Source organism: Gopherus flavomarginatus, chromosome 10, assembly GCF_025201925.1.
Source record: "Gopherus flavomarginatus isolate rGopFla2 chromosome 10, rGopFla2.mat.asm, whole genome shotgun sequence".
In the NCBI taxonomy this organism is placed as follows: domain Eukaryota; kingdom Metazoa; phylum Chordata; order Testudines; family Testudinidae; genus Gopherus; species Gopherus flavomarginatus.
In genome coordinates this window covers 51137577-51281755 of record NC_066626.1, presented here as the reverse complement: position 1 = coordinate 51281755, position 144179 = coordinate 51137577, and the positions used below count along the sequence as shown (strand labels likewise).

The 144179-nt window shown below is 42.0% G+C and overlaps 1 protein-coding gene across 4 annotated transcripts; it reads right to left on the bottom strand.

Moving 5' to 3' along the window:
- Nucleotides 1-27076: 27076 nt before the first annotated feature.
- On the bottom strand, nucleotides 27077-130210 carry ACVR1 (activin A receptor type 1). 4 transcript variants are annotated; one of them, XM_050969259.1, is made up of 11 exons: nucleotides 129992-130210; nucleotides 129283-129427; nucleotides 85410-85483; nucleotides 70884-71147; nucleotides 70152-70369; nucleotides 58567-58666; nucleotides 53948-54094; nucleotides 49844-50119; nucleotides 44503-44700; nucleotides 29441-29571; nucleotides 27077-28309 (listed from the first exon to the last, which is right to left on the bottom strand). In XM_050969259.1, the coding sequence occupies exons 3-11, from the start codon at nucleotides 85474-85476 to the stop codon at nucleotides 28175-28177; spliced, it is 1536 nt and encodes a 511-aa protein (XP_050825216.1). In that variant the 5' UTR covers nucleotides 85477-85483; nucleotides 129283-129427; nucleotides 129992-130210; the 3' UTR covers nucleotides 27077-28174. The 4 variants fall into 4 exon arrangements, with proteins under 4 accessions (XP_050825216.1, XP_050825217.1, XP_050825215.1 ...); XM_050969260.1 differs by having other exon boundaries at nucleotides 129283-129415; XM_050969258.1 differs by lacking the exons at nucleotides 129283-129427; nucleotides 129992-130210 and adding an exon at nucleotides 127747-127897.
- Nucleotides 130211-144179: the final 13969 nt, after the last annotated feature.

The window sequence follows — 144179 nt, the reverse complement described above, 5'->3', positions numbered from 1 at the left end:
AACTGTCCCCCTCAGCCCCCCTTTTTTTTTAAATGGAAGACTGTTCCAATCAGTTCTACTTTTCAGTTATTGCTCTGTTTCAGTTGCCTACTTTGTGCTATGTATCTGGGTCACTTAGGCATCCATACTTACCGATAGTCCCATTTTGGATTGAGTGAGCCCAGATGTCCCTTATCTATTCTCAAGGAGCTGGTAATGAAACAAAACAGAATGTATAACATAACAAATCACCACACTATTATTTGTGTGTCATGAATTTTGAAGAATTTTCTCTTCCCACTGATCAATTTTGATTACTTATGAATTAAAATTAAAGATGGGCCTGCAACAAAATTCTAAAGCTAAACCCCGCCCCCAGATTTAGACACATTTTGTAGGTCTGGCTCTGCTCTTACAAATATGAAGCAGAATAAAAGGTAACAAATGATGATCTGAATCAACAACGCCAACTCAACCTCCTAGGTAGCCAACAGAGAATCACAAATTATTGTAATTTGTTAATATGGGCTGGATGGGGTGGATGTGGGTAAGTAAACTTTCTCTCAACTTTTAATGTCATGAATGGAAGTTAAATATAACACACCACTTCAATGTATCTATTTTGTATCTGGTTTCAGAGTAGCAGCCGTGTTAGTCTGTATCCGCAAAAAGAACAGGAGTACTTGTTTAAGTTTATTTGAGTATAAGCGTTCGTGAGCTACAGCCCACTTCATCGGATGCATGCAGTGGAAAATACACACAGAGAACATGAAACAATGGGTGTTACCATATACACACTTAACGAGAGTGATCAGTTAAGGTGAGCTATTACCAGCAGGAGAGAAAAAAAAAACTTTTTGTAGTTGTAACCAAAATGGTCCATTTGTAGCAGTTGACAAGAAGTTGTGAGGAACAGTGGGGGTGGGGGGGCAAATAAACATGGGGAAATAGTTTTACTTTGTGTAATGACCCATCCACTCCCAGTCTTTATTTAAGCCTAATTTAATGGTGTCCATTTTGCAAATTAATTCCAATTCAGCAGTCTCTCATTGGAGTCTGTTTTTGAAGTTTTTTTGTTGTAATATTGCTACTTAGGTCTGTAATCGAGTGACCAGGGAGACTGAAGTGTTCTCCAACTGGTTTTTGAATGTTATAATTCTTGATGTCTGATTTGTGTCCATTTATTCTTTTACATAGAGACTGTCTGGTTTGGCCAATGTACATGGCAGAGGGGCATTACTGGCACATGATGGCATATATCACATTGGTAGATGTGCTGGTGATCAAGCCTCTGATAGTGTAGCTGATGTGATTAGGTCTTATGATGGTGTCCCTTGAATAGATATGTGGACAGAGTTGGCAATGGGCTTTGTTGCAAGGATAGGTTCCTGGGTTAGTGCTTTTGTTGTGTGGTCTGTGGTTGCTGGTGAGTATTTGCTTCATGTTGGGGAGCCTGTCTGTAAGCAAGGACTGGCCTGTCTCCCAAGATCTGTGAGAGTGATGGATCATCCTTCAGGATAGGTTGTAGATCCTTGATGATGCGCTGGATAAGTTTTAGTTGGAGGCTGAAGGTGATGGCTAGTGGCATTCTGTTACTTTCTTTGTTGGGTCTGTCCTGTAGTAGATGACTTCTGGGTATTCTTCTGGCCCTGTCAATCTGTTTCTTCACTTCAGCAGGTGGATACTGTAGTTGTAAGAATGCTTGATAGAGTTCTTGTAGGTGTTTGTATCTGTTTCTCTTATACATAAACAACTAATAGGAAAAGGCATATCAGTACATAATAAATGAATGATAAATATAAGTAAGCTAGGGAATTCACTGATTCAATTATGCTGATCCTCATTAAGTAATCTTGGCCAAAGTCCACCATAGGGAGAGAGTTATTGAGTATGTAGTTTAAAGTTCATACAGTACTAAGAGCCAAGGCAAACCAATGGGAGTTGAGAGTTTCTATCACCAAGCCCTTAGTACTGCATGGACTTTGAGCCATTTTGTTTTGGATTATACACAGTATCTTTATAGCAAAAGGAGTGGAGAACATGCTGCACCTTCCAGGTTAAAGCCTTAAATACACAAACTTTCATGTGTATTTTGTGGCACTCTTTTTGCTTCTTTAAATATTTTCATTAAGAGCATAGCATTTTTAGGTGGTGAAAATAATTAAATGTTGAACAGGTAACAATTCATTTAATCCTCAGAAAAAAGACATTTCAGTAGGCATGAGTAAACAAGTAAATAGAAGAATCATTCTTAGACAATTACTTTAAGGTCAGTGTGACTTGTTTGCTTAACAGTCATAGTGGTTTGAAATGATTAAAGAACGTTGGGTTAAACAGATCCTTATTAGAGGAACTTAAGTGGTGACCAGATAGTAAAATATTCCTTTGTCTCTGTGTTTCAGGCTGATATAGGATGGTGTTGTCATGAAGAAATCCATTGTCTTGAACGAAGTTATATTAATTTGAGCCATGCTGGTTTAATACTCCCATGTGATTACTTTTACACAACAAATGTTAACAGCTAGGCAAATTAGAAAGTTAGAAACTCAGTTAATACTATAGCAGAAAAAGACTAAAATATAATAAAATAACCCAAAAGGGTTAGAATTTAGCAGTTTAAGTTTAAAGATAAGATAGATGCCCCAACCACTATTGTACAGTTGAACAACATGCAAATAAAATATGCCAAGTTAGCCAGAGAGCTTCCATGTCAACCTTGCATAAATGAGAAAATTAATAAGGACTACACACTTGAAAGTATGTTCACTGTTTGATAGCAAGTTCTACATGTACACAAAATATCATGCAAGCCATCTTCTAGTATTCCTCCTTCCCCCTCCCCCAAATACACTGCATATTATACATTTGGTAAAGTAAACTGCTGCTTGGCAGATCATGGAGTGTTGAGAATGGGGGCGGGGAGAGGGGCACTAAACAGGTCAAATTTTCCCCCACTCAAGGAAATATATGTCAAAAGCTAATTAAAGCCAAATGAAAACCAATTTACAAAATCTAGACAGCAAGGCAACAAAAGCAATTAATTCTTGAGGACAAGACTGCCATGCCATTCTTAATTAATTTTGTTGTTTCCTGGAATTACTAGTCAGATGGTCCGTAATCAGGGGTTCTGAGGGCAGTGGGTCATCTTGCACACGTTACATTGGCGAAGCACCGCAGAATAAAGTTATGGTCACTATTTAGGCTTAACACACAATTGAATTTCTTTTTGTGGGGGTTAGGTTTGACCCTTAATGTTAAGTGGATTTTAAGATATTTGATGTATTTATGTTTAGAAGCTAGACAATCTCAAGGACTGCAGAATAAAACTGGCTTAGTGTTCAGCTTTCCCTCTACCCTCCTTGAATACAATGTCTCCAGCCTAAGCTACCATAGGTCCTTTAATTAATATTACAAAGGCTTAGCTGCAGGTAAACTATTGTACGGTCCAAGCCTTTCCTCTGTGGATGTGTATCTGCAATAATGCAGGCTGGATGCTAGTCAGCTAGACAACGCCACTTAGATGCTAGAGTTCTTGAAACAAAAGAAGCTCTGTAATCAGTCCCCACAAGCTGCTGTTATACAACTTTCATCCCAGGGGCACAACAAGAAAATGCTTCCCTCATTAATTTCTTCTTATTCATGGTTGCCTTCTATTCTCATCAGAGGTGTTCGTTTCATTCTAGGTCTCTGATTGTACCAACAGGGATCATGAAGCCACATGGCAGTCCTCCAGAAAGCTCTCAGCTTTGCCAAATGGTGATGAAATTGCAGACTGATGCTTTCTTCCTTGTACCGTTTTTTTCCTTGAACTATGATTGTTTGAAATTAAAAGTAATTCCCTTCAGCTGGTTCGTGCAAATGAAAAGATATTAGAATCTGTTTTCATACATGGAACAAAAGACAGTTTCTTTCTTTGTCCTTGAAGAACTAGTATGCAAGTATTTTAATATATAAAGCCGAGGGCGTCTCCAGGCACCAGCACACCAAGCGCGTGCCTGGGGCGGCAGTCAGGTTGCCTTTGGCAGGGTTTCTGCAGGAGCTCCACCGGTCCTGCGGCTTCGCTGGCAGGTACGCCAAAGGCATGGGACCAGTGGACCTCCCACAGGCATGCCGCCGAAAGCCACCTGACTGCCATGATTGGGGTGGCAAAATACATAGAACCACCACTGTATAAAGCAGGTGACTAGCCCAGACCTTTCATGCTTCAGCTGCCAAACTTGGAAGCTTAAATGAGACCTTCTTCCAGAAGTGTTTTTCCATCCATCATGATATCCATCCCTAAAATTTCCTGATTATTTTTTGGGACTGGTCATGTCAACCTGAGACTTGTGATGAAATGCACTGATACTCTTGCGTTATCACCCTATAACTAATGTTTTCAAATAAAAAAAAATTTGACATGCACACAGTAGCAAATATAGACATGATAGGCCTGTGTGTGTGTCAGGGTAGGGCTGGCCAAAACCCAAAGCTGAAATACTTTGATTCAAAATAGCATTGTGGTGTCTCATGGAAATTGTAGTTTGAGTGCCTTATGTTCCCATTCTCCTCAATGGGCTGCAGTCTCTGGCTGTACTATATCTCCCTATGATGCACCAAGGCCAGGAAGATCAATAATTCTCCCCTTTTGCGAGGGAAGAGGGTGTATGTGACGCATCATGGGAGATTCAGATCAGAGAGCAGACTATGAAGAACTACAGACAGGATAGAACCAGTTATCAGAAACAATTTATAGAAGAAGCCACTAGGATTTAACATGAGAAACCAGACAAAATATAGCAGGTGCAAAAATAAAAGTCCTCCTCTGTCCTCTCCACCAAACTGTGGATTTATTTAAAAAAAAATCCACAACACGCAATACCAGACTGTGTTAGTTCCCGCCAACTAGTCACTTGTTCTTGTTTATTCTACACTCAATCATAAAGGTTTAACATTTCAAAGTCTCTGATAACTGCATCATCCTGGTGCTATACAATGAGATGACACCCCTGTGGATTCAGGACTCAGCCTTCTTTTAGACTGTATTGGATGCTTACAAGAAAAAAATTTCTTATTTTCTTTTGAATCACAGGGTGACATAATTATAAGAAGCATGAGTTGGTCTTCCTAGTAAAGCATTATGTAAACATTTAATACATCTATGATCATTAGGAGAAATGGTCAAAAATGAAATTCCCATTCCACAGCAAATTCCAAAATTTCACATTTTATTTTTGTTCTTTGAATCAATTAAAAGCTTAAATTTCATAACTTCCCACAAAATGAATATTCTGAAAAACTGATTCAGAACCATTACATTCTTTCATTTGCATAAAGGTATAAACATTTTGTTTTGATAACATAAAATATATCATAAAATTATTATATATTTAAATATATAGAAGTCAAAACAAAAACACATTATTGAAGTGATACAATAAAGTGGAAACAATTTGGTTAGTCTTTCCCCCCCCCTGCAAAAGTATCAAAATCAGTATATTCCCATAAAACTTTTCAATTTTGACAAAAGTATATTGTTTGATGGAAAACGAGTCCATTTAAAGAAGAAAAGACCAGCTCTAATGGTTAGTTTGTTTTGGATTATCTCCTTCCCCTTTGCCTGCCTAAATCAAAGCCTGAAACAAAATAATCTGTTCAATTTTACTGGCACCCAAAAGTGTGTAAATCTGTGTTCCAATAGAGAGAAGAGACCAGTTCTCTGTCCTGAGGAGCTCCCAAACTTATTTCAGACATGGCTCAATGACAGTGGCAATAGGACAGAGGATACAGCAGGAAGAACTCTCTTGTACCTTCTCTCCTCCTCTAGCACACCCCCACAGAGGGGAGCATAATTTAGCCCTATAAATATAATTCATTGTATCATCATCATCATCTCACAGCCACTGGAAGGCCCACAGCAGTGAACTAGCTTCAGCAGGGCATAGTGCCAAATTCATCTCATTCCTCATTGATAGATAGGGTTCTCAGGATTCCAGTAGGAATCTGACTCTGAGGAGAGGGGCTGAAAGGTTTTTCTTTTATTAAAAAAATATACATATGCAAAGAGTGTCCAGATACTATGATGATGGGTGCGATTTTATTTTTGAATAGCTGAATTTTCCTTGGCTAATGTATGAAATTGCTGCTAAATGTAACTCCATAATTTAGGGAATTTTCCTAGAGCTATACATTTTATTTGTAGACTGTCAAGCCTATTCCTGTCTCAATTTTTTAAAAAGTTAAACAATGAAATTCTCAGTCAATTTTTTATACATCAGTATTCCCTGTAAGGAAGTTGCAAAGAGTCCTGTGGCACCTTATAGACTAACAGACGTATTGGAGCATGAGCTTTCGTGGGTGAATACCCACTTCGTCGGAAGCATCCGTCGGAAGCATCCGACGAAGTGGGTATTCACCCACGAAAGCTCATGCTCCAATACGTCTGTTAGTCTATAAGGTGCCACAGGATTCTTTGCTGCTTTTACAGATCCAGACTAACACGGCTACCCCTCTGATACTTGTAAGGAAGTTGTAATCCAGCTATTGACTTATTTTGCAGCAGTACTTTCTTTCAATTCTTGCTTTGGAAAAATCTTTTAATTTAATACCACTACTCTCCCTACTTCACACCCCTGTGGTCAACCTTTGCATTTCTTCTCAGAACTATATAAAAACATCTAAGCTGATTGAAATATTGAAATTCTCTCTCTCAAAGTTAGTCTTTCTTCGTAATTAGATATTGGAGTAATCTTCATCCCATCCATCTTTTTCCCCTGCAGCCTATCACTTATGAACTTTAAATGCGTTACCTCTAATTGGTAATACAGTGGAACCTCAGTTACCAACACCTCCAGAATAGAGATTGATTGTAACTCTGAACGAAACGTTGTGGTTGTTTTCAAAAGTTTACAACTGAACACTGATTTAATACAGCTTTGAAACTTTGCTATGCAGAAGAAAAATGCTGCTTTTAACTATCTTAATTTAAATGAAACAAGAACAGAAACAGTTTCCTTACCTTGTAAAATCTTTTTTTAAAAAAAAACACTTTCCCTTTTTTTAGTAGTTTAGGTTTAACACAGTACTGTACTATATTTGCCTTTTTTTTTTAAACTCTGCTGCTGCCTGATTGCATACTTCCGGTTCCAAATGAAGTCTGTAGTTGACTGGTCAGTTTGTAACTCTGGTGTTCGACACTGAGGTTCTATTGTACATAGGCACAGACTCTGTGGGTGCTCCAGGGCTGCAGAACCCACAGAGAAAAATTAGCAGGTGCTTAGCACCCACTGGCAGCCAAGCTACTCCCTCAGCATCTCTCATCTGCTGGCAGCCCCGCCAATCTACTCCTGCCTCTCTCTCCTAGCACCTGTGAACAGCTGTTTCGGAACATGTAGGAAGCTCGGGAGGGAGAAGAAGGAGGCGGGGAAGAGGTGGGATGGGGGGCAAAGAGGGGGCAGAGCTGGGGGAGTTGAGCACCCCTCGGCTAGGAGGGAAAGTCAGCACCTATGCTACTGTATCAACAATAATTAACACTTTACAGACAAGATAAGACTGCATAAAGCTACATCTGAAAAAAACAAACAGAGCACCTTTAAAAGCTCCTTATGAGATGGACAAATCCAGCCTTTTCAATTTATTTATAAATTACTCCTTTAAACTCATTTTCATGGAAACTTATGCATGTACTCAAATACTACAAAAATGATGAGCACCAAAGATATATATAGTGAGAGAGGCCCATAAACATTTTTTGATCTAATTTGGTCAGCAAATATTTCAAATTCATCTGCTTCTTCTCTGTGCGCATGTACCATTGTGGTTCAATGGATAAAGATTAGAGATTCAACTCGCTTGTTAGCTGCATGGTACTATATAGCTTTTCCTATGAATTGTTGATGGTAACCTGGTGTCCTCAAAAGTCTGTCTTTGTACACCAGTGCTAACTACAAATTGTTTTGGGTGTGCAAGGATTACAAAATTGAGCCCTAAATAATATTGGTAAGAGAATATTGCTAAATTACTGTAGAGAATAAAACTGCATCATTTTTATGACATGCCATTGCTTTCCCACCAGATCAAACAAACAGTCTCATTCTACTGTCCAGTCATAAATCTGAAAATTCACAGTCTGATATTCACTGAAAACTCTGAAAATGTAGAGGGCATAAAGTGTAGATCATCTTCACTGGCTTCCTATCCATCTGAGAAACATTCTAGGCTGAAGTTCTACTGCCAATTAGTTATTAAGAACAATACTGTTTTCCTTCTTCTAATAAGGTTTCTTTTTATGTGTTGGAGGAAAGAAAGACTTTCCATGATTTTTCACTATTGTCAGGTGACAATCTCTAAATCCAATCCAATATTATGCTGGTTTTCAACAGTCTCCCAGGTATTTGCTCTGCCATAGATCTCTGACCTACCATCCAGAAAGCTTATTCTCCTGTCATACAACAAGATAATTCCAGTCAATTTCAAAGAGGGCTTATTTATATCCTGGGGTGGGACCATATGGTGCTGCAGGTGTTTCTCATTGAATGTATTATGTGAAGTGGCTTTTTGTTTTGTTTTTATATATTTATTTATTTTTGGCTGAAGCCTTGAACCTAATGTTCCATCTGTTCTATGTGGACAATATAAATCTCATACATGCAGTCCTTTAATTCTGATATTCCTTCTTAGTTTGTTTTCTATATCATCCAATTTAAGCTGCATCTCCCTCTCTCTCTTCTCCATCAATGCTATGTGGCTCTGCGGCTCTCTCTCTCTCTGTCACTTTCTTCTCTTAGGCCAGTCTCTAGCACAGTGACTCATTCTTCCAAGTTAGTAACTTCCTTTATTGGTAGAAGCCCGGTCATCAGATCATGTCTCATGGCCTTTAATTCAGTGATCAGCACCAAAATATCTGCTTTGGTAGCTATTTGATTTTCTTCAGTCCTGACCTTTCTGCCTGATTTGACTGCCACATGTTTGCTTGGAGTCTGAGTGGTCTCTATGCTGCAAGCAGGAAACACTCTTCTTGGTATCTTTTTAAATTTCAGATTTTTAAAAGAGAATTCATCCTGTGAAACTCTCTGCTCTGATTTTGGGGGGAGGTTAGGGAAGGAGGTGGGGTCAATGGAGGCAGATTACTTTGCTATCACATCAGAGCTCAGGATTCAGACAGCCACGTTATTCTACTAGTTCCCCAACATCAGAATTAAAGGAAATGCTGAAGAAGGAAACTCAGTCTGGCATGTAAAACCCTTAATTGCGGAGTTGTTACAGCTAAACTGTATGGAAGAGGTAAAAATTGACAGAATTTTACCAAGGCCTGCCAATAGACCCGGAGACAAAATTGTGAAGTTTCATGATTATCAGCAGAAAGCTTAGTTATGAGAAAAGCCAGAGAGCATTCAGAACTCATAGTGTAAGGCCACAAGCTGCAATTTTTCCATGATCTCTCTGCCCTAATTAAAAAAAAAAAAAAAAAAAAAAAAAGGAGAGAGATGGGGGAAGTTACAGCAACACTCTGGAGGGCAGGTATCAGCTACAGATGGAGATCCCCATTCGAAGTCCCCTTCTGCTTTAAAAAACAGTATTATCCCATAAGAGACATTAAATATGGCGGGGGGGGGGGAAGGGGAGTACACTCCAGTCAATTGGGATAGAAACCCAAAACTCAGCCATACAAAAGGATGTTCCAGAGGTAGTAACTAAAGCTAAGCTACTGTACAAGTCTTGACAGACAGTGAAACCCAGGAAAAGGAGAACAGGAAAAAACTCTAGAGACCAGACTGGCAACGGCAGAAGTGAAGCTGAATAAGAGAACTCAGATACCTGAGGAGAAACCTAAAGATTAACTAGAAGGGACTTCTTGGGGATGAATAGGTGCAGACTGAATCCCTATGGATTGCAAGAGAAGATGTCCAGTGTTCACAGAAAGCGTAGAGAGGATTAGGGTTCAGTAAAGCACAGTTGTTTGGAGACTGATTTACATGCAATGTTAGGTATTTTATTTTTGGATTTAAACGAAGGAGAATGGAGAAGAGGGGAGGGAACCTGAAAGGCGGGTTGTGGGAGAAGTTTACAAACAGAAAACCATATTCACATAATTCAAAATGAGAGACATTGTCCATACAAGGGTTCATTCCATCAAACAGCTCAAGAATCACAATAATTTAAATTTTTTTCCAATAAGATAAAGTTATTTTCAATGGTTCTTCCTTCGACATTCAAAAATCTTATTTTAAAGGGGTTAAATCATGTCATTAAAAGGAAGAGAGCCCTGACAGAACTTTGCTCAGTGTATGCTCCCAATCAAAAGCAAAAAATGATTTAAATACTGCAACACTTTGACAAAGGGGAAATTGTACTTGGAGACTTCGATTGCACACCAATTCCTTACTGGGAAAGATCTGATAAAAAGACAAGGGGGATAAGGAAGCAGGTGCAGCATTAGCTTCCTCTGTGCCAACAATTCAATCTCTCAGATTGCTGGAAAGAATTACACTGAGGGAAAAGATCACACCTTTTATTCACACCTTGATCAGCTCTATACTAGAATACATTTAATATTAATTTCTTAATCATGAATTGGCACCATTACATTGGTCAGAACACACACTATTGGAAGTAATATTTGATAGCTGGGATGGGACCCAAAGACCTCTTTTGGAAAAGGCAGGCAAAACAATATTTAGGGGGCAGCTGATTAGCAGAATCTCTCAACTGAAAAACCAAAGAGCTCAAGACAAAATAGAACTAAGAGATAAAAGGGTTACAAGACATTCATAAAAACAGGTTTAAAAAAGTATAATCAATAATTAACTAACGTTAGGGGGAAATTGAATATGTTGATGACAGATGCTGCTGAAAAAACCCTTATGTATAAAAAGCAGGTGTTTTATGAAAAGACATACAAGTGTAAGGTATTGACTCAAAAGCTTAGAGAGATTCAAGAGCAATGTAATATTCCACCAATTAACAACAAGCAGCAAATGATAGTTACACACCCTAATAAAATGTGCTATGTTTGCATCTTATTTTAAAAATCTCTACAGCTCAGATACGCCAAGTTCAGAAGTTAAAATCTATCTGGAAATAGCAGGCTTGCCAAAGAAACACAGCTTATAAAGAAACTTTAGATAAAGAAATAACAGAAGAAGAAATCTTAGAGGCAATAGTAAGCATGCAAAGTAGTAAGGGGTTGAGGCACATGCCTTATGAGGAGAGGCTGAGGGAACTGGGCTTATTTCATCTGCAGAAAAGAGTGAGGGAGGATGGAGCTAGGCTGTTCTCAGTACTGGCAGATGACAGAACAAGGAGCAGTGATCTCAAGTTGCAGTGGGGGAAGTCTATGTTGGCTATTAGGAAAAACTATTTCACTAGGAGGGTGGTGTAGCATGGGAATGGTTACCAAGGGAGGTGGTGGAATCTCCATCCTTAGAGGTTTTTAAGGCCTGGCATGACAAAGTCCTGTTTCGGATGATTTAGTTGGGGTTGGTTTTGCTTTGAGCAGGGGGTTGGACTAGGACCTCCTGAGGTCTCTTACAACTCTAATTTTCTATGATTCTAAGAGTCCAGGGCATGATGGCTTTCCAGCTGAATTTTACAAGGTACTTAAGGAGGTATGAGGGGTCTCTTGAGAGCTACTTTCAATGTTTTTCTGCTGCGGAAGTTCCTCCCATAGCTATGGAAGAAGCTATTGTTGTTCTCCCTAAAGTTGGCAAAGATCTTACCTTATGCAGCTCTGATAGGTCCATATCACTGTTGAATCATGACAGAGATTTCTGCAGACATACTAGCTAGTCTATTCAAGTGCATACTCTTCTTAGCTTATATAAATGCAGATCAAGTGTCTTCACTGAGGGTAGACAAATGTCTGACAATCTTCAGAGAGTACTTGGAATCATCCATAATGCCAGATCAAAAAAGATCCATTTCTTTTGTTGTCACTTGATGGTGAGAAAGTCTGTAATAGAATAGAATGGGACCTTTTGTTTCAAGTCCTGCCCCCCAGGGACATCATCCTCCAGTTCTTTAAATGGATAACTGCTCTTTACACCACCAGCCCAAAAGCACATTAATGGGATTGAATTACTCAGAGGAGTTCGGCAGGGACATCTATTGTCTTCTTTACTTCTTGCACTGGCCATGGATCCAGTTATACATAGATTCTGTTAGTCTATAAGGTGCCACAGGATTCTTTGCTCAGGGCTGCCCAGAGGATTCCGGGGGCCTGGGGCCGTCGGCGGCAGGCGGCTCCGGTGGACCTCCCGCAGGCGTGCCTGCGGAGGGTCCGCTGGTCCCGTGGCTCTGGTGAAGCATCCGCAGGCGTGCCTGCAGGAGGTCCACTGGAGCCACGGGACCGGCAAGCGGTAGGGCGCACCCTGCGTGGTGAAATGTCTAGAGCTGGCCCTGTTTGGCAGCGGGGGGCCCCCACCGCGGGTCTTCGGGGCACTTCGGCAGTGGGTCCCGGAACGGAAGGGCCCCCTGCCGCCAAATTACCGCCGAAGACCGGGTTGCACTTCAGCGGCAGGTCCCGCTTCGGCGGTAATTCACTGGTGGGGGGTCCTTCCGCCCTGGAGCGGAAGGACCCCCCCGCAGGCAAAGACCGGGAGTGGAAGAAGCTCCAGGGCCCAGCCCCGCAAGAGTTTTCCGGGCCCCCTGGAGCGAGTGAAGGACCCCGCTCCAGGAGCTCCGAAAAACTCGTGGGGGCCCCTGCGGAGCCCGGGGCTTGGGGCAAATTGCCCCTCTTGCCCCCCCCCCCGGGCGGCCCTGTCTTTGCTGCTTTTATAGATTCATTGTTCCTAACACAGGAATAAAATTTGCAGGACCAAATCAGAAAATAGCTTTATATGCAGATGAATATTATTCTTATCTAAACCAATTATTTCCCTAAAATTAGTCTCTAAAGATATCCATGACTTTGGGAAAGTGTCCATATTTAAAGTAAGTTATGTCAAGTCTGAAATGCTAGCTATATAATAATAAAAATAAAATAAAATAATAAATAATAAATAATAATAATAATGAGATATACCTATCTCCTACAACTGGAAGGGACCTTGAAAGGTTGATTTAGATAATGATTTTGATAATGGCATAGAGAATATGCTTACAGTTTGCCAATACCACCAAGCAGGGACAGGTTGCAAGTGCTTTGGAGGACAGGATTAAAATTGAAAGTTATCAGACCATTTCTTCAGTTTGTCCAGAAGTAAAGATGATGAAATTCAATAAGGACAAATGCAAAGTACTCCACTTAGGAACAATCAGTTGTGCCCATATAAAATGGGAAATGACAGCCTAGGAAGGGAAAGGGATCTGGGAGTCATAGTGGATCACAAACCAAATATGAGTCAACAGTGTAACACTGTTGCAAGAGAAAGAAAAACAAACATCATTCTGGGATTTATTAGCAGGAATGTTATAAGGAAGACAAGTAGTAATTCTTCTGCTCTATTCCATGCTGATTAGGCCTCAGCTGGAGTATTGTGTCCAGTTCTGAGCGCCACATTTCAGGAAAGATGTGGACAAATTGGAGAAAGTCCAGAGAAGAGCAACAAAAATTATTAAAAGTCTAGAAACCATGACCTATGAGGGAAGAGTGGAAAAAATTGGGTTTGTTTAGTCTGGAGAAGAGAAGACTGAAGGGGGGGGGGCCATGATAACAGTTTTCAAGTACATGAAAGGTTGTTACGACGAGGAGGGAGAAAAATTATTCTTCTCTTAGGATAGACAAGAAGCAATTGGCTTAAATTGCAGCATGAGCAGTTTAGGTTAGGACATTAGGAAAAGCTTCCTGTCAGGGTAGAATAAATTGCCTAGGGAAGTTGTGGAATCTCTATCATTGGAGATTTTTAAGAGCAGGTGAGAAACACCCATCAGGGATCGTCTAGATAATACTTGGCCATGAATGCAGGGGACCGGACTAGATGACCTCTCTTAGGTCCCCTCCAGTTCTAAGATTCTATGAAAGTGATTTACAAGAAATGGCCAACACCTTCAAAGGTGCTTAAAAACTTTTCTATTTATCTCGAGGTGACTAAATAGCGATGGCACCCTTTTCAAGGACCTGGATTGAGACCTGGGTCTGAATGAAATCAATGACTAGCAACTTTGAAAATCCACTTTTGCAGCAAACCACAACTTTTGAAATGTTAGCCCCACTGTAGAAATGGCATTAGAGACTGGAATATGGGAGAATCTCATACATCCCCATAACACACTGCAGCCTAAACAATACTGTAGTTCAATAATCTATTTGAATCCTGTCCTGTTGATTTGGATAAAAAAAGATTTGTCAGTAAGATTTTAAAATAAATATTGATTAGTGAAATACCAACTTTGGTTTAATAACTATATTTTCAGATAAAAATCCCAGAGTATAGATGGGTGAAAAAGCACTTCCTTAGCATATGGTTTACAGAAGTACATGTTCAACTTTCTTGCAATCTCATTAAGAGCAATTAAGAATTTAAAAATCCAAACTATTATTAGTTTGCTTATAATAAGCACCGTTGTTTATTTAGATCCCAAACCTAAACTATTTTATCTAAGACCTGAAGATATGAAAGCAGCAATATAAATCAGAGTTGACACTGACCAACCCACACCTCTTGAAATATATTGATGGGTAGCATATTCAACTATCTGACAATGCTTTTCTGAATATTTGGACATGTCCTGCCTAGAGCTAGATTTTATAACAACATCTTACTGTTATGATAAATGAAAACTGACATGTCAGCAAGTTATTTGTTAATCATACCTAATAGGGAGGAGGCTCCCATACGCTTTTCACTTATCACAGCACAGGCTGCCAAGTGTTATATATTTTTTAATAAGGCTCCATTGAGTGACTGAACATTGATGCTAGCAATCACCTGTCATCAAGGTGCACCTTTCCATATTATGTTAGTCCATTTGTACTGTATTCTAATGTAGGATTTTTAGAAAATTCAGAACTGAACCTATCTGAATTAAGAAATTGTTTGGTCAGGGTCTGTTTCTCCCCCGCTGTCCACTTCAGTGGGTTTCGTATCAGTAAGGCAAACAGGATTTAGGCATTAGAGTATCCATGAGTAATAAAAAGGTGCCTGGTTTTAAGCACATTTAGGATGGTTTGAAGCTCACCAACAAGGCTCCCACAAAGTACAACTTTTGAATAAATCTCTTTTGCTTTCTCTCACTTATCCCTTCAGTTCTATTTCATTACTGGTGTCTCTCCAGTCTAACCTAAGTAACTATTTAGAATGAGATCTAGGTTTGTTAGACTGGGCAGTTGAGTCCCTTCCCAAAGTGGTTACAAGTTTCTTTACAAAGTTCATATAATGGACATTGTCCTTTCCCCCCACACCTCCAAAGAAGAGATTAGAACATCATTGCTTGCCAAATTGCATTTTAAACTCAAGCTGGTTTTGAGCTCCAACTTAAGTCGCAGCTATATAGAATTGAGAGTTTTTGATTGCACTGCTATCATTATGGGAACAGCAGGGCAGTGTCCTAAATTTTGCTTTTATTAAAGCAGAAGTATCAATTACAAATATAGACCATTCTCTTACCCCACATGCCCCAAATCCTGCATCAGGGTCCATTACCATGGACACTAGCAGCCACACAGAGTCCAACTGAAGTCAAGGGGATTCTGAATGGGAACAGAGGTTCACCTTAATAGACCTTATTGCAGGAACAGGGCCATGTGTCACACATAGCAGGGCAAGAGAAAAGGATGCAAAATTAAAACAAAACAACAAAAAACAAAAAACCCAACCGACGTCACCAGGAACTACTCCGGCACATGATCATGTGGCGTAATGAGTACCCCTCGTATGCCATTATCAGCACCTTGTAGTATTAGGTTCCTGAATGATCCTTAATCTTGCTTCTCCCATCTTCAGCAGGCCTTCAGCATACCAAGCGCCAGATTTCTTGTGTGTTTAAAATAAAATTAAAAAAAACCTGCCCCTAAACACTTGGAGGCCTGTGATAAATGAAGGGGGAAGCAGGGATAGCCCCCTTTTATGGGCACCCAGCCAGCAAACCAGCTAGCTACAAAATCTCTGTTAGTAGCTGTTCTCTACTTGCTTTACCTGTAAAGGGTTTTAAGAAGCCCTTAGGTAAAAGGAAGGGAGCACTTGACCATAAGAACCAATGGGAAGGCTAGAACTTTTTTAAATTGGGAAAAAAAAAAAAAAAACTTTCCCTTTGTCTGTCTGTTCTCCAGAGAGAGGGGACAGAGCAGAGACAGGGCTGAAGCTATGCAGTAAAAAATCTGTGGACCAGGTATGAAAATCACTAGATCATACCTAGAAACTACTCATTTGAAGCCCCCAGATAGCTAAGTAGATCAGGAAAGGTCTAGGAAGACATGATTAAACTTATTTCTTTACAGCTTATGGACTCCTCTTTGCTAACCCTCAATTGCTTTTGTTTTGCTTGTAACCATTAAGCTGGACCTCAAGAAAACCAATTCTTGATGCTTAATTATATTTGCTCTTTTTAAATCTAGCAATAGCCTAAATTCCAGATTATTTCCTTTCTTTTGGTTTTTAATAAAATTTACCTTTTTTTTAAAAGAACAGGATTGGGTTTTTGTGTCCTAAGAAATTTGTGCACATGTTGTTTAATTGGCTGGTGGTAAAAGCTGATTTCTTTTGTTGTCTTTCTCCGCTTTTCCCTGGAGGAGCGTGTGTGTGTGAAAGGGCTTGAGGGTACCACACAGGGAGGAATTCCCAAATGAGCCTTCCTGAGTTCAAAGGGGTTTTTTGCATTTGGGTGGTGGCAGCATCTACCCATCCAACGTCAGAGAGAAGCCGTAACCTTGGGAGTTTAATACAAGCCTGAAGTGGCCAGTATTAATTTTTAGAATCCTTGTGGGCCCCCCACCTTCTGCACTTGAAGTGCCAGAGTGGGGAAATCAGCCTTGACACGCCATTAAAACAAATTAGTTTCCAAGCTAAAAGTATGCATGGCATGATTCATATTAGGCTTAAAAACAGCACGTCCTAGGGATCTGAGAGACTTTGGAAACATAAGTAATGATAGGAAAGCATTTGCAAACCTTCATTTTAGGAGTTTTTAATTGAACTCCGCAAATAAACATGATTAGTGAATAAAACCAAAATAGGAAAAACTATGAAAACACACATCACATCTGTTCCTGAGCAAAGTCAAAGAAGCTAGCAAAAGGCCAACTGCAAACTCAACTGAATCAAATATTCTTATCTTGGCACAATCTGTTTCAGGCCAAGACATGGGATCGAAACAACTTCAGTTACACTGATTGATGATTTCTTTGAATGGATGGAGGACAAAAGTCTCATTCTCATTCTCCTGGAGATCTCTGCAACATTGGATCCTGTTGACCATAGGATACTGCTGTCCCACCTGAGAAAGGTAGCAGGAGTAGAGGGAAATGTGCTAAAGTGCCCTTCCTGGAAGGACTCCGCTCCTCAGGCACAATGGCACTTCCTATCACAAGGTTAAAAGCTCATTTGTGTAGGAGACAGATTTCTCGGCAACCAATCCCGAATGGTGGCATGAACTCGGATGAACTGAGCAGCATCACAAACTCACCACCTTCTGCTCCAAGTGTGAGGTACCCCTCTTTGATCTTGCCTTTTCCTACCTAAAAACATAGCAGGATGTATACATTAAAAACCCTACCAAAATGCAACGTTATACTGTACACAACACCTGCCCATGCCATGGGGACAGGGTAAGTCAAGGAATGACCCACAAGAGGTATTAGCCATGTCGCTTAATGCACTACTGAAAGGTGCTCGGAGAATGGCATGAAAATCTACACAGAACAAAAATAGGAGTAAAATGTTAAGCAGCTGTAGGAAAAAAAGACAGTCCACATGGATAAAAAGTTACTGTCTGTGGTGTCTGCTGTAAAACCATTATTCAGGGCTACTCATTTTTGTCAGAGCCATTTAGGGGCTCCCATCCAGCTTCACCTGAAAGTGCTGCTTTCAACATCTCTGTATCCTTTGCATGAATTCACTTAAAGTGTGCACTAACCTGATAGGGGAGATTTCAATTTAGACTAACTATGGGGACTATATAAAAAGATTTGAAAATCCTTATTTCAGGGTTTGTCTTCACTACTGGGGAGACTGATGATGCTGGAATCCAATGCAGCAGGTGTCGATTTAACAGGTCTAGTAAAGACCTGCTAAATTGACAGTAGAGTGCTCTCCGGTCAACTCTGGTATTCCAGCTCCCAGAGAAGAGTAAGGCAAGTCTCCCATTGATGCAGCAAACTGAAGACACCACGGTAAGTCGATCTAAGCTATGTTGACTCCAGTTACGTTATTCATGTAGCTGGAGTAGCGTAATTTAGGTCGACTTACCCCGGTAAGTTAGACAAGACCTCAGACATAGAAGATGTCATTCAAGAAGGGCAATTAATATAATCAGAAAAGGGAGAACTTCCATCTAAGGAGAAATTGTGAAGATATGGACTAAAAAAGGGGACACAGAGGTATACAAAACAATAGTTGGCATATGAGTATGCCTGCCTGAACTTCTCTAATTCAAGACAACATTCAATGAAACTGAAAAACAACAAAAATTTAAGATGTCTAGAAAATATAAACTCAAACAGGATTAGATATTTATTAGATTTTTTAAAATTGATATAAATTCTCATTTCAAATAAAAGCATTTAGTACAGTGATTGGGATTAGAAAGAAGTTTCCCCTAGGCAGTTTCCCATAATTGTCCACGGCAAGGTTTCCTGTACATTCTTTTGAACCATCTAGTACTGGCCATCATCAGATGTAGCATATTGAACTAGACAGACCACTGCTCTGACACAACATGGCAGTTCATGCATAGCATAGAGATGTCCTTGGAATGCTGTCTCCTAATCAGTCCTGTATATGCTTCTCTTTCTGTAAACGTATCACGTGATTTGCATCTCTGTTTAGTTTATGGGAATAACCTCGGATTTTGGAATATATGATAAATTAGTAGCAAAGAGTATAATGAATGTACAGACAAGAGTAATATATTGATTGCTCTTGCTATGAGACACGTTTATCAGTGTATTTATTTCGGAAAGCCCCTACTGGCTATTTTAAATTTTTGTGAGCACTCCTTTCTGGAAGAAGATAATATTTGCCAGCAACAGTAGAAACAAAACTGAAACTGAAGAGGTAACAGGTAGAAATGTGCAAAGATGCAATGGGGAGGGAGTGAAGGGGAGGGCCTGAACAACTTTGATTTTATTCCAAAAGCCTTATAAAACACAGCAGAGTAGCAGAGAAACCCTAAAGAAAAAAAAAGCACTTTCAGAGGGCCTAGTATTTAAACAGTGCTGTATAAGAAAAGGGAATTTATTCAAACTATTCAAGATAACATACCTTTGACTTGCTTTTAAAAAGTTATTGGTCTAACTTCTAATTAATTTAGATAGTAATTACTAATTTACAATTCATACAGAGTGTGAACACAAGAGACATGTAAAAGCAGCAATGAATCCTGTGGCACCTTATAGACTAACAGACGTTTTGGAGCATGAGCTTTCGTGGGTGAATACCCACTTCGTCAGATGCATCTGACGTAGTGGGTATTCACCCACGAAAGCTCATGCTCCAAAACGTCTGTTAGTCTATAAGGTGCCACAGGATTCATTGCTGCTTTTACAGATCCAGACTAACACGGCTACCCCTCTGATACTTGACAAGAGACACGATACACCAGCTTTGTCATAATTTCAGAGCCAGAAACCTTATTTGCAATAGGAACATCTGATCTTTAGCCAAAGTATTGAAGAATTACTACATTGTGGATTAGATTGTTTAAAATTTATGTACAGTGGCTACAGCAGTTGGCAAGAAGTATTTAGGATTTCGCCCCCTGCTTTCCTATTTGAATGATAAACAATCTCTAACAAGAGGACAAATATTAAACCATTTAACAATCTGTTTTGCAATATTAAAGATTGCAAGATCCATGTAGAGCAAATATTATAACAAGAAAAAATAAGCAGTCTCTCAGTCAAAAGGCAAATGTTTTTTTCCTCTCCTCATTTTGCAACTTTGAACATTGTACTCTGGCAAGCTTTTGGTTGTTAATTTCTCCATTTCAGACAGGCTGCCCATTACAGCTTTCGGTTTCTTCTTATCTGACATTTTCTAATACATGGGAAAAAAATTACCTAATTAGGCAAATGAAGCTCTTAGTGAGGAGTTTAATCAGAGAATGACTCCAGTTATCCTGTTCCTGGTTCCGTACAGCACTCTATAAATGGCGTGTCTTGTGTTATCTGAGTGATGTGTCCAACCACCAATAATGAGGTTCCATTTGACTAACAAGAGAATGCTCTTACATTAATATTCAGCCTTGCTGTTCTCCACGTGGCTTGTGGGGGCCTCTTGCATACATTTGTACGTAAGTGCTCCTGCTCACTCAGATCCAGGAAGGGAAAACAGATACATTAGATCAGTTCCCATTTGGTATCTACGAATGCGCAGGAAACATTGAGCAAACTCGGGGCAGGCCTGAGAGCTGTGTTTTCTCCCCACATTTGAGATGGGCAAGGCAGGGAATTAAGGCCTGATCATGAATACACTAAAGACCACGCAGCGCTTCCCATGAGCAGTGGATTAACGCACGGGCCGAAAAGGACCCATGCCCAGGGGCCCTGTCAATTTGGGGCCCTAGGTGTGGGTGGCCCAAATAACGTGTCCAAGGTCCCAATAAAACTTAATCTGCTTCTGATTTCCATGGAGATCAGTGGGCTTTGGAGCAGATCATTAAAGCTATGGGGATCCCGCACTTCATTCCCAACAGCTGGAGCAACCATGAAGGGGGTTGGCTAGGACACAGGGTGCTGGAGAAGATGCATCTTCAGGAAATCAGAGGAAACAGAAAGAACACGCCTTCCTTCCAAATCACAAGAGAAAGGAGAGTCCTTCCTCTCGTCTTCCCCTCCAATGCACCAGCCCACAGTAAGAACCCAAGAGCCATTTTATCACTGAATGGAGTTAGTGTTGCAATACAATTCTGTATTGGTGCATCAACACCACAACATCAGCGTTTAAACACCATTAAGGAGTTAGGATCCTACAAAAACACAAATTAATCCACTGAGGAGTCTGCAGTAAGAGGTAGCCAACCTCTCCTCTGCTCCCCTCAAAAGACTTTTAAGAAAGCTTAAATGTGCTTATTTGCAGGTCAGAAGTGCACCACTTCACAGTTTTGCAAAGTTGAGAGATTCATCAGGCTCTAGTGCCAATTGTCTGAGACCTAGAGAAATAAAATGCCATAATTACAAGAATTTGCATTTTCCAGATCTGCAAGAGGGATAAGAGTTTCTAGCCCTGCAATTTCCGGGCCCCACTTTTGGCTCAGACATATTTTTTGAATCACTCCAAGTGTTTATATCCACACTAAGCAGATTTCATCACCATGTACTGTTCTTTCTATTAAGACTACTTGGTTTTTCCTGGTATTTCTTCGGCCTGTGCACAATGTGTTTTCAGTTGAGGTTTTGAAAGGATTTTTTAGTTGTGGGTGAGACAAATGCATTATTCCAAAACAAGAGTGGATGTCATGGTATTGCACATACCCTACATTTTATACATTGTACTTACACTTTAACCTAAACCAAAATCCTAGATGTAAACTCTTCTACTGTGCATGGATGGACAGACATCTGACTAAATCTTTAAAAAAAAAGTTTAACTTAAACCTTTTAATCTCTTAGGTTTTTCCTTTCTCAATGAGGACTATGACTAGGTTAAATTTGAATTTCATGTCCTTTCCTATTTTGAGGGGAAAGGATCTGATGTTGAAGTCTTACTTCTTGTCTGAGTCTCAGGTGGCTCTCTCCATGTCCCTCAATCTTCCCAGATCAATTCAATTTTGAGCAGAGACTGAGCATAGAAAGTTTCAGCCCAGACCACAAAAAAAAAAAAGTTATGAGCAAGTTAAAAATGTGACTTTAAACAGTAATGCCTTCAGTCCTAACTAGTGTTCGCTGCCACAACTCTAAAGTGATCCTATGAACAGAGCACTAGTTGTCTTTAAACAGTCATACTAGGTATTAATCTAGTGAAATATATTATGAACTAAAAATAATCAACTATTTAGAACAGAAGAAAGCATGTTATTCTCTTCAATGCTTATCCTTTTTTAATCTTTATCCTATTAACTTAAAAGGGCAGATGGAACCAGTACAATTTGTTTCCATAGATCGCTAATTGAATATTTACAGTACTACTCATGCGTACCTGGTTGTTTTTGTTTAAACACAAATGGCATTCTCGTCTTACTGAAGTTTAGTTGCATGTCCTATCTCCATTTGAATGAAGATCTCAGACATATATCAAAGTGCAGAACACACATTTGGCAGGGACAAAAATAATGCCACTTAAGCTATGGAGCAACTAATGCTGTCTCCATAGTAATAAAAATACAATCTGTTGCAGTAAGGTCATAATATATTAATATTCCCGATCTCTTTAAAATATGAGGTATTATGGATGAAGTTGAAGAACATTGATTCAGTAAACATGCAGGGAACATGATCAGCATTTGTTACCTCCACCCACAGCATCTAGAAACTCTAGAAGTACTTTTAAAAATAATAATCAAGAAACCCCTGAAATCTTGGAAAAAGTTATGGTATTCAGTGGACTGTGTTCCATAATCATGCAAACAGGCAACTGAAAGTGTAGTTAAATAACCCAAAGACAGTCAAAATCCTGCACTGAGTAGGCAGGTGATGTAGTGACTTAATATGGTAGGTCTGTTCCTTCAAATTTCTATGAAATCTTGCCTCCAGGCCATGTTACTGAATGGTGTGGTTTCCTGGTTCAATTCTGATACTAGATCAGAAAAGTAACGATCTACTGTTAATTATTAGAGTTGGCCAAATGAATTTTCATTCCCCCAAATGACATTTGCTTGATTTGAGTTTACAACATCCACAAAATTGAAGCAGTTTTGTGAAACTTCAGAAGTGTTCAGTGAAAATCTGGACACTGTTTCACAATCAAGATGTCAACACAAAATGCCATTTTTGTTCAAACGTCCACACTGGGAATTTGGATGTGTAGAGAAGCAGATAATGGTGGGTACTTCCAAAGAGCCTCCTGGTAAAGGGATTACCACAGGCTGAGAGCCAGGATGCTCAGTGTTTTTTCCTCTCTATCAGTACCCGTAGCTGACTTTAACAGCAGCATTTACTTAGCACTTTATAAACACATTACAACTCAGTTCATTATCCCTATTTTATGGATTGGGGAAGAGTGACTCTTAATTTCCAACCTCAGCTAATTCCTGACCAGATCATAGTCATTTGGTTTTGGGCCAATGCTGTTCTTTAGCGTAAATGGCTCTTCTCAGGTGAGTCAATTAAATCTGAGGGTTACTAGTCAAAGGAGTGAGGTTACTTCCAATAGGAGTAATGGGAGCAAACAACCTAACTAGTTTTAAAATGGAGCATAAGTTTGAGTGGGATTATACGTTGTGGTTGACTGAAATAGCAAGGGGATGAGACACAATAACCCTTCCGGTCCTATGCACTTAAAGTTCCTTGGCAAGTCCATATCCAAAGCCAGATTAGAACATAAATGTCCTGGACTTCAGACCATTGCCTAGGGAAAAAAAAAAAAAAGGCTCCTTGGAAATTAGAACACAAATTCCAATCAGCCCAGTAACTTTGCACTGTGTTGAGAAATCCTATTGAGGATAACAGGAGATTCCTCATGCAACAGTTCAGTGTTTCATGATCCAAACAGCATCAGGAACTGTAGTAAAATAAAGTAAGCAGCCAATCAGAAATACCATTTTTTACATTAACATTTTCTTGAAGACTCCATGGTGCAAAGAAACAGGACTTATTTTTTGCAGTCAGCACTTCCTCAGCAGATACCAAGATGCTGAGACTCATCTTTGTCAGTAGTTCAGGGAGAGCGGAAGTCATTGCACAAACTTAGGTGCAATGTGCCAGTAACAAAGGTGCTGTTCACAAATATCAGGTATGGCAGCATGTTCTCCTGCTCAACCCAACGTCTGTATCTAAAATTGTTTAATAAAGCCACAACAAAAGAAAATTCTACTCTACATTTATAATGAGCTCTCAAGCATTCCTCTTCAACAACCGGCAGTGCCAGGTCTGGCAGACTAGAATGTTGGTAACACTACCTCAGAGACAGTTCTGTCTCCAGAGATGTCCTCACCAAGACCAAAAAATTCCATCTCTTTCTTCCTTTCATGGTCTAGAACAGCAGGGAGCTATGTAACCTATTATGTCCTTAATAGACTGGGATCTCTCTTCCTTGAGACTGCCTCACACACTGAAACCCTCCCACTGCATTCCAGTGAGGACGCAGCTGGATAGGTAGGTTTACACTACAAGGTTCTGGAGCCAGGCCTACTTGGGGTGGGGCCTTTACTATTGAACTTCTTGCCAGAAAAAGAGAGACTAAATCCAAGACTTGTCATATTCATTACCTAGTGTCAGAAAACGTTCTGATTAAGCCTTTCCCCAGGTGTGATGTAATTAGAGGTGAGTTAGCTGGGAACGAATGTGATAGCTCCCAGAAACAGTCCAATAGAAGGAGTGTGCCCAGGATTCTCCCACTGCTGGGATCATGAGGTCCAGATGCCATGGATGGTGTAGTAAGGTCACTAGGAAGCAAGTGGAATTGTTTCTATCTTCTTTTCCCTGAGCTTTCTGAGGACCATCAACAGACCAGGGAAATAGGGGAAGGAGGTGGAAGGAGGGGTGAAACCATTGCCTTCCCTCAGTACCAGAAGTGGCTGTCAATCTGGAAAGCTCTGGAGTCAATTAACTACAGGCAGTCGTTGCAAAATTTCTACGACCAGTTCAACATGATGGGAATTCTCAGCAGCAGATCTGGCTGATCCTTTTTGATACTTCATTTAACTGCTGGGAAATGGCAGTGAATCAGTCAGTGGGTTATTGTGTTATCCATTGATGGCAGGTACACTGCTCAAATGGACAACAAAAGCTAAGCTTAACGGTAGGGGACAGACAAGATGGGGGATCAGGGAGAGGGCCTGGCATGAGACAGGTGGGGTGTTGCAATCACAGTCCCACTGAGAAGAGAATGGTGCTACCACTGGAAGGGCTAGTTTGTCTGGAGCAGAGGGGAAGCCTTGAAGAAAGGAACTGACCAGCTCTTAGCTGAGTTGATACCAGGTGGCTGGATATAGGAGAGATTAGGGCAGTGCTGGGAGAGTGGCAGCAAAGCCCATTTCAAACCAAGCAGAGCCCCAAGAAAGGCTGGAGACAGACACTTCTGGGTCCCTGGCTTTGGCTGCTTAGTAGCTGAATCCTCTTGAGTTGGAAATGGAGACTACAGTGAGAGAGCACTTCTACGCCTGCTCCATGGTCAGGAGACAAAACAAAGAAAGTAGGGAGATGCTTCTACATTCACCATGTCCGACAGCTCTTGCCTTCCAGCAGGCAAAGCCAAGATGCTCCATGTACTGACAGCTTCTCTTCATAGAATGGTGGAGGAGGAGTGGGAGGGAGGATATAGTTGCTTCACAAACAGATCTATTCTGATTTTTCCTGAGATACTCCTTTTTCATGTTGACACCCCAGCTCTTATGCACATGGGATGCAACTAGACAGTGGATTTGCTTGGAAATAAAGACGTAACCATACAGGACGATTTGTTAAACAAGACCTAAAGACCAGATCAACCCAAATCATTTTCTACTGAAGGGGAAAAAAACAAACACAAAACTGAAACACTTAAAACTCACTGGTACTTAATTTACTGACATTGTGGCAGAAAGAAAAAAAAACTAGTTTCCTTTAGTTCAAACATGAAATTTATCATGTGATTACATCAGCAGGAAAGCGATGCAGGGGAAAAAGCTGAACAGAAGCAAACAGCAGGAAACCATGGCAGTGAGAGAGAAAGAGAGACAGATAGACTTCACTAAAATACAATGTACCTTTCACACTGCAGTGCAGCATCAGCACCTGAATCCCACACAGCAGCAAGAACTGTTATTAATAGTCCATATTTATATTACTTATCACTCTGATATCTCCACAAGGATCATGGATCCACAGAACTAGGTGCTGAACACAAACATGAAAATATGGTTCCTTGCCGAAGTCTTAAACTTCAGTTGCTGCTAGTATATCTGGTGCTCGCTAAAAGCGAATTAACGCTCTGCAGAGTGAGCCTCTCTGCCCACATAGCCACAGCAAAGTAGAAGAGTTAACTAATTTAAATAATACATTTGAGTTGATATTAATAGTTCTGGGATCATTATTTGTCTAATCATTGCACAAACGTGTGTTCTAAGGCTCAAGAAAGGAAGAGAAATTATCACGATATTCTGAGCCAACCATTTTCCTACTTTTGGTGTATTAAGACTTGTAAATTTGGGCCATAATGCACAATCACCCAGCTCAGAAGATGTGGAGGAACCCAGGCATAGGAGAACCACAACATCAGGCAAGTGTGGACTTTGCACAGGTTCCCAGCAGTCCTTATTGGGAATCAACAGCACCTATGCACCACCGAGTGTGGTTTCTGGGGATTCCTAGCACCGTGGTTCTTTGAGGCAGGCCTCAAGGAGCCTCTGGTCGTCTGCCATCTCCCTCCCAAAGATGTCGCTCATCAGTAAACACACAGAACTGAACTATCTCCCCAAATCATTTGGTCAATATGAAATGATTGTGCACCAGGTATCTATAACTCTTCAGTTTGAGTGATACAGAATATTCAACAGTTACCACTTATATCTCTTTATCTTGTAGTAACAATTAATAATCATGGCTTCTTTTTGTATAGCATCTTTGATCCTACAGATTGATATGCAGCTCATATACAGGGTTCCCTTCACCCGGCACTGAAATTCAGCCATCTCTTGGGGATTGGTCCTGCTTTGAGCAGGGAGCTGGACTAGATGACCTCCTGAGGTCCCTTCCAACCCTGATATTCTATGAACTTAACTGTATAGGTTCAGTACTGACTCAAAAAGGGAAGAATGCCAACATATGCCTTAGCACCTACATGTCCCATCCAAGTATTGACATGGACCTGCCCTCTTAAGCTTGCAAGATCACTGAAAGATATCAGAAACTGGAAACTAGTTACTAATAGACATTAACTAAAAACACTCGTTTGACTTGAAAACATTCTATTTAATTTATACAAATAACTACTAAATAGAAAAAGTAGATTAAAAACAAAATAGTTTTTCTGGCAGAGTTTAAATGCACATTATGTAGCGCTTAGAAGAAAAAAAATGCATTTTCCCACAGCATTCATGACTTAAAAAAAAATCTATTGAAGTCCTACATTGCTTTCATGTTCTAGATCAGTAAGACACTAGATGCGGCGTTGTGTGAGTAGTGGCTAAATATATGTTCTGCAATTGAACCGAAGTTATGTTACAGACCACACCTACAAAAAAGTGAAGCATTTAAAATGTGACTAACACGTTGTAATATGATAATACAGAAAGCAATTTCTGTTTCAGATTATGTTGTATTACAAAAACATCTGTGTAAGAAATAATGAAAGAGGCCACAAAAATAAGCTTTAACTTTATGCACTTATTCAGTTTTTTAAAACTGGCAAGTGCATTAGTAATAAATAATTTGCAAGTTTTGTATAAATGAGAAATTCCTAATGTTCAGCATTATTGTAAACATCAGTACACATGTAAAATGCAGCTAAAAATCTGACAGTTACATTTTCAATTTATCAAATCGATTTCCTATTGTTCAGACACAGATCAATGGGGTACATAGCCAATCATTTTTGGCAAGTCACATCTTTAAAATTAACAGTAACAGTGCAAGTAAGGAATGCAAAGAATTCCTAGTGCAATAAAGAGGAGAAGCACAGGCAATATTGCTGATTAAAATTTACCACTTCCATGTGTTTGTCCTGGGAGTGACTAGGAGACTCTCTATAAAAAGCTATTCAAAGCCATTGTTTAATGCCCTGATCTTGTTTTAGGATTTCTGTGTCTTCCTTCAGGCCACTATCTTTGCAACAGTACATCCACCATAAGTCTTTATAGTTTGACCTTTTGTGAAATGCCCACGACAGTCACTGAACAGGGTTCGTATGGTTCCATTGTTTCCCAGATGAATGGCTAGATAAGAAAGTCTGCCTCTAAGAAACCATTCGGGACCAGTTCTAGAACTCGTCAGGCCAGAATATTTCTGAACTGGACAAAAGCCTTCCATCTTGACGGCATCACAAGAACATCAACAGTCAGCTTTCAGTTTATCTAGGGAATTATCAATTTTGGTCAAAGTCTTTTTGATACGCAGGGCTGTTAGTCTTGCCGATGGATTGTGGTACCAGCATTCTTTCATCAGCTTAGCAAGAGAGGTTAGTGTCTGGGAAGAGAGAAGAAAAAAAAAAAATATAGACAGTTGTATATAAGCTCACAGATCACAAGCTCACTCAAGTTTCATTAGCCTTACTGCCTTGTTAATACTCAAATCTTCACAAAAATCTACAACTTGGTTTACAGCTACCAAAAAATGATTTCATCCCTTCAAATTTCTGCAGGATTTTATTTTTGGTTTGGTTTGTTGAATAAATGGAAACCGTATTTAAAAAGAATGGGGTCAAGAAGATGCCCTGACCAGTGCAATTAAAAAAACATAGGGTCAGATAAAAATTGTATTTGAATGTTTAAAAAGCAGTTTTACTAAATAGTGTAAATAGTATCAGTAAATCTGTAAATAATGCAACAAAAAATAAGTTTTCTATAAAAACATAGAAAGCACTGGAAAATACACATTTTCCACTTGTAATTTTAAAATACAAAAATATAAAATTTGTATCTGAGAAACAGAGTTGTCTAACGTGGCAGGACAGCTTATTTTATTTGTCCATGGCCAACAACGCGACTCAAATATACATAAAACACTGCAGAGATTAAACCATAATTCTATATCTTCAGAAACAGACAAACCAGTTACTCAACTGCTGACAGGATATTTGAGGGCACAATTACATTGATTTTGGTGAAGAAAAATGAAGATTTTTACTCTTACTACTTTAATCTGACCTTTTAAAAATATTTATTGATATGGGCCCTTATTATGCGCGAGAGGAGAAAAGTCAGTTTTGACATAAATCTGCATATTTATGACCCTCATGTCCTTACACAGGTTATTTCAACACCAACATGATTTTCTACTGAAGAGGAAGAATAAGATGCACCACAGTGGGTGTGGCCATTTTAAAAATCAGTCTGGATTTATATCACAGAGATTAGATTTGTTTCGATTTGCCTGGCGAGAACTTGTTTGCTCTGGTTTTTCCCTTAACATACAGTCAGGTATCAGCACACATGTGTGTCCATCTATCCTTGCAAGCAATTATCTTAGCAATAGAGACCATTTCAACTAAAAGAAGATATTAACAGCTGAAAACAGTTTACACCAAAGATTATTGCAAAAGGAGCAAAAAGGTATGAGCTGACATTTCAAGACATGACCTCCAGTTTGCATACTTACTGGATCTGAGAACCATCTGTTGGGAATGTTTGGCCTTTGCTGATCCACACAGACCACTTTTCTCATATCTTCAAAACTAGGGTCATTTGGAACGACATCATAGAATGGAGGTTTATAGTCTTCTACAATACCTAAAACAGATGAAGATTACATTATTGTGCTGCGGGCTTTTAGTGACTTCATCAGCAAGACATTTTTGCACTGAGGCCGAGGTTATATGATTTAACAATCTGCAACATTCATACTATTACTAATTCTTATCACACACACGTTTACATCTTCAATATGTTAATCCGTATGTATGACACTTATGAGGTAGGCAAGCATCAGACCCATTTTGCAAGTGGAGAAACTGGGCACAGAGAAATTCCTCAAAACCACACAGTGAATCAGTGACAGAACTAGGATTAGAACTCAAAGTTCCTTGCAAAAAAAAGGGAACACGTTTGGCGGCCAAACCATGCTGCTTCCCAAATTAATAAAGGTACAGAGAATCTATGAGATTCACAAATTTATGGCAGGTAGCTGGCTGGTGAAAGACATTAGCTAGCCACCAGAAAGCCTTGCATCTCACATTTTAAAGGCTATGTCATTTATTCCAGACAAAAATAAATAAAATAAGTAAATTCAATGCTAAACTATATTCCTAACAAAGGGTGCTAGTTTTGCCTATGCATTTCCTCCCTTGCAACTGTTAAAGTATAAATTGTCAAAAAGGCTTTTAAAACTCCTCTTTTTCCCTTGGGAATTCATTGACTCCTTGACACAAGCTAACTGACTCTGAAGAGAAATGGAATTTTTGTTAACAAAATGCTAACAGAAAACTTCAAGATTGGTATGCTGACTTCGGTTGGTTGACCATAAACAGAACTGTTTTTCACGACTCATGGAGGAAGATAAGAAGCACTTAAGTCTCTATATACTCTCACACTGACACCTCAAAATGAAGATTGTTCTCTTTCTTAAAGACATATTGTAAAGCAGGTGTCATATGATACCATAAGGCTAAATGAATGGGGAGCGCCAAAAACGTAGATTCAATTTCAAAATTTTAGAAGCCCCGAGATTTTCTTGACAATGGTTAAATAAATCTCTGAACTCAGGCACATGGTGCACATGCATACCCGCACATGTGGACTACGCACAGGTGTCAAAGAAGAATCAGAACTGCCAAAAACCATGAAAGAGAAGGTAGGTGAGGTAACATTTTTGATTGGACCACTTTCTGTTAGTTACAAAGGGTATGGCTACAGAGCAACTAGACACTTGCAATTAGCCCCTGCCAGCCAACTTGTGTTCGCAGAGCCCGAGTCAGCTGGCACAGGCCAGCTGCAGGTTTTTCATTGCAGTGTAGATATACCCATAGACAAGATACAGAGCTGTTCTTCAGGTCTGGAAAAGATAATCAGAGTGTCACAGCTAGATACAAGGTGAAACAGATTGTTAAGCATAAGGATTTAATGCATGTTGCAAGAAACTATGCAAAAATGAAGTGGACAAGCTCTGAAAAGATAAAGCAGCTCACTATCTGATATAGAGGGCTTTAAAACAAATACAGAGAGTGCTCTGACACAACAACATAAGGAGAATGACCGAGACAGATATAAGGGTTTCAGCTGATGTAGACTGAAGAAGAGTAATAGAAAACTAGCCTTAAAAAAGAAAAAAAAAAAAAGGACTAAAACAGCTTGGCATAGACTGGAATAGCTGGAGAACCAAAGCAGGAAGCACAGAATACCATTGTGACAAGGTATGGAAGACAAGGAAAAGTTCAAAGGGCTTTGATACAGAAAATCCTGAAGCCACTTTATATTGAAGCAACTGCAACTTTCAACTCTCCCACTTAGTCACTGCAATCATCTTATTTTTGGATTAGGGATGTAAAACATTAACTGTTAAAAATTTTAATAGTTTAAATGGTGAACTTATAAAATGGTATTTGCATCCCTATTTTGGATGTGCTAATAAAATATCAGGATTCCCACCCTACCCCCCTTCCCATGATAAAAAATGACACACAGTTCATTGTGCCTCAACCTCTCTCAGCTTTTTTCAGATCTCCACCTTCAAGCCCCTCTCCCATGGAGCTGGGATCTAGATATGAGCAATGTCATGGCTAACAATATGGATGAGACAGAGTGATTGCAAGTCCAAACTCCCATTGTGTTATAACCACCTGACTGAGAACCCCTGCTCTGGGAGACTAAGGCTTTTCTATAATAAAAAGTCGTATTTCCTTTAACTATACCAGTACTGTTAACGAGGCAGTGTCCTGTCCAGTATGGACACAGTAATACCTGTATAGAAGGTGTTTTTACCCGTATAGCTTAGGCCTGGTCTACACTAGGAATTTAAAAGTTGGTATAGCCACATGTCTCAGGGGTGTGAAAAATCCACCTCCCTGAGAGCTAGGTAAATGGAAGAATTTTTCCATCAGCCTAGTACTATCTATACTGGGCCTTAGCTTGGTATAGGTATCGCCTCTCAGTGAGGTGGATTACATACACTGACGGGAGAATGCCTCCTGTTGGCATAGTTAGGCCTCTACACTGATGCTACAGTGGCTGCTGTCACATTTTAAGTTTAGACAAGCCCTTACTCTCAATTCAGGAAGGGCTTTTACCAGAATAGCTATTTTAGTTACCCAAAAAAAATGACTTCATCTCTATCTGAAAGCTATACCAGAAATCTTAAGTGTCAATCAGGCCTAAAAAAGACATACAAGCAAGAAGAGTATTCATTTGGCATGGTAAAATTACTCAAATATACCAGGATGTAATGAAGGATACAGCCACAAGAATAAAGCAGCATTTAAAGTTAAGACTGATTTACATAGGGAAAAATCTGATACAGTGGTATCATTCAACCAGGCATGTTAAATTGTCACCATTAGAAGATATAGAAATTTGGGGATCTCGTAGGAGTAAAACACATTCCAGTAGAGTGTTCAAATGTATTTCCTATTTGGGAGAGACGTCTCAACATTTAGTTTTCTGTTTGATTTACTTAATAAGCCACACTGATAGATTCATTCAATCTTACATGAATAATATCTTCTCTATCCCTCTTTAAGAAAGCTACTTTACAACATGATTAATGTAACTGTATTTACTCAACTATAGATAAATGTGTAAGATACAACAGATGGCAGAGATGGAAAAGGAAGAAAAAGCCTATTTTAACTAAACTTAATTGCAAAATTAGCTTTGATATGCATATAGAAGTGCAGATTCCATTATATGCAATGTAAAGTAATATTAACCTACATTTTCAAAAGTTATTAATGATTTGGGGCACTTCATATAGTCACCCTGAAAAGGATCTGATTTTCAGAAGTGCTGAGCAACATCTTATTGTAGTTTTTTGGGGGTTTTTTTGCACAATGTTTATATTCTCCCCCATTCCACACATCCTCTAGTCTGTTGCTCCAGAACAAGGTTTAGTCTAGAGTAGTCAGTGGAGACATCCCTATGTTTCTTCTCAAGAGTCTCTCTTTCTATACTTTAAATGTTGACAGGTGTGAAGTGTAAAACTAGCATTTCATTAAAGTTAAAATGTAAAACTTCTCTTTTGTTCAACATCTGAATGCAGAAATACCAATCTAAGGCACACATTAGGACCTACCTTTGGGAAAAAAGGAAGGGGATTTGAATCTATATTTGAAGTTAATCTAAATTTCAGCTTCATTTCCAAACCTCATTAGGATGTTAGTAGAAACTTTCTTCTATCACCACAAACACAGCATGGATTTACTTTAAGTTACTCTTTTCATTTGGTCTGGTATATATTGTTGAGTATAATAAAGCCTAATTACTTTTAACCATCATAGTTGACTATATTAAATCTAGAAGGAACTAGATCTGGCCTTTATTCTAACAGTTAAGTCAGAAATATTTTAAACAACCATGCCAAACTTCATGGATCCTATGGGATCACTGTTGGCTCCACAACAACTGAGGGACTATGTCAGCAAGCCACCATAACCTCTAGTCTGCATTGTCGTAACAGAGCTGTCCCTGTGAACTATGGTATCCCTTCTCTTCCTCACTTGCAAGAGAAGAAAACAGAACAACCCTAAATCCATGTCAGTTATCAAACAGTTTAAGGATACCTTTCATAACTTAGAAAATACTTCAACGCTCCCATAAAGAAGCCAGCTTTTCCACAATTGAATTAATGATAAGCTTGCATCCAAGATGGTTTTTTCACCTGATAACTCATTTCTTCAATGTCAGCTTGTCATATATGTATGTATATAATGACTGTATGAAATACGATGCAATTAACTAGTTAACAGGCAGATCTTTGTATAAAAATATGAGGCAAAGTTGCCTGGATTGTGAAAATGGGTATGTAGTCTAAATTCTCTTTCAGTTACAGTACATCATGATTAGCATGGATGGTCAACAAGATGATAGTATTAGAAATCAGTGAGACTGAGAAGTAATAGCAATAAGAGGTGGAGTCTCAAACACACACCTGTCAGGAATGTTCTAGATCAGGGTTCGGCAACCTTTGGCATGTGGCCCACCAGGGTAAGCCCCCATTGGCCTGGAGAGGCGAACTGCGGCCAGTGGGAGCTGCAATCGGCTGAACCTGTGGACACAGCAGGTAAACAAACTGGCCCAGCCCACCAGGGGGCTTACCCTGGTGGGCTGCGGGCCAAAGGTTGCAGACCCCTGGTCTAGATAATACTTAGTGCTGCCATGAGTGCAGGGGTCTGGACCAGAAGACCTCTCAAAGTCCCTTCCAGTTGTATGATGCTATGAAATACAAGAAAGATTGCTGGCATACTGTAAACTAACTAGGGAATCTATTCAAAAGCAAGAGAATGATTCTGCAGTGAGCTAGTTAGACTATTAGGCATAGAGTACAGTACTGGTCACCAGGCTTAAAAAAAGAAATAATTAGTTATTAGATGATATCTTGCAGTGTACACATGCCTCAAGGCCATACCCACACTCTAAGTTGAGTGAAAAAAATGTTAATGTTGTGTCCTTCCTTAAACTAATCAACAACTGAAAGGGGGAATGTTAGAAGATACTGTGTCACCAGAACAGTCATTAGCAGATAGAATAACCTACTCAGTATTACAGGAGCTGATAGTCTTTATGAATTAAAAGACTAGACTAGATCAACAATTACAGAATAGGATACAAAATTTGCCATACTGATCAGAACATTAAGCCCAGCATCCTGCCAATACAAGTTCATAGCATACACAACTGAAAATTGCTTCCTGCCATTTATGACATCCTGACACAATAGCAGATTAGCGCTACCTTAACACTTGGCATTACACATGCTATCAGTCATTAAACTAGGAGCATGTCTATGCGCTAAGTAGGAGATGGGATTTCTAGCTCTAAGAGAGACTCAAAAACGTAGCCATGGCAGTGTGAACTGCAGGATGGAGCAGCCACCATGTATGTGCCCATCTGAGACCCTAGCCACATACTCAAGATGGCTCGCTCATCTTGAGGTTCGCACCTCCAGTGTTGTACTATATTTCAATGAGAGCTAGTGCAAGTATGTCTCCTTGAACCAGGAATCATACTCCAAGCCTGAAGTGTAGATATAGCCTATGTAAGCTGTTTTACAGATCCAGCTACACCATTTGACTGATCACCTGACAGCGATTTCCACAGTTACTATGAAATATGAATAAAAATTCTCCCCTTGATGTTTAACATTTCAAACATAGAAATGAGAGGAATTACTTATGGTCCTGGAAATAGGAGCTACTGTAATATAGACAACATTCTACTCAGATGGGATGTAATATTGTACACTCAATAGAAAGTAGTAATTTTTCAAAATTTAAACATTTAAAATATTTAATACAACACTAAGGTCTATCAACCTGCAAACTACCAACGTGGCCAATTAAGCCAAGTTAGAATTAAGATGGCAAAGAGGAGTTCAGACAAACTTCTAAGTGGAGGTTGCTTACTAGAACTGGAGGTTCTTTGAGATGTGTGGGCCCTATATGTATTCCATACATGAGTACGCATGTGCCCCACGCATCTGAGTCCAGCAATTTGACAGCAGTGTCCATTGGCCCACACATATGCAGAAGATCTCCTCATGCTCCCAAGCAAGGGTATAAGCAGTGCAGGTCAATACCCTCTCAGTTCCTCTTACCACAAATCCAATCACATCTACAGCTCTCGGGGGGGATGGAGGGTGGGTAGTGGAATACAGATAGGGACCACACATTTTGAAGGAGCTCCATTTACAGTAAGTAACCTCCACTTCAAGTGCTGGTTCCCGTGTGAATTCCACACACAGGAGATTGATAAGCAAGATCAGATTGGATGTAGGTGTGAGGAAGCCACCAACAAAGATTCATGCAGCATCACAGATCCCACTGCTACACCTGCAGCAGAGGCTTGGACAGGCACATAGTGTCTAAGCAAACATATATGGCATTCCAGGGGACCTCCTTATATGGCTCTGCACAAGGACCTCCTTCAGGGATGCCACCTGGTGGCAGCCTGCACTCTGGGAGAGTGGGTCGTTATACCACCAGGAGGCAGGATGCAAGCTAGTCTGTAGTATTCTATAATGCAGCCAGAAACCCACATAGAAATCTTCTGAGAGAATACAGCCTGACCATGGGATCTCGCTACTATTGTGTCAACAAGTCTTGGAGACTCTATGATGGTCTTAGTTCTTTGCAAGCAAAAGGCCAGTGCACACCTGACATTCAGGGAGTGAAAGTCTCTTCTCTTCAGAAGCATGGGGGTTTCGGAAAAAGGACAGGTAAGTGAATACATTGGCCAAGGTAGAATTCTGCAACAACTCTAGGTAGAAATGTGGGTGAAGGTGAAAGGATACACAAGGACAAAGTAAAAGAGGGGGAAGAAATCTGCCATGAGTGCTCCAAGTTTGTTGATCCTCCTGGCCGAAGTGATGGCCACTAGAAATGCCACCTTCAAGGAAAAGCGAGACATGGAACATGCTGCTAAGGCTTCAAATGGAGGTCTACTAAGCTACAACAGCAAAAGGTTCAGATCATATAATGGTGTGGGTTTAGTGACTGCTGGAAAAGGCCTTGATGAGGCCCTTCAGGAACAGTGTCCTAGTTGGGTGAGTAAAACAGAGCACTCATTATTTATATATTTATTGGGGGTAGGGGCAGGAGGCACTAACAGCTGCTGGGTGGACTTTTAAGACTGACTGTGCTGTATCCAGGTGGAGACATTTCCATTTAGCCAGATACCCAAAGTAGGAAAGAATTGACCAAAACCTGTTATGTACAGCCTGGATCAGGAATGAACAAGAACAATCTACCTCAGATGCTCATCCAAACACCAGACCATAGGGTGGAGAAAGCCAAGGTAGGAGTGTTTGACCTGCCCCTGTCCTGTATCAGGAGTTCTGGGAAGGTTTGCATCTTGAAGGGAAGGTCAACTAACATGGACGGAGGCTCTGGGAACCAAAGCTGCCTTGGCCAGTAGCATGCTAGGAGAATGAAGACATTGGCACCGTCATGATGCATCCTTCTCAGCACCTGTAGAAGCAGGGAAATGGAAGGAAAGGCATATCTGAAACTGCTCATCCACAACAGTAGAAGAGCATCGCCTTGGGAATCACGACCTGTGGCTTCCCTGGAACAATACATGGTGAATTTCTTGTTTGTTTGTGATGCAAAGAGGTCCCTCAGAGGTGTGACCCAGCATGTGAAGATGTCTGTCAGAATGGAGTTGTGCATTTCCTGACTCATGGTCCGCCAGGAAATGCCTGCTGAGGTTGTCTGCTAAGGAGTTGTGGATATCCAGGAGGTAGGTCGCCTAAATGGTGACGATGTGACTGATGCACCAGTTCCAAATCCTGCCTCCCTCCAGACAAAGCAGCAGAGATCTCATTCCTCCCTGTTTATGTAGACAACAGTGGTGATATTATCTGACATTACGTGGATGTGGAGGGTGCGAGTGACAGGAAGGCAGGCCTTTGCATGCAAAAGTCAACTACCCATAGCTCCAGGATGTTGATATATAGTCTGGTGGTTCATGAGCTCTGTACAATGTGACTGTTCAGTTAGGCACCCACCTCAGAAGGGATGCATCAGTTACAATAGTGATGCTGGAAGTGGTGAAGCGAACCTTGTCTGTTTGACCACTCAGTGAAGGAGCTGATGAGTTAGGAGTTAATGTGGTCTTTATTAGGTGAGTAAACCAAAGTGAGCCAGGCAGGCAATGCAGATAAAGCCCGGCAAAAGGGGGTCAGACAAGTACACGCAGCCATATGACTTAACAGCGACAGGCACATCCACATTGTAGTCCTTGGTCTGTGAGAAATCAAAGAAACTAGGTTGTACATCGTCTGAAACCTTTCTGCACGGAGGAAGGCTCTTGCAGAAAAATAGTCCAACGTTGCCTCAATAAAGTTTGTTGTCCTTGTGGGGGACAAAATGGTCTTCTGTTCATGCAGACCCCCAGGGCTTTGAATGAGGTATGGACTAGCTGACCTGACCTCCTGGCAAAAGCGAACTACCAGGAGCTAGTCAGTCACTGAGATACAGTAAGACTGTATGACCCTGACTTCTCATCTGGTCTGCCACCCCAGAGAAAACTTTTGCAAACATTCTGGCTGCTGTCACTAGTCCAAAGAGGGGACCCAGAATTGTAAGTGCTCCTGGCCCACAATAAGCCATAGAAACCTCCCATAGGAGAGGTGGACACCTATGTCAAGAGCTGTGAGCGATGAACCACCTCCCTTCTTGGAGAGAGGAGATTACTGATACCAATATGACCATCCTGAATTCCGACTTCCAAACGAAGATGTTGAGTTGCCAAATATCCAGAATGGGTGTCCTTTTTGGGGACTATGACATACAGACGATAGAACCCTCTTCCTTGAGGTGGGCACCGCGGTGTAATGAGGACTGTTTCCTGTTGAAGAACTGCCTTGAGAGTGTCCTGAAGGGTAACCACAAAGGTTGTTTGCAGGAAGGGAAGGAAATATACTCTATGGAGTATCCCTGATGGACGGTTAGGTCTTGGAAATTATCCATCCTGATTAGCTCCCAGTTGTGGGCAAAACACTGAGACGGCCTCCAAAAAGGTGACAGAAGGGGCAGGTAGCACGAGAGATGTTTTAGTTGAGACTCGCTCACCATCAAAAGTGGCTCCTAGCCGCAGGCTGGGAACAGGTTGCAGTAGTAGAGGGGGATGAAAAGCAGGGCCGCTGAGTCTGTCTATTGCAGGAAGGCCCCACAGGATGCTGATAGCAGAATGCACAAGTAGGAAGTGGTGGTGATCTTGATTTAAAGGTCTTCCTTCTTGTTGTCTGTCCTGAAGATCCATGTGCAGATCCCCAGGGAGCAGAGGGAAGACCTTGAGTTGAGCCCTTTAACAAGAAGGCTGAGACTTTCCATTTGTTAAAGAGGCTGGACTCAAAAGGGAAAATCTTGGATAGTATTCTCCACCTCCCTGGGGAGAGCTGAGAATTGCAGCCATGAATCTATCCTCATCACAATACCAGTGGCCAAGCTTCTGGATGCTGCAGATGCAGCATCAACTGCAGTCTAAAGAAATGTTTTTACCACCAACTTGCCCTCCTCTAGAAGGGAGAAAAACTTGGCTCTGTCCTCACAGGAAAGTTTGTCCTAAAAGGCCACCAGCCTAGAGTAGTTAAAGTCATTCTTGGCTAGCAAGGCCTGGTAATTGGTGATGCAGGATCACAAGCCTACAGGGATGCTCTTTCTCCCCAGGTGGGCCAGTCTCTTGGAGCCCATGTCAGATGGGGTGGTCCTTAGGTATTGAGACTTATATGTTCCATAGTAGCCCGTACCACCAGGGAGTTGGGAGCAGAGTGGGAGAACAGGAATTCAGCTCCCTTTGCCAAAACGAAATAGCACTTTTCAGCCCTTTTAGGTATGTGGGGGTGAGGTGGGGAAAAGAGCGCACAGGATGCTGGGGGATGTGCCAGACCAATCTCACTGGTTTCAAGATGGCCCTGTTAACTGGGAGAGCCACCTTATTTGGGCGTGAAGCTGCAGAATGTCCAACAGGTGATGGTGAATCTTGGGCTTCCTCCAGAGATATTTGGAGACCACTAGCTACTCTTTGTGGTAAGTCCTGTTATTGCTTATGGTTGTCGGGGGGAGCGGGTAAAATGGGGAAGAGACTGCCTTATCTGGGGAAGAGGAGGATATTCCTATTGGAAACATCAGTATCTGTAGTTCTGGTTCAGCATCTTCCTTCTCCTCCTCCTCCTCCTCACACACACTGATGGAATTGGTTGATGGTTCAATGAGGAAGAATGGAAAGACTCCTAGGTGGGTGCTGGACATCTGGTATAGGGTTCCCAACAGGGCCAGAAAGAGGGGCCAACTGTTTGAAGGGAACACCATGACATGGGGAACCACTGGTCCCAAGGGAGGCAGTGCTCATAAGGGTAGCAACAATAAGTCCTCGATCGCCTGTCCAGGCTTAGGTCTCTGTGACGAACGAGGGACCAGCTCATCAGATCTGTCCAAATCCAAAAACTGAGCCTTCTGTAATGTCAGAGCCATCAGCACCATGGTAATCTTGCCTGACGGTTGTCAGAAAGACAGCTCCTGGGACAACAAAGCAATATAGTCTTCTGGTATAGTAATGTCCCTCAGGAGGGCCGGGCCAGAGAAGTGGATAAACCGCAGGTGGGGGAGGAAGATATCCTCTGGTGCCATATAGTTCTCTGTGAACCCCATGTACAGGATGTTCTGATGGTTGGCACCAATGGAACAAGTGCACCCCCAGTCGTGGGGTGTTCAGGCAGCTCTGTCACTATCCTAGAGTCCAAAGCCACACTTGTGGGAGGGACTGGAGGACAACGGTCCTTGTGCTTCAGAACTGGAATCACCAACGGAACAGGAAGATTCTTCTCCCTATGCACCTTACCCTCCACCCTGATTTTTTTTGGCAGAATCAGTCCTTAGGGTCTGTGTGCAACGGCTTGCCCAACCTCAGTGGGCTCACGGTAGTGTGTCTCTTACAGACAGTCCTCTGTCCTTGTGCCCATGAGAGTGTCCCTTACTCTTATGAGAAGACCCGGAGTGTGTGTCTTGGAGCTTAGATACTGAGTGCTCCACTCCTAAGCACGAGCAGTGCCCCTCTGTGCACGTTTGACGAGGCCATTGTACAAGGGGGTCTATCCTGGGAAGGATCAGAAAGGGGCTTCATAGCCTTCTCCATCTCCTCTAAAGTGAAACTCACAAGCTTTGTGAGTTCTTGGTGGAAACGAGTGACATGCTGCATGTCGCTAAAATGTGTATCTCATCTAAATAGTAGGGACAGAGCTGGTATTAATTCCTTCTCTGTCAATGACTAAGGAGGAAATACAGTTTTGAAAATGGGGAGTCTGGGCACAGTCCCCGACTGTGAGGAAGGAGTCCCCAGCCTGGGGAAAACAAACTACACTAACCTAATGAACAACAACTATTTACAATCTTATTTACAAGTTTTCTGAAAGGATGACACTGGATTCCAACTCAGACCATGCAGATGTAATAAATAACTGGGAGAGTGTTGATCCACACTGCTTCTTATATCCTCAACTCAGGAGCACAAGAAGATCTAATGTGCATGTGCAGGGGACAAAGGACATTGCTTGTTAAAATCTCCAGAGTCAGGAGTATGGTGTGCATGCATACCCCACACGTGTAATGCATAGAGGGACAAAAAATTGAAGAATTTCTCACAGCTAGCTAAAAAAAAGTTCCATATCTAGTTGAAACTATAAATGTCTTAACTGAAAACTGGTATGAAAAGTTTCATTGTGCATACGGCTTCATTGAGAAAAAATATTGTGCAGTGTGAAGATATACAGGCACCCCATTAACTATCACCAATCCTGTTAACCATAGCTATGAATGGCATCAGTCAGTTATATTGAAACACATATTTTGTTCTCATCTCAGTTTCCCTTGTGGTCTTGGGTTGAGTTACCTATTACACAGTTGGTTAAACCACCACGCATCCAAAAGAACTCTCACTAGGACAATCGGTAATTAGGTTTCCATTCCACAGTGCTCAATGTTTAGAAAGAAAAATATGCAATTTCAGATAAAGTTCAGAATCTAAATCTCAACATAAGCTCATTGTTACAGATCAAATCTCAAGACACTCAAGTGACAAATTGCAATCCCGAGGTTTCCAAGTATTGAGAAATATACTCTCAATCTTTTTGACTCCCTTTTTTAAAAGTTCACCAGTAAAATATTAACAAAAACACTGTGTGGCTATAAAATTAGCATCAAAGTTTGTGCACAACAATAATTTCTTTAGTGACATTTTTTCCACTTCTCTATTTAACCATCCCTTGTAGCTACCTCAACTCATCTTACCAGCGAGGAGACACACCTTACTTCTAAGGCAGTGGTTCTCAACCTATTTACCACTGTGGGCTGCATATGCAGCTCTGTTATGTGGGCCACACCCACACAGTAGATATACTACCTGTATCGCCCTGAGGATGTCACGTGGGCAGTAACTGTGTGCTGACTAGGCTACAAGCAGCCCATGGGGAGCGAGCTGAGAACCACTGCTCTAAGGCCACAACCACATCACTTCATGGTTCAAAAGCCATCTGTTGACATACCAAAGCGATCCTTGCTCTATACAGTAGAACATCAGAGTTACAAACACCTCGGGAATGGAGGTTGTTCGTACTCTGAACAAAACTTTAGAGTTCTTTCAAAAGTTTACAACTATTGCCTAATAAAGCTTTGAAACTTTATGATGAAGAAAAATGCTGCTTTCCCTTTATTTTAGTAGTTACATTTAACACAGTACTGTACTGGTTTTTTAGTTTTTTTTTTTTAGTCTTTGCTGCTGCCTGATTGTGTTTTTCTGGTTCCAAATGGGGTGTGTAGTTGACTGGTCAGTTCGTAACTCTGGTGTTTGTAACTGAGGTTCTACTGTACAGCACCTCTCCTAGTGTCTCAAGAAGATGGTCCACATTCAGAGAGCAGTGATAGTGTTGCTCCCACTAGAGTGAATCACAAGATTCCAGAGGACTTCCACAGAAGAAGGATCTGTTTGTATTTGGCTCCTAAATGTTATGGGGAATTGTTTGCCACAGAGCCATCCAACTAGCTCATCTTGTTTTCTAAAAACTCAAAAAAAAACCATTTTAGAATTCTCTTTTAAAGAAATTACTCCAGTTCCAGAATGCAGATTTTATAGAAGTAACTGCCTACCTGGAGACTGTGTTGAGCATCGTCTTGGATGGGGGAGCAATGCTTTCGAGGGAAAATCATTGTCAACTTTATAGTTAGGATGGCCACTGCTATTCAGGAGTTGCTGTGAAACGCAGCCTAATTATTATAATACACGACCAGCTTTTCTGCTTTAAATACTACTTCACCTGCTGACCTCCTCCCCAAGGCCCAAGTCTACTCCCTCTGGGCAAGTCTTCACTAGGTCAAAAAGTGGGCTCTTATTTTGAATACATATGGTAAAATCCAAGTAGAGGCAAGGTAATTTGTAGTTTTCGTACCTGTCTCAAGCTGCTCACAGATTATGGGGAAGTTTAGTGTTTACCTTGACCTGTCAACAGGTATGAAAACTACCTGCTGCCTTGTCTTCACTGGGATTTTATCTCATCTTACCATACATTAGTCACACATGGTAACACCACAACTTTTTTTCTAGTTAAGGTAAGGCCTCAGATCAAGAGAGACTTTCCTAGGAAAATGATCAGGTCCAAAGCAAATCAATACATACTTATTTCAGTAAACGATTGGAGACTTTTATCAAAGTTAAACATATTATAGCTAAGAACCTTAATACATAATATACCCGCTATTTTCCCTATGTGGATTTTGAATGCTTTCTTAAAATTCAAAGCTTTTCTCAATCTATACAGAAGTTTCTTCCACAAGGCACTTGTGCTAATTCGACAGGATACTTAGGGTATGTGTACCCTACTCACTGGATCGGCGGGCAGCGATCGATTATCGGGGATCGATTTATCACATGTAGCGTAGACACAATGGGAGAGCGATCGGGGATCGATTTATCGACTGCTGAACTCCAACAGTGCAAGAGGCAGAAGCAAAGTTGACGGGGGAGCCGCAGCCGTCGATCCAGCGCCATGACGATGCGAAGTAAGCAATCTGAATTCGATCTAAGATACATCAGCTTCAGCTGTGCTATTCTCGTAGGTAAAGTTGTGTATCTTAGATCGATTCCCCCCTCCCAGTGTAGACCAGGCCTGAGGCACATGCAAAGTTTAAGCGTATGAGTAGTCCTAATCACTTATCTGGCTTGAGGGTTACTTCCAAACAAACTTCTACCACCACCTCATACAGTGCTCCAGAGGGCTCCCAGTCCCTTCTGACCAGAGGAACAAGACCAGATTCGGTATTTGTACTTCAGACTCCTGCAGTATATCCATCCCTTTTGGTCACTCAGAAACTAGGTGTATGGTGTTTTCCCACTAAGGAATCCTCAAGACAGCTATCTAGGATAGGATTCTCCCTACCAATGCATTATTGCTCACTGCTGAAGAGAAGAATATCAGAAAATTCCTCATGAAAAAGAAATACCTGTTCAAAATACAAATTTAAGAGTGCAATGTGTTTAGCTTGATATACAGTAAGCACACCCTGGAACACACCTCACTTCCCTTCTCTATATTGTCCTTTGGGTTCTCTAGAAGCTCTCACTTAAATACCTCAAGGAATTAAACATGTTTGAATGGGCTCAAGCAGGAGGAGCAGAGTAGAGTTATCCTCTCAGGACATCAGAGCCCCTCTCAGCATTACCATTTCAGTATAATAATAAAAATCATCTTCAATTTGGAATTCAACAATGGTTGCTTTTCATCATATCCCATCCAAAGTTGGCAAAAGCACTTTGCACATCAGATATGAGACAACACAAGTCCTTCAGAGTAAGTGAGAGTTCAGCCTCTGGAATACAAACACTTTAGAGATACAGTATTTTCACATTGCCCACTTAGTACAACAGCAAAGTGTGCAGCAGAATGGCAGATGCTTTCACTGTTTCCTTATCTTTCTTGAAAAAGCAGAAGTCTTGAGTCCTAAAAGGAAATCCTCAAATACTCACCATTGCTAACCATGCGTCTAGCTACTTCCCAGAGGACTAGTCCAAAAGCCCAGATGTCAACCCTTTTATAAGAGTCAAAGCAGTCCACTTGAATGGTTTCATCTAAGACTTCAGGCGCCATGTAGCGCTTGGTACCCACACGGGGATTGTTCCCCACATCCAACTGATTAGTGCTTTGGGAATGCATAACTGCAAGACCTGAAACAAAAAGCAGAGTTGCTGTTAAATCATTTTAAAAACTCTAATAGCACATGCAGTTAGAGACTTGAACTGCATATAAAAGTTGGTACACACTCCAAGGACACAGAGGTTGCTTGAAAAACAAGCAATAGACAGGGTTCAAGTGTCCAAAGAGCAGCTGTGTCAGCTCCACACTAGCTACCAAATATCAAAAACAGCCAGTTTGGCCACAGACTTAGACCAACTATCTCTTACAAGATTACTATTAAACATGTGTATTGCACTGTTATAAAATTTTATCATTCCAGGGATTAAGTGTTTGGCAGCCACTGGATGTCACCATTACTTTCTACATGTATAACCAGAAGGCCAGGAATCTTATTTAAAAAGAAAACAATCCTACTCTGAGTCCAAATGTATTTATGGAACTTCTGGGTAGGTGGACATGTACAAACTGTGGGGGAAAGAACTTTCTTTGCAGAGAGAAGAAACAATACTGCATGACCAATATGTAGACTGAAGTAAAAAATAAAGCTGAAAAACAGCAACACAGATGTAGGTCAGAAAGTAAACATCCTCAAAGGGGCCTGAGATGAGTCAAACAAAACCACTCACCTTCGTTTATGCTGATCTCCAAACATTTAAGTAAAGAACATTATGTGAAAGACTAAATTATAGTACATTTGGAAACACACAAAGAACCTATTTTACCATGGTAAACAGGCAGTCACTCCCAAAGTAAACAGCGACAGGTGCACGACAGTACTAAGCAACAAAACAGAAGACAGACTCTTCCTGATTCCCTTACCAAATTCTGCAAGAGCAACATCTACAACTTAAATTTAACACAGGCTTATTTAAGACAACCTGATAACACTAACTGCAGACCCATGGAAGACGAAGACACCGGATTACTATATTCCCAAATATTACTTCAAAACACAAATCTCTTTTCCACAGTAACAAGGATTTGAAAACACATTTTTCTGTTGTTTAAGTGCACTTTAAATCAGTTTGGAGTTGCTACAAGAACTAGCACAGAACTAGAAATCTGCGAACCCCTTCATTGCTAAGGAAGATAATATACTAAGTCTGCTCAGCAGCTAAAGGCATCTCCAGCCCATAATAAGTATACGTTCCCTCTTTCAGATAGGGAAAGTAAATTTTATAGTGCAATTTTCCTGGCAAACTTTGAACACATCAGTACTTTTGGGGGAATTTGCTGATATGATCAGAACACTATTCAAATTGGATGAAAGATTCAGCAGAATGACAGGTCAAGGGCTTCATGAGACTCAAGTTAGTGTTTTTCTACACTACAAAATGAGAAAGTGTTGCAACCAGATCCTCAATATGATGGTCTCTGTACTGTAGATGGTATTTAGAGACCAGATGTTTCACTGTTTTCAGCATACTTACCTTCCATTTCAAGAAACCTGGGTGAAAATTTGAGTTCGGGAACCCAAGCACTACGCAGGGTATCAACTACTGCAGACTATTGATTTTGACAGGAAACATTTAAGGGAGAGAGAGGAAGAGTTGGAACTGATGCAGCTTCTTGGTTTTGGACAAGAGAAGAAAAAAAAAAGTCTTATTTTACATCACTATTGGATCATTAATGGCTTCCATACAGATATTCCATTCTAAACATTGAGGAGGTTATAATATTACCACTCAAGCAATTTTCTTAGAATTTTTACATCTTCTCTAGGAAGGTAAGTACTTGTTTCAGAACAGTGACATTTACTGCACTATTTTGAGTCCTGTGCTACATGTAAGTCTCTGCTCTCTTCTACAAAGCTACGCAATGAATCATTGCGTATGTGGATTGCTTTTATAGTTCCCCCAAACAACAATTTTCCTAAATCCAATAACTCGAATACAGACAGCCATTCATTAAACTGAAGCCACCACATATACTTGGGTTTCTTTATTAAAAAGGTATATCTATACAAAAAGCGTCAGGCTTTTTGTCACAATTGTAAAAAACACACACACAAAAAAAAACCACTCTGCAAGCTAGGTATTTCACTGAATGTTTTGGAACTAGGTAAAGTTTTTATTTCAATGGACTTTCCTCCCTAAACTTCTAGTTCATGTCCAGCCTAGATTAGTAGCAACTGAAACTTGTTACCATCGAATTGCCATTTGGCAATAAATTTATTAGTTCTCCATCCAGATCTTAGAGGACAGGTGTAACCAGCACACTTGAAGATGCTTTCATCAGAGAAGAAAAGGGCTGAACAACAATGAAGAAATGATCACGCCAGTGACACCAATGTAGGGAAGACTGCACAGATATTGTCTGTGCTACAACTGTTCTATAAACAGAGCTGCTCAGCTTTGAGAGAGTTTTCCATTCACACTGAAAAATGAGAGAGAATGTATATACACACAATTTTTACTCTTGGAGAAAATCTGCAACTGCGGCATGCAGAAAAATGTCCACCCCACTCTATCCCCCCAAATCCCTTTGCTTCCTTGCAGAAAATGGTTTCTGTGGGGGAGCAAAGAGAAACTGCACCAATACTCACTTACCCCTCCCCAGCAGCTCACACTGTTCAGGCAGCAGAGGGGAGAGGGAGGAGGAGGAGGAGGAGGAGAGGACAATGGAGACAGAATTCCCCCTCCCCTTCCCCCACACAGAGCAGCTGGGGCTGGGCCAAATCAAGCCCCAGAAAACCTTCCCTGGCTGAAGGAAGCACTGCACCATGGGGAGGGGGGGTCAGGGGGAGGAGAGAAAGGTGTTTTGGATGTATGGGGATTGGATGGACAGGGGGAGCAGCTCCCTGTACAGTGACACCCCCCCCAGCCCCTCTGTATCAGGAGCCCCCTGAACTCAGAACCCCCCCCACTGAGCCCCCAAACCACCACCTTGCTGAGCTTTACCCCTGCATCAGAAGCCCCCCATACCCAGACCACCAAATGAGCCCCAACCAGCTGCACCTTGACGCCCCACCCCACCAAGCCCCACTCCCCCTCAATGAGCCCTAACCACCTTCACCATGCCTCTCCTTCTAGGGTCCCATTCCCCTCTGCACCCAGAACCCCGCACCAATCCCCTGTGCACCCAGAACCCCCCACCAAGCTGCCCACACCCAGATTTCACCACGCAGAACCCTGGTACTCGAGAGAATTCTGTGCGCACACACACACACACACACTCCGCAAAATTGTATTTTAATTGTCAAAACAATATAATCACACCAATTATTTCGGTAATCAGCAAATAACTGAAAATGGTGTGATTATATTGTGTTTTGACAATTAAAATATTAGGAGCAGAATATTTAATTTTTGGGTGCAGAATTCCCTCAGGAGCAATTTTTTCTTTTAAGTTTAAGTTTATACAATTAAGGAATTTCTTAGCTGGATGCTCTGGCAGATCCAGAGCAGTGACTTGGATGGGAATACAATGCATAACTACCTGGTTCTTAACTGCACCTCTCTTGTCATCATAAGCTACACTTCACTACAGGGAGGGTGAAGAGATAGCTCAGTGGTTTGAGCATTGGCCTGCTAAACCCAGGGTTGAGTGTTCAATCCTTGAAGGGGGCATTTAGGGACCTGGGGCAAAACTCTGTCGGGGGATTGGTCCTGCTTTGAACAAGGGGGTGGACTAGATGACCTCCTGAGGTGCCTTCCGACCCTGGTATTCTATGATTCTATAAAAAAGAAAAAAACAGACCAGAAGAGAATGAAGACAGGCCAACCATGCACAGAGGGACTCAATACATCCTGAAGAGGAACAACAGTTTTGGTTAATCCTCATTAGAGATAATGAAGTAAGAAGAGTGCTCCATAAATAGGTGGCCAAGATTTTCATATACAGAAAGGCCATTTATTTTCCCCACTGTCAAAAGTCAGAACAGCAGCAAATACTTCTGCTCCTATCTGTTTAAATACATCCTTCCACTATACTAATGCGGTCTCTAAATACCATTGCAAAGAAGGTTTCATTTCACTTCTGTGGTGCTGACTCAATAGTAAAATAAATGCTGCCCCCTTCTGGTGATGATTAAGTATTATCTTAAAAATGAACTCTACAAAACAGAATTTAAAGATGTGTATTACTTATTTCACTAAATAAAATATCCTTTTCCTGTTTCATATTCCCTCTGTGGGTTCCAAGGAGCTGTCCCCTCAGCACAGAAACAGCCAGGTTGTTACTTATTATGGGAGCACTTGCATTTATGCTGAACGCTATTTGTGTGTGATAAAGTCAAATCTCAATGTGTGTCAGTCAGAAGACGCAACGAAGTTAAATAGGAATTACGCACAAAGAAAATCTCAGAATCAAGTCACACAATGTTTTTAAATCCAGCCAATTATTCCCTTACATTCAACATGCCTTAAGACGACTAGTCTGTCCCTTTTTTCTTCCCTTTGCACAGATAACAGACGCATCGTGCCATAATGCCTTGTACATTAACCAGTCGTGTTGCTTTAATCATCCCTCTGCATCCCCCTGGCCTAGAAATTGCTATTTAATTAAAAAAAAAAAACACACATACACACACACACACAAAGTAACTCAATAAAAGCTTGGTTCTATGCTCACTATCAGTGGCAAAAGTCCCACTGACTTCAGGAATGCTGGATCAGGCCTATAGGTGTCAGGGAGTTTAAATGTTGTATTTTGTACAATAAGTTTTACAGGCAAAAAGTTTAGTAGGATTTTAAGATTTAAGTAAAAGCATTTGGAACAATAAGTACATCATCATTTTTAGTAAGAGCCCAGGTCAACCCAACTCCCATTGACTCCAAATCAGAGTCAGATCAAGCCCTAAATTGCCCACCTTCCCTTTTGAAATGGAAGAATGGGAAAAAAAATAAAATTTAGAGGGGAAAAAATGTTAATTGGATCCTAAATACTATCCATAAAGCCTCTGAAATGCTATACACTAGACATTATTAATGAAACTGAAGTGTTATTTATTGATGAAGTCCAGTCTGAGACTGATACAAAATGTAACAACTGTTTCTGAAATCAGAAGTGGTACTAAGTTTATTCAGCTGGATAGTACTTTATAAGTGTCCCCTAGTGGCTGCCCTAACTTCCAGAAAGTTAAAAATAACTCAAAGCACCTTAAAAATGTATCTACTATATTTGGTTAGTTATGGAACATGCAGTTTGTGTTGATTGTAAACTGAAACTCACCTAAATCTGCTATACAGCACTGCCCATTTTTTTTAACAAGGATATTTTTGCTCTTCAAGTCCCGATGGGAAATGGCAGGCTTCCCCTGGGTCCCAAATATCTCTATGTGCAAGTGTGCAAGGCCACTGGCTATGGACAAGACTATTCGTAGGCAGCTGACAGTGTCTAGCGTAGTGAGTTGTAGATAGTCATACAGAGATCCCATTTCATGATAGTGCGTAATTAACCACAACTGGGTGCTGGAGTTTCTAGAAGTCATATCAGATGCAATAAAACCTGAGATGAGAAAAGCAAAAAGACAACAAAATTAGATTACATAGATTTCAAGTTTACATCAAGAGGTAAAATGTCACCAACAACATATAATTTAAAACTGAACTGAAATGTAGTCATTACTTGTGAAAGGCCACTGTGGAGATGATAAATACTAAGGTGAGAAGGCAATCTTAAAAAGATATTCATAAAATGCAACTCAAATTTATTCACAAAAATGCATGAGACCTTCATGTGAATGACTACAACAAGATAAAATTGCAAGTTATAAGTCAAAATCAAAACAAGCTTTTTAACAACTAATATCCACAGGTCAAATTTCATTTTAAAAACAAATTTCCTTTATTTGGATGTTGGCTAATTAAGCAAATCAGTTTTAAATAGGAATTATTAAACTAAGTGTTTTCAGTTTTTATTCCCAATAATTAAAATAAAGTAACTCAATATTTGCCTTCAACTGCAATCAAAGCCAAGTCATTATACAGTATTTAGATTGCCAAAACTAATTAAGTGAATACCCATAGCTCTAGTCACCTTGAACTCAATTAAAATATAAATATACAATACATATTCACCCCCACCAATCAGCCTGACCAGAAATGCAGTCATAAATCGAACAAACCAACTGATACCACATTTCACTTCAAAGCCCCATCATTCACTCTAGACCCTAAACTCTCCCCAAATGCCTGCGAGAACAGGCAACCCTGCAAAGTGCATTTGAGGTCAAATGATTTGAGCTATTTTGGGTCACAGAGTGAGAAATGAAACCAAAATTGAGTGGCCTGCCAGCAACTTCCCCCACTTAAAGGGAGCTCCAGTTTGAGCATGACTGCAACTCTAACAGCGTGGCACTGGGAGAGAAGCAATCCCTCAAATAGGCAGGTCTGAGGCCATCTAAATCTTTATTGGTCAAAAACACCACATTTTACTTGAGGCCAACAAGCAGCCAGAGCAGATCACAGAAAATGGGTGTTCCAGTGAGCTACTGTGCTCAGTAAGCAAGCAGCCTTATTCCGACCAGTGTAACTGTCAGATTTAAGACGAAGCCCCACGTAGAGTGCTGCAATAGCCTAATTGGAATGGCAAAGGCATTGACAGGAGTGAAGTTCATATCCAAAAAGAAGAGACCACACCTTTCTGGCCAAGAGTATATGAAAAAAAGGGGGCGAGGGGGAGGCAGAGAGTAACAATAGCTACTTGATAATCTGTGCGCAACTGTTGGTCTAACCAGATCTCCAGATTATGAGCACATAGTAGTCAGGGAGTACACCCTCAAAATCAAGATATTTCCTTCAAGCTACCATCACCATCTTGGCTTCGGTCTCTTCTGGGCTAAGCAACAAACAGCTTGCTCTACAGTTGCTGGAAATGCCACTTGGGAATTGCTGAAGCAAAACAAATTAGAAGATGATGCACCCTGAGGCTGCATCAAACTGCTCTAGGCACCAAACCCAAGATGCTCCATCCACAAGATTAGTGGACAAAAGTTGGCCAATTGCCTAGAGGAATTTAGCAAGACCTAGTTAAGCATCTTTAGTCAGATGATAACTTCCCCCCACCACCACCAAATGCTGGACAACTCAGTTATTATGCAAGGTACCTCAGAGGTAGAGCAAGATGGAAAGACAGCTATTAATTATGGCTGGATTTCTTGATCCTTTTTCTAGAAAGTCAATTGAAAACAATTTTTTTTGTAAACAGAGAACCAAGACATCCCCCCCCCCCCCCGAGGTGTCCTAGATCAAAATCAAATCCAAGATCCAGAGGTGAAAGAGTGGCAGCTGCTCTTGTATTTACAATAGAAGTTTATTCCCAAGTAAATAGAAAGCCCACAGGGATAAACCACAGGGCACACCCAAACACAAATGCACTTTCAGCCCCTCCCCCACACATTTTCCTTTAAAATTCCAATTTCTTGTAAACATGACATTTGACATTGTGCCTAAAAAAAAATCCAAGGAATAACCAGCAAAATTTCACAATAATCTAGAAAGACTGACATGATTTTACTGAGTCAAACAGCAGAACAATGGGAAAGGGTAATATTTCAGCCAACTCAGTATACTCTCAGGAAGAGAAGTTGAAGAATTCACATTTCTGGAGGCAACAATATTATTTTTGTAACAGCAGAGGAAACTGATTCAGGAAACATTTGACAAACATCTTGGAGGCTGATCCATGGAGCCAGGAGGGCATTCTCTAACAGGAAAGAAACAAGAAAGAGCCTTCATAAAATAATTTAAAAGTGAGACAGGTTATGGGTAAGGTAAAGTCATTAAGCAGTAAAAAGACTGCTGCTTTTCATTTTTCAGAATGATACACCAGTGAAAAGGCAGAGACTGGGAAAGAAAAAGTACTACCTAAACTTACAAACTGCAACTGTGATTCAATAGATGCAAGTGTGACAAAATTAGAGAAGAAAAAACATTTTCTTAGGCTTTTGGCTCTAAACAGAGAGTGTTGCAACAGGTACAGTTGACAGAGAGAAAGTGATACAGGGTCTCAATATTCAATATGTTTATATGCAGGGAAAATGGGCTCTTTCATAAAGGACAACTCTAATTAAAGTCTGACTTTAAAGAAGATTTATTAAGTTGATACAACACAAGATCTCTACAAAAAAAGTTAAAAGCATGAAAGGAAAATTAACAACCCAGAGGTCAGAAGCTGTTTCACAGCAATGAACATGGAATATGGAACACCTGATTGTGTGCCAGAACTTCAACCAAAAAGACAAGAGTTTCTCAAATACACATGAAGAGAGAAGATAGTAGCAACAGCAGGAAAATCAGCAAGGAAATGGAAGTGAAGCTGATTGTCAGGCCATGGTAAGTAGCCCGTTTGCATCCATAATCCTAAAACCAGTGAAATTTTAGCATGTTTTAAGGTGCAAATGTAGGAACATTTTATTTAAGTGAGCAAGGAGAGGTAGAACCAACCTGTCCACAATCATCTTCATTAAATGTCTGGTACATTAATCTCACAGTACCAGGATATAACCAGACCAGCTTATGATCTCCTCCTCCCTGCATTAGTGCAAACTCTTGAAACATCTTGTGTTGCTGACACCAGAGTTTGTAGGCTTAGTAAATGTTAATTTCAAATTCCATTTACACCAAGTTATTTAAGAACTGGTAAATCCTGATTACCTCACCCCTACACAAATATACTTTACCCAGACACCACGAAAATATTTCCTAATGTTTGGTTGTACATCTTCATAATAATATCCTTTTTGCCTTATACAGGCAACTCATTTCGGAGTCCTCCATGAAGTCTAAAGGAATACTTAGACTCAAATCTAACAAGCACATGTAAGTATGCAACAGTAAGAACAAACTTTGAGAGTTTCTCCCCCTCTTTCTTCCTGTCCCATTACACCTATGTAGATTAAAACGACATTGGGCCTGGATCCAATGCAAGTGACTTGGACAACTGTCACACAACTCTCAAAATTGTCTGGTTCTCCCCTGCAGTGTGACCTGACAGGCTACTATAGACTCAGGCTGCACACCTCCTTTTTTTCCTGCTAGCAATCAGCTGATAGCCACATTGCCTGCTTCTCACTAGCTTGTTTTTTCATTAAGGCAATGACACTTGCTTTGAGGACCTCTCTGATCAGTGGCCTTTGATTCCAAGGATTGGCCTCTAAATCCCTCCCTTATTACTATAATTGTCTCCCCCTTCCCTTTTCCCAAAAACATGTACCAAAGCCTGGATACTGAGGGGCACTTAGCAAACTGAAGAGCATGCAACATTACAGTTCAAAGTTAACTCAGTTTCCTGGTGTCTCTGCTTCAGTATAATGGGTGCAATTGTTCTACTTACCTAAAATATTTTCATGCCGCAGTAACACAGTGTTGTACAATTCAGTTTCCCTGAACCAGGATTTTTCATCTCGTGAAGAAAAGATCTTCACTGCAACATTTTCTCCTTGCCACTGACCCCTCCAGACCTCTCCATATCGGCCTTTTCCTGACAAAAAGCAAACGGGGAATTTTGACCAACATTCTTCATTAGTGTCAATGAATTATAAGTTAGCATAAATAGATCAAGACAATCCAGTCTAAATAAAAACAATTTTGAAAGGTGACAAGCTGCACTGCCTGCAGCTCCTTGCCCTCTCTGAAATGCTAAAGATAAACACACACACCCAATCTACGACTAGGACGCCTAGGCTCTTCAGCAATACAAATAAATAAAATAAATAAAATGCTGCTGAGGGCTGGGCCCACTTCTACCATGTGCAGTAACTGGAACAAGCATATATCTATTGCGATGCACAAAACAAAAAGCCAATTGAGAGTCACACATTGTACTGGCTACATCATGGCAATACCACGTTGACCACTTTACTTGTACGCCCTTCCCCATATCCTTCATCAATCAGTCTGGTCTTTAGATTGTGACCTCTTGGGGGTGAGGACCATGTCTTCTTTCGTGTTTGTACAGTATCTAGATTATTGTGGATGCTACCAGGAACAATTGTGATCACCACCACCAGTAATGAAAGTGTCATTACAGCTTAAGCTAGAACATTGGCTACAGTTCAGCAAAATTATGGCTAGCTCTAGGTCTTGTGGTCAGCAGGGTACACAATCCAGACAATCTGCAAACTCTGAAAATAGAGCATACAGTGCACGCATGCTGGGGAGACTGGGTTCTTCAGACTTTACTTTGCTTACAGTATTAGCCCTGCAAAAAAACAAATGATATGCCATGGACATAAATATAAATCTTCAATAGGTCAGTTAAATGAACAAAACAGAACTTTAAAAACAAAAAAAAACACAAACTATTCAAAGATATGATAAACTATCCTATTTTAGGATTTGAGTGTGCTGTAAACACTAGGTGGTTGCACACTTTTTTCCTTTTGGATACCAAGTGCATGCACATATCAGGAGCTCCTACCATTTCTCTATTCCGCCACATGCTCCCTGTGTGCCACCCTCCCTTCCCCTCTATTTCAGGGACTCCCAGCAACTCCCACCCATTTGCTCATGCCTTGGTCTCTGTGTCCCCCACCTATTGTTCCCATTCTCCGCCCTCCAACAGGACATGGGATGTGCCCCCCATATTCCTCTCCCAATCCCTTCCCTGGGCCCCCACTTTGCCCTCCCATCTCCATTAGTTCTACCTCTGTGTCCCAGCCTCCACCAAATCTCCATTCCCTCAACTCCAGGTCCCTGTTTCCATGTCCACTCACTCAGCTCCTGACTCCTCTGGGTCCCTGCTTTCCCAGCCACCACCACACTCTGGTGTTGAGTGTAGAGATTTGCTCACGTTGTCTGCCCATGACAGTGCATTAGCAACAGAGTGCCATACAGCAGAGCCCAAGTGGTAAAGAGTTCTGATCATTACAGTTTTCACTATTGTATAGTGAATCATCTGATCTAAACAAGTTGCCTCAATTTCAGTGCAGTACAAGTTGTTTTGTCTCTAATATGTATAGCTGCCAACGTTCAAGGGTGGGGGGGATGGGATTTAGCACATCAATTCAACAACAGGTGTAATCAAGTGTAAAAAGAGATATGAGACACTGATGTGGTAGCGCTTGTCACACAGCTGCCCAAGAGCTTTCACTAGCAGTGCTATGTAGCCTTCCCATTTAAAACACTGCCAACTTGAGCTAACTTAAGAGCAGGCTCAGTGCCAAACACACACACACACACACACACACACACACACACACACACACACACACGAGACGTGACCATCTGCAGACCATGTAAGATCATCATGTGTAGCCTAACACTCCTGGTTAATACAAACTGAAGAAAAACTCACATGTGGTTTTGACACAAGTGTGAATGCTTGTCACTATTTAATACATTCCATAACAAGAACAAAAACAGACAGCAGCACTAATACCATTAAGGCTAGTCAACCCCTACATACTAATTTAAGTGTTTTGGCTAGGGTATGATTTTTCCTTTATTTTTCTTGAAAGAAAAGGAAAAAAAAAAAAAACTACCAGTGTGGATGGTGTTCTAAGGGAATATGCTATACTGACATAAGCGCATTTTATATTGGTGCACCTGCATTCACACTAGGGGATTTGTATCTGGTTTCAAGCAAACAGATAAAGAGCTGTACAAAATCCTGTTTTTAGACCAGCAGACCTATGGTAGCAGAAGAAGAGATAATGAATTGATGCTGGAGGCCTGTAGCTTGCCTATCTTGAATTCCATGAGTAACACACCTAGGCCATCATCGATGGATCGCCACTGGACAGTTATAGAACATGAAGGTCCAATGTGGCTGTAGTTAACTGAATTTACTCCCCCTAGCCTGAGCCAAATGAGCACAGAAATAGAAGAAAGGACCCAGCAACTATTATCAGCATAGGGAAATGATTGTATATTCTTGCTCCAGTGACGTAAAAATCTAAAAACAAAAAAGGTGGAGGAAACATTCAGAGATTCATAGAATTTAAGGTCAAAAGGGGACATCATGAACATCTCATCTGACCTACTGCATAGACAGGCCAATGAATTTCCTGTTTTCTTTCTTAACAACAAAGAAAAGAGGTACATGGATTTATTTCCTTTACCTAGTGTTTAAAAATAAAAACAAAAAACATTAAGTCACTTTCTAGAAGGAGACAATTTTTTCCTTCTCCAACTTGTTATTTAAAAAGGATATAGTGCTTATGTCTTGAGTTAAAATGCAAAAACATTGTAGAGGTAAAGTTTTCCAACAATGAATAAAAAAAACAAAAAACAAAACAAAAAAACCTTGTTACCTTCCTTCAAAAAGAAGAGTGCTGGATGGCAAGAAGGAGGTCTCTGAGTTTCTACAGAGAATTCTTTCCCAGGTGTCTGGCTGTTGCCAAAATGCTCCAGGTCCAACTGACTGCCATACTTGGGGCTGGGAAGGAATTTTCCACAGAGAGTCAGATTGGCAGGGGGAGAGTTTTCCTCTGCAGCATGGGTCATTTGCAGGTTTAAGCTAGTGTAAATGGTGGATTCTCTGTAACTTTAAGTCTTTAAATCATGATTTGAGGACTTCAGTAACTTCAGTTACTCAGTCAGAGGTAACTAACTGTTACCCAAGTAGGTGGGTGAAGTTCTGTGGCCTGCAATATGCAGGAGATCAGACTAGATCAGGAGTAGGCAAACTTTTTGGCCCGAGGGCCACACATCAGGATTCCGAAACTGTATGGAGGGCGGGTGTAGTGTATTAAATTGCTCCCTGTAGGAAAGTGTTACTTATGGTGTACTACTTATGGCTGCCAGTCCTGGTGCTCTGAGGAGCATGGTAAGGGGGCAGGGAGTCTGGATAAGGGGCTGGGGGGGGTAGTCAGGGAACAGAGGTGGTTGGATAGGCCCCCTGAGACTCCCATGCCTATCAAGGGTGGGGCAGTAGGGAACAGGGAGGGTTTATGGGCCAGGAGTTATGAGGGGGGCAGTCAGGGGGCGGGACATGGGAGGGAGCAGGAGCCAGGCTGTTGGGGAGGCACAAACCTTCCCTATCTTGGTGTAATGTATTAAATTGCTCCCCCTAGAAATGTGCTACTTAGGACATACTACTTATGGCTGCCAGTCCTGGTGCTCCATAAGTAGCACATTCCTACGAGGGGCAATTTAATACACTATATCCGGCAGCTCTCGCAGCCCAGAGTGCTGGCAGTACAGCAAGCTGAGGCTGCAGGGAAGGGGCCTGGGGCTAGCGTCCCTGGCAGGGAGCTCAACGGCTGGGCAGAATGGTCCCACAGGCTGTAGTTCGCCCACCTCTGGACTAGATAGACTCTATGGCGAGAAGGGACTATGAGTCTAAAGAAAATCTACATAATTCCTGTAATAGTGCACCTGGGTACACTATAATTAGCTACATTCTCATGCAATGTATTTTTACCCCTTAACTATAATTCAGATAACTGTAAAAAAGTTTAAAACTAAACACCCCCAGAGTTAGCAGTATTCTGCTTCACATGTAGACACTTTCAAACCCCATATATTCATATTTTTAAAATGGATTGAAACATCTTCAATTCTAGCTTATTTGGCTTGTTTTGCTGATCACTTTGAAAGCTATTTTTGACTTTCTCCTTCCTAGCTTTAGCTGACAGAGCTATGCAGATGTTGGAGCACAGAGGACACACACTATGCAAAAGGTGAACGCATTTTTCAGCAAACTTTCCCCAAAAAATTCCATTCACAGGCAAAAGCATGGAGAACTCCACTTAATAGAAGTTATCTGAAAACATGTTGAGTACTGAGAAGAGAAAGACTGTTCAAATGGAAGTCAGAGCTCAACCTCAAGTAGGGTGACCAGATGTCCCGATTTTATAGAGACAGTCCCAATATTAGGTGCCTATTGTAAGAAAAAGCTCCAATTACCCCCCACTCCCATCCCAATTTTTCACACTTGCTATCTGGTCTCCCTAACCTCAACTGATACCAGGACTTGATATTAGATATACAAACAAGAGTTTTACTAACCTACACACTCTAAGAGTGTAATCTGACGAGCCACTGTTCTTTGTACCAAGAAAGGAAGACCAGAGCCACTTCCAGATGTACAGGAATGGTCCAATAAGTCCTATTGAAAAGGGGGAGAAAGGGAGAGGAAACATTTGAGAAACAGAGTATGTGGACTTTTTATCCAAATACATAAAATGTACATGTTCCCACTTGTTCACACAATGTTCATCTTAAGGATTATTAAGGTAGCTCCCCAAAACCTGATTGGCATCAGGACCACATTGTGCTAGACATGGTGCAGACAGGCAGAGCCCTGCCCTGAGGAGTTTACAGTCTTAGACCACAAGCCATAAATAGAGGGTGGGGAAAAGGGAGATACAAGTTTTATATACAGAGTCATTTTCTATTGCAACCCACTGTCAGAAGTTTTCTTCAGACAATGCAAGAGAAAAAAAGAGGCCTCAAATCTGTTCCAACTTTTTAATTAGCAATTGTACCTGCCACAACACCATTTTCCTCCAAACATGTTTTGCAATGAAAAAGTGATTGACATTTACTGCTCCTAGTACTGCCCTTGGGAGTTTGTTTGCTGAATGCTGGCTACTCTGTAATCAAATTCTACCTAAATTATTTTAACACTCTGCCCTTCCTTTGCTCAGCTTGTGCCCCCTCACCATCTCAAATGACCTTATCTCTGCGTTACTCCCTTTGTTAAAACTTTCTATGCCTCACAGGAGGATATCCTTCCAAAGCACAGAGGCTTCATTTCTTTGAGCTTTCCAAATTTAAGACCCTTCAACTCCCTACATGATTATGAGAAAGTAAAAATGTAGTGTTTACCTTTTAAAATCTACATAATCTTTTGTTTTACCTTTTCAAATTGCAGTACAAGCATATTCTTTTCATAAAAGGTTACCAGAATTGCACATTGCTGTAAATGTGGCCTTGCTAATCACAGACACAAGAGTTTACCCATAACTAATAGTTGATACATCACCATATAAAAGAAATATTTATTGGTTTAAGAATCTGTAAAGGGAATCTTACATTTTAAAAAGCGATCTTAATAACTTAAATGTTTTACATTTACCAGTCAAAACTAAAGAGAGATTAAATGTCAATAAAAAATTAAAAACCTGAAAGAGGAAAATATGCGCCTGCTGTAGAAGTTACTTTTCTTCCACTTGTTCAAGATGTGGTCCACATTCAGAGTTTGTACTCGTTTAAAATTTTTTTGTTGAAATAGTTACACACCAGTAAAACCCCTCTTAGTGTAGATGCAATTATACCAGTATGGGAATAAGCTATTCCAGGATAAGTACCTTTCTTCTAGTATAAATGAGTTCACGCTAGGTGGGCTGCACCACTTGAACTATGGGGTATAGTTAGAAATGTACAACTTGTGAGAGTAGGTAAGTCAAACTCAAGCACAAAGGTGCCAGTTCAACAAAACCATTCCTATTCAACAGAGCACTTACACATGTTGAAGGCCTAATAATTTTAAATTGAATTTAAGCATGTGCTTAACTACCTTGCTCCACAGGGGTCAAAGAAAGCACCAGAGCTGTTCTTGCATATTAAAACCCAAGATCTGTTATTGAAAACCTGTGAGTATTCCACAGGGTGGCAGCACTTGACCATTCCAAAATGAGACTCTGAATGTCAGCTTTAAAAAGAAAAAAGAAAAAAAAGGCACCAGGGATAGGATTCAGGGGAGTGGCTGCACTTTTTGTTGTCAACATAAGCTCACATGCTCAAAACCTATTACTAGCCCATCTGCCACACCACTATTTATGTATGTAAAACATACACAATGGACAGAATAAGTCTAGAAAACAGCATGTGATCCACAGGTGCTGACTTTCCAAAGTGCTGGGGGTGTAGGCTCTGCCCCCTCTATCCCCTCCCCCACAGGCCCCATCCCATCTCTTCCTACCCAGTTCTGCTCCCTCCCCCGAGCACTCCACATCATCGCTCCTCCTCTCTTCTCCCCAGATCCTCCTGAATGCCGTGAAACAGCTGATCATAGCAAGTGGGAGACACAGGGAGGGAGAGAGAAGATGCTGATCTGCGGGGCCCCTGGAGGAAGCTGATGGGAGGGCTGTTAGTGGATGCTCAGCACTTAAGTTCCCTCTAAGCTGCGTGGCCATGGAGCTGCCTATAAGTCCCATGCAGCTGCCTATAAGTCCCATGCAGGGGCTCAAGGCTGCGGTGGAGAGAGATGCCTCTCCTCAAGCACCAACCTGCCCCGGCTGGGGGAGAGGCTCCCTGCCGGCCCCAGCACAGACCCACCTCCAACCTGCTGTGGCCGGGGGAGAGGAGCCCCTGCTGCGGCCCAGCTGCACCAGAGCTGCTGCAGCTGGAGAGAGGTGACTCTCCCACAGCCCTAAGCTGGTAGGGAGAGAGAGGGCTAGGAGCGCGGGGGGTTCCTCTCCCCACCACAGCCCAGGGGCAGCCTGCACCCCAAACCTTTCATCCCCAGCCCCACCCCAGAGCCCACACCCCAACCCTGAATTCCTCATCCCCAGCCCCACCTGAGCCCAGCACCCCGACCCTCTGCCACAGCCCTGAGCCACTTCCCACACCCTGAACCCCTCATCCTCAACCCCACCCGAGCCCGCACCACCACCACCACCCCGCAGCCCAACCCTCTGCCCTAGCCCAAGCCCCCTTCCACAGTCCGAACCTCTTGGCCCCACCCCCACACAGCACCTTCATATTGGTGCACTTAACAAAATTCATTCCACACTGGATGTAAAAATGTAGAGGGAACCCTGATCAGCACCCACCATTTTTCCTGATCAGCACCCACCATTTTTTCCACGTGGGTGCTCCAGCCCCAGAGCACCCATGGAGTCTGTGCCTATGATGTGATCAGGTTATTAAAAGACAATAATAATTAGGGTTAGAAGGATTAGATGAGCAGTTCTCAAAACTGCCCCCAAAGTGGGTCGCAAACTCATTTTAATGGGGTGGCCAGGGCTGGTGTTATACTTGCTGGGGCCTGGGGCCTGGGGGCACTTGGGCTTTGGCTTTTCCCCCTGTCCTACACCCCCTGCCTGGGGCAGTGGGGCTCGGGCAGACTCAATCTTCGGTCCCCCCGCCTGGGACTGGGTAATTTGTTGTCAGGAGGGGATCATGGTGCAATGACGTTTGAGAACCGCTAGATTAGATTAATCAGTGTCAGTACATGTTTACTTTAAAACGCACATTAAAAAAAAAAAAAACCAATAGGAGCAGAAATTTACAAATAGGCAAAGAAAGAAAAATGCATTGGAGTCAAAATCCAGAAATTTAGACTTTTGATTTAGGCTCTGTAAATGGACTAGCAAGTGAATAGTAAAGATAGGTATGATTTTTGATCCAAGGATTATTTACTTGTCAATATCACATGTCAAAAATTATATGATCTGTGCTTCAGCATTTTATAAAGCTTTAACTTTTTGAATCTCAACACCTATCAAATAATTGTCTGATACCCCCCCCCATAACTGCCTACAACGACGACAATGTTAATGCTTTAAAATGAACACCAATATTATCAGTTTAAATTATTAAAAACTGAATTCTGCCAAACCTAATACACACAAGGAGGCTGAATAAAAGCTACACAGGGCAACCTTCAGTCTAGCATTTCCTAACTTTTGAAGTGCTTGACTTCTCAACCTTAACATTCTTTTAATGTAGGAAATTACATCCATAAAAAAAATCTAAATGTAACAAAATTAATTTGATCATGTGGAGCCAGACTCCCATATGGGACAAGTACAAAGTTGGGCTCGGCTGATCCACAGTTCTACCACATGAGCTAACTGATAATTGGTAGCAATAGGAGATTACTACCTTCTGTGTGGACCTGCCATTAGAGGGGGATGGAAATACTCAGCCAATGGATTTCACACCTATTTGTGGAACAAACAAACAAATACGGAGACTCGGGAACAACAGATTTCACTCTAGGTTCTGTTGGGGAAAGTTCTCTAGTTTAGAGAGCTTTCTGGCCCTTATTCCCTCCCCCTCCACAAGTCCTATCCTTTTCCCCACCCGGTTCCTATCTCCCACCTCACTGCCCTCTACCTCCATTTGCTCCTATCTGTCTCCCATACCAGCTTCTGACCCTGTCTCTACATCTCGCATCTCTTTCCCCTCTCTGCTTCCTTCTCCATGCTGCCTGTGCAGTGAGGGGTGTGTGCTGCGGGCTGCTGAGAGCATGGGAGAGTGTCTCTGCTCTCAGTTCCTGATTACAGCAGCACATCAGTCCCCTAAAGCCAGGTGAAATAATTGCAGGAAGAGTCCTGGCTCAGGGTATGGCTACACTTACATTTGTGCAGCGCTGGGAGTTACAGCTGTGTTCGTAGAGCTGTGTAGGGCCAGCGCTGCAGTGTGGCCACATTTGCAGCTACCAGCGCTGCAGTGTGGCCACATTTGCAGCGCTGTTGGGAGTGGTGCACTGTGGGCAGCTATCCCACAGAGCACCTCGTCCCATTTTGGCGCTGTGGCTTGTGGGAAGCGGACGGAAGGGTGCGGGTCTTTCCGCTTCCTGTTCCAACGCCCCGTGGTGCTTTGCTACACATTCCAAGCAGTTTGGCGCCATTGTGAGTCTGCAGCGCGATTTCTGTTACAAATGGAGCCCGAGCTGCTGAGGACCTTGCTGATGAATGTTGCCAGCACATCACGTTTGGTGGTGGAGCTATTCCTTCAGCTCCAAAGTGACAGTGAGGAGTCAGACAATGATATTGATTCGCCTGACGCACAAGACACTAAATTGCTTGTGGCAGTAATGGACGTGCTCAGCACCGTGGAACGCCGCCTTTGGGCTCGGGAAACCAGCACTGAGTGGTGGGATCACATCGTCCTGCCAGCCTGGGATGACGAGCAGTGGTTGCAGAACTTTCGGATGAGAAAAGCCACTTTCATGGGACTGTGTGCTGAGTTCGCCCCTACCCTGCGGAGCAGGGACACGAGATTGAGAGCTGCCCTGACACGAGATTGAGAGCTGCCCTGCCAGTGGAGAAGCAGGTGGCTATTGCAATCTGGAAGCTGGCAACTCTAGACAGCTACCGATCGGTGGCGAACCAGTTTGGAGTGGGAAAGTCGACCGTTGGAATAGTGTTGATGCAAGTTTGCATGGCCATTAATCGCACCCTGCTAAGAAGAACCGTGACTCTGGGGAACATGCAGGACATTCTGGATGGCTTTGCACAAATGGGTTTCCCTAACTGTGGAGGGGCAATAGATAGGACGCATATTCCTATTCTGGCACCACCCCACCTGGCATCCGAGTACATTAATCGCAAGGGGTATTTCTCTGTGGTTCTCCAAACGCTTGTGGATCACCGTGGGCGTTTCACTGACATTTACTCAGGATGGCCTGGAAAGGTGCATGATGCACGCATCTTTCGGAACAGTGCCCTGTTCAGGAAGCTGAGGGCCGGGACTTTTTTCCCAGACCGCAAGATCACAGTAGGGGACGTCGAAATGCCCATTGTGATCCTTGGAGACCCCGCTTACCCCTTAATGCCATGGCTCATGAAACCGTATACAGGGAAGCTTGACAGGAGCAAGGACCGGTTCAACTACAAGCTGAGCCGGTGCAGAATGACTGTGGAGTGTGCTTTTGGCCGTTTAAAGGCACACTGGAGGTGTCTCTACGGGAAGCTAGATTTGGGGGAAAGCAGCATCTCCGCTGTTATATGTGCGTGCTGTACCCTCCATAATATTTGTGAAGGGAAGGGTGAAACATTCAGTGAGGAATGGACCTCCGAGGTTCAACACCTAGAGGCTGAATTTGCACAGCCAGAGAGCAGGGCTACTAGAGAAGCCTAGCAAAGGGCTTCAAGGATTAGGGATGCCTTAAGGGAGCAATTTGAGGCTGAAAGCCAACAGTAATGTTTGGTGCCTTTGCAGTGCCCGTTTTTCCCTTGGGGTACTGTATTTCTCACTTTCTGCAATAATAAAAAATGTTTTAAAAGCCAAGAAATCATTTATTCAAAATACAGTACATAAAAGGGCAGGGGGGTAGGGTGGTGGACTGTACATTCAGAGGTTTGAATATGTCCTGCTTGGATTGCTGTTCAATGCCTGCTGCACTTTAGGATTAATATGCTGCATAGTGATGGGGGTTGAGTGCATAGGGTGAGGGTTGTAGTTCTCAGGGCTGGGAGGTGAACGTACAGGTGTTGGGGGCAGCTGGTGGTGGTAAGAACCAGGCTGCTGGAGAAAGGTGTTTTGTGCAAACACTGGGGAACAAGGGAGAGAGCTTTGGGAGGGGTGGGGGTTACCACGGCACTGATCTGCCTGCATGGCTACAAGAGACTGCATACAGTTCGTTTGGCGAGCCAGGAGGCTTATCAGCTCCTTTGTGCTTTTCTTGGTAGCCAACTCCTTTCTCCTGCTTTGTGTTTGCCTCCACTCATGCATTTTCTCTCTCCAGTCCTGCAGCCTCTTACTGTCTCTGGCGTACTGATTCATAACTGCTTAGATCAAATCTTCTTTTGATTTTCTAGGATTTTTCCTAAAGTTCTGTAGTCTTCGTGCAGGCAGTGATAGGGCTGGAGTATTCAAGGACACTTAAAAGAACAGAAATAGAAACATTTAATACAGAGGCTACACTGTTTATCATCACAGTGAAGGAGTTTGTAGACTATTTGTAGCATCATTTACACATACCAAACATAGCACAGAGAGGCCACGGCAGCGAAGGCATGGCGAGCAATGGGGTGAGTGTTTCTGCCGCAACTTCACCTGGGAAGGGGAACTGCCTGAGGGCTCACTGGGGTTTCTGTGCATTGGGGAAAGTAGAGAGCAGTACTTGGGGACCTGCACTGGGGAAAGCAGAGAGCAGGGATCTAAACTGAACACACTATCCCTACATTTTCAACAGGATTTTCTACTGCCAGATATATCACTGCTGCGTGTTACCTGGGAAGAGAGGGAGGGTCTTCTACAGCAATGTGGATTCTGCCCTGGGCCCTATGCAGCAATGCCCTGGGCTGTGTGCTGCAATGGTCCCCCCACCCCTCGCGGCACAGTGGCGTGGACGAGTTAGCCTGACCGGGACAAGGACAAGGACCACGGTGGCTCTCCCTATAAACTTGTGCAAGCACATTGCCCACGCTCTGGCTGCAACTTTTGAAGAGATTACCAAGGCCGATTACAGAGACCTGATAGACCAAATCAATGGGCTATTCCACATTTAGGCATGCATGCAGGCAGCCATAACCCCCACCCTCCTCTCCCAAAACATTGCCATCCTAAAAATAAAATCTGCTTACCGGGAACACGCTCCTCTGCTTCTTCTTCACCAACAAGTTCCAACTGCTGCGACTGGCTAGCCTCCTCCTGGCTTGAGAAGAGCTCCTGGCTGCATGCCTCCTGGGACTCCGGGGTGTCTCCCCCACCCCAGTAGCCTCACTCTCGGCTTCCTCTACACCCTCCCCACTTCCCCCGGCTCTGAACTCTCCATCGTGCTCCTAGGATTGGCAGTGGGGTCACACCCAAGTATGGCATCCAGCTCCTTGTAAAAACGGCAGGTCGTGGGGGCAGCTCCTGAGCGGCGATTTCCCTCACGGGCTTTGCAATAGGCACTCCGCAGCTCCTTTACTTTTACCCTGCACTGCAACGCGTCCCGTTCATGGCCCCTTAGCAGCAAGGACTTTGATATCTGCCCATAGGTATCATAATTTCTACGGCTGGAGCGCAGCTGTGATTGCACAGCTTCCTCACCCCAAACACTGATGAGGTCCTGCAGCTCTGAAGTGTTCCATGCTGGGGCTCATTTGGGGCGTGGAGGCATGGTCACTGATTAATTGATTGATTGCACTCCACACCTGGCTGAGCAAACAGGAAGGGGATTTTTAAAATTCCCAGGGCATTTAAAGGCAGGTCACTTGAGCCCAGGGCAGTGGAGTGTGAAACAATGAGCAGAGTGGCTTAAAAGGTATGCTGGGATATCTCCTAATACCCTGGAGGCCAATAAAAGCGCTTTTGGTGTCCACACTTGATGACCAGCGCTGCAATCGCTACACCCCAGGCAGACCAGGTGTACAGCCAGCTCTGCAACCAGAGAGTTGCAGCGCTGGCCGCGCTTTGCAAGTGTGGACACAGAGTGAGTTGCAGCGCTGTAACCCCATCACCAGCGCTGCAACTCTCCAGTGTAGCCATGCCCTCAGCTCTGGGCTGGAGAACACAGTCACACTGTGGGGATGACGAGTAGTCTGACTGGCACAAGGGATTACACATGAGCAGCCCAGATGAAGTCTTCAGTGAGTTCAGCTGCCCAGGTCTAAACAAATCTCTACTGGACATGCCCAACCAGATTTTTTAGCATCTTAAAATTTGGCCAAATTTCCATGAAGATAGCAAAAGACATGTTCCTGACATCAGGATCATTCATCTCTTTGCCAAATTGTAAGTCCTTGCTCCAAGCTGGACCTTTTCAACAAAATGGTTTTGGTTTTAAAAGCATGGGCAAAACTCTTTTCTCATTCGCAAAAATGGCTGAACCCTTTTATTTCGAACTTCAACCCAAAAATTCAGCCTCAAGCAGAAAACCACCACAGAAATTCAGCCCAAACCATTTAATTTTGACAACTGAAGATGGGTGTTGGATAATGGAAAGCTGTTGGCAACCTTAACTATAGGGAATGCTACCTGAACTAATTTTTTTTTGGGGGGGGGGGGGGTGAGGGAATAGAAGAGAAGGAAACAATACTGTCAACTGTTTAAGTGACGAATCTTTATCTTAAAGATAAATTTTTCAGTAAAAAAGTGGGACGTGACTAAAAAAAGTTTAAACTGTAAACTTAAAAATAATGAATAAGGAAGATTCCAGTATATTGTTAAAATCCTACTACTCTGTTAAAATACAAAAATAGATAGTAGTATATTCCAAATCCAGTTAAAAAAAAATATATGATCAAGTGGAAAGGTTGACATTATCGAACTTCTATTTTTCTTGGAGGAGAAAACAGAGGAGGAAGATTTTTATGAAATATTAGAACAAGGATTATAAAACAAATTGTGCTTTCAGGTTTCAACCAGAAATCTCTGAAGCCTCATTTCACCCAACAAGATTTTAAGTAATATGCTCAGAAGATAATCTGAGAATGACAAGATTGTCTGTAAAACAAACAGGGCCCTTTATTCAAAATGTGAACTAACTTCTCCCTTCTTCCCCTCTCCCCCCGCCCAGCCCCCACTCATTCTGGAATGAAGCAAAATGCTATCTGCAGCAACTGTAAAAACATTTTAAGGAGGACAGCTTTCTTCATTCAGGAAGCTTAGTGCAATAAATATTTGCTACACTGTGGGAACTAATCCTAAATATAAACAAATCTAATGTATTACAAAACCCAAGATTTTTCTCCTCTGAGTGCTTAAATCTGGAACATGAAAAAGGAAAGAATTATAGTTGGGATGAACACTCAGCTGTGACAAGGAACTAACACTTTTGTACATAATCAAAACTCAGTGGAGTCACATTGGATGCACTGCATACATGAAGTTTCATTCTCAGGGTACCATGTAATGTTTAAATTGCAAGTTGCTTTTAAAGTGAGTAACGTCACTTCACTTCTTTTAAAAAGAAAGCTTTGATGTATTCTTGTTTGCTGGCTGATTTGACCTTCCCTTACTTGAACATTTTCAAGAGGCACTAGATGACTCAGGTGGGGGCAGGGGGGAGAAGACAGAACAAGTAGGAAGAATGGCCACTAGATGTGGTTCTTACAGGGCAGAGCTGAAGCACAGCACTATGAGGAAGTTTCCACTGCTTATGCCACACCTGTTCTACAGCCAGGCAAACTTTATTAACTTCGTCTTGAGTATTTCAAGCTACAGGACAGAGGCAAGTTTAGCTCCTCCTCTCAACAAGCTCCAGATGAGCTGCACCCCCTCAGCTGGAAGTCTCACATCTTCCACCAGTCTCAGGCTTAACACTGAGCCAGTCTGAGATATAGCCAGATTCTCTACTGTACTAGGATGCCCTCCAGATTTTTGCTACCTACTCCTAACTTGGTTTCTGTGCTGCAGGGTAGAGACAAGGTAGGGATGCCGGACAGTAAAAAGAGGCAGGACTGGTTCTTCGGGTTCTAACCTGCTCCTCCTCCTAATCAAGGTATCCTCTTGACAATGGTGCCACTTGGTGGTCACCTCATAAACCTAGGAAAAATGATAAAACAACTTTCCTGAGGGTCAGGTTTCCGAGTCCATCAACACCGCACCAATCCACAAAAACAAGTTTTAGAAGCATCTCACTTTATAATCTCCCATTTGTTTAAATGCAGGCATCACTTCATGGCTCCCTGAATAGGGATTTTATCACTTGACTGTTTCCAAGCATCTTTGCTTTAACAAGTCCTCACAACTAGGCTTGCATGGCATCCACCAACTTTCAGGCAAAGAGAAGTGGGTAGAAATTCTTGAAGCAGTCAGCAATGCTCTGTTACTTGGCGATGGGGACACCTTAAAAAAGTATACAACCACCAACCTATTTCTCTCCACCTGCAAAATCCAAGTTCCCATCTTCTGCCAGTCCAGGAGAGAAAAGACAAACAGAGTAGGTCTCCCAAAACACAGAAAGGAAATACTAGGTTGAACTACATGTTAATCTTAATATCCTAGTGGTTTTCAGTCAACACTTCCTCTCTCAAGTCACTCTTTAAACCTTTCTATAGCTCTTAACAGTCAGGTTGTAATGACAACACAGAGGAAAAGTTACAGTTTGCTTGCTTCCCTGTGACACACATAAAAAGGCTAAGATTTTAAAAAAATCAGAAAAAAGTGATGATTCTTCTTTGTATTTATCTTTAGAAGTTTCAGGTATCAAATTTTGTCTTCCCAGTTGCGGGGACTCTCTCGGGCTTCACGGTGTTGGTGTCATTTGAATATTTAAAGGGCAAGAACTTTCCAAGTGAGGTGTTTCTTGTTTAAGAGGAGACTGAGTAAATGTTAACAAAAAATAAATACAAAAAGTAAAGTAGGATTACGGTTAACCTGCTTACCAAAAAGTCCCCCCTCCCTCGCATTTACTCATATTTCAGCCTCTTCGAGTCAAAAATCTCATTCTCCAGTTATCCAGAAATTCTTCAGCAAATGTAGGGAAAACAAGATGTGAAATTCCTAAACAAATATGATTGTAGAGCCATTAAAAACATCCCACTCAACTACTTTTCAAGACAGTTATACATCATGGACACAAAGGCATATTTGCCCTTTTCATGGTGAAGCTAAAATGTACAACACTCTTGTAAGGTAACCTGAGCTACTCTCCTGTTACATCACATCTACACTACAAAGGTTTTTTGTTATTGCTCCACTAGCGAACCCTCCTGGCATAGATGCAAATTATACCAGCAAAAAAGTGCTTGTACCAGTTCACTGAGCAAAATATGCTATTCCAGCCAAAGCTCTTTTATCCCACTATAACTGTATACATACACACGAGGGACTTATGCAGATATAGAAATGCCACTCCATCTAGTCCCACCAAAAATAACCTAACATTACTATACCAGCACGAGTTTCTAGTGTAGACCTGACCAGAGAAAGAAATTGAGACACAGAGGTTAAGCAATTCCTACCATATACAAAAGATTACTTACTGCCAGTGTACTGTCGCCAACATTTGATGCAATGAGTCCCTCAATTGTGCCGTACTCTGCATCCCTAGCATTGAGCCTTTCCATGTGGTTTTGCTGTACTTTTCGAATAATCAGCACAGCTAACGCTGAAAATATCATCAGCACTATCACCGGAGCCAGTATAACAATGACTAGCATTTCCACGCTGTAACCCACAGCTTCTCCCTGGAGGGTTTGCCCTTGGTAAGAAAAACAGGAAAGAGAAAGGAGGTTAAGAACTCCCACAGATAGTAGTTTAAAGACAAAATTATGCTGACATTTTCATTTGTAGTCAACTGAACTAAATACCAATCACAGACAGTCAAAGCTATTTCATATACGTTTCCATTCACAGTCCACCACCACCAGTACCACCACCAAATCTTTTATGGCAATCCCATTCGTGGTAAAATCCATTCAAGTTTTTGAAATTCAGAATCACAGCTGGCTTCAGAGAGCTTTATCAAAGTCAGTAACCCAGAGTCAAAAAACTTACTGTTTTGTGCACTTTAGTCCCCAATATTCAACAGCAATCAGTGACACTGATCATGCAGCTTGCAGACCCCAACTACACCCATTCTCAGTCCCCTCTGGTTCAAGTGGCAAAAGCCTTATGCCCAAACCTTAGTTTGCACTAGGAGAGAAGAACATTAACAGGCAAACGCCCAACTAGAAACTTACTATAAAATAGCTATTTTAAAATTAACCTTTCACCTTTAGTAGGCAATTGTGCTGTGATATTCATGTTGCACAAATATCCTTGACAGCACTCGACAGCTTGGTCAGGAGATGGGGGCGTTTTGCATGTCATTTTCCCCTGTTCATAGACTTGGAAGCAGCCTTTCTGGTAAACTTTAGTGCCATCGTTTATGCTCAGGGAGGCAAAGCACTGCTGGCCCTGGCAGCGATCTCCATTCCCACAGGACATGCCTTCACACACACACTCGTAGTGGACCATATTTAGCTTCAGCTCATCATCTGCAGAAGGGGAGAATTGAGGGGACATCAGCATACTCTTATTTCATTTCAGGTACATGCAAAGGATATAGCTATTGTTTAATTCAGTAGTCGCTAACTCACCGACTTTCTGTTTAAGAAGGCAGTCGTTTGAATAGAAATTAGTGCCACTCACACTAAGTGGGACCTGAAGATGTTAACAGACTCAATTTATTAAGATACCCATTTATGAGCAACTAGTTTGTACCTGCTCAAGTGTCTGGGGAGGACTCTACTCAGCCAGAACCAAACAAACATTTACATGTCACACTTGCCATCTTCTTAGTTGTGATCTATCTAACTGCAGAGAATAGAAACTGTATACCTGCGCTCCTGGGGAGAATACCATCACCAGCAGGCACTTGAATCAGCAACGATTTAATCGGGCACCCTGATCAGTAGTGTTTCAGTCCTCATGAGCATTTCTTTAATTGCAGTCTCCTTCTGCCCAGAGCAGACACATAAAAACACCAGACTTCTGATGTCACTATTTTACAAACAGTGGCCTGCAGGACAAAGCTGAGCAGAAAGTCCATGGGTTGTAGTAACAGTCATTTCAATTAATGAGCAATAAAAGAAATAGCTGCTCTGTAGACTTAAGGGAATTCCCTCTTTATACTTTATAACACTGTCTGGTCACATTTATGTAAATGATTCAGATCTTCTTGATATCTTGATTTATTCAGTGCTGACAAGACCAGACTAGTCTGAGTTTTCTGCAGACTTTCATAGTTGAGAAATAAATTTTGCATGAAAGAGCCACCTCTTGTCTCATGGAAAAGCTACAGCACGCTTAGGCCTACCGGAAACAAAACTCTCTTATGAGGAGGTCTCACGGTTGCTTACTTTGTAGGTCCCCCAATTCGCTGATGAGCTATACCAGGTGATTGTATAGTGACCTGCCAACACTCCTCCACCACTGCTTCTGTAGCCTCAAACTTAATTTTATTCAGACCAAAAACACATACACACAAAAAAACTATTGATACTATAACACCAGCAGCTTACTACAAAGTGAAGAGCAGTGCACCACATTATTCCAACTTGAGCAGACCACCAGCTGAGAAGGTACCACAGACACCTCAACAAGCCCACTGATTGAGAAGACCTACACAAACCAAACAGGTTCCAGGAGCAGAGGAATCTGAACTCCCAAATTCTTATTTTTAAGTTTTTGGTAAATCCAAAAAAGTCCATTTCTTATGAGGTTGTGTGGAGGAGGGCGGGTATTGTCAGCACTAAATTTCACTGGTAACATTTTATACTGGGGACGCAGGAGAGGCAGACAGGAAAAGATATTTTAAAAAAAACACAAAGAAAAAACCCACAAATAGTCATAGAAAGAGATTTCCCAGATTCAGACAAGATCAAATACCAATAAATTCTCCAGTAACCCAGAACTTTTTCTGTAAACGTATGTAATTTATCTCTCATCAGAATGTTAGTCTGAGTTCCAAAACCTTGCCCCTCTGCCCTTCTCTCTAGATAAGCCAAGTACAAGACAAGCGGCAAGAAGCTGCTTAGTACTTCAGGATCTGTCCTCTCTGGAAGCTTAAGGGTTACAGCCCAGTGCTCAATGAACATTCATCCCCAGCACTGCTCAGCTACAGAAAAGACCAGGGCCTGAATAGTGTAAAGTGCGATAAGCCACTCAGAACTCAGAGATGCATTGTTTAAAACAGGGATCAGCAACCTTTCAGAAGCGCTGTGCCGAGTCTTCACTTAGGCCATGTCTACATCTAAAATTTTGCAGCGCTGGTTGTTACAGCTGTATTAGTACAGCTGTATAGGGCCAGCGCTGCAGAGTGGCCACACTTACAGCAACCTGCGCTGCAAGTGCTGTTAGATGTGGCCACACTGCAGCGCTGTTGGGCGGCTTCAAGGGGTTTCGGGGAACGCGAGAGCAAACCGGGAAAGGAGACCAGCTTCGCCGCGGTTTGCTCTCGCGTTCCGCGAACCACCCTGCAAACCGGAGGGAAGGAGACCTGCTTGCTCGGGTTCGGGGAACGCGAGAGCAAACCGGGAAAGGAGACCAGCTTCGCCGCGGTTTTCTCTCGCGTTCCGCGAACCACCGTGCAAACCGCAGGGAAGGAGACCTGCTTGTTCGGGGAACGCGAGAGCAAACCGCGGCGAAGCTGGTCTCCTTCCCCGCTTTGCTCTCGCGTTCCCCGAACCGCCGAGCAAGCAGGTCTCCTTCCCTGCGGTTTGCAGGGTGGTTCGCGGAACGCGAGAGCAAACCGCGGCGAAGCTGGTCTCCTTCCCCGGTTTGCTCTCGCGTTCCCGGAACCACCCTGCAAACCGCAGGGACGGAGACCTGCTTGCTCGGGGTTCGGGGAACGTGAGAGCAAGCCGGGGAAGGAGACCAGCTTGATTACCGGAGGCTTCCTCAGGTATGCTGGGATACCTGCTTATTCCACGGAGGTCAAGAAAAGCGCTGGTAAGTGTCTATACTTGATTACCAGCGCTGGATCACCAGCGCTGGATCCTCTACACCCGAGACAAAACGGGAGTACGGCCAGCGCTGCAAACAGGGAGTTGCAGCGCTGGTGGTGCCCTGCAGATGTGTACACCTCCTAAGTTGCAGCGCTGTAACTCCCTCACCAGCGCTGCAACTTTCTGATGTAGACAAGCCCTCATTCACTCTAATTTAAGGTTTTGCATGCCAGTAAATACATTTTAACGTTTTTAGAAGTTCTCTTTCTATAAGTCTATAATATATAACTAAATAATTGTTGTATATAAAGTAAATAAGGTTTTTAAAATGTTTAAGAAGCTTCATTTAAAAATTAAATTAAAATATAGAGCCCCCCGGACCGGTGGCCAGGACCTGGGCAATGCGAGTGCCACTGAAAACCAGCTCACGTGCCGCCTTCGGCACCCGTGCCATAGGTTGCCTACCCTTGGTTTAAAATATGCAAGAAAGTATAAACAGCACCTCCACACAGCCAGAAACAACTTGAGGCACGGAATGTAGTCAGAACAAGCCACATGCAGCACTTGCAGAACAAGCAAGAAGCCAATGTTAAATTATTTCCATCACCTAACCATTCTTACCCCAATACACTTGCATACTATATGAAAGAAAACATACAAAAAAACCACACAGCAATACTTACAGTCCATTCACTTTATGATGTGCCCCAAAATTTGACTTGCCACATTTAAAAGATTCTAGCAGAGACTTGCAGTGAGTTCTCAGACTTGTGTGCAAATTATAATTTTTATACACACAGTATATTAGTTCATTACATAGTATTAAAAATTAGAGCTAGATTACAATTATCAAACTAATATTAGTTTGATCACTTATATGCTAAACTTGCAAAATTCAAATGATTCATAAGGGACATCCTGTTATTAGTGCGAATTAACAACCTATTCATATGGAACAAGAATAGAAAGATATATTTCTTTTAATCTATTATTTCATGGAATATTCTTCGTGAGCCGTTTCCCAAGGCCACTAAGGTTTCTTGCCAACTACAGAACCAGTTTCTCCTCTCTTGGTTTTCACACCTCAACTGCTAGAACAGGGCCTCATCCTCCCTGATTGAACTATCCTCGTTATCTCTAGCTTGCTTGCTAGCATATATATATATATATATATATATATATATTGCTAGCATATATATATACACACACACACACACACACACACCCCCCTGCCCCTGGAAATTTCCACTACATGCATCTGAGGAAGTGGGTATTCACCCATGAAAGCTCATGCTCCAAAACGTCTGTTACTCTATAAGTTGCCACAGGATTCTTTGCTGCTTTTACAGATCCAGACTAACACGATATTTGGGATAACTGTGAATTCAGAGGCTTTTTGTATGGAGATGCCTACAGGACGCCAGCTGGCTGGTTACAGCTAGATTAAATATTTAGGATAAACTAAGAATAGCCACCCCAAAATATTCATTATGTTCATTCACATTAAATAATGTGCTATTACTAAACTGAACACTTTACTTTGTAGGTTGCACCCAATTTCTATTTTTGAGATAGTATGTGCCTCAAAGAGCTCACAATGCCTTCTTTTATATTTATTTTGGAAAGCACTTAAACACATACATACCCCACCACTGCAAATACAATATGCATGTTTCTGGTTCTGTGGGAGATCTCTCTCTAAAAATCTCTAGAGACAGGTTGGATTCACCTCTGCATCCAGGTAGTGCTATGATAAGTGAAAAGAAGTTTGCCCAGTGGCTGACGAATTACTATAATTTCAAAGTTTATGAAAACTCTTAAGTTTGGCTTGGACAAACTGGCTAAACTAGAGATGATTGTCATCTGGTGGCTTTTTGGAACCAACCAGAGGACACAGTGGTGCACAATGGTTAAAAGGATCCCCCATCTCTGAGGCATATTATTTCACTAGGGAGTAATGCAAGATCTCCACAGAAAGCCTGTGTCACATCAGTCATGATAATCACCACAAGATGTATACATACACTCACACAAAGTCATGTTTTCAGGTCTGAATTGGGGCCAGCCACCAGAAATTGAAAAACATCTTCGCCCGAAAGAAACCAGTTTATCTGTCTATCTACAGAATGTCTGCCTGATCACAGTGCTAATCAAGTGATTGCAAATTCTCCAGGGGAAACTCTAGGCAGGAAAACAGGGTAGGGGTTATCCTGTTTCCAAATAGACAAAAATGGATTTTTGGACTACAGCTGTAGGTACACTCCAGCTCCTTCACCTAGGAAGGTAAGCGAATAGTGGGTTTTATTCATGAAAAGGAAAAAAAACAGCCAGCCAGGCTCGTAAATGTGGGGAGAAGAACTTTGGGTAAGATGAACTTCATGAGATAACAGGCTATCTTGTTAATTAAGTCTAGGCTCTAGTATGTGTGTTATATAGTTTTATTGTCTATGCAACCCTTCGTTTCCAATATTTCTGGCTGCTATCATTCGAATCTCTGTTCTTTGGTCAATAAACTTATATTGGTCTTGCTTTGTCTAGAAAAGAACCTAAGCCCTGGTCTACACTACAGGGTTAGGTCGAATTTAGCCATGTTAGGTCGATTTTATAGTGCTTGTGTAGACGCATTCAACTCCGTTCCGTCGACCTAAAGGGCTCTTAAAATCGATTTCTGTAATCCTCCCCGGTGAAGGGAGTAGCACTAAAAATCAAACTTGCTGGGTCAAATTTGGGGTAGTGTAGATGCAAATCAATGTTATTGGCCCCCGGGAACTATCCCAGAGTGCTCCAATGTGACCGCTCTGGACAGCGCTTTCAACTCCGATGCACTAGCCAGGTACACAGGAAAAGCCCCTGGAACTTTTGAATTTCATTTCCTGTTTGGTCAGTGTGGCGAGCTCAGCAGCACAGGTGACCACGTAGTTCCCCCAGAATCGCAAATAAGCTCCAGCATGGAGCTAACGGGAGACACTGGATCAGACTGCTGTATGGAGAGAAGAATCTGTGCAAGCAGAACTCCAATCAAAAAAGAAGAAATGCTAATATATATGCCAAAAATTGCACAGGGCATGATGGACAGAGGCTACAACAGGGACACACAGCAGTGCTACGTAAAAGCCAAGCATCTCAGGCAAGCCTACCAATGACAAAGGAGGCAAACGGTCACTCTGGGTCAGATCCCCATATATGTCGCTTCTATAATCAGCCGCATGACATTCTAGAGGGAGGACCCTATCACTACCCCACCACTGTCCGTGGACACCTGCAAGAGGGGAGGTTCACGCAACATGGAGAAGGAGGAAGAGGTGAATGCACAGCAGGCCTAACAATTTTTACTGTAGCATCTTTGTCCTCTGCTTCAGACAATGTTTTTAGTCCCAAAAAAGAGCAACCCCCACCCCCACCCCAAGATGCCAGAACCACTGGAAATGGGCCACAAACCACCTCTCATTCTAGTCCAGTCGCTGGAGGGGGAGATCAAGTAAAGAGTGGCCTCACCCTCCAGGCATGCTGCTCTGTTCAGGAGCCTCAAAGCATGGGCCCCAACCTCTCTCTAGTGGAGATTTCACTTAAGGCTAGCTGTGGTAGATGGGCCTTTCACGGGACTCTCCTAGAGCTACACATCTGTGATATGCCTCAGAGAAGTCCAACTTGCCAGGTAAGCCAGGTCAGGGAGAACAAAGATGTGACTGGAAGAAAAAAACAAAACACAAACAACACACACAGATGCTCCATGTTTTCTCCTAGTGCACTTAACTCAGAGAGACAGAAGAATGGCTTGTGGATCAGGTTACTAGCCTTTTCTTCCACATCTAAGAGCCTCGTATTATATATAAAAATAGTGACTGACTATGTTCACTACCTAATTGTAAAAATCCCCAGTGACATTCTGGCCACAGTTGGTCTGTATTAATTCAGTTTTTCTTCTCAGCAACAATCGCCATGCATTACCAGAGACTCTAAGGGTAGATCTATGCTGCAACATAAGTCAGGCCTAGGCTCAAGCCTAAGCCCCTCTTCCCTCTCTACACAAATCACGCTAACCCAAGGCTCAGATCCAGGATTCCAGGGCCTTGCAGGGTCCACGCCAGACTCAAGCCATGACCCAGGGTTCAAGCTCTGTTACTTTGCACGGTACAGGCAGCCCTGCTTGACTTTAGTCCTGGGAATCCCTCCGAAGCGTCTTACAATCCCATGGGCCAACTTCCTTTGTCCCCTCTATCACAAGAATCTCCAATTGACCCACTGAAAATGGAAGCAATTCCTCCTTGGCATACAACAGCAGCAGCTCAGGCTAGCAAAGTGCATCCACGGATTGTATGTCAGCAGCTTGTCTCTCCCTCTCGTCCTCCCCCCCAATCAAAATGGTAGCCAGGAAATGCAAAACAATACAGAATATCTTTAAAGTATATTTTTACTGGAAAGACAGGTTTTGCTCGGGCATTCCTCTTTCTTAAAAATAACCTTGCATTCCCATGCTTGTAAAGGAGAAAAAAATATTCCATTTTCAAATCTATTTCATTTCAGTTAGAGGTAATCCACAGGCAACAAAATCATTTGTCCAAAATAAGTCTGAGGATTGAATTTTTGTCCAGAAATGTGCCGGGGGCAGGGAGGAAGAAAGATGTAGAGTTCTGCATGTTTGCATGCAGCCATAACTTGGCTAAACCATTTGGAAGCAGACACCAGCACTCTGTTGACCCCTTTGTGAATTCTGACCCAATCCTGGGTGCTGATAGCTGCACACTTTTCCTGAAGCAGGAACTCTAAATAGGTAGTAATACTGCAGGGGAAGGGCATATCTTCCAGGGCCACCTCAATAGCTGGCCAGCCTAGTCCACTCAGACATGCTGTTCAGTTCCCAGATGTTTGAATACTTCTCTTGCATTAACTGCAGGTTTCCCCACCAACAGCTTGAAACAACATCTCTCTTTGCCAATCAGGCACCACAAAAACTGTTATGTCCTCCAAAATGTCAGAGGCCTACACGGTTAAAAAATAAAATAAATAAATAAATAAAAGCTTTTGTAGCACAGCCATGGACCGCCTCCCCATTCCTCCAGCCCAAGTAGTTTTGCAATTTTTAGAAAACAAACCAAAAATACAAACACCACAGCTTTGAATTTTTAAACTTACCATTGTCTCTGCATTTCTTCACTGTGATTAAACAGGCTGTGTCAGGGAGCTTCTGTGGACTGAAGCATACCTTTCACAATATACTGAATTTCAGTTTCAAAAAAGTAACATTTTAAGTCCTTGAAATGGAACATGAATTTTTTCTGTGCTCCTGCACTGGGCTAGTTGAGATGATAACCTTCTGCCGTGTCCTGTTCCAGGCCTCTCGACCTCGACGGGCCACAGGACCGCCACAGCTCACCCACACTTCAGTACAAGCCTGGCCCAGTGTGCCTTCACAGACCATTCCAAGAGGAAGCATTTCCATGATGAACTTACAGTTGAATTCCTCGAGCGAGCCCAAAAGCAGGTGCAGTATCAGAAACAGAAACCGAAGGCTGGAGAAAAAAAAAAGACTTGCCAAGAAGCAAGAGGACAGCTGGCTACACAGTGAGGACAGGGTTTCACAGTTCCTGGAAAAGGAATGGTGACTAAGGCAGGAGGACAGAGTTCAGCAGAGGAGAACTGTCAGAGTCGCTGATGCGAATCATGGCTGCATGAGCACGGGCTCCTGCTGCCTCTCCCACACAACAGCCTGAGTCCCCTGCACTGTACCATTGAATGTGGTCTAGAAATAGCTTGGAAAACTCCATGGCTAGGTGACCCATGAAATCGGGCCCCAAGAGTAGCTGGGCTGGGCAATTTAGCCCCACACAGTCCACTGTCTTGACCTCCTTCCCTGTGTAAGCCTCCACCCCTCTCCCCTGGCACCAAGTGAGCAGGAAACAACGAAACAAGGGGTGGGAGTAGGGGACATGCAATGGTAGTGGTTTCTGTCATGTACATGGTTTCCACTGTTTGCATTTGTTCCTGTACTTATTTTGTTTTAGTTTTAGAAAGGTTCTGTTGTAACTAGAGTTTTTATGTGGTAATGGCAGCTGGCCTGCTGCCAAAGGGTGAATGTTGTACTATTTTAATATGTCGACCAATAAAGCAGTTTGTCATCAAAAGTTTATTACTATCATTGATTCTTAACATTCAAATACAGATTGTAACAGGTAAACACATGATCAGGAACCATTAGGAATTAGTAAGCAAACACTATTCTGCTGTACAATTAGGTACAGAAGTCTACTCTTCAATAACTTCCTTATATGAATCTCTACTGTAAATCATCCCCATTTCATAATTCATTTCATTCATAAGTACACTGCATAGCAATCAACCCCCCCAAAACCAATTAGCCCAACCCCTCTCACACACACCCCAAAAGCACATTCACGGAGGTACTATTCCTCCCTCTTCCATTGGGCCATGCAAGTCCATAATGTGGGAACACAATGCATCCCTGACTTCTGTTGCCTTGGTGCACCAGCTCCAGCTGTGGGAGGTGCACTTTCTGGTTGAGTGTACTGATTCAGTAGCCCCTCGCTAGCATAGGGCTATTCAAGGGAAAATGGACCACCTCCAAACTTCACAAAGATTGTGAAGAGCACAGCAAGCCACAGTAAGGCAGACAACACATGATGACACTGACATCCAAACATGTCTGTAAAAATCTCCAACAGGATTTCAATCACCATTCTACACTTGCTGAGAATGTAATTAAACCATCTTTTGCCAGGGCCTCTGAAATCAGGGTACTGTTTCATAAGCCAAGGCAAAAATGGGGTATGTGGGGTCCCCAAGAACAGGAACTCAGTCTATGATGTCACTTGGCAAGATAGTGTCCCAGCCCATCAAGGAATCTTGTAGACCCATTTGCCAAAAGTACTGGCATCGTGAACTTCCCTCTTGCAGTCTACATTGACATTCATAAATCAACTTCAGTGGTGCACGAGGGCCTGCATAACAATGAAGTAGCACCCTTTGCAGTTTATGTACACATACTCCTTGAGGAGGGCAAACCATGGGCACCAGTCCCACCAATGGCCCCAGCACAGTTTGAAACCACCACTCTCTCAAAGCCAGAAATTACCCCAGGAATATCTTTATGACTGCCACTTTGGGTAAAGTGGCGGCGGAGGTTTGAGGCAGTCAGGTATGTGGTTTACCCCCAGTCAACTCTCCAACAAACTGGTTTGCAATAGACCTAGAGCAGTCTGGCACAGCCACCTTCCAGAGTTGCTATAGCAACACACTTCTAGAGCAGCAAGGGTGCCCTCCTTTGCGAATCTCTCTTACTGGCGGGTTCGGGCAAGCTGCTCACAAAGCTCTACAAATATAGCTTCTTTAATGCAAAAGTTCTGGACCCATTGCTGGTCATCCCAGGTCTGCATGATTATGTGAAATCACCAGTCTGTGCTGTGGCCCTGCTCCAGAAACACACTGCATGAAAGGGGCATCAGCGGCTGTACCAAGCGTAATGCACAGCATCAACCCATTCAAGTCAGCCTTGCCTGGGTACGCCTCATTCTCTCCTCCTCCATAAGCTGTGTCAAGTACCTTTGGTGGGTCAGAAAATGCCATTGAAACATCTACCAGCATCAAACAGAAGCTCTGCCTGTTTCCTGACACAGGAGTGACAGAGTAAACCAAGAGAACTTCTTGAAAAGACGCCTCCTCCATGTTGCTGGCAAGCTATGTGGGCCAGCTGTTCAAACTTCCTGAAGTGTGCAGGGTGGGCAATCAAGTTTCCCCTCACAGTGCACCACAGACATAGGGCCTGAGCATCCAAATTCCAGGTGGCCACTAGGGAGTCTGGGATATGGGTTAGTTTGACTTGGATCTTTAAGCTGCACTATGGACACCATAGCCTCATGTTCAAGCCCAAGTTAGAAAAATCTTAACCTAGGGTTAAAAATCAGTGCAAGGCGCTCAAGCCCTGGGTTTTCTAACCCAGGGCCAGCTAACTCAAGTCCCACTAACCCTGGGTTCACATTGCAGTGCAGCAAAACTCTTAATTTCTTGGTCAACTCAACAGGACCATCATTTACATAAAGGGTAAGACATACCATTAAACATTTTAAAGCAGCCACAGTTTTCTGAGATAGCCATGTAGGCAAAAAAGTAGATTTGTATTTATGAGGTAAAACGGAATTTCCCCTCACCCCTTGGAAAACATAGAATGCATATCAAGTGAGCACAGAACTCCTATAATCCAACAGTGATACTTTGCCTCAGGTGGGCTCTACCTGTTCCAATTTAGATACGTCTAGCTACTCTTCACCAACATCAAAATAAAGTCAACCACAGGTGATTAATTTAGCTCCCATAAAATTCTAGTTTAGTGTTCATGAAGAAAATCTGAGTGAGAAGAAGAACACACACAGGGAGGAAAGTCAAGAAGTTCATATATTCGTATCTTCACTATGTTTTGTGGGAATCTTTCAAGAAAGATGAGACCCTCCCATACCACTGCTTCCTTTCCCCAAAAAAGGAAAGTATAGCTAAGCCCCTTTCCTCTCCATTTAAACCAATTTTTACTGAAAAAATCCTAAGTATTATTCAGTTCCCCTTTCCCCTGATTTTCACCCTACTTTTATATCAAACATGAAAATAAAACTTGTTTTATTAGGAAAATACAATACATTAGTCTGTATGTATATGCAAAGCTGCCTGTTGAAGTAATGCTACGTATTAGCCTAGAAGTTACACACAAACAGGCAGGCATACAAGCTCTGAAGTACATCTGAATGTACTGATGAATCTCATACCCACCATGTACAAATTTTAAGATGTTTGAAGTATTATCTGCTAAGATCTGACCCTACAATGGGAAGAAAATGAAAATCTGTATCAGAAAACGTTTCAAAACACAAGGTTTTTTTTTTTAAACAAAAGCAGGAGAAAAGGATGATGTTGAGTGTATGCACTGCAAATTGTGTGGCCCAATTATTAAATAGAACTATTAGACTTGTAAATATTTATAGGCTACAACTGTAAACTGTTTATTCAAATGAAAAGTTGTTTGGGGATTAGAGATGTATTGCTTTCTTAAACTTACAGGTGGCATTGTGTTTTGAGTTCTGTTTTAGTTCTACAGCAAACTACACTGAATTCCATTCATCAAAGCATTAATCTACCAAACACTTTCCCCCACATCCTTCTGTCCACCAAAATAAACCCTAATATTTACCCAGAAAAAATATTTTTTCTACTGATTTTCACCTGTTTTTGTTGCAGTAATAAACACCAATAAATTCTTGGGAAAAAATAAATTGAATAAACTGAAAACAAAGGACCCTAACTACAGAAAAATACAATAATTGATATACGTAAATTCAGTACCACATACCATTACCCTGACAAAATCGTCTATCACAACACCAACAGCAAGCTTAACAATTTTTACTTCAACATCTTCATCCTCTGCCTCAGACAAATGTTCTAACTTTAAAATTCATGGTTACAGGTATAGGAAATTTCTCATATGCTTTTCTAACTATTAACTTGCAAATGCACTCTTGCCTCCTGAAGCACTGCTACAGCAGCAAATGGGCTATTCAAAAGGTAGGCCCAAAAGTCTACCACCAGTTTGCTATCAAGAAAGATGTGAACAAAAGTGATGGTTAAGAGGATATGAAGCTACTCCAGGTCATCGAACATTTCTTTTAACAAGAAACTCATGTTGAGAGACCTTGTTTTGTTCCTACCCATGAAATATAGATCTTGAACATTAAATATGGACTTTGTATGAAGCATGCACATGACCCTACCCTGCTTTTTTGTAACAGCAGGGCTTAATGGCACCTTGAGAATCAGGCTACAGCTGCCGTGGAGTTATGAGCAAGGGTATTGCTGCTAGAAAGCTGGCCAGGTCTGCTGCAAAACCTGAGGATGTTCTCATGCCAAACATGAAGTATTGTAGTTTTGTAGATTTAGATTAAGGGATAGAACTAAGCTAGCCCACTCCAGCAAACCCCAATTTAAAAAATAAATAAATAAAAAATAAAGTGCTATGGCCTAGTAGCAGACTTAATAGCCATTCAAAATTAGAAGGCAGACAGGAGTTAAGGGAATTTTTGCCCCAGAACTCATGGGCATTCCGTTCTATCAGTTCTGCACCAAATTATGGCCCAACCACAAGTGTGGAAAGTGGACTCAGGAAATTACAAGGAGTTCAAATCCACTCTGGCTGGAACTGGACAACAGGGGTTAGATCATTCCCTTTGACGCATCTGGCATTGGCCACTGCTGAAAGACAAGATACTAGATGCATCATTGATCTCAACCACTGTGGCCATTCTTAGGTACCTTTGACTTACGCTGTAGGCCCTACTTCCTACTAGCAAGAAAGGAAGTGATGACAAAGTGTACAGAAACAAAGTGGTTAATTCTCATGAGATCACTGAATGCCTGGCCTCCGCAAGACCAGATATCTACATGAGCAAACAGATACAAACCAAGACGCATCATGGGTTCCACTAAGCTTTCTTATTGAACATCCTTCCATATTTGATTACATCAGAACTTATTAAAAGTGGTCTTGCTTTTTTCTTAGTTTAAGTCAGGAAAAAAATAAAGTATATCATCGCAGCAGTCATACAGTATACAGAGAACAAAAATCAGCCATAGAGAGGAAAGAAAAAGGTGGTGGGAGAAGAAAAATGCAGGGCTAATTTTCTGCACATGCTACACCACCTGTAACTTCACTACAAGAGACAGACAGTTACTATAGACACACTCTTCTTGAAAATTTATGGGACAAGTTTACCTCAACATTTCAGTTGAACGCAAAACAAAGTGATTCACATGTGTAATTGCTCAGTTTATATAAAGTGATGAACAATCAGGATATACAGTCCACTCTTACAAATGCATTACTCTAAATTCATCCCAGCAGCCTCTCATGCCTCTCACACCATGAATATATATGGTCCCATGACTCTTAAGATCAGCACAGCAGCAACTTCCAGGAAAAAAAAGGAGAGCCCCTCTATGGACTTAACTCTTCCCTTGCAGAACACTTCATTATACTTTTGTTGAAGTGACACCATCAAGACGTTTTAGGTTTGAAATGCAGATTTTTATTAGAAAAGGACAGTCATATTAAAACAATGACAGAGTACTTGTATTATTGATTGGTTGTAAACTCTAAGCCGCTTTCCCACTTTCCCCCCTTCTCCTCTTTGCTTTGGATTGGACACTACATTCACCTTGCCCTACACTATCTGCACAACATCCACCTCTACCTGTCAGTAGGTGTGCAGAGAAAGTTACGGATGTAGATTCTCAGATGTTTTTAGGTTTTCAAAATAAAAAATTTTATTTAAAAAGAGAAGAGTGGAGTACATGCACCTCCATATGCACAGTTCTAAATTACTAATGTCTTGAGCCATACTGTGTGCAAATTCTTCAGTTTTAACTGTACTCGTTGTCCAAAGTAATCAAACACACAAAGGAGCAACAGTGACTGACTCAGGTTAGAAGGAGCAGAGCAGCATCTGTCCAGAGGTTGTTAGACCTTCATCTGAACTACTGATGCTCTTCCACCCCTCATTGGAGTGAGCACTGATTAGTTATTTTCTGAGCACTTCCAACTGAGAAGCCCTCAAACATCTCCTTATCTATGAATGCCCAACTGAAACATTAATCAAACATCACTCCCAAGAAGAATTTGTCAACTGTCAATGTATAACGGTAAAACACTGAACTAGAGTAGACTAGGACCAGATTCATAATTAGAACTGTATTTGAGTCTGGTTCTTCAAGAGTTAACAGCTGCTGCACTAACCCACTGTAATTCACATTACTTACCTTCCAGACTGGGTGATGGAAAAGCCAGCAGCAGCAGCACAGGAAGAATCATAACTCCATCTATCATTGTAGATCTGCAGAAAGAGCAAAAGGGAAAATAAGTGTACTTTAAACAACTAAGCAGTTGGATTTTCTTCTAGTAGGCTTTTATTAAAAAAAAAAACACAACAAAAACACAAACACACTCCTACAAATTGCACAACAATTCTTACAGGGGGAAAGGAGAAGGGGAGTCAGTTGGTATTGTACTGCAGGTACAAAACAATACTGTTTTTGCTAAGCAGATTCAAACTCTTGAAAGCAAACCTTGTCTGGCACACACTTGAATTTCTGGGCTTTCAAACCAAACCATTAAGATTTAAAAGAAAAAAAAAAGTGAACTTCATACACGCAGTACAAATCTTTTTAAGTTGAAGATGTGTCAGAAGAGGGGCACTGCCTGCCAATGCAGACAGCCATAGAACACTGGTGGACAAGTCCCACTATTAGATTTTCTTTAAAACAGAGAAAGTTACTAGAAGGGAAGAGGGCACCTCCATAGTTCAGCGACTACTTTTAGTAATTAAATTTCCAGTTGTATTCTGCATTATTTGTGAAGGGTTCCATTCCAGTGACCCCAACACTATTCCTCTGCTACTAAACATTAGAACAATTGCATCTAGTGAGAGAACTAAGGGATATTTCCAGCATGTGCATAGTTTCTAGATACAAGAGAATTCATTAGATTTCCTATATTTCACTAGTTTTTCCCCACAAATTGGTGGTTTCCCTCCTCACACACATGAAAAGAAGAAGATCGGACTGTCACTGCAAAGAAATATATTAAACAGGTTTCTGAGAAAACCACCTATACCATAGCAATCACTTATGTTTTCCATCAAAACGGTCTCCTTTCTTTCCAATGCTAAATCTCTGGAATTAAACTCCATACACTTCTAAATCAAAAATGGAGGCAATAGCTTGTTTAACACAAGTTATTCTCTTCAAGGGAGAAAGTGATTAGGACTATCCTAATGGAAGTATTTTATAGTCCCTATTTACTTTCTTGGAAGTGGTTTCTGTTTGAGTGGATCAAATTTGGAAAACTCAGTACCTTCATTTCTCACTCAAAAGAAAAACTTGCTTTTTAACCCAGGCTGCTAGTGACTTAATGCAGAAATAAAGCAGGGTATGGTATGGGGAAGCTTTACCTGGCAGAAAGCTGACTCAGAAGACAGGCAATCAATCTTTAAAAAAATTCAGTATTTTTAAATAGCTGGAAAGGATTTGACATGAAAAAAAAATTGTGCAGATTGATGGATATGACTAGAACACTCTTCCCCACACCATTCCATCACTGGGTCTCATTTGAACTGACATCGTAAGCAAGTCTTCTCTTGATGACCACACCCAGATAAACTTCTGCACGCCTGGACAAAGGTGGTACAGTACACGTCTCTTTCGAGAGACCACAGGTTCAAATACACAGACCAAAAAAAATGGATTCTAGTGATGCTGCTCCACCACATGGAGTTGGTTAAGCCAGCAACCCTGAAGCAAACTATTAGTACAGAGTTGGGAGTTACCCTGTATCTGAAGGGAGTGAATTTGAAAGTTCACAGCACTCAGCCTCCTTTAGAAGTGGAGCAGCACATGCACTGACCCACATCCTGAAAAGGCTGTCAGACAGTCATGGGAAGAGAGGAAGACAGTAAAGCAAACAAACACTGAAGGAGAAAATTTAAATGGGAAATCATCAACAAAAAGAGGAAAAAGGGAACATTCTTGAGAAAAAAGAGTGGGTTAAGACATTAGAAATAAGAGCATGAAAGGCATTTTGCAGACCAGCAAGAGAGATACTGAAGAAACATTAAGATACAAAAAAAAGGGGGGGGGGGAGACAATCAGAAGACAGCAAGTTATTTTATCCCTTCCTCACCCCCCATGCAACCCTTCAAGAACACGCACTTATGACTTAATGGTTTGCCAGTTTCTTGAGAAACAGAACTTTTCCAGTTTTTGTTCCTCTCTTTGGTAAGAGTTGGCCTGGATGATGTTAAGAACTTAGTATTATGTCAATATGGGTCCACATTCACTACTTATGCTTCAAAACTAAGTGTTTGGCTGCACACAACACAGAAGGACAATAAATGTTCAGGAAACAGGACAGTTTCTTCCCTAATGGTGAATGGATCAACTTTTCAAAGTTGATCCATTCAATTAATTTTTCATCCCCAGACTATCATGCTATTTAGTGAATCCTTTTCAGATGCGCCTAAACACAAAAAAAGGAGGCCAGAAGAACCAGTTGATCTAATAAGTAATAGAGCAACTTTCAATAAATGTATCTCAAAGCACTTTAAAAAAAGGAGGTAAGTATAAATCTTGCCATTTTACACGTGGAAACAAACACTGAGAAGTAAAGTGACTTGCTCAAGTTCACCCAGTAGGCCAGTGACAGAATCAGGAACAGAACCCAAATCACCATCCACCAGATCTCACTGCTTTCCAATAGCACTCAGATTCAAAGTATTCTAGACACAACTCAAGCATTTCTTAACATTAAAAAAAGCCTGCTGACTAACCAACATTCAGAGATCTGTTTGAGGGCACCTATTTATATAAACCTCTTTGGACAACATGCCTTTTCTATTATAAATCTGAACAAAAAGGTCAGTCACACAGCATTCTAATCTGCATTTTATAATGTGCTATCTCATTGGGAAAGCAGATACCAAGAACCCTAGCCCTCCGCTTCTTTGCGACAATTCCCTTGGTATTCCTTCTCCTGAAAGCCTCAAAAGCATATTTTGCCTATATGTCCCATGAAGTGCTGTGTACACTAATGGCATTCTAAAAAAACCTGTGTATATTTGACAATTATGCCGTGTTTATGCAAACTAGGTACAGCCCCTGAGCTTCTGGCAAAATTACCACTGTGACTTCACAACTGAGTTACTCAACAACTGACTGGATTTCCTGCTGTGGTTGTAAGGCACAGGGCAGAGAGCTGAAGTGTGAGCTTCAAACCTTAATGAAATCTTGATTGTCCTTTGAAAGATGGGGGGGTGGAGTGAAGAGAGAGAGAGAGAGAGAGAGAAGGAAAAGGACTTTGAGAAGCAACCCATCAACACAGCTACAAAAAAAGATTGATTTTTTATATATATATATATATATATATATATATATATATATATATATATATATATATATAAATAAATAATATAAAAAAACAATCAGCAGCAGCAGCCGCCTTGGCAAAAAAGTTTGTTCTCTATAAAGATTTGTCTCTGCTCCAACAAGAACAAAAAACAAATTCCAAATAATAAAATTAGACTCCAGTAAGCAAGAGAACCAGAGCTCTCATTGTACGCGGTTATCCAGCTCCAGCCAACATACTGTGTTTATACAGTTGAAAGCCTGCCAAAAACTTTGGAAGAGACGTCAAGATCCCTTGCTGGTTGCCATTTTGCTCAGAGAATGAAGTATCTGCTGTTGGCCTGTTAATTCAGCTAGTTAAAAATAAACTAAGAAAGAAACTCATTTAAAAATCTGCTGCACAATCAGATGCCAACAATCAAAACAATGAAGGAGGTTCCACAGATTACCTCTTACCTCAACAGAAACGTATCAATCAAAAAACAGACCGTCCACAGTGATTAGGACATAAATGTTTATAAAAGAAATACAACCCTCTGTGCTTTGGTATCTGCTGGCTGAGCAGTCTTCTGATGTGTCAGATGGAAAAGTAGGGAGTAAGGGAGCGGGAAAGAAGTGGCAGCAGTTCAAGATAGCCTCAGAGCAGTTCAGTGCTGTTTTCTGTTCAAATGATCTGTCACTTGAGACTTATCCTCTGATAAGCACCTCAGCCACACAATCCCATCTCCAGCTAGCTGACTGGCTTCTCAGCTTTGATTTTCCCAGGACATCCTTGCCACTCTTGAAGCTTTAGATTAAACATTTCCTGCTGCAGAGATAAACCTGACAAAGGAACTACTGTTCCTGAGTCTGAAAGTGCAGAGAACTGAAGGAAGACAGCCGCGACTGCTCACCTGCAGGAATCAGACATATTTGTGGTTCTGTTTTTTGTTTTAATGCAGTTAAAAGGTGCAGTTTATTGGTTGTATCAATAAACATCAAAGATGACTCCCATAACTGTGCTCCAACAGGATTAGATGAGCATTGGCTTACAATTGTCTCAGTATTTGCTAGGTTATCAACCTACCACAAACCAAAGCAGACAAACCAATTCCAGCACGTCTAAGTTATGGTCACTGAAAATGCCTACCATATTCTACCTAATATGTGCTCTCTTTTGCTGAAGAGGAGGACACACTGCACTAAGTACACACAAATTTCCAAGCCCACGTTTTTTCCATAATTTATTTGATTTATTTTTGTCAAATAGATTGGATATGAACCTTGACATTTATTTATTCAGTAATAAGTCACCAGGACCTGATAACATTCATTCGAGTTCTGAAAGAAAATTATGAAATTTCAGATCATGAGTATGAAACCTATAGCTTAAATTAGCCTCTGTACCAGATGACTGGAGGATGGGCAATGAAACACTGATTTTTAGAAAAGGCTCTAGAGGTGATTCTGGCAACTACAGGCCAGTAAGCCTAACTTCAGTACAAGGCAAATTGGTTGCAGCTATAGTAAAGAACAAAATCAGACACAGATAAATCTGATATGTTGTGGAAGAGTCAACAGGACTTTTACTAAGGGAAGTCATGCCTCACCAATCTATTAGAATTCTTCAAAGAAGTCAACACGTGGAGAAGGGTGATCCAGTCGATACAGTGTGCTTGGTCTTTCAGAAAGCCTTTGACAAGATCCCTCAAAGGCTCTTCAGCAAACTAAACAGTCATGGGTAAGATTAAGATTTTTTACTAAAAAGTAACTGACAGTCACAGACAGGTTGCAGGCAATAAAGAAAAACTCACAGAACCCCATGAACTGTCTGTGACTTTTACTAAAAATAAGCAGAAGGGAGGGCTGAAGCAGGGAGAGGAATGACAGTTGGAGCCCCATTGCAGGGGAGACTGACAAGCTGGGGGGGAGGGAAGGAAATCATGCACACAGCCCTGGTTGCAGCAGCGGTGGTGCACATGCCTATACTGTATCCTTAATCATGGGATTAGAAGGAAGGTCCCCTCATGAATCAGTAGCTGGTTAAAAAAAGATAGGAAATAAAGGGTAAGAATAAATAACCAGTTTTCACAAGGGAGAGAGTAGTGAATAGCAGGATCCTGCAAGGATGAGTAGTAGTTAAACATATTCAATGATTGGGGGGTGCGGGACACAGAGGGGGTGGAAATGAACAATGAGTAAGGCTGCAAGTCTATCACAGAGGTCACAGATTCCGTGATTTCTGTGGCCTTGTCTACACTACAAAGTTGCAGCGCTGGTGAGGGGGTTACAGCGCTGCAACTTAGGATGTGTACACACCTGCAGGGCATTACCAGCGCTGCAACTCCCTGTTTGCAGCGCTGGCCGTACACCCGGTCGTGCCTCGGGTGTAGAGGATCCAGCGCTGGATCACCAGCGTTGGTCATCAGGTGTAGACACTCACCAGCGTTTTTGTTGACCTCCGTGGAATAAGCAGGTATCCCCGCGGTGTGCTCTGGCGTTCCCCGACCCCCCCTCCAAGCAGGTCTCCTTCCCCGCGGTTTGCTCTGGCGTTCCCCGACCCCCCCCCTCCAAGCAGGTCTCCAGCCCCGCGGTTTGCTCTGGCGTTCCCCGACCCCCCCTCCAAGCAGGTCTCCTTCCCCGCGGTTTGCTCTGGCGTTCCCCGACCCCCCCCTCCAAGCAGGTCTTCAGCCCCGCGGTTTGCTCTGGCGTTCCCCGAACCCCCCTCCAAGCAGGTCTCCAGCCCCGCGGTGTGCAACAGCGCTGCAGCGTGGCCACATCTAACACCACTTGCAGCGCTGTTGCTGTAAGTGTGGCCACTCTGCAGCGCTGGCCCTATACAGCTGTAACAACCAGCGCTGCAAAATTGTAGATGTAGACATACCCACAGACTTCCGTGACTTTTGCAGCAACTGGTGCCAGCAGCAGCAGTTTCAGTGTGTGGTAGGGGCTCAGGGCTAGGAGCAGGGGACTCACTGGCTCCCACTGGCATGGCCCCCCTGCAGTTTATAGGTGGCAGAGGGGTCTCTGCGCCGCACACTACCTGTGCCTGTAGGCCCTGCCCCTGCAGCTCCCATTGGCTGCAGTTCCCACCGAATAGGAGCTACGGCAGTCAGCGCTTGTGGCAGGAGCAGCGGAATCCCTGCCCTGGCCCTGCCTCCACTGCTTAGGAGCTTCAGGGATAGGGAGCTGGGTAGGAAACCCCTGCCAACCCCTCCACCCCATCCCAGCACCAGCAGGGGTCCCGGGCCACATCCCCCAGCACCCACAGTGCCTCTTAACCACCCCCCGCCTCCCCAAGTTTTAGTCCGGGCGAGTATTTTTCGTAAAAAAGTCAGATGAATGAATTTTTGTTTACGGCCCGTGATCTGTCCATGACTTCTACTAAGAATACCAGTGACTAAAACATAGCCTTAACAATGAAGTGGTTAATTTTGTATCCTCTGCAAACTCTCTCAAGATAGTTAAGTCCAAAGCGGACTGTGAAGACCTCACTAAACTGGGTCACTGGGAAACAAAATAGATGAAATTCAATGTTGGTAAATGCAAAGTAACACATTGGAAAACATAATCCTAACTTTACATGCAAAATGATGGGGATCGAAATTATCTATTAGCACTCAGGAAAGATCTTGGAGTCATTGTAGATAGTTTTAAGAGAACTATCTGCTCAACGTGCAGTGGCAGTCACAAAAAAAGCTAACATTAGGAACAATTAGAAAAGGAATACATAAGGAGCCAGTAAATATCACAATCCATGGGATGTCCACACACTGAATCCTATGTACCACTCTGGTTGCCTCTTCCAATTCTAATATCTTTTTTCTTGAGATAAGATGCCAAAAGTGGCAACAAAAATAATAAGGGGTATGGAGAGATTACAAAGGCCGGAGCTATACAGCTTAAAAAAGAAATGACTAAAGGGGGATACGATAGAGGTCTATAAAATCATGAATGGTATCAAGAAAGGGAATAAGGAAGTGTTATTTATCTCTTCACATAACACAAGACCTAGATGACACCCAAAGAAATTAACAGGCAACAAATTTAAAACAAACATAAAGGAAGTACTTTCTTCACAAAACCCACAGCAAACCTGTGGAACTCATTTCCAGAGCACATTGTGAAGGCCAAAAGTACCCCAAAAAAATTACGTACGTTCATGGATGTTAGGTTAATCAATGGCTATTAGCCAAGATGCTCAGGGATGCAACCCCACGTTCCTGGTGTCCCTAAACCTCTGACTGCCAGAGGCTGGGTCTGGAGGATAGGGAATGGATCACTCAAAATTGTCCTGTTCTGTTCATTCACTCTGAAGCATCTAAGGGGAGGGGGAAAGATAGCTCAGTGGTTTGAGCATTGGCCTGCTAAACCCAGGGTTGTGAGTTCAATCCTTGGAGGCCATTTAGGGAACTGGGGTAAAAATCTGTCTGGGGACTGGCCCTGCTTTGAGCAGGGGGTTGGACTAGATGACCTCCTGAGGTCCTTTCCTATGATCCTATGAACTGAGACACACAGGGTACAGAGCTAGATAGACATGTGGTCTGACCCAGTATGGCCATTCTTATGTTGTTTAAAAATAAAATAATAAACCCACACCATATAACTAGAACTCTTAATACATAGTGAAAACTAGGTCTTTTATATTTTGTGATTTTTAAAATGACTAACAAATATTCTAAAGGAACCACAACAATACTCAGGTATAAATCACAGAAGATTGCAATAGTACAATGAAATCCTTGTAGTGAAACTGATAATACTAATTAAGACTTACATAGTGCTTTATTACAACTTCAAAGTGCTATATAAACATGGGGCACATTCCTAAAATTATACTGTGAGAAGGTCAAAGGAGAATGTTCTTGCCTATATAAACACCCAAGATTATTAAAAACTTCACATTTTAAATTTGATATGCTTTTCTCCATTTAATGCTTTTTGTTTGGGGGAGGGAGGTGGTTCCTTCTCTCTAAGCTCAGGTAATGAAGGCACGTATTTTACACAGTGCCAGAAGCATGCTATATACTTTAGAAGCTGCATAGGAAAAAAGATCCCATCTGTAAAAGGTTACAATCCAAGCCCAAAATCTGAACTATGAACCCTTCTATCCATGGATTCAGTCATACTGAAGTTAATGGAACTGCCAAAAATGCAAGGGCCTACAACCGTAGATCTATTTTGCGGGACCAGGGCCTAAATAGACAGGAGATGGGATGTAACAAAAGGTGGCCCACATATTGTTAGTTCACACATTTTGGTTTGAGTATTTGTATGGAACAGAGGGAGAGTAATCTTGTTTGTAAACAATGTGTTTGAAAGGATGTCTGGAGTTCCTAAGCCTCATGGTGAAGTCCTTCCTTTTCAAAAAACACAAAAGGACAGTGGAGAGGCTTGGTAGACAGGTCTCTAGTCAATTTCACTTTCAGGCTTTTTTTTTTTTTTAATTAACACAATACTTAAAAGTTTTAGTTGCCAACACAGCACAGTAATGTTTGTTTTTTAAAACCTGTTTAGAATTAAAAAAAAACAAACAACAAGTTAATATCAGGTTTTTAAAAAATAAAATGCATGTCAAATCTACATTTGGAGACACCTATGTGAAACTTGTATTAAAGGATCATTCTGACATGAAATTTGGGGTCAAATTCCATTTTTGCTAAAAAGTTTCAGGAAGAGAAAGATTTAATTTTGTAAAATGCAAAGGAAAGTTTTTGGGTATAAAAGCATTCCTTTGGAGGGCTTACAATTCAGATGCAAAGCATTGCACTATAATCACATAGGCCCGTGTATTGTCTACACAAGACACTGAAACTAAAGAAAAACAAAAGTAAAACCAACTAGCAAAGTCTTTTATTGCCAAGGGAAAAAACAAAAAGCAAACAAGAGCCTGTGAAAGATGCCTTAGATTAAAAATAAAGATGTATTAGCAACCCTGGTACACGTGGCATAGTGTACACCTGTATTTGGTGGAGTTTCACATTAATTTTTGACAGAGACTTTGGTGTGCAGCTAATAATGCATCAAGCTTTATTTCCAGTTCCATTCCCAGACATGCACTCCCCATCCCCAATTTTCTATTAATGAATCTGGGTACTGTCATTCAACAGGCATTTCCTGTACTAAGAACTACTACGGCTACTATCACCACTAGAGGGTAGTAAAAACACAGTGTGACAGTATTACTTCTGGAAATGCACATCCAAGTCTAATACAAAGAAGCAGATTATTCATGGAACAAACTAAATTTAAAGCTGCTCTGGGCCATTAGGAAAGTAAAAAAAACAAATCCTGTTTGTACTTAAAAAGGTCAAACTTACAAATTCAGATATTTACTAAACATGCAAACTTTGTGTGTATATTAAAAAGCTATCTGGGATCCCAAGCCAGTATGTAAGAGTCACATTGCAAGTAAGCTTTCGGTTCAAAACTTGGGGCAGAGAACGATTCAGAAAGGGCAAGTGTACAGCAAGTTCAGAAAATTAAGACTGGTGTTCATAAAGCACTGTAAAAGGGGGTAGCATTCCGAACCATCTAAATGCCTGGGTACTAATCCAATATGGCAAACAGATTTTAGGATTTTCACCGCACACAAGTATACACATCCATTATCCTATTCTTCACAGGAAACTCCACTGATCTCCTCTCAACATATCACTATGGCCTGACTATGCAGGCAAAAACTGGACCCAGAATTCATCAGTACTGCAGCTCCACTGGTGATTACAGTTAGGAAGCCGTAAAGAGAGAACCAGGTATTCTTAAAATCTAAAGGTGGGACTGACAGCAACGCAACTTGCTGAAAGCTGTGTGCTGCACTGTTTCTGTACAGGGCCATGAACGTCATTTACACACATTCTGAACCCCCATGGAATGGTCCAAATGAAAGCAAGTCAGGTTCAATTAAATTAAGATGAAACAATTTCTTCATGTGGCACAGACATGGACACACACCATTAAACAAATTCAAATCATTCTGAAGAGATCAGGAGCACCCAAATTCCATAATACTGACAGCACTGGTGGCAGCTGACAGAGACCCCAAGGGCTGCACATATTTTGCATGTACCTCAGATTTAAAAATAAATAAATATAGACCATATTGATTTGTAATTCTACCTTCCATGATAACTGCACATCAGCTGAGTTCATCAGCAATTAAAACATGTATTTACATAAGCTTTGTCCTCATCTTGCAGTTATAGGGAATGATCCTATAAATCCATCTGTAATTATGTGACCTTACACACACACACACATTCCCCCAAACAATACACAAAACCAGGGCCTTCAAAGGGCTTGTCTAGTCTACACTGGAAAGGCTACAGCTGAGCTGCTATAGTGCCTGCCTGAGGGTATGGCTACACTTGCAGCTGTACAGCACTGGGAGTTACAGCTGTCTTCTTACAGCTGTGTAGGGAAAGCGCTGCAGTGTGGCCACATTTCCAGCATTTGTAGTGCTGTTGCGAGTGGCTGAACAGGCATTCTGGAATACCTCTGGAGGCCAATTACAGCGCTTTTGGTGACCACACTGGCGGAGCAGCGCTGCATCACTAGCGCTGCAATCGTTATACCCCAGGCAGAGCAGGAGTACAGCCAGCGCTGCAGCCAGGGAGATGCAGCGCTGTATGTGCCTTGCAAGTGTGGACGGTGAGCAAGTTGCAGCGCTGCAAACCCACCACCAGCGCTGCAACCCTCCAGTGTAGCCAAGCCTTGAGTGCAGGCATTACACCAGTGGCCCTCAATTTTTTTTTTTTTTGAAGTGGGTGACCCCTTTCACATAGCAAATCTCTGAATGCAACCCCCCTTATAAATAAAAAACCATTTTTTAGAGATATATATATATATATATAAAAATAAAACTATTCTAAATGCTGGAGGCAAAGCAGGGTTTGAGGTAGAGGTGGACAGCTCACACCCCTCCCCCCCATGTAATAACATCCTGACTTCCAGTTTGAGAACCCCTGACCTAAACCAAGGAGAGGGGTTCTCCCATCAGTGTAGGCAATTCATCTCCCCAAGAGGCAGCAATGCCTCTTTCATTTCTCTAGTGCTGTCTACACTAACGGTTAGGTCCACTGAACTACATGGCTCAGGGTGTGGATTTTTCACACCCCTGAGCAACATAGCTGGCTCGACCTAACTTTTTAGCACAGGCCAGGCCAGAGTCAGAAGAATCGCACATGGGGGTACTGACCTGAGGGAAAAATACCCAATCCTTTACCTAGATCACTAAGATATGACACAGAAGTTAGTCAAACTCCATTTGGTATCTGCATGTGTATAAAAGTACCCATCAGTAGAGTACCAACATATAAGCCCAGCAGAAACAGTCTGAAAGACAGGAAGTCTCAGTCTGAGATGCACAAAGAATGTAGGCACTGCAAGGTTTTGATGTGTTGGGTTCCTATCCAGCCTGTCAATAGTGGAGACACCAAAGAGAACAGCACTAACTCGTGGACCAAGGTGTCATGCCCTAAACAAATCCAACAAGTGTAATGAAAGTTAGTCTCACTTATGAAAAAGTTTTGATTTCCAAAGCTGTTATAGCTTAAACAAAACATACACACACACACACACACACACACACACACACACGTTGTCAATTACAGGAATAAAATCTCATTTGGTCTCTCTGTTGCCGTCAAGCTAGCATACATTTGTCTGTGCTGTCACCCACAGCTCATACACTGATTAGAGAAATTACAGCGTGAGGGAACAAGTATCAAATACAGGGCTTGGAACAACCTACTCATGCAAGAGAAATTTTGCCTGGGCAAGTGGACTGAATGGAGGCAGAGAACCCCTGGTTCTTTCCTGTCCCGCCCCTCCTTTGAGGTGAGGGGGCTCCAAAGGAACAAAGCTGAACAAGCAGCACTAACTGCTTTCCATATCGGGGGGCAGGGAAGAGGTGGGCAGGGATCATGTCAGTGAAGCTCCTTTAAGAGGCGTCTCAAGTGTGTCCACGAGAAGAGCAGATCCAGGAGGAGTCTAAAGAGGCTGGGGCCCAATTCACCCTCACCCCTGGGGGAAAGCCCCAAGACTCATTTATTCAGGGAGTCTACCATTCATTAACTGGTATGTGTGGATTCATGATGTTATATTGGACTTTGGATGGGTTACAGAGTTTTATAGAACAGTGAAGATGTGACAATTTAAGTTAAATAGGGACAGCTTGTGGAGAAAGTGTGTGGGGGAGGTGGGGAGGGTTTGGCAGTGCAGGTACTTCTCACCCAGAACAGTAGGTGAGGAATTGTCAAAGAATTTTCTTCAAGCCCTTTCAAAAACTCAAGACACATTACACTCTACTTGTGTCTTTTAAGACTCTGTACCTCACTGTATTTAGGGCTGGTCTACATTGGCAACACTAAAGCACTGCTGCAGCAGCGCTTTAATGTGCCTTGTGTGGTCCCAGCACTCTTTAAAAACCACCTCAACAAGGGGCGCAGCTCCCAGCACTGGGGCACTGTTTACACTGGTGCTTTACAGCGCTGCAGCTTGCTGCGCTCAGGAGGGTGTTTTTTCACACCCCTGAGTAAGAAAGTTGCAGCACTGTTAATTCCCAGTGTAGAAAAACCCACAGTTTACAGTCTTTCACAGAAGCCAAGGGCACTGCATTTTTACTGAAGTCAAGGCCTAACACAGCACTATGATGAAAGAGGAAGAGGCTATAGAGCCTTCTTCCTTAAGCACAAAATAATGTTTCTTAAAAATGCTCATTCAATAACTAAGTTGTGTGTACACTGCCACTTTCATTACTAAAATTTTAGTCATTCAGGTGTGAAAACACATGCATACAGCAACAGAAGTTTTAGTGCTGAAAAGCACCAGTATAGACAGTGCTTTTGTAACCAGGAGCCCTCATTTGGGGTGAGGGGGTTTTAAATCACTGGAAGAGCTCTTTCCTGGCGATAAAGCGTGTCTACACTGCCGACATCACAACGCTGCCGTGGCCGCACTGTAACATGGGCAGTGTATACATACATCTCTTTAGTGGTTCTGGTTCGCTGGTGACCTCATCCCTGAATATTTAAGAACCGTGTACACAATTTTATGTATGCAAACAGCCAAGCAGAAACTAAACTATCATTCGTATTGACAAATAATTGATACAGTCACAAGTAATTGCATGAGAAAGTTAGGCTCAACAACTTGAGTATGCACTGGCTTTATGCATCTTATCAAATTTACCACACAGGTACACAAACTAAGCAAGACACTTAACAGCAAGTATACCCGTTATTGCTGCTTCCCACATATTTCAGCAGCTTATTCATGTAAATATCCTTAGTAACATTTTGAATATTAAATGAGTTATACATTTTATGTCACATTGGCACACAATGTGATGCTCTGACATGCTCCTATGGGAAGGGAAGCATTGAGGCCTGCTTGCTGAAGCCAACAGGCACATTGGAGATTGTCTTACAGTAGCAGCACAAGCTCTTTATTTTTAAAAAAGGTGAAAGTATTCATGAATCTCAGCAATATATTTTAAACTGGTTTGAGTAATTCTGAATTCTGCTGCAGCCATGCCAAATCACTGCACATATCAATACACTTGCATAATCAGAGGCATTTTAATTATAAACACCAGAAAACCAGTTTAGAATGAAGATTCTGTTACAGAAGAGGCAAGCATAGGGCCCAATCCTGCAAACACTGCCAGATATTGAGCTCATCTACTAGATGCTTCTCATCCAGTCACAAGTGTCTGCAGTATCCTGGCCATGCTGCTTAAAATCTCAGCACAGAGCTTCAGGGAAAGGAGGGCTTATTTATTTTAAAAGAAAACTTAGCTTGACCATTGTTAGTTGCACAACTGTAAACAAAAGCCAAATCACAAGTCAGATTGTTATGATGATCAAGGAGTTGTGTTTTTAAAAAAATGGCAAAAGCACAAAGATAATTTTAGAGGTAAATACAGATTTTAAACTTTGGGTAGTGACCTGTGTCTACCAAATACTTTTAATGAGGGTTATATTGGTGTAATATTTGCTCTAAATGCTTATAGTATTTGCTCAACCAGATTCAGGGATAAACAAGTATCAGATGGGTAGCCATGTTAGTTGTATCCACAAAAACAATGAGAATTCCGATGGCAACCTTAAATACTAACAGATTTATTTGGGCATACGCTTTCGCAGGTAAATACCCATTTCTTCAGATGCACGGAGTGACTTTAGTCTTTAGGGACAAACAGAAGCTCTATGATAGTCTCTAGGCTTTTCAAAATTAATTATTAAAAAGTGTTTAAGTCACATTAAAGGTGTGTGTTACAAACTGACAGATGAAGAAGAGGGAAGAGAAACCTTAACTTGCTTCCCTACAGAAAAGAACACAGGGCTTGTCAGAATATCAGAGTGGTGAAATATTTATTAGTCTTTACATGAAAGTGTGTCTGTTTTGGTGACAGAACAACATTCTTTAGCTTGCAGAACTTTGTGGTTTTTTTTTAATGTAAGCCTGCTAAGTAGAAGCATTATGGACGAATATGCAGATGCTGATATTCTAACTACTTGAATGCTTAAAAAAGTAGGTGGTGTTTATACTTTGCAGCCATAAATAAAGACAGAAGGAATTTTTCTAACTGATGAGATACTTCTGCGTTCCCTTCTCCAAGAATTGTTAGCTGCCCTCCCTGAAACCGATTTGCTTCAGAAAAGACATTGCAAGTATTTTCCTGACAAACTAGTTCTTGTAACTTTACAAGACCATTTAAGATCAAAACAGTATTTTGTTCTTGCAAATCAAAACATACCATTAAGAGTTTGGGGCCAGTTTTAGAGGATGTTAAGAATGGTTGCAAGCAAGTCTGACAAAGGTCCTGTCTCTACACTGTAATTTCACCATACTGGGGGAACATGATACAGCACAGCATGGGCCCACGTTTTAAAAAGTGTATTTGTGTTGTGTTTCCAGCCCTACAAAAGTCAAAAAGTCTATATGATGATTTTTGTATACTGTAAAAGCAGAGGATAGCCCCACCTATGCTGCATGATGGATCTGTATTTTAGCCCTCTTAGGACTACAATATATTCTACTGCATTCAGGACCTGATTAGACGTTACAATGTAGATAGAGACCAGTGTCAACATATGATGTTCACTAGGAAAAGATGTATTTTTAAAACATTAGTTCAACATTTTAACTAAAACATTGAAAATTTTTGCATGGACAGGGAAAGTTGGATTTTAACATTGATCCACCACCTCTTCACACAATCACCTTTTGAAATGTGTTAGCCATGACATGTTTAAGATACACCTTTTATCCTAGTCTAAACAAAAGCAGGGGGAGTTGCTCATCTATCAAAAATGTTAAGAGTGGTTCAACATCACAGGGCAAGGCATTATAGGAAGTGTGTTTCACCAATTATTCTATGCCCTCAATAGCTGACTAATAATTAAATACTATTTAGAGACCCATAATTCAAAATGAACCTCCTTCACCAGGTACGTGGGGGGGGGGGGTGAGAGAGAGCACTAGTCTAGATTCTGCAGATTGCCATGTGTACTAATTAAATACTGTCTCACTAGTGGTTAGTTCTGTGTTTTCACACATGCATGGAATTTAGAAGGTGCAAATGTTTCTTATTTTCAGCCTGTGATATTATCAGGTTGGAGCATTTCAGACTGAATACCTAGTAAATGAATTCATGGAATGCTATTGCAAGCACTGTCATTACAGACAGAACTTTTTCCATGGCCCCTTATCTATTTAAATACTCTACCACAAGTAACTAACTTCATTTGCACATCAATAATCCCAGCAGGATTTTGCCTGCCAGGGTAAAGCTGAACCTCTGTAATTATTTTCCCAAGGTCTATAATGTTAACAGTAAATCACATTACCCACTAAATCAAGAGAGAGTATGTGTGTGGTGGGGTGGGGTGGGAAGAACTATAATAAATACTTAATATACAAAAATACTTTGCTTTGTTCCTCTCATCCCAAGCCTCCTAACTAGAATGCGATTAATGGAATTTTCCAGCAACTCAGCTTGAAACATGTTTTTGCCCATCTCACTGCTATGGCAGAATCAGATAATTGCAGTGTGACTCAACCAATGCACAGCTGTTCATTAAAATATATTCAAACAAATATGAGCAGGGCAGGAGAGTAAGATGTCCAAAGGGACTCCACACAAAGTTAGTTAGGAAGAAAGCAGAAAAAGGAAGATCACAGCTTGAAGTCATCAACAATATCCCTGGACAGTTGGCCCTCTACAAAATGTGAGGGAACAAGCCACATATTTCTGTTTTTCAAGAAGGCAACTTGAAGGGAGTTTGAAATTGGGCTGATTGCTCTTTTTAAACTTCTTTATGATGGTTATGAAAGGTTGCAGGAGGGACGGGGTCTTCTAAGTTGAAGGGGGTGGACAACAGGTTAACTCCCCCCACCCTCCAAAAGAGCAGCCAGTCAGAAGTTTAGGGGGGGTTGTTTTTGTTTTTAAACAAACAAGTCTTTAAAGACAATCTGATTAAAAGTCCTTTCTCTATAAACGCTGTCCACACACACACACACACACACCATTTAAGAAGTTTTCATTAAATTCTTTCCTTAACTACCCTCTTGAAAGGCAAAAGGCTGAATGCAATTAGCTATCCAGGCAAAGGAGGAAGATCCAGCTACACAAGCATGTTTAGCTCTCAAAAGACTGTATTACAATACCACAGACAGAGCCTTGACTACATTATCCTATATAATCTGGCTTTGCCTGTTTGGACAGGAACAAACCATTTTACCAAACTTGTAGGATCTTAGGTAAGTGAAGGTCAAATTATGGTACAATAGGACATAGGACCGCCATCTTGTAACACAACAAATGCCTTGGTAGATTTGCTGAACTACAGCATACCCAAGAATAGTTCAAGGGAACTCATCCCCCGACTCCGCCATGCCACACACTTCCTTCCACTGATGAGATTTTGCAAGTTTGCTTGGCCCTGGATGCAGCTACACAACAAAAAACCCACACATATGCACACAGCTTAAATCTTATCTACTTTTATGTTTAGAAGCTAAAAGACTACCTATCATTTCTAGAATATTTGAAGATCACTCAGTTTTAAGATGACAAATAATTCATAGATCAAGGACACTCTAAAGTTGTAGCTTAGCTACTGATCTTTACGGTAAGGTAAGGAATCATTTTCAAACCCATCAGAATCTTCTTAAAATCCTGTATGTAGTTTGTTTCTAAACAGCCTTATCAGACTGATTGAAAACCATAAAATTCTACAGAAAAGTAAAGAAGAAGTGGATGAAGCAACAAAAAGCCATTGTAATTTATGAGGGGGGATGCTTCCAAAACAGGAGAATATATCATTCCTCATCCAGGAAAGTTATCTTTCAAACACCAGGCTAACGTGATACATTTATGTGACCTACCTTACCAGAATACAAGCTTTCATTTTAAATATTAAGTTTCTTGCAGTGATGGTTGTGAACAAACCTTCCAAACCAGATGTAAACCAATGCAATGTTTGTCTATCTGTAGACTCAGAAGACAGCAATAGTTTGAGGGGTTCTGAACTAAACTTCTCCTTCTATCAAACTCCTCAGTAAAATAACTAAAGCTGGATTATGCTTTTAGCATCATCTCTATGCTGATCATTTTAGTGGATGAATTAAGGAATGGGGAGAAGCATACACCGATACAGAAAGGACAAAACAAAAGAAACAGATTGTGAAAAAAAAAGAGAAACTAGGAGAAAAAGCTGAAAGGCAAGCTTACTTTCCCAATGAGTGATACTGAATGTCATTATAAAGATACTAACAAATAATGCATATAAACATAGATTACATAAAAGGCACTTCTCTAGCATTGATCTTTGTGCAAGTCGAATGAGATCAGAGAAAGTTTCACTAAGGATGTGAAGTGTACATTTACGGCTACATACATCCCACTAAATTTAAAAGATTAACCCAGTCCTCTGGCAGAATGAGTTTGGTACTCCAGTTCCTTCCTGCACTTAGGGTATGTCTACACTGGAAACTTCAAAGCACTGCCGCGGGAATGCTCCCACAGCAGCACTGTGAAGTGCGAGTGTGGTCACACACGAGCACTGGGCGAGAGCTCTCCTGGTAATTCACCTCCACGAGGGGATTAGCTCCCAGTACTGGCAGCACGACTCCCAACGCTCGGAGCCTGTCTACATTAGCTCTTTAAAGTGCTCAGACTTGCTGCACTCAGGGGGGTGATTCCCCCCCCCCCCGACCCAGCTGTTAAAGAGCTATAAAATGTACGTGTAGACAAGTCCTTAGTGTGTGTTGGCTGGGGGAAGGGGTGTGACCTAGATTTCTGTCATTAGCAAAACAGGTAACCCATCTCCACAAAAGCCCAAGTCTTATTTTAACTCAGTAGCAGACAAGCAACCACATCTGTCTATGAAGGCACAAGCAAGACAGGAAAAACTTCAGTTGAAGGAGAACCAAGTCAGCCTAGAGGTCCAGGAAGCTACAACATAGAAAATGAACTGAGGCACCTAAGATAATTCTCAGAAATGAACTGCAGCTAAACAAGCTAGAAGGGGCACAAAAATACTGGGGGGGGGGGGGGGAATTGAATCAGCAGCAACAGGGGCATCATGGTCCCACTGTCACATTCTTTCCCTCTGTTGCCTGGAGGTAATCCAGGGACCATGATAAAGAGGAGATAAAATAAGGGAACTCTTTGCCCAGCTCCTTCTATACCCTCCACTGTGCTCCAGCTCTATCAGGAGTTTGTCAGCCTTTTAGTCTGTAATTCCCTCAAATGAGTGAGTACCCTACTCCCTAAAAATGGGGCTAGACCAGCATATGCAAAGCCAGAGATTAATTCCTCCATAAAGATCACTGGACCTGAACCACAGCCAATGGGGCAGGGAAAGCCCGTCACAAAAGGTTCCCCCTCTGGCTCCCAAGCTCAAAAGGCAGAGATATAAGCTTAACAAAACTCATCCTAGAAGGGGCATGAAGTAAACCAATACTCAACTTAAACAGTGCAAGAAATTGAGAGTCAGATTCCAAACCAGATCAATGGCAGGAGGAAGATCCAGAGAAAAATGGCAAAAGCCTTGATAAGTCACATTTGCGGGGGGTGGGGGGGGGAAGAAGAGCAGGGTGGGAGGACACTACAAATTCCCTAGTGTAGACAGGGAATAAAGGCCTTATATGCAATAGAAATTTGCAGCCAGAAATGCAGGCTAGCATAGCTACACCACTATAAGCCATTAGCATAGAAAGAGAAAGCCTTTAGTTGCCCTGAGGAAGTTTACCCCCATTTCAAGCAATAGCTGTCAGTCAGTCATATAGACAAGCCTTTAGATCTTGAGTGCTCAACATGGACCCTAGAAATCCATTTGCCACAGAAAATATGTAGAATTTGTTTTTACAGAGAATCAATGTTCTGTTTTACATTTTGTGAAAAAAATAAAGTTTTACTAATATTACCAGTGTCACTTATTCAATGCGTGCAACCTCCCCCTTGTGACTGATTTTTGAATGCACTTTAAGTTTACAGCTGAACCCCATTTATTCAATCTAATTGGGACAGGGGCCAGATGGGGGGGTGGGATGACAAAAATCCAGATAACCAGGAGAATTGGCAAAGAGCTTTCTCCCCCTTATTACAAGATGGGGTGAGGGTTTTGGGCAGTCAGCTCCAGCCAATATTTCAGTTAATACAGAGAGCCAGATGATGAGGATTGGCTAAACTGGGTTCTACAATATATCAATAAAACATTGTGTTCAACTGATACCTTTATATACTGTGGCTATGGAAACCAAAGTTCAGCGTTTATTTAAATCACAGATTTTTGTGGTTTTATTTTTAAAAGTTGGAGAATTGGGGGGGGGGGGCTTTAAAAAAAAATCACTGAATACTAGGATCCCTGGTGATCAGCAATGGCTTAGTTCCACACTACATGAGGGTGGCTGATACTGCCTCCTGTAACTACTAGTACTATGCCATGAATCAGCATAGTTGAAGTAACTACCTTACAACAGCTGCACTGCAAGGTCAGAGAAACCTGGAGAATGAGGGTTTTGCTAGAGGCCTGAAGCAGTTAAATACCACAGTAAGTTATCAGATACTGGATGGGGAGGGCACTCCACTGAAGGGAAAAGCCTGGATTCACTGTTAGTAAGATTTGCCAGGACTCAGGAGAAGGATGCAACTGAGATCAAGAGGAGGAAAAAAGCAGAATGGTTCTTTTAAAAAACAAAAACAAAACACACACCCTTCCTCATGGACTGTAGAAAACATTTAGCTTTAAAAAAAAAAAATCACTCTACAGAAATGATTTTTTCTGGGTAGTAAGCCACCAAGAGGCCACCTGACCCCTGAAAATACACTCTTTCAGAGAGATATTATTGACTTTTCTCCATCCTCTGTCCCCTGCTCCTTCCCACCACAAATTCTATACATGGCTAAAGCATTTTAAGGTCCTGTTCTTTTTCCATGCAGTATTGATCATTAAAGATTAACCTTTAACTGTAAGAGAAGGGAGAAAAAAAAAAACAGTCCCATCCAAATCATGTAAGTGTTTTTATTTTAATATTTTTGTTAGTCTGCAGCTGCCTCCTCTTGCAGTTGGCAGTGATCACTGCCAATGTGAAGTTTTTTTTTTTCCAGTTAAGACAGCATTGTTTTATTGGCTTCTTCGGCAGTGCATGCACCATTAATGGAGTTTTTATCTCTCCATATTCCTGTCAGTACAGAACCAGCCAGTCTGACTCTGTTATTATCATTAAGAAAGCTTATTTTTCCCCTTCACTATCTTTAATCCAAAACAACATCTGGAACTTCAGCTTCTGTTGTATAAAGGCGAACAGATTAAAAACAACAAAAAACCACATATCAGCTTCCAGAGCATTAGAAGTTTCTGCTTTTATCTAAAATTCTCCATATGTACATTTTTAACAGTTCTGCTAGCTAGCCAATCAGCTTTTAAGAATACAAATATTTTTTCCTTCTTCCCTCTGCACATTTTTGATAAGGACTCAAATCCACAAAAAAAAAAATATCTTTCCAACTAAAATGATTAGCGATAGATCACCACAGAACTACAGTGATTAGGTCTTCAGGAACAGAAGTCATACTAAAGTTTGTGGTACACATGAGTTCTTTAAAACATAGTATATTTTAAGGTAAGACACCAGAGGCTTAAGAGGAAATGAAAAAGCCTTTAGTGAAATATTACTATGTGTATCTTACTGGAGAAAGTAATAGAAGAAAAATCTGGCGCCATTACACCATGAGTACATCTCCTACTTGAACAGACAGCTGTCTCCATCATCATTTAAGTATGCTTTTTGCTTAGCTCATGTTCAATGAATCATGAAAATCAATACAGAGGAAACACAAAGCCATGTTGGAGACACAGAAATCAAGCATGTAACAAAACAGCACCATGCTATTTTTTGGGAGAAAAGACATACTAGAGAAAGGCATGCCACATAAAACACTTGCATGGTGCCAAGTATCAGAGGGGTAGTTGTGTTAGTCTGTAAACACAAAAACCAATGAGGAGTCCAGTGACACCTTAAAGGTTAACAGATTTATTTGGGCATAAGCTTTTGCAGGTAAAACACAACACCTCTTCAGATGCACCGGACTCCTCATTTTTTTTTTTTTTAAATCACCTCCCCCCCCCCATTGTCACCTCTTTAACTTGGTATTTAATTAGTAGATGATCATGATTACTGTACATTTCTTAACCAGCAACCAGATTAAAGAGAACTGTGGGCTGGAAACAAGCCCTCTGAGCAATACTTTCACAACTGTTTGACTTATCCCCCACCCCATCCCACATATAAGAAAGCAGGGTGGGGGACAGCAAGACTTCACCTAATCTAGGAAAGAAAAAAATTACTTTAATGCATAGCTCCATCTAACAGAGGACACATTTAACATTGAAGAAACCCAGCATTGGGCAATCACTGCAGAGTAAAGATTTTTCTTCAATTGTTTAGTAAAAGACCTACTGTCTGAGCCACAGACTCCTGCTCAGACATGAAGCTATATCTTAGAGCATGGTGTCGTCTGCTAATGACAGACTGTAACTTGATCGTCTGGGTTGGTGCTCTGAGTAAGCACTTCCTTCTCTTCCCCTTCCTATTACCCCATCCTACTGTTCCAGCTGTTTCTGACAGCCAAATTGCTGTGTACTAAGCAATGAATGCTGTCAGAGAAAGAATTTTCATTTCTGTAATGCATAGGCCTCCATGGACAAATTATACAGTTTATAGTCCGAGGCTGCAGGAAGCTGCCTTGCTGTTGAAAGGCTGCCAAACACAGGGTTTTGGAGGTTTTTTTTTTTTTGAGCTGACAATCACATAAAATGAATTTAATGACCAAAGCAGTACAGAGTGCATGTTTTCAAGAACATACATATGTCAAGAATTTCTTTGTCTAGAAACAGAGTTTTAACACAATGACAGTGGAAGCCAATTAAAAGAATTCCTGTTAAAACACAATCCAATGGAAGGACGTGATGCCAACCTTTACTTAGAACAACTATCTTACCAAAGCCTCTCTGCAGTGACTATGTGCTTGAAGAAGTGTCTCATGCCAGCTTCAGTCTGGGAACCAACAACTGCATACACCCAAGTGATAATTTGATGTTGGATACATACATAGTTCTTCTGTTTGTGATGCTTAACGAATGACTCTGCTTTATATTGTATAAGGCAAAGAAACCCAACAGTCTATCAAATATTCCATCTGTAGCCTACTCCCTATGCAACAGTTACTGAGGAAGTGCCTAGCATTTTAAGTAGTCATTTTTATTTTTAATATCCCTCTTAAATGTGTACACATGAAGTTACAGGACTTGGAGCACTAGCTAAATCCATTACAGCATGAGGAGAACTCACTGATAGTTGCATGTTTGGGGGAAACTCTGAGTGCAATGTGTCATGCAACACTCCCTGCTATTCCAAACTTGGGATCCCACAGCCAACTCATCTCATGCCAGTCATGAAAAACTCTGGTATTCTAAAGATGGGGACCTCTCAAGCAGAGGCTGAAGATTACAGCTGACTAAAAGGAGTTATTACCTTTTAACATTATTAACTGATTGCACCCCTGCATCAAATAAGTTACTTAAGTAACTTTTAATCCAGCCTTGGGAGCTTGCTGAATAATATGACATTATCTGCTGAATAATGTGAGCTACCAAAAAAAAAGTTGTCAAAACTTCAAACCAGCTCCATTGCTGATCTCGCCAAACTGTGCAGTGCTTATTTGTGTTGTCAAATATGCCCTAAGGACAAGGACTACACCACACTTGTGATTTCATTTAGTATTTGGGTCTGCCTCTTTTGCCACCCCCGTCCCTCCAAAAAAAAAAAAAAAAAAGATAAAAAGGGCACCATTGCTTGATTTTCCCCATAGTTTAAAGAAAAGGTCCAGGGAAGGTCATCAGGTGGTCTGAGCATGCCCCAAAAGTTTGGGAAGGCAAAAGCATACTACAGGCTTCCAAGAACTGTGCTAGCAAGCTTTGAATCTCAGTGACAAGTTACCACTCACTACCGCAAGTAGCGAAGTCTGACCCAGTTTGGCTCAAGTATCAAACAACCTTCCACCAGAAGCTTTCATCCCTTTTCAAATTAACTGTGCTATGCAGCATTTTCCTAAGTAATGCTTCCTTTATTATAATATGCACCAATGAAGTTTCACTACCCAAAATGTGAAAAAGCATTTTAAAAACATGTATTTCTTTCCTCCTGTTCTACTCCTATTTAATCTGTTCCATTTCCTCGCTATTACCTGCATATTTTCACCCCCCCTCCGCCAAAGACACTTTCAATGGAGAAAGACAGTGAAGTACATCTATCATTTCCCTTACTGCCTCTCACCTACAGGCTCTTCCCTTACCACTCTATGTTGTGATGAAGGAGAATCAGAGCATTACGTGCCCACTCAGCTGGTAGTTTAGATCCTTCTCACATTAAAGTCAATGGAAAGACTCCATTGGTCTTCAGTGGGAGCTGGACCAAGCTCCAAGTATCAACTCTGGGCTTTCTAGGTAATGGGACTCTTCAGCCATGGTGCTGGTCCCATTCTCAATACTTGGGGCAGGAGAAGAGACCCCTCCCATCCCTTCCCCACACAGACTCTTTTTTAACATAATATTTTTTATATGCATGATTTCTCTAACTCCAAGCTGGATCACAGTTTAATTCTAAACAGTAGCTCTCTAGACTCAGCAAGGCCAAAACAATTGGAAACTTGAATTTGCTTACAAATTTCCAAAAAACAGTGCAGGATTACTAGAGTGTCTGCAAGGAAGAGACTGGAATGGGTAGAAAAAGAAAAATCTCGTGCACCAGTAAAGATTTAACACTATTAGAGATAAAGCTTCACCTGATTTTACTTTTAATGGTTTGACAATTTTGGGAAGAGTTGCAGCCATCTCATCCTTCATTTCAACTTGTTCCACTTGTTTTATTTGTAAGTACCACAGAAAACACACAAGCAGTGGTATGGCCTTCTAGTTAATGCCCCATCCCACTTCCACAGGAGTTGGGTGCAAAATTTCCCATCAGTCCCAATGGGAGCAAAACCAGGCCTGACTTATTAATTTATAGTTCTACTTCCCCCAATGTTTCAGAGTCAGATTCAGGCTACTTGCCAACCAGTTTGGGGATACACAAAGCTAAGCTCTTCAGGGAAGGAACTGTCCTTTGTGATGTGTTCGTAAGTGCCCAGCACAACAGGAACCAGCCTGGCTGTGTCCTATATGTAGTATCCCTAAATCTATGTTAAATAATTATTAACACAGCTGCATTTTTAAGGGAAGAGTCTTTTACTGTTAGCTTCCAATGCCTACTATTTCAGGAGCTTAAACAAAAAAAAAAAAAAAAAACACACAAAAAAACAAACAAACAAAACAACTTACATTGCTAGTGTGGCTCTAAATAATAAAATCTTACACTGGTAACAGACCTTTGCAGGGCAGGCCATAGTCTGGTGTGAAGCATGTCACTCAAAGGGTTCCACACTTCTGGGGTTATAATTGTCAGCTTCCTTCCAAATCCTTCTGCAAGGGGCATTAGTCCAACCAGGGTGCCTCACCCTCTCACTTCTCCTGATATTGCTGTCTGAATTTTTAATTTGCACCTGGCATCACAAAGCCTACACCCATCCCAGCTGTGGATGAAAGGGTGGAGTGCAGAATATAACTGCTGTCCTCTCCTCCTTCCCATAAGATTGCCAATGCCCTTACCACAAGTGCACCTGCATTAATGGGAGTGCTCGTTCAGGCTGGTCTCCAGCATTTTAACCACATTGCACAATCTTGCTCAAAGCAAGTCTAGACTGTATTTACTTAAATGCTAGCAGCTGTGTCTGTATTAGCATTCCCACCAGCGGAACTACTAAGGAATTAACAAGCACAAGCTCAGAGGAGATTCTGTGCTAAGCCTCATAGGGTTGTTGTATACACTGCAATCAGAAGTTGACTGCAGCCTGGGTCAAGTAACAAGTACCCAAGCAACAGCAGCAGTGAAGCCACAGCAGAGGAGCTGTGCAAGCCCACCCAGGACCCTGGTTATGTACTCAAGTGGCTAGCTTGTGCTGCCACAGCTTCATGCAATTGTTACTGAGCTAGCTAGGTATGTTTGTATGAGTTGTCGCACCTGTCAGAGACAGAACCTGTATTTTCTTTTGATGCTTGTAAGAGCAGATGGACTATCTAGACTCATATGTTCTATTTGCTTATTTATCTGAAGAATATTTATTTTGGTCAGGGTAGTGCAGGAATGATCAAAATAAAAGTGAACAGGAGCAGTGCCTGTCTAGAATAGAATGTCACCCACTGCCCATGTTCCTAATACATCTTACTATTGCACTGGGGGCACTTTGCATAAATTACCACTACATCACTTTGCCATGGAGAGAGCAACATTCTTTTTAATTCTCTCTCTGCTGTAGCCACTTTACTTGAATACAGTACAGAGCCAGCTCTTGGTCAACCAGTGGAGCACTGAAGGGGCACTTCTCTCTAGAAGTGGTTCTCAACCAGGGGTACATGTACCCCGGGGGTATGCAGGAGGTCTTCTGAGGCACACTAACTTCTCTAGTTACCTAGTTTTACAACAGGCTACATAAAAAGCATTAGTGAAGTCAGTACAAACTAAAATTTCAGAGAATGACGACTTGTTGATACTGCTCTATATACACACTGAAAAGTACAATATTTATATTTCAATTGATCTATTTTATTATGGTGAGAAAGTAAGCAATTTTTCAGTAACTGTGTTGTGATACAAAATCAGACATAAAAATACACAAAGTAAGCAAGTAGTTTTTAAGTGAGGTGAAACCTGGGAGTTTGCAAGACAAATCGGACTTCCAATGGAGTACAATAGTCTGGAAAGGTTGAGAACCACTGCTCTACAGTACAGCTGAAGTGAACTAAGCAAAGAAAAGGAAATACAGAGTAGACCTTATTTGAAGTACTAAAGAACCTAACTTGGAGAATCTCTTATTAGTAATGTCAAAATTAAGTTGATTCAGAGAAAGATTAAATTAAATGTAAAAGTTTAGCAAACACTGTTCTAAAAGCTACCTGGACTTCCTAAAAACAGTGTTTCTGGAATAGGTTTGACATTTATACTTAATGAACAGTTTGGTTCTCTTGGTAATAGTTAAACAATTTCCCATATTTCCTTCCAATCGAAGGACTGCAGCACTATGGTAGCATGCAAGAACCAGAAAGTAAATAGAATATATAGTGAGATGAGCATGTAAACTTAGTATATTCAACATTAAAATGATTTCAACATTTCAAAATGTAAGTAACATCAGGAAAGAGATACTTTGAAAAGTAACTTAACCTGACTGTCTCGTTGGATCAGTCAATCAAGGGGTTAAAATCCCATGTCTCAAAATTCATCAGAATAATCATTTGTTTCCCTAGAACCTTGTGGGATGAATAAATGATTAATTTTAACCTCAAACTACAAAGCAAATACAGTCAGTTAAAATCAACCTTTTAATGTTTCTTTAAACACTGATTTTCCATGATTTATACAGAGAATGTTTATACAGCACATGGACTATTGTTTATGCTTAATCCAAAGTATAGGAGACTATACATTTTTGAAGAGGATTGTTTGAGAGCAGAAGCAGTAGTCTCTCTTTCACATAAGGTTTGCCACGTTATGTACTTTAAAACTGTGTGAAGAAATATTTCAGAACACTGTACAAGATCATCTATTTTTAATTTAATACTGATATTATTAAAAGTAACCTACAATTCCTTGTTAATGAAGAAAAACCACCAAAAGAAAGCAGGCGGGGGGGGTCTATCTACTATACCAAATCAAGTCGTTTACTTGATCATTACTGTACAGCAAAGGACTGTAAATTAACATTAAACATTCTTCTGTATGCACCGATGTGCACTATAGCATGTCTGGTGAAGACACACTATGCCAGTGAGAGTGCTCTCCCATCAGCATAATTACTCCACCCCAACAAGAGGCAGAAGCTACACTGGTGGAAGACAGTCTCCCACCAACATAAGGCCGTGTCCACACTGCTTTTTAAGTCTATTAACGTACATCACTCAGGGGTGTGAAAAAAAACCTCCCAGAGAAATGGAAGTTGCATTGACATAAGCAGTAGTGTAAACAAACCCTAAAGTGTAATCCCAAGGACATTTCAGGTAAAGTTTATAAAAAACTGTACCAACTTGTTATCAACACTATTTTTAATATTAACTGGGATTCGTGGATTTTAATAGGCCAGTGTAATTGAAAGTATAAGCTTTAAACAACCTCTTTGAAAAATAAGCTTTTAACCAACACAATATTGTAAATCCTATCTGCGATTCCCTCCACCCTTTCAGAATGTAAACAGCAAAAACACAAACACACGAAGTAAGAACTCCAGTGTCAAACTGCAGCTCTGAGCTCTCTAGAGCACAGCACACAGAATTCGTGTGGCCCTGCAAAGGACAATTAAACTCAAATATGCACATAAAAAGAACCAAGTGGTTCTTCACTTGTAAACTTGTTCCAGTGAAGCAAATACTGCTGTCAATGAGCTACAGTAAAGTCAATGGGACACTTTTCAAAGCAAGTATCTTACAAAAATTGAGGGTGAATATATATTTGTCATATTGTGCGTGTGCCAGCACATTAAAGCTTCTACAGCTATAGCTAGTTCAAGCTATATCAGGACTTTCATGAGAACCCACCACTGAATGTACTGTGTGACACTAACCTTTGGGGTTGAAACATCTCAAGGCTGGCCTGAGTCCAGAGCCGAAACTTTTTTTGGAAGAATTTTTGCAGTCATTTGTTCAGGGGTGAAATACTCTTTAAGTATTTTAAGAGAGTGACATGAGAACTCAAATAAATGAGGAAAGTGACCTCAAGTTTACAGGTACCCCATCAACCCTTTTTTGTTTAATACTGATTTTTAGGGGTGGGAAACAAGGATCGACATATAGACAATCAAGGGAAAATATCATTTCTGTGCACACTCAACTGTCACATAAAAATTTTAGCAGATCCCAGAATCCTAAATCCTCTGTGATACCACCTGCAAAGGGTGGTTGTTAGGACAGTCTATAAAAGGAGACAGGCCACTGCTACACTTCAACTGTAACTATGAGTTAGGCCTGCCCTGATCTGCACTTAAAACTTATGTCGACATAACTACAGCGCTCAAGGGAGTGAAGAATCCACACTCTTGGCACTACAGCTATGCCAACCTAGATGCAGCTAGGTTGACGGAAGAATGCTTCCATTGACCTAGCTAGCTTTGCTCAGGAAGGTGGAGTTAGTACAGCAATGGAAAAAACTGTCTGTCACTGTGGCGTGCACCTATACTATGGTGCTGCAGCTGAGCTGCTATAGCGCCCGTAATGCAGAAGGGACAGTTAAGAACTGACCGCTAACCAGGTTGCAACAGAGCCATTTATCTTGTGTCTTTAATGAGACTTTACGCTAGACACTGAGCCCATCTACTATATTAGTTTTGGCAACGTTTATGCTAATACCCAATCAAGGTCCCCCGACTCGATTATATTTGTAGCATAAAAAAAGCTTAAGAGCCCATGCTCACCCAATGGTTAACCATGTGAAAGTACGGTTAGGAGAGGGACCCTCTTCCCTTCCCAAGTTTGTGTCGGCAGGACATCACAGCTTTCACATTAGCCTTCAGTTCATTAACATTGTTCTGCAGTAACTTTCTGCCCCTCCACACTAACAAGAATAAAAAAGAATCCAGTTTCCACAAGCAATAGCAAAGGGTTTTAGCATGAACCAAAAAGCTTTCAATTTTAAATAAAATACAGAAGGGCTTAATTGCTGAACTGCCTCCATTAAGCAGAGCACTCACCTCAAGTGCCTCTTCCTGCATGCCTTTTCCTGCTCCTTGCACTCCCTACAGGTTGTCAACCTTGTTTGGTGGGTCTTCGGTGGCTCAGCCCTCCAACCAAGTGTCACAGTTAAAATGAACCCCTTCTGAGGTAGCAAAGGAGTCCAAAGTTATCTGTCCTCATTGGTCTTCAGCCAGGACTCTGGGCCCTTTAAATTCAGCCCTTTGCTCAGGCTTCTAAGCAACCCTTGTCCTCTTCTCCAGGGGGAACCCAGGAACTCCAGGTTCCAGCCCAGGGCACTATAAACAGCAGCCATGTACGGCTTCCTTCAGTTAGTTGCTGCAACTTCTCTGGGTCACTTCCTACTTGGCCTCTTTACCTTAAACCCTTACCTTGAGGTCAAGTCCTCTCTCCTACAGCTTATGCAAATGCAGCCAATCCCCTTCTGTGGCCAGAGAAGAGGAACACCATTCCTCATCCCACTGGTCCCAGCCAGGAACTGAACTGATAAAGGCCCTGCAGTTCCTTTTATCTGAGCCTGTTGGGCTCCGATTGGCTGCTCCCATGCAGCCTCTCTGGATAGGCATGGGGGACCCACCTTCAGTGCTTCTTTCCTGAGGAAGGATAAGATAGAGGACCACAAAGGTCTGGAACACCCCATCACACACTCCTACAGATATTGGGGAAGTGCCTCCTGATTCCTAGTGTTTGTAGAGCAAGGGTCATCTACAAGTAAATGTAATCTCACTGATTAAAAAAAAGTCAGTTGTGAGTACTATGGTCACCCACTGCAAGACCACTTGTTATCGGAGTCAGTACAGCTCTATGGTGTGAAAGTACTGTTCAATACACGGTCCTGTTGATTAGCTGCACTCAGTCTGCCTAATTTTAGAAGTTACCACAACCCTGCAGGAGAAAAGGGAAAGTGAGTAGAAAACATTCAAACAAGCTATTACTCACCAACAGAGAGTGAAGAAGAGTTTGTAAGAAAGGATAATACTTTGCACATCCGAACAGCATTTTGAGAGCTACAGATGCAGAGTACATTATAAATGTCTACTTGCAAATTGGGGCTAGTGATAAGTCCTTATTGTGACTGTTTACACGGGGAAAGTGATCATCATAGCCATATAAGAATAAACTGTTCTGGAATGGCTCCCTGACACACTTATTCAGGAATTATGGTATAGATTGAGTACCAGTTATTTTTATTCCAGAATAGAGTGTCAACATGGAGAGCTCTTCCAGACTAGCCTATCCTACCATATCTATGCTGGACAATTTCCCCATGTAGGACTGGCCCTTAGTGACTTGTGCAAAGTGACACAGCAGATCAGTGTTAGGGCTCATCTACGGGGAAACTTATACTGGCGTAAACTAAGATGTGACTGTAAATCAAAAAAAATCTACCAATAAAACTTCCTGTGTGGAAGTTAACTTTCTCCAGTATAAGAGGGCCTTTGATTAGCTCATGGCACTTTTTATGCAAAGTAAGCTAAACATAAGAATGGTCATACTGGGTCAGACCACAGGTCCATCTAGCCCAGTATCCTGTCTTCCAACAGTGGCCAATGCCAGGTGCCCCAGAGGGAAATGAACAGAACAGGTAATCATCAAGTGATCCAATCCCTGCTGCTCATTTCCAGCTTCTGACAAACAGAGGCTAGGGACACCATCCCTTCCTACCCTGGCTAATAACCATTGATGGACCCATCTTCCATGATTTATCTAGTTCTTTTTTGAACTCTGTTATTGTCTTGGCTTTCACAACATCCTCTGGCAAAGAATCCCACAGGTTGACTGCGTTGTGTGAAGAAATACTTCATTTTGTTAAGTTTTAAACCTGCTACCTATTAATTTCATTTGGTTCTTGGGTTAAGGAAGTATTATTTACTCCTTCTCATATTTACTTTTTCCACACCAGTCATGATTTTATAGACCTCTATATATCCCCCCCCATACCTCCAGACAGGGTTCTCAAATTGGGGGTCAGGACCCCTCAGGGGATCAAAAGGTTATTACTGGGGGGGGTCCGCAAGCTGTCAGCCTCCACTCCAAACCCTGCTTTGCCTCCAGCATTTATAATGGTGTTAAGTGTATTTAAAAAAAAAAAAAAAAAAAAAAAAAAAAAGTGTTTTAATTTATGCGGGGGGTTCACATCAGAGGCTTGCTAAGTGTGAGAACCACTGATCTAGCACAGGATTTGAGGGTTTGCTGAGGCAAGTGAAACCCCCCACCACTCCCCCTACAGCTGATCAGCAGCTTTGATGACTTCAAAGAGAGCCATTAGTAGTCTCCTGTTCATTTGTACAACCAGCAGCAGCTGCCCACCTGCTTCTCTGGCTGCAGGATACTTGCCAGCCAGCCAGCCAAACGAGCTCAGAACAGGTGCCTGATCTGCCTGCCTCTTGGATCCTCCTCTGCAGTTTGTCTTTTACCAAGCTGCTAAAGTTCATAGTCAAAGAAAGAAATGTCTAACCCCAGAGGGGTATGGCAGCTGGCTCCAACTCCACTGAAATACTTAGGGGAGGGCCTTAGTACCTCTACCCACCTCCTTTCCATACCTTCAGAGTGCTGAAGGAGATGCCCTTCCTCACTTATTTGGTCCTGCTTAGATCACCAGGGTGGAGAATGCTTCTATTGTTAGGAGTCACAGCACCCTCTCTTCCTCTCAAGCAGTCTTTGCAAAAAGCATGTCCACTTCCCTTTCTCCCACACCTAAAGAGGGCAAGAGCAGGGCCAGCTTTAGGGCAATTCAACCAATTCCCCTGAATTGGGCCCCATACCCCTAAGAGGGCCCCGCAACATCCCTAAGGACCCTCCGCCGGCTTCCGCCAAAGTCTTCCGCTGTCTTCAGCTGCAGCTCGGTCGATGTGGAAGAAGGAAGTGCCGCCAAAGGTACCGGCGGCCAATTGAGCTGTCGCCGAAGTCCCACCGCTGTCTTCTGCGGCAGCTTTTTTGAAACGGGCCCCACAGTGCCTAAAGCCGGCCCTGGGCAAGAGGCAGGGTAGAAGGAAAAGGGGGGCAGGAGAAGGAGAAAGACATCCTAGAATAGAGGTACGTTATTAACGAGCTCTATCAAGAAAGTGGTGATTGCATGCTCCTCCCACCACCATCTCCTCAATACCTAAACCAGACTCCTCTTTCTCCTCATCCTTAACCAAGTTTGGTTTCAGTCTGAAGGGGGTGTGAAAAAAAAAAAAAAAAAAAAAAAAAAAAAACACTCCAACCAAAAAAAAGAAACATTCCCCCACTAGAAGGGGCTCAAAACACACAAGTAAAAAGCCACAGATCCCCAGATCTCAAACTCGCTACCAGACTCATGCCATATTCACTAGCTACGCTCTGTGCCAACTAGCGCTTCAGAAACATGGGCACATCTACACTAAAAGCGCTGCTGTCACGCTTGACTGAAGATGCTACGTACGCCAACCTTCTCCTATTGGCATAGTACCCAACCTACAAGAGGCGGTAGCTATGTCAGACTTGTATCAACTTGGTGCAGTTTATATCAGGGATTAGGTCAATTGACCTGTGTTGATTTTTCACACCCGACAGATATACTGACCTAATTTCCTACAGTAGGCTTGGCCTGAGTCTCGCCCTCTTAGCCATCATCTAAAATCCTCTCTTATATGCCAGGATAGGAATGATAGTATTGTAGTAGTGTCCAGAGTCTGATACCACAGGATTTGACTATTGGTTTGCCTAGACTGGGAAAATACATCATTTAAAGATGTGCCACCTATCACCACTTTGCACTAGCACAGACAAGGCAAGTTGTGTTTAGCTGTTTGCAGTCACCCCTTGCAGAAGTATAAGATTAAGTTGTGCTTTGACAATGTGGGGTAGCTAAATTTTCCTCAGTCTAGACCAGTGGTTCCCAAACTTCAACAAACTTGTGAATCCCTTTCACTAAAATGTCAAGTCTCACAAACCCCCTCCTAAAAATGAATATTTCCAAGGATTTTCTCCTTTATAAAAGCAGTGATCTTGGAAATATAAAATTTGTTTTTATGACTTGATTACACATTATAATTTATCATTATAGTATTTTTATTACGTTATGAAAACAGCAATACTCTTCCAAGATCTCACTGTGTAGCTTCTATCACTTTGAATAAGTCTGTTATAAGACAAGGCTCCTATGTTTCATCAAGGAGTATCAGATGTGAAACAGCATGAAGGTATTTAAGAAGCCAACTCAAAGACTTCCTCCTACACAAGCATTCAGGGCTTGAGCAGTCCAGGCAAACAACGCACGTTACAACAAAGCTTAAACTTGTTCTTCATAATTTTAAAAACAATACTAGCTACCTATTTAATTTTTAAAAACAGCAAAAAGAAGTATCCTCCTCCCTTTTCATTTCTTATAAGGAGCCTTGAAGTGTAAATCTCCTCAGTGTGATAGACATGCTTGCTTTGATCTGCTTAGCTCTTGGCAGTACAGGGGCTCCAGGCTGCTGGCCCCGTGCTGCCCGGGTTCCCTAGGGACAGCTTTGTCCGCCATTAGGGATTCCCCCCTCCTCCAAGAACACCCTGTAACATTTTGCGAATCCCAGTTTGGGAACCACTGGTCTAGACAAACCCCCAAGGGAATTTTACATTACAGGAGTCACTGCAGTTATGCCACTGTAGTACCAAAGCACAGACACTTCCTACATTGATGTAAGGGGGTTTTCCCCATCCATTCTACGTAAACCCAAGCGCTGGCAGCTAGTCGAAGGAAGAATTCCATCTAGTCACATCTACACATTGCCTTAATTACAGTGTTCAGGAGTGTGAATTTTTTCATATCCCTGAGCAAAGCAGCTAGGTAAATCTAAATTTTAAATGCAGAAAAGGACAGTAGGGAGACTGAGCCCTATGGAAAACCACAAGTTTGTCAACTAATTTGTGTACTTGGTAGATGGATACTGCACAATATTTACTCTTGTTAACAGTCCTTGTGCAAACATATCCCAGGAGATATTGTGGAAAACAGGGCAGCAACAGAATTTTATGACAGACCTAGCACTTGCCCCCAAGGAAAATAAGTGTTCATCCAGCCTGATGTCAGCTTCATGAGGATACTGAGCCAGCACATCCTTCAGGTGACCAGTCAGCTAAAGCATGCTAGACTGAATACTGGTGTAAGAGTAGCGAGGGGAGGTCCTGAAAACAGACATTTCTAATTTAAGGGACCCATGGATACCCTAAATTATTTATGAAGATGGACATTGTGTTGTCCATTTGCACTAATGCAGAATAGGATGTGATTACAGTGGACGAGTCAGGATTTTTTTTGGAGTACGTAGCTAGGGGTTTTGCAGAGCCAGCCAGCAAAGAATATTTAAGGCTAGTTCTGACCAATGGCAGATACAATGCCTAGTTCCAATGCACTGCTCAGCTGCCATGCATATCCCAATGCTCCATTGACTTTAGTGAAATGTTAACAGGTAACAGTAGCAAGCAGTTGAAGTGGAGGAAAAGCAAAGGGTTAAACTGAATCCAATCTGAAATGAAACACCACATCAGAAGTTGAAGAGGCTCCCCCTACAAGCTCCGATAATGAGATGCAGCACTTGATATCCTTCATACACTAGCTGATGGATCGTTATTAGTCATTTTTGATTTGGGCTTTCTATCTGAGTCAGCATATTTAAACCCACTACGAAATGGGTAACAGATTTATAAAAAACATATTACACATTATTAGTAATATCTTGATGTTATCTGACAATCATCTCACTCAGCTTATCCAATAAAAACAAAATCTATGTCATCTTTGTGATTCTACTCAGTTCATGTAATTATAGGGTAGCACTTTCAAAAGCACACACTGAAAGTCAATGGGCCTTAGGCTATGTCTACACTACAGCATAAAATCAAAATTACTAAAACCGGTTTTATAAAACCGATATTATAAAATCGATCTTATGCGTCCACACTAGGGCACATTAATTCGGTGGTGTGCATCCATGGTCCTAGGCTACCATCGATTTCCAGAGCGGTGCACTCTGGGTAGCTACATTAAAGGAATGAGACCAATAACTTCGATTTCCGTCCACACTAACCCTAAATCGATATAGTAATATCGATTTTAGGGTTACTCCTCTCGTTGGGGAGGAGTACAGAAATCGATTTTAAGGGCTCTTAAAATCGATTTAAAGTGCCTTGTAGCGTGGACGGGTACAGAGTTAAATTGATTTAACTCTGTTTAAATCAATTTAACTGTGTAGTGTGGACCAGGCCTTAGTAGCCTAAAGGTATGTCTATGCTGCAAAGAAAACCCCACAGCTCTGAGTCTGAGCCAGAATCATCTGACTTGGGCTCAGGCTGCAGGGCCAAAAATAGCAGCGTAGTTGTTCCTGCTCGGGTTGGAACCCACGCTCCAGATTGTTTCCCCTTACTGGGCACCAGAGCCCAGAGTGCTATTTTTAGCCCTGCAGCCCAAACCCCACAAACCCAAGTAAATTGACCTGGGGTCTGAGACTTGGTTTTTCCTCTACAGTGTAGACGTACCCTTAGTCACTTCTGAAAATGGGACTTGGGCTCCTAAGTTACCTTATGTACTTTTGAAAATATTACATAGCAACACAGTCTTAGAGTATTGGTTGCAAACATTGCAGGGGAATAGTTTAAATGTAATAAAAAAGTCACTTGGTTATTTCTTTAAAGCATTTCTATTAAATTTAATAACAAAAGTTTGTGCTTATATAGCTCCTTCTATCTGAGGATCTCAAAGCACTTCACAAGTGTTTTGAAATAAAGCCTTCCAACTTGCCTCAAAGTATCATCACTATTTTACAGATGTGGTAGACTGAAACACAGAAAGATTAAGATCTCAGCTACATACAAAGGGCTTGTCTAGAGTAGGATTTAAAATTATGGTTTTAGGAGATATAAAATAACTTGTTCTAACGTTCTTAAACTGTGTTAAAATCTACACTGCCTTGCCTACAGTAGTGTTTTAGAACACCACGACTTTAACTTCCAGACAACACACACAAAAAGCCAAGCAGAATCCCCATGCTTAATAGTTGGCAGGACAGAACCCAGATTAAGCATTGCCTGGGGACTCAGTCCCACCACAATTCCCACCACATTTAAAACACAGTTCACTTCCATCTACACAGCAAGAAAGATCTGTGTTTTTACCAGATACTTATTAGACAGAGGTAGATCTACAAGCACAGGTTACAGGAACCCCACTTGTAATGTCAAGCTCCTAGGAAAGGGAATGGATCCAGGGATTTCTACAAGGATCCTGTCCTTAGATCCTGCTCCTACATCAGCTTCACATAAAATTTAAGCTCCACTCTACTGTGCCACTGTTCCTGCTGAAAGGGAGAAGAGGGTTTTTCAACCCCTCCTACCCTCAAGAGTTTCTCAACTGCTAAGAAAGAGCAGGTCACTTCCTCAATTTCCTAAAAGCACCTGGCTCTCTTACTTCGATGGACAAACAATTTGGAAAAAACAAAATCTTAACCAACTTGACATATCAGGCTAGATAGCAGCATAAACAGTCATCAGAACATCAAGAATTATAGTTGATGCACAAATAGGAGGAATGTGTTTTGTATTAAGTGGAAGTTAGTTAATAACTAGCTTCAGGAAATAATATAGCTGAAAATTCTCTGAGAAAGGTCTGCAGAGACACAGACTTAACTTCTGCGGTCACCATTAAAACTGTTACAAATCCCTTTGTAAGTAATTAATATTCCATATACTAAGTAACAAACTAGGTAACATGATTCATTTGCAGAGGCAAAGCAACCAATAAGCTGCTATATTCCTTACCAAAAAAATAAATAAATAAATGAAAATTAAGGAAATACAATGGTTACATTCTGACAAAACCAAAATTAGAAAGATGTTAACGACGACTGTAGTAATGTAGATTATAAATAGGCTTGGAAGAATTAAACTTATAATTAAGTGATGATTTCACCACACAATGAAAAAAAGTATTCCCACAATTATAATTGAAATTTACAGATAGGCAAAGTTTAAAAAAAAAGTGTTGCTTGAGAACTTGAGTATGATTTAAGGCTATTTATTTCATATATTTTGGCATGTGATGTTGACAATTTGTGTTTTAACCATTAAAACTTTGAGTCTCAATGTATTAAATAATTGTCTGACCACCACTCCCATGCATAACTTCCCACAACTGCCAAAATTTAAGGTAATAAAAACCTAAAAAAGGCAGAACCACCACCAAAACTGTGGGCAACTGTGAAGATTTATATTGATAACTGCAAGAATGCTTAAAAACACCAATATTACCCATTAAAATTATAAAAATCAAGTTCTGCCATGCCTATTTACAAAGAACTGAGTGAAAATACAAGGAGACTACCATTGGAGCTCCCTGTAAAATAGAGCAGCTGATACAACTGAAAGTGACTGGTACTGCCAACACCAATAATTTCCAAACAGGATTTCCATTTCTCTGCTTCTAACTTTGAAATGTGTTATATTTACATGAATTATAATTAAACACAGATAAATGGTTACTTCTCCCAGGCATTTTTTTTTTTAAACAAACAGCCCCACCTTCTATATTTTTGGACAGACTACAGTTCATCACATAAAGACTGATGATGTATATAGTGAAATGGCTGTAAAAATTATTTCAGTCACTGTAGTATGTCTTGAAGTATGTCCTGAAATGGAGACAGAGGGGAAAAGACCGCTTTGTCATTAGGTTATAAAAGGGCATATGAGTAGTGGGAAGAAGTACAAGCAAGGACTACCCATAAATCTTGGGCCATCTGAGTCAACGTGCAATTCCCAAAGTATATGGCATGCCAAGGGCCCTTTATGAAGTTAAAATTAACAAGACAGAAAAGTGTTTTTCATACTAACAAGGTACACTGAGGAGGGGGCCCAGTGACTCAAAACAACAGTATGGAACACATCACTGTTTGTTCAAATGTAGGGGATGAGAAGGTTACTTTCATTTTGGAGAATCTGTCCTCCTAAAAAACAGACTAATTTGTAATGTCCAAATGTATGTTAGAACCAAGCAGCTTCATTTAGGTGCTTGGCCTTTTTACTGCCTTCAATTTCATACCCTTCTGGGGAAGAACATTATTCTCAAACATTAGACCTTTACAGATGGTACTTGGAGGGCATTTATAAAATATTTGCTATGGTCACTACAGCCTCCATGGATGAGAAGCATAGGGCCTAGTTCAAGGATACAGGACACAGAAATGAAAACTGAAAAGAGACATCTAAATGTATTATTGACCATAAGCAAATTGCTTCATCCTTTGCAATAACGGGATTTTTCCTAATTGGAAGATTGGGGGCCACAAAAGAGTCTCAATGCATGTCACACAAATGGACAATCTTTACTGATTTGAAAGTATGGAAGTATGGTTCCACTTGGAAATCTTAGTGACTCTGTATCACTTAATGCTCCCTTTCCCCCCCACCCCCCGGGGGGGGGGGGGGAGTGGAATATTTCCCTAATAACTGCCAGGCCATCAAATTTAGCCTGGAATTTGAAAGTTTCTATTTCCTGCATCATCACAAATAACAAAAAAGTTTTCCAGGACAGATTACGGCCTCAGTGATAGCTATACAAGCCCACAGTCTTCAGTAGGTTTAAGCAGGGTATGTCCCTGTAGGCATGAAACGTTGTTCTTCTAGTTTACTATAAAAAGGTACTGCTGTAAATAGCTCAGTGGTTCTCAAACTGACGGACCACTTGAAAATTGCTGAGGGTCTTGGCGGACCACTTAATGATCTTTCCAAATGTTGTTTGTACTGTTACCTAACTATTGTAAAGCGCTTTGAATAAAGGCACTATATAAAAAAAAATTAATAAAAGCACACAACTTATTTTAATATCAGTAGTCTTGCCTTTCTAATGCAAAGGATGTGCCCTCACTCCGCCACTGCAGCAGCCCCCAAGCTGGGACTGGAAAGGAGAGGAGTATCTCCCCTGCCAGAACAGCCACAGAGATAAGGCTGGGAAAGAGGGCTGTCTCTCCCCAGCAGCCACAGCCCTGGAGCTGTGGAAAGTCACCTCTTTCTCTGGCTGCTGCAGCCCTGCACGTTCCAAATTCCCCTCACTCCCACTTCTCACCCCACTGCCCTCTCCCACCTACCACCCTATTCCCTCCAAGGCCATCACCTCACCTTACATGTGCATCTTCTCCAGGATCCAGGCACCTAATTAGTGGAGCCATGCAGGCATGGCTCCACTAATTAGGTGTGTGGCCCTTCATTCTTGTGTGTGGACACCCAGGCGCATACCTCAGAAGGGACTGTCCACAGATCACCGGTAGTCTGTGGACCACAATTTGAGAACCTCTGAAATAGATCATTTTGTACCTCTACAGGGTATTGCTACAAATTATGTTATTGCAAACATATTGTAAAGGCTAACACCATGCTTATGCCCCAAATTTCACAAAGCAATGAGTGTTAATAAAACCTTTAGGACTATTAATACATAGATATGAGTCCATTAATACTACATAAAATAGGTGGCTTGATTTAGTCCCCCAGAAATGCATTGACTAACCACCACCAAATCAGCAATGAATGAAATGGCCTCGAGAGATCTAAATGCACACAGGATTTCTGGCCTCTGTGACTCCATCTGTTTCCTGTCAAAACTTCAGCCTTCTCTACACTGGCTTTCAGCGTTGCCTTCTTTCTCATATACCAGGGAATGAGAAAAATATTAACCATTATAAACATCTCCCATGACGACTGCATTGTATGTAGCCCAGCAAATTTCTTCTAGAGTCAGCGATTCAGACATATGGTTGTTTGTATATAAATACTAAACAACAAGAGCTGTAAGAGAAATAGGGTGGAATTTGATATCTAGTATTCTTCTCTTCTGAAGGCAGAGTCATTGAGACTGGGTTATTAGCAAGAGCTTCTCCTCCTCCCCCCGCCTCCTGCAATCTCCAAATTGAGACAATTATCAAAATAAGAGGCTGTTTGCTATTATTATGCCTATCCTAAATGGATATGGCTAGAGAAGTTGCCTTTACAAAAAAAAACAAAACAATAGTTTGTTATTTCATTTAACTTTTTCCTTCCCCTGAGCAGTAGAATTATTCACATTCCCAACAACTGAGACATTTTCCTCCCTCACTTTTAAAATACCCATTTCTCCACAATTTTCAGAGTTGGGGACTTGGGGGAGGAGAAAGATGACTGGAAGATAATTTTCTCAAGGCTGAGGACTAGACCAGACAAGACTCTTTAGACTGTGGGTATGTCTATACTACCCGCTGGATCAGCAGGCAGTGATCAATTGTGTCTAGTCTAGACGCAATAAATCGACCCCCGAGTGCTCTCCCGTCAACTCCTGTACTCCACTGCCGCGAGAGGCGCAGGCAGAGTTGACAGGGGACCAGCAGCAATCGACTCACCACAGTGAAGACACCACAGTGAGTAGGTAGGTGTAAGTATGTTGACTTCAGCTATGTTATTCATGTAGCAGAAGTTGCATACTTAGATGGATCCCACCCCCCAGCGTAGACCAGGCTTGTGTTAATACCACTCTCCATCAGGCTACTTGGATTTCTGTTGAGCATTAGAAGACATCCTTGTCTCAGGGAGCTGAGCAGACTAAATCCAAAGCACTTGCTAGTTTGAGAGAGACCAGGAACCAAGGCTGTAGCTGTCTTCCACACAGGTGTGTGGAACACTCAACAGGCCATGTTCTACATTTCTGAACTGTGGTATTTTCAGTTTTGTTTTGATTTAAGTTATCAACACACATCTCAAAAGTCCTGGTAATATCTATTTATCTCACATGATTTTCCACCATGAAAATCACATACCTCAACCATTTTCAAGTTGGTCCTATGACTTCAATGCATTTAGAAAGGGAGTCTTGATTATTCATAGTGAGCACATGACAGGAACAGCTTTGTAACATTTGGACTATATTTTGGAAAGACAGTTGTGTATTTTAAAGCATGTTTGATAAATACTTTTTAAATATTTATAAAACATATAGAAAAGTAATTTTTAAACAAATTTCTATTTTTGGCTCATATGATGTTTTAAAACTCTGCAAGCAGAGTTTTAATATTGCTAACAGGAAAGAACCTTAAGAAACTAGACCCCAAAAGATAGTTGCATTCTTCAAAGGACTAAATTAACAGCTTTTTATGTGGGATACTCATTGTAATGTTTATCAATCAGCATGAGGCAACTGAAACCAACAGGAAAGTGTCAGTCTTGTTCACCCATCGTTTCTACATTACAAAAGAAGCTTGAGAACTAGTGGGAACTCCAGCCTTTCTACAAAGTGTTTTTGTGCTTAAAGCAATGACAGAACCCAAAGATGAACTGAAAATAGCAATCCGGCCATTTAAAAGCGGCATTCCTCTACCCAGATCACCCCCCTCCTTCATCCATTTAAAGCTTCCCAAGCTTCTCTCTTACTGTTACGGTTACAGCGCAGAGGGAAGGGTTTACACTTGGCACAGTAACGTGTAACATCTGTAACCACATTTGCCTTGTGGGCATCAGAAGATGAATCCCACATTCCTGCCTTTGAAGCGATTCAAACGGCAGCTAGCACGGCCGGGAGCTCTCACCGAGCAGGGGCCAAGCACGCCCGGCGGAGGGAGGGAGACACTCAGGGCCGCGGAAAGCAGAGGGCAGGGGTCGTGTTTTGGCTGCCAGCGCCCCTGAAGGCGACTCCCAGCCGGAGGTAGGTAGCGAGGTGCCCGCACCGACTCCCCCACACGCACTGCGGGGAGCTGGGACTTCCCGCCTGGGCCCCACAGCGGGCAGGACCCACCCCCGCGGGCAGCGCGTCCCCACGCCAGGACCTCCCCGCGCTGCGCCGCGCCAGAGGCGGCTCCCGGCCCAGGCGGCGCGGGGGGCTCCGCAGGGCCGCCCGGCCCGGCCCGGCCACTCACCGTCTCATGGCAGCGCGGAGGGAGGAGGCGCGGGGCTGTGGCGGTGCCGAGGCGCTAGCGGCGGGCAGCCCTGGCCATGGGGCGGCGGCGGCGGGACCTCCCCGCGCCGCTGCGCTCTAATCACGGCGCTTCCTCTGGGCCAAGCCCGGCTGCATCCCCCAGCCCGGGCGGCGGACGAGGGGAGCTCGCGGAGGGACGAGACGCCGCAGAGCCAAAGTTCCCAGCGGCGGCAGGAGGGGCCGGGATGCTGCTCCTGCGGCGCCAGCGGGAGGAGGAAGTGGCTGCTCCCGCTCTGCCAATGGGCGCCCGGCGCTGTAATTAATAACCAGGCACCAGGCACATCATTTCCTCCCGGCACAAACCCAGCGCGCCGCCCCGCCGCGCCCCCTGCCGGCCGGCTGGCGCAGCGCCCCCTGCCCGGCCGGGTTCGCAGCCAGGCGCCCCTCGGGCAGTGGCACTGAGCGCGCCCTGGGAGGGTAAAGTCACCGATGCCGGCCCCCAGGGCAGACACGCAATGCGGTGTAAACCCGCCTGATGTGGATTGAGTGTAATTCAGTCTGCCCGCAGCCATAGGCGCCGCCGCCTGGTTTAAGAGTGCCCCTGCCAGCCCCAAGCAGTCAGAAGTGTTGAGTCAGCCCCCCAGAACCCATAGCAGTGACTTGAAAAGTAAGAATTTGTTAAGGGAGACAAGGGGCAGTCCGACCCAGGAAAGCTTATGCCCAAACGACTCCTCCTTCTTTTTGTGGATACAGATTAACACAGCAAAGAATCCTGTGGCACCTTATAGACTAACAGACGTTTTGGAGCATGAGCTTTCGTGGGTGAATACCCACTTCCTCAGATGCATGTATTCACCAACGAAAGCTCATGCTCCAAAACGTCTGTTAGTCTATAAGGTGCCACAGGACTCTTTGCTGCTTTTACAGATCCAGACTAACAGGGCTACCCCTCTGATACAGATTAACACAGGCACTCAAAACCCACGAAAGCTCATGCTCCAAAACGTCTGTTAATCTATAAGGTGCCACAGGACTCCTTGCTGCTAACACAGGCACTGAAACTTTTTAATGGACTCCCTTTTCTGAGCCATTAGGATGCACTTTGGTCACATGCTCCAGCTTTCTTCCACAAGCAGGAGGGCTAGAAACTTGCTTTTTTTTAAAGTAGAGGTGTACTGCCAGGACTCCAGGAGCAGTGACTTTAAGCAAAACACCAATTATTCCATAACTCCATAATTCCTGAAAGGGCAAGAGCTGGCAACACAACCACACTGTGTTTTGCTCCAGTTTAGCTACATCTCTTAAAAACTGATTTAAAGAAATACAGATGCAACTTTGGCTACAAACAAGGCCCCAGAGCAGGCACCCATAGAACTGCTCCAACAGCACCTCCACCAGAGAGCAGGTCAGAGGCACCTGATAGCGCCAGTGTACACACTCACACCAGGGAGTTGCCAGAGATACGCTCTTGTGCTCATGCACATTCATACCAGAGAGATAGGTAGAAAACTTTTGAGGCAATGAGCCCCAACAATACCTGCACTCATGTCAGACAGAGAGTAGTTACCAAACCAGTGTCTCTCTCAGATCTTGTTTCCCTTTACTCCTTCAGCTTTGGATTCCTTTCTGCTCCTCTTGCCCCTGTTAAAGATCCTGCTCCTCTCTGGCTCCTGCAAAATGTACTGTAAATTGAATGGAAGAAATAATACCTGGTACATGCAACTATCCTGAATCACAGTGTGTGTTGCAATTGTGCGTTCAGATCTGCATTTCTTGACATTCAGGAGGCAGTGGGTGAGGAGGAGGGACAAGAGGGAAGGTGAGGGTAAAAAGTCAGTATTCGTCCATGTTTCTGTGAACTAACTTAGGAACATTTGGCCAATTTCTGCCCTCAGCTATGCTTGCAACCCTATTAAACACAGTGTGCAATGGGCTTGCGGAGCTGAGCTGTAATTGGGGTGCAAGAATTTGGCTTTTATAGCATTTAGAAGTAGGAAAGAATCACTAGACGAATGAGCCTGCTCCACTGGCAAGCGCAGGCAGGGCCGTCCTTAGGCATAGGCAGAATAGGCAGCGGTGTAGTGCCTCACACTGCCTGGGGGCACCACTCTCCAGGCAGCCCAGACAGTGTAGAAGCAGGGCTGCTGGGTCCTAGAGAGAGCCGAATGCAGCACAGTCTGAGGAATGGGATTGGCTGCTGGGGTCTCTGGGAAGGGGAGGAGGTAGGGGTTGGGAAAGGAGCTCACCTGTGAGTGTGACTCTTTCCCCCCGGCTGAGGTCAGGTGAGGCTGTGGCTCTGGAACCAGTATCCTTTGTTGTCTCCCATAACATCCATTCTTCTCCCGCCTGCCCCACGGAGCACCCTCTCCTTTCTCCCTCCTCCCCAGGAGCACCCCTCTCTCTCTCCTCCCTCCCCTCCGTCAGGGCTAGGTTGGGTGAAGTGCTGGGGGGGAAGGGAGGCTGGCTGGCTGCTTGCTGAGGAATGAAAGTGAAAGTAACTCACTTCCTGGGCAGGCAGCCAGAATTGGAATGTCACACAGGGTTTGGCTGGGGTTAGCCAGATGTGTGAAAAATCAGGATAGAGGATTGGGGTAGGGTGAGCAGATATCCCTATTTTATAGGGACAGTCCCAATTTTGGGGTCTTTTTCTTATATAGGCTCCTTGTAACCCCCGACCCCCACCCATCCCTGTCCTGATTTTACACACTTTCTGTCTGGTCACTCTAGGTGGGGGTAATTGGTGCCTATATAAGACAAAGCCCCAAATATCGGGACTGGCCCTATAAAATCAGGACATCTGGATCTGGCCACCCTAGCTGGGGAGCGCCTCTCCCCCAGGCTGGCAGCTGCCAGCGATCCATCTCATCCAGGGGGAGCTGCACAGGGCAGGATGAGCTGCTGTGGCTCCATGGGTGCCCTGTCCCTGAGATCAGATGCTGTGCTAACTTCACCATGGTCCATAAGGCTGGTGATGGTGCCCATTGGCGTGTGATTGGACCTGGGGGTTTGCTGCTGCTGTTGCCACTCTGCACCCCAAGAGGTGGATTTTGGGGTCTATTGCAGCTGTTGGACCAGCAGGCTGAGGGGTGAGCCAAGCATGAAAGCAGTACTGTATTGCCATTTAGATTGTCATTTAACAACTTTGTTTGCCAAAAATTCTTGCTAACAATCCTGAATCCAATTTCAATATTTAAAAAAAAATCAATATCTTAGCCAAAAACAGAAAATTAAGTTGTTGACAATTATTAGTGACAGGTTTGGTTTGAGGCAGGGAGTGGGCCAGTTTTCATCAGAGAAGCAAAAAATGTTGACTGACTTTCATATAGCCTGTTACTCCTGAAAAGAATCCTCCAACAACTGTAATATGCTCATCTTCTTACTAGTGTATAAAGCAGGGGTCGGCAACCTACGGCACACGTGTCAAAGGTGGCAGGTGAGCTGATTTTTGATGGTATGCAGCAGCAGGCTGAGCGGCTCAGCCCATCACTGCTCTGGGGTTCCGGCTGCTGCCCTATTGCCAGCTGGGATACCAGCCATTGGCCCCACTCAGCACCTGCTGCTGGCCTGAGGACCCTCAAGGAACCCCGGGCTGGCAGTGGGCTGAGCAGGCCAGCTGAACCACTCAACCTGCTGTCAGCCTGGGGTTCCATTCACTCAGCCGGCAGCGGGCTGAGTGGGCTGGTGGCGGGCTGAGCAGGGCCGATGGAGGGTTGAGTGGCTCAGTCTGCTGCCAGTCTGGGGTGCCAGCAGCACTCAGCCTACTGCTACTCTGGGGTTCTGGCTGCTGGCCCCTTGCCAGTCAGGAGCTCAGCCGCCAGCCCCACTCTGCCTCCTGCCAGCCTGGGTGAGCAGAATCCCAGGCTGGTAGCGGGCTGAGGGGGGGTTGGCGGCTGGGATCCTGGCTGGCAGGAGTTGGTGGTCAGAACCCCAGACCAGCAGCGGGCTGAGCAGGGCCTGGGATCCTTGTCTAGGGTTCCAGCCACCGGCCCGCTGCTGATTTGGGGTTTCATTTACTCAGCTGGCAGTGGCCTGAGCAGGACCGGTGGCCAAGACCTCAGATAATAACAATAGTTTATTTATATAATATAGACATAGAGAGAAACCTTCTACAAACATTAAAATGTATTACTGGCACGAGAAACCTTAAATTACAGTGAACTTGGCACACCACTTCTGAAAGGTTGCCGACCCCTGCTATAAAGTGACCATATGTTGTACTAAGATTCTCCTGCTTTTTTTTTTTTTCCCTGTGAGTCAGTATAACTTTTGCCAGCCCAGAAGTTGGGCAGCCAATGTTTTACGTTTTCATAATGTTTTCTCCAACTTTCATAAAGTAAATACATAGTTAATATGAGTTTAAAAGGCCAGGAACACTTCTTTGTGAAGAATCTGTACAGCAGATCATGCCCATAGACGATCCAGAAAAGAAATTTGAGGTTGAATTTTTTAATGTTGTGATGGATAAAGCAGTATCTGCTGTTGATGAAAGGTTTAATACCTTGCAAGTACACCATGAACAGTTTGGATTTTTGTATGACATAACTAAATTCAACGAAATAGGAAAACAAGAGCAACTAGTGACAAAGTGCAAGAACCTAGAGAGCATCCTGAAGCACGGTGATAGTTTTGATTTAAATGGACTTGAACTGTACGAAGAATTGAGTACACTGTCATCAATGTTGCCACATGCAAAATCGGTGATGGACATTGTACAGTTTATTCATACCCGCAAACTTGTTGACATATATCCTAATGTGTATATTGCCACTCGTATTCTACTGACAATTCCTGTAACAGTAGCATCAGGAGAACGGAGTTTCTCAAAACTAAAGCTCATTAAAAACTATCTCCGCTCTACCATGAGTCAGGAACGCTTAACTGGTCTTGCTATTCTTGCAATCGAACAAGACACGACTTTGTCTTTGTCATACGATGACATTATTACTGATTTTGCAGCCAAAAAAGCCAGAGAGATTGCTTTTAATTAAAAACAAATCTTTGTTTCAATACCTTTTCATATAAATTTCCAATAAAATTTTGATAAATTAAAAAAAAATATTATTTGCATCATTCTGTCATATCAGAATTTTTTCTATAGTGCTGCTTCTTTAGTGCTAGTCCATCAGCATTACAGTGTGCTTCATTAAGTTAAACTGGTTTTAATAACATGAATGTGGCAAGTTTTCGAATAATGTAAGCTTATGTTTGTGTTGCTAAGAGCAGATCAGGCACAGGGGCACCAGTTTAATAATCTCGCCTAGGGCACCATAAATCCTAAGGCCGGCCCTGAGCACAGGTTACAGCCCCCCATAAAAGACACATCAGATAATTTGGTGCAGGGGTGCACTAAAGTTTATAGGGCCATGCATGATGCAAGATGTATGGTGAACTCAGGATAACTGCCACAAAGAAGAGAATATATTTATGGGGGTACAGGATGTCAGTTTTGAGTAGGACACTTGGTTGGTTGTTACTACTTGGATCCAGGAGCTTTATCGTATGATGGGGAAATCTAGAAGGTTTTGTCATTAGGAAACAGAAAAGGATGGTCCCTCCCCCAATTTCTCTCTCAGGGTGGAGGGGGACGACATAGGAGCTTGTTAGGAGGTAATACCCACAAAGTGTGGGGAAGGAGGGCAGGACTATTCAGCTGGTTATTCGACATGCCTTGGACTGGCTCTGAACTGATTTAAATTTTTTATTAAAGCTAATGTTACAATTATATAATATACAGGTTAAGGAAATAGTGTCTGTACCCTTATTACGTTAGATTTAGCCAAGAAACATCAGGTGCCACATTTTCTCTCTTTTTCTACATGCAATATAAAGTCTCAACATGTTAGATCAGGTCTACACTAAGGGTATGTCTAAACTGCAAAGAAAAACCCACAGCACCAAGTCTCAGAGCCTGGGTCAATGGACTCAGGCTGCAAGGCTAAAATTGCAGTGAAGACGTTTGGGCTCGGGCTGGAGCCTGCACTCTGAAACTCGGCGAGTGGGGAGGGTCCCAGAGCCCAGGCTCCAATCTGAGCCCGAATGTCTACACTGCTCTTTTTAGCCCCGCAGGCTGAGCCTCGCAAGCCTGAGTCAAAATCAGACTCCAAGACTTGGTGCCACAGGTTTTTCTTTGGAGTATAGACATACCTTAAGAGTGCTTTGCCATTATGCCTATACCTGCATATTATACTGGCGAAGCACTCCGCCTGTGGACACAGCTAAGACCACCAAAAACAGTTTTGGTAGCCTAGCTTATTCCAGTCTCTCTAAGCAAAACAAGCTATATTGGCAAAAGATGAAATTGCCAGTATATCTACATCCACACTAGCAGCTTTTGCTGGCACGGATGTGTCAATCCAGGATCCCAGCCTGTCACAACCCTGACTAATTTAGCTATGCTGACAAAAGCTTGTAGTATAGCTAAGCACTTAGATTCTTTCAGGTATGAGTTTATACTTGGAATAATCTAATAGACAATTCCATATGCTGCTCTGTTACCCAGGTTCATCTCAGGGAGATACAACCACATAAATTAAAAGCAGAATCTGGCCCCTAATATTGTTACTCAAGGCCATTCTACACTTAAAATGTTGCTGGCCTAACTCTGTCAGGAGTGTGAAAACAACACATCCCTAACCAACATAGTTACTCTGGCAGAAGCTCTAGGACAAACACAGTAATGCCAGCAAAAAGTCCTTGTGTTCTTATAACTTATTTTGTTCGGAGAACTAGTATAAGCTATACCAGTTGGCCAAGTTAAGCTGCACCCACCCTGGAGAGTGTTACCAACATAGCTGTACCACTATATTGCTATACCAGCAAATCCCTTCTAGTATAGACAAGGCCTCAATGATCTTTCCTCAACAGAAAATGTATTTTATTAAACTTAGATTTGATATATGGGAAAGTAATCAAATAAAGATGGAATCTGTAGAGCAAAATGGAAATGTTGGCTGTGGTTCAGGAGACAGTTTGCAAAGTAGGAAAATGCAACATCTGGGGCTCATCACAAGAGGCAGTTTACAAACTCAGGATGGGGGAGAGGTTTTGGTGCTAATGAAAAAAATTGTTCATCTGGACTCTCTCAGGAATCTCACAACTAATTGCTTTAACAGGCAATGATCAACTAAAAAACATACCATTATAAAATGTACAGTATAATGTTTCTGATTAGGGGTAAGTAGACACAATCATGAGAATAATATGAGCCGCTATGTTGATTGTTTTCTGTTTTCATAATCTCTATATCCAAGAATGAAATATGCTAAAGTTGGATTCATCTTTTGACTGTCATCTATTGCTGGCAAATTATTTCTTAGTTTCTTCCATCTTGTCATTGTAGACATGAAAAATAAATTAATATATGTTCATTATACATATTTTATTAATTTCACCACAGAATTAAATGTATTTATAACAACAAAATATTCTACCAACAGCTATGCTGGAGATTCTGGCAGTTATGTTGTTCTTTAGAAAGATCATAGAGGATCCTAGTTCAATTCATCCAAACAGCTGATCCATAAATCTGCCTCATTTGTGGTAATGCACTGAAGTGACTGAATAGGAAAAAAAATTGATTCATGGATATTTTTGTAAATAAAAAAGACAAGTTTGATTTCTGGATTTATGTTACTTCTGGGTAGTCTTACAATCACTGAACATTCACATGAATCCTGAAAGTTAGATAAATTTTAGCATGAATATTATTTATTATTCATGAGTATTTGTAGCAGAAGTGTGTTATTTATTTGTCAATTATTCTCCCATTTAAAATGTTTGTCATCCACAGAGTGGAAACACTAACATTTTATTTAGGTGACCAACCACACAATACAAATATTGACTTGTCCAAGTGAAAAGTTTCCAAACTCCCCATAGTCTGAAAAATAATTGTCCAAACTATCCAGCAAAGACACATATGGATAACTAATACAAAGAGAATTGAGCTCAGTTTTGTTAATGATTCACTAAACCATGAGGCTTACTTCATAACAAATACGATTCGTACTCAATAGTTCAACTCGCTCTGTAATAAATGACAAAGATACTTTTACTATGGTTACAGAACAGTAACCAGTTTTAATTTCTGAAATGAGTCCTTAATGTTTCTTTCTATAAATAAGCATATACTTTAGTCTGTCTCTGTAAACATCTTGCAGCAGGCTCTGGAGCAAGGTGCTGCTATGCTAACTAGTGAGGCCCACAAAGCCTGAATTATGTGGAAGCTGGTATAGGGAATCCTAGGACATGCAAACAAATGTCAAACAAAACATTACAGCTAATTTGCCTGAATGTTTAAGAAGTGGTTTAACCCCAGCGAGGCAGCATGAATTCACATGCATTACACATGCTTGCACAATTTGGAAAATTAAACTTCGAGGAAACTATGATGTATCATGTCACCAGGTCTGCTTTTATTATTCATAATCCTCTGAGAACACTTAAAGTAAAAGTGTTAATCCAAAGAGAAGAAAAACACATAATGCAATGATAACAAGGATTACTTGCTCACATGGCCTGGTCTATGCTCAGTTTTTACAGCGATTTAGGTCAGGCTCAAACTACACCAATATAAATACATTTATATTCATACAACTGTGTCTACGCTGATGGGTGGCACCAATTTAACCAAATCAGCTTTGCTACTGATTTAATTGGTGCAAAATCTGAGCCTAGATCAGGTCTACGTGTTAAGAACAGATCAGTATCTGTACTGGGAGATTGCTGAGAAATTAAGGGCTTGTCTACACTTATAGCACTGCAGTGGCGCAGCTGCACCAGTGCAGCTGTAGCACTTAGGCCTCGTCTACACTAGCAAGTTTCTGCACAGTAAAGCAGGTTTCTGCGCTGTAAGTCCTGAGGTGTGCACACTGCCAAGCCACTTAGTGCGCAGAAACTGCACAGTTGTAGTGCTCTAAAAAAACCACCTCGACAAGAGACATAGAGCTTTCTGCACTGGGCTACAGCACTGGAGTGCCAGTGTAGACACTGTGGCGATGACAGCGCTGCAATTGGCCTCTGGAAGGTGTCCCACAATGCCTGTTCTCACCTCTCTGGTCATTGATTTGGACTCTACTGCCCTGCCCTCAGCTGACCAACCACCATCCCCACCCCGTAAATTCCTTTGGAAATTTTAAAGTTCCCTTCCTGTTTGCTCAGTGATATGTGCAGTAGTCTCAGCACTTCTTTCCAGGTGGCCATACCTGCTCCTCACACCAGGGCAATACCCCACTTGGAGTAATGCCGAGCTGCTGGACCTCATCAACATTTGGGGAAATGCCCACGGTGATCCACAAGTGCCTGGAGAACCATAGAGAAAAACACCTTGTGATTAATGTGCTAATGTGTCTAGGTGGTCTGGTGCCAGAATTGGCATGTGCTTGCCATCTATCACCCTTCTGCAGTTAGGGAAGCCCATTTGTGCAAAGCCATCCATAATGTCATGCATGTTGCCCATAGTCATGGTCTTTTGGAGCAGAATGTGATTAATGGCCCTGCACACTTCCATCAACACGACTCCAATGGTCGACATTCCCACTCCAAACTGGTTAGCACTGATCGGTAGCAGTCTGGAGTAGCCAGCTTCCACAGTGCAATCACCATGCACTTTTCCAGCAACAGGGCAGTTCTCATTCTCTTGTCCTTGCGCCGCAGGGCTTGGGAGAGTTCATCGCACAATCCCATGAATGCGGCTTTCCTCATGCGAAAGTTTTGAAGCCACTGCTCATCATCCCATATCTGCATCACGATGTGATCCCACCACTTAGTGCTTGTTTCCCGAGCCCAAAAGCAGCATTCCACCATGGTCAGCACCTCCGTGAATGCCACAAGCAATCTCGTGTCGTAGCTACTACGTATGGCAAGATCAGTGTCGCAATCCTCTTGCCTTTGTAGTTTAAGGAATAACTCCACTGCCTCTTGTGACATGTTGGTCAGACCAAGCGGCATACTGGTCAGCAGTTTGGGATCCATTCCTGTAGCCTGAAAGAGGCAGGGCACGCAGTACACAAACCGTTTTAAGATGGTGCCAAATGCGGATGGAAGCACAAGGATTGCTGGGATGCGAAGCAATGCATCACAGGGCATTGGGACTGAACCCAGGATGCCCCGCAACCCCTTCTGCCTTCCCACAACTCTTAGCAGCAGAAGAGAACAAGGTGCTCTGTGGAATAGCTGCCCAGAGTGCACCACTCCAAATAGTGCTGCAAGTGCTGCAAGTGTGAACACACTATTCCACAGGCAGCTGTCAGTGTGAACACACAACAGCGGTTTTCCTTCTGCGCTCTCTGAGCAGCGCTGTAACTGCCGGCACTGTAACTTTGCCAATGTAGACGTGCCCTTAGCTTTTCCTGTCAGTGTAGTTAATCCACCTTCACAAGGGGTGGTAGCTATGTCAAAAGGAGAAGCACTCCCAGTGACATAACACTCCACCAGGGATTAGGTTGGTATAACTAGGTCGCTCAGGGGTGTGGACATCCCACACCTCTGAGCGACCTAGTTATACAGACATAAGTTTGTAGTGTAGACAGGGCTAACTCTTTAAAACACAAACCTAAGTGAACTAGTTGTTGATCTTAGCTACTCTTAATTAATGCCAGTGAAGGACTTGAAAGGGAAAGGGGAAACAAAATACAAAGTATTAAACAAATCTGAAAGACTCAGAGTAGACAGAAATGCCTCAAACACTACTGTCCTCCCATGTATCTTCCTAGCCCTAGTTCAGTCATAGCTAAAATGATTCTGTTGCTAAGAGAAGTTTATAGGGTTTAAGAACAACTACATACCAAAATCGAGGCAATGAGTATGTCTACACTACTGAGACTATACCAGCATAACCCCCAGTTTAAACACAGCCTACATCAACAGAACGGTTTTATTCTGTCAGTGTAGGAACGGAACACCATCTCCCCCAAACAATATTAGCTATGTTGATTTTATTCATTCAGCCATGTTCCTGGGGGAAGAAAGGGGTTTTTCACACCTCTGACTGACATAGCTACATTGGTATAAGTTTTAAATGTAGACCAGCCTAGGCACAGAAGCAGCAGGTCTATTGTGTATGTGGACCTACAGAGGCAACCTCTGAGGCTGTCTACACTGGGAAAATTCAGGCCTCTGATTCTTCATGGGCGATAGGATGTGATAGGATGGGTAAGTTGTAGGGTAGACAGGATTCAGGGGTTTTTACTAACCTGTCTATCTGTCACAATGATTTAAAAAAAAAGGCAGAGCCCTGTCTACACTATACCTACGGCTGCACTGGTGGAGAAATATAGGTTCAGTTTTCCGAGTTTAGACAAGGGCAGAAAGGCTGCAGAGGTGTTCTATGGTTTGGCCCATAGCTGAGGGAAGGATTTTGTCCTTCCTTTCCCTATGTAGTTCCTTTGTGCTCAACCCATTTCCTTGTACTCTGACTGGAACCAAATATGTTTTAATAGAGAAAGTACTAATAGTGCCTTTAAAATCAATACATATAAGTCTAGATTTCAGGTAAAAGACAGTAATTTTCCATAATACACTGCTAAATATTGCAGGGGTGATATTCAAGTAGTTTATGTGTGCATGTCCCTGATGAAAAAATACAATTCCAGCACAGACAGTTTTCAAAAATAACCTAAAGTTAGGCTCCTAAATCCATATTTAGGCACCTAAGTAAATAGCCAACTTTTCAAGAGCACCCAGTATCTCCAAGAGTTCGGTAGCTCCTAGCGAGGTTCTATGGGAGCTGTTGACTACTCAGCACTTTTGAAAATCTGTCTACTTACTTAGGAGCCTAACTTTAGGCACCTGTTTTTCAAAATCTTGATTTAAGAGCTTAATGTGCTTGTAATAAATAGGGTAATAGTCTTGGATTACAAACCACTTCTGCTGAATAACAGATTTCAAGAGATTCCTATGAAAAGTGGGAAATGCAACTAGTAAGAAATATTTTGCATGATGGAGTTTCCATTCACTTTAGGTTGTTAGTAGATTGACTGAAGGTTCACAAACATTGATAACCAGCTAATCCACACAGCACAACTGTGCGGGGAATAGTTGAGGGTAAACAATGTAGCCACTTCTCCTTTGGTGAATATGGAGTTCTGGTCAGTTTACCCACTTCTCTTTTCACAGCTACACCATTACAGGGGAAAACTGAGGTTAAGTGACTTATTCAAAGCCAAAGAAGGAATTGATGTTAGAACCAGGATTAGAACTCAGCAGTTTCAGGCTAGCTATCTAGATCACATGTCATTTACATCTAGCTGATTTTGTAGTGAATAGTAGAGTGGAAGAAAGAAAGATGCAGGTGAATGAATCTCAGCATAGGCCATATACATGTATGGTATTTATCATTCCTTTGAATATAATTTTCTACATATTATTAACTCCCTAAAAATTTGAAACTAAAATTTGACTCCTGAAAATTTTTCCTCCATCAATGTGACCTATTATTACATTAGGGTTGATCAAAAGTGCTCAGCTGTTAATGCAGATTTGTTTATTGTTTTTTAATATTTTTTTCTTTCCTTCGAAAAAAACAGCATTAAAACCTATGTTACAAAATTACAAATCACCCATGGGTTCAGTGGCCAGAGAAAATGGCTGGGAGTCAGGAAATGTGTTCCAGAGTCTGCCACTTATTTGCTTTGTGATCCTGGGCAAACGCACAATCTCTCCATGCCTCATTTTCCATGCTAGCAAAATGGGGACAATGATAATAATACCCACCTTTATTAAAGAATTTTGAGATCCTTTGATGAAAGGTTCTGTAAATTTGCAATGTGTGTACATGGACTTTGCAATCACACAGAGAGAATAAAAGGCAAGATTAAATTCTATGTTCCTCAACCTTGACAATGTCCCTTGAAGATAATCCTTTTTTCTCCCATGCAGTGTTCAGCATGTCACTTTCTCCTACAGAATGTTTGCATTCCTAAGGGTTTAATAATGATGGTACATTGACGTGAAAGAGGTACTAAAATTCCCATTCAATGAGTTCAGCAGAACAGTCCCACTAAGTTTAGTGCAGCTGTTATACTGTTCAGAGCTATATTATCCCTAGAAAACAACAGCAGCAAACAGGATTTCTACCTTACATTTTTCAGTGGCGTCCTGTAGTATTTTCACATGCAAAACCTTGTTGACTTCATGTGCAGAACAACTGCAGGATCACACCTCTTTTCACAGCTATAGAAATACCAATGTATTTGCTGGATCCCCGGCTTGCGGACTAATAATCATTGCTGAAATTAGTGGAAGTTTTGCATACACAAGAACTGGTGGAGTTACACTGGTGGAGAAGAAATGTTTCCAAATTTTCCCACTGTTAATATTTCGCATTTCTAAAATGTATTATCCTTAATTGTTACTATATGGGCCAGCCCTGCTCCCTCTGAAGTAAATGACAAAAATTCCATAGAATTTAACAGAAGCAGGGTCAAGCCATTCAAGAATAACAAACTCTATTAAATCAGGTGAGGTGTCTGTGCTCCAACTGTTTTTATTAATTCCCAATGTTTCCTCAATATTGTTTCAAATTTAAAATGTTATAATATTTATCAAGCCCCAAAAGCACTGAAGAGCTTTCAGAGTAGGCCTAGATCTTCAAAAGATGCCTCACTCCCACAAATAACTTTGAGGATCTGGACCATTGTCTTCATATGTGTTCATATATGAAGCACAATGGGGTCCCAAGGTCACAATGGTAATACAAATATATAGGGGCCTGATTTTGCCACCTTTGCTCATGTTGAGTAGTTTCTTAGACTCTGATACTGCAAGCACTTATCCATCTGAGTAGCTTTACATACGTGATTAGTGTCACTGGATTTCAGTTTCAGCGTAGTAGCCGTGTTAGTCTGTATCAGCAAAAACAACGAGGAGTCCTTGTGGCACCTCAGAGACTAACAAATTTATTTGGGCATAAGCTTTCATGGGCTAAAACCCACATCATCAGATGCATGGAGTGGAAAAAAACAGTAGGCAAGTATATATACACAGTACATGAAAAGATGGGAGTTGCCTTACCAAGTGGGGCAGAGGTGGCCAACCTGTGGATTGGAGCTCTTCAGAAGTTAATATGTGGCTCCTTGTATAGGCACTGACTCTGGGGCTGGAGCTACAGGCACCAACTTTCCAATGGGCCAGGGAGTGCTCACTGCTCAACCGCTGGCTCTGCCCCAGGCCCTTTCCTCACTTCACCTCTTCCCGCCCCCTCCCCTCAGCCTGCAGTGTCTTCACTCCTCCCCCTCTTCCCCATAGCCTCTTGTACGCCATGAAACAGCTGATCAGGAGGTGCAGGGAGGGAAGGAGGGGGCAGGGCTGCCGGTGGGCGGAAGGTGCTGGCAGCGGGGGATCTGATGGGAGACTCCTGACATATTACTGTGGCTCTTTGGCAATGTACGTTGGTAAATTCTGGCTCCTTCGCAGGCTCAGGTTGGCCACCCCTGAAGTGGGGAGGTCAGTACTAACAAGACAATTCAATTAAAGTGGAAACGGAATGCAATACCCACCTAGTGAAGTGAAGAAACAGATTGACAGAACCAGAAGGGTACCCAGAAGTCACCTACTACAGGACAGGCCCAACAAAGAAAATAACAGAATGCCACTAGCCATCACCTACAGCCCCTACTAAAACCTCTTCAGCGCATCATCAAGGATCTACAACCTATCTTGAAGGATGATCCATCACTCTCACTGATCTTGGGAGACAGGCCAGTCCTCGCTTACAGACAGCCCCCCAACCTGAAGCAAATATTCACCAGCAACTACACACCTCACAACAAAAACACTAACCCAGGAACCTATCCCTGCAACAAACCGCGTTGCCAACTCTGTCCACATACCTATTCAAGGGGCACCATCATAGGACCTAATCACATCAGCCACACCATCAGGGGTTCATTCACCTGCACATCTACCAATGTGATATATGCCATCATGTGCCAGCAATGCCCCTCTGCCATGTACATTGGCCAAACCAGACAGTCTCTATGTAAAAGAATAAATGGACACAAATCAGACATCAAGATTTATAACATTCAAAAACCAGTTGGAGAACACTTCAGTCTCCCTGAACACTCAATAACAGACTTAAAAGTGGCAATTCTTCAACAAAAAAATTCAAAAACAGACTACGAGAAACTGCAGAACTGGATTTTATTTGCAAATTGGACACCATCAAATTAGGCCTGAATAAAGACTGGGACTGGATGGGTCCCTGCAAAAACTAATCTCCCCATACTAATTTCCCTCTACCATTACTCACACCTTCTTGTAAATTGTTTGAAATGGGCCACTCTGTTTTCATTGGCCTCATTACCACTACAAAAGTGATTTTTCCTCCCTTGGTATTCTACTGTTAAGAATAGCCCACTTCCACTTTAACTGAATTGTCTCATTAGCTCTGACCCCGCACTTGATAAGGCAACTCCCATCTTTTCATACCTGCTTACAGTTTTTTATTTCACTCCAGGCATCTGATGAAGTGGGTTTTAGCCCAGGAAAGTTTATGTCCAAATAAATTTGTTAGTCTCTAAGGTGCCACAAGTACTTCTCGTGGTTTTTACTGATTTCAGTGGGACTACTTGAGGAGTAAGGTACAATTCAATCTGAGCATGGGGCCAGAATCAGACTCCAAGTAATTAATAAATAATAATGATAATCTGTGATTGTTCTTAATTCAGCTTTGCTTTGCAAAAATTGCACTTATTATTAAATTAAGTAAAACCATGTTCTCATAACATTAGCAGAATAACTGACATTTTCATTACATTTTTTAAAATAACACTTGGTTTGCTTTACAGACTCATCACAGGCAATATTTTGTTTTTAACAAAACACTCCTTGAAATGCATTCACGTTCTTTAACTAAAAATGTTTTCTCTACAAAGCTATACAACGTCTCTTATTCGTGTTCTTGGTGTTATCCAGGAACAGCCAAATGGAATTTATTGAAATTATGTCAAAAAATAAATGATTAAAATTGTTCCTCCGCTGGGTATGAGAATTCATACAGTTGAGTCACAGTATATGCTGCTGAAAATATGGGGCTATAATGAAAATACAAAAATACTAAAACTTTTTACCATTGGAAACAACAGGTCTATAATACTTGGGATCTGTCTCTTAGAACTAACTTAATGTCTGCTAACAGAAATAGGGCAAGACTCACTTTGCAGTGAAATTCTACACTTACAAATTTCTCTTCCATCAGCAGCTTGCAGTGAAAAACTAACAGGACACTGTTTTTCTTTACATGGAGTTTTCAGAGGACATCCCACATCAACAGAATGCTTTTGAAGAGCAAAACCAAACCTATTGCTTTATGGGGCTCTGTGGCACCTAGGGATATGGTCAGCCTCATCTTGTTTGTTCCTGTGCAGAGCCCAATTCCAACTCAACATGAATTGTTTGTTTACCTCTAGTCCCTTTGGCTTAGTCATGTCCATT

Bases quoted from the DNA above. Each gene is read 5' to 3' on its own strand.
- ACVR1 (XM_050969258.1), bottom strand. The intron at 70,370-70,883 runs GTGAAAGGTTAA...TTTCTTACCAAG, and splicing joins AGCACAATTGCCTACTAAAG to GGCAAACCCTCCAGGGAGAA. The intron at 54,095-58,566 runs GTTAGTAAAACT...GCTTTTTGTCAG, and splicing joins TACACTCTTAGAGTGTGTAG to GAAAAGGCCGATATGGAGAG.